Here is a 144,179-nt window from a genome sequence, read left to right on the forward strand (position 1 = left end):
CCTCTCCCTCTCTCTTCCACTCCCCTCTCCTCTCCCTCTCTCCCTCTCTCTCTATCTCCCCTCTCCTCTCCCTCTTTCTCCCTCTCCCCTCTCCTCTCCCTCTCCCACTCTCTCTGTCTCCCCTCTCCTCTCCCTCTCTCTCCCTCTCCCACCCTCTCTCTCTCTCTCTCTCTCTCTCTCTCTCTCTCTCTCTCTACCTTCCCTCCCCCCTCTTCTCTCCCTCTCTCCCTCCCTCTACCTCTCCCTTCCCCCCATGTTCTCTCCCTCTCCCCCCATGTTCTCTCCCTCTCTCCCTCTCTCTCTCTCTCCCTCCCCCTCCCCTCTCTCTCTCTCTCCCTCCCTCTCTCTCTCTCTCCCTCTCTCCCTCTCTCTACCTTCCCTTCCCCCCTCTTCTCTCCCTCTCTCCCTCTCCCCTCTCCTCTCCCTCTCTCCCCCTCTCCCCTCTCCCACCCCCCTCTCTCTCTCTCTGTCTCTCTCTCTCTCTCTCTATCTCTCTCCCTTCTCCGCTCTCCCCTCTCTCCCCTCTCTCTCCTTCCCTCTCTCCTTCCCTCTCTCCCTCTCTCTACCTTCCCTCCCCCCTCTTCTCTTTCTCTCTCCCTCCCTCTACCTCTCCATTCCCCCCATGCTCTCCCTCTCTCCCTCTCTCCCTCTCCCCTCTCCTCTCCATCTCTCTCTCTCTTCCCTCTCCTCTCCCTCTCTCCCTCTCTCTCCCTCTCCCCTCTTCTCTCCCTCTCTCTCCCTCTCCCTTCCTCCATACCCCTTCCATAACTTTTTTAAGGCTTAGTAGCACGTACGCAGTACTTATTACTCATAAGCACGTATGAGGTACTATTCCCATTATTTGATACCCTAGGATGACATTTTTAGGCTTAGTAGTGCGTACGCGCTACTTATCAGCCCAGAATGGGAGAAAAGAATATCGTTGGGCTTGTCAACATTTTATGGTCTAACAACGCGTACGCGGTTATCAATGTAGCGCTTACGCAGTTTATAGACATAGTTTTAGTTGCCCAAGAGCCTCAACGGCCTCAAAAGAAGTTTTTGAGGTCGTTGAAGGCCCCACTGGAACTGTGTCTGCACTTCTATCACTGTTTTATACATAAAAGTAAGTGAATTTTTTATTTTTGCTTGATTTCAAATGATTGAATTTTTGTTTTTGCATGGTTTCAAATGATTAAATTGTGATTGTTTAATAGTTTGATTCCAAAAAATAGTGATAAGATTCATACTTATGGTTATTTATTTATTTTTGAACTTTTCTTTACATATATATGTAATATGATTCTATTTAGGTCAACTGATCTCAACCATGGGAAAGAACAAGTGAGGAACGATGGAACAATGAGAGGCTCAAAAGGAAAGACAAAGGCAACATATGAAGAAATTGTGTGACATAAGAACAATGGGAGAAGAAGGTATGTCAACCTCAACATCTCAATTCGATTTACCAAATGAATATAATGCACCTAATGCAATTGAAGAAGAAACATTTGATAATTTACCGTGTGAACCTAATGCAATTGAAGAAGAAACATTTGATAATTTACCGTTTAAACCTAATACAATTGAAGAAGATACCGCATTGAATAATCAATTAAACGATGAACATATTACACCTTCTCTACTTGATGAATTGAATGTACATAATGCACCGATGTTAACACCTCCTAGAATCATTCGTAGGAAACCAAAGTATCTAATTGACATTGATGAGAATATATTGAAGTCAATGCCCAATAAAATGAATGAACGAACTTGTAGGAGAATGGTTAAAAGAATATGGCAAAACTATTTTAAAAACTTAAATCAAATAGCAAGATGTCAATTAATTGTTCAAATGATTAAAAATTTGAATTTTAGAGAGACAATGAAAATTCTAGGCCTAAGATCATCTGAAAGTAACAATGAAAGAACTATTGTCAGAAATCTATTTGATGCATATCAATCTATTGGTTCAAAATCACGTAGTAAAGATTCTAATGCTACTCGATGTGTCATTACATCAACCATAATGAGCAAGCAAATAAAAAAAGATCGTTTGATAAGCAAAACAAGTAAGTCATTAAATGTTAGTAGAAAAACATTAAGTAAAGCATTAAAGAGGCGAGAACAAATAGAGGAACCTAACAATAATTCTCTTTGGGCATTCTCAGGTAGACTACCAAACAAAGACAAGGTTGTTGTAGATGCACTAAAAACATTAATTGAAAATTTTTGGCATGACAACACAAGAGTATCGCCCAACCAAAGAGATGTTGTTAGAAGGCGAATTGGGTCTAAAATCATGAGCCACATATGAAACACTATTTGGATATGACTCAAACTAAATTTTATGAAAGATTCCTTCAAAAGTTTCCTCAAATAAAAATTTCTCAAAGATTTTTTGAAATGGCAAAACCTTTTTATATTAAGATTAATCATGTACGCACCACGTGTTGTTGTAGGATGCATATTGAATTTTCCATGCATTATGATATTTTTCATCATATTTGTTCTACTTTGCACACTAATGATATTTTGTAGGAATGTAATATACAAGCACCTCATAAGTCGGCAAGAGAATTTATTTCAAGTGTGTTATGTAATAGACATGATGGTTGCATTTATTATAAGATGCCTTGTTTGGAAGGTTCTTGTGCTATATGTGGTGGTTTGCAATGTTTACCAAGATGCATACATTTGGAGAGCACACATGAAATTGGTACGAAACTAGTTTCTTTCGGAAAATACAAGACAGTCACATATGGAGTTAAAGATGGAAAAGATTTGAAGAGATGTGAGCTAGTGAAAAATGATATATGTGTAGCTTAATTTATGAAAATGTTTCAAGAGAAACTAGTTTATGAGTACATAATGCATACACATAGAGCTCGATGGTTAGATGAGCAATTCAAGTTGTGTAAGGACACATTTCCTCTTGGCACCATTGTCTCTATCGTTGATTTCACTGAAAATTATACACTACAACCTCAAAATGAAGTGCAATCCATGTATTATCACTCTACACAAGTTTCTATTTTTCTTCACATAGCATTCATGCATGTAGATGATAGCACAGAGGAGGATAGAAAGGTTGTAAGAGAGTATCACTTCTACATAAGTGATGATCGTACTCATTCATCGAAGTTTGTACAAGGATGCTTTAAAATTTTCTATGATAGTTTAAGGGAAAGAAACATACGATACAACCGACACTTAATATGGTCAGATAATTGCACCGCACAATTCAAGAATGCAAGGATGCTTTATTGGCTGACAAGGATGCATGTGACAAGTGGTGTACAACATTTTTGGAATTTCACTGAGGCTGGACATGGTAAGGGAGAGCACAATGGTGCAGGAGCATGTGTGAAAAGAGCCCTAGCCAGGGAAGAATTGAAGTACGAAGGTGGTGCTGAGTTGGTAGATGCAGAAACAATTATGCGATGGTGTAAGTCTATGATGGGTCTAGGTGATCCAGGTACATCATTGGTTCGTAGATATTTTTGGTTGATTACTGAATCTAACATTGAAAACTATCTAGATTGTTGTACAGTTGCAGGATCGAGTGACATGCACTCATTTATGAGTTCAAATTCAAGTTCACTGGTAATTTATACGAGACAGATGGTATGTTTTTGCTCATCATGCATGTATTGTTTGTGGGAAGAATGTTAATTAGAAGAGTGGGTTGACAAATGGTCTTGTAGACCGTTGGTTCCCATTGATTCATATCAAATTCCCAAAGCACTACAATTGAGCCAGATGGAGACATCAGTGGATTTTGACCATGTATCCGACCTAGTGGATTCATGTGATTTTTTGAGCTAATTTTTTTGCAAGTATTCTTTTTGGTTCATTTTGTTGTACATCATACTTTATTTTTGGTATTAATTATCACTTTATAAAATGCAGGTCATGTGTATGCAGTTGTTGCAGAAGAGAACAATCAAGAAGGAACAAATTACTATTTGTGTCATTGTGTTGAGCCTTAAATAAAATTGACAACCACAATCATTGACGGAGAGGGTATTGAGTACCCAACAGGGTCTGTTGCCGTGATAGGAATATGGCTTTGGAGATACCCTATCAAGAATTCTGATGTTTGGTTGTTCGAGGACTTTGAAACACACAGAAATATTCTTCATTTCTCTAACCTTGTTGTTGCAACAAATATTCATTTGATGAAGTATCGTGGTAGACCTCATAACAAGATTTTATGGAAAGTTTGTCAATCTGACCATGAGGCAATACTTGACACAATACAGGTTAGAGCTGATCCTGAAGGCTCACTTGATTGATTCTATGGTTTAGAGTAGAATGATTTTGAGAATTTTGTATAAATCGTCGACGAATTGTTCTATATTCATTTTTTGTATATATAAATTCCCATGAGCTGATTTTTACATGTTTAGGGGCATCATTTTGTATATTTAGGTGGCAATGAGCTGATTTGTACATATGTACATGCCAAATATTGTATATTAAAATGGCGATGAGCTGAATTGCACATATTGTAATGCCAAATTTTGTATAAAAGCCCATGAGATGATTTGTATATTAAAATGGCAATGAGCTGAATCACATATATTGTAATTCCAAATTTTCTATAAAAGCCCATGAGATTATTTGTAATATAATTTTTTGTATAATCAAATAGCCAAGAGCTGATTTGACCATATTTAGAGGCAATTTTTTTAATAATATGTGACAATGTTTTGTGACTATTTTGTGTGTCAATGTTTTGTGACTATGTTTTGAGTATATGTGATGTGTCCCTGGTCAATCATGAGAATTCTTGATTCTTGTATAATCATGGATAATTATTTGAGTCATTATTGGGTCATAGGGGTCATAGATTGAGACTAGATACAATTTGAGCAAAAAAATTGTCAAAAAAGTTGTCAAGCAACTTCTACATTGCGTCAGTAGGGTATGACTCTCGATGTTTTGGTCCTTTGGGATGCACGACAGTGGCATGCCTAGCGTAAACCTATGCACCTGGACGCACTCACGACATTGGTTTGTGCACACAAGGAACATAATCAATTCTAGCCAATCTTGCAACTTTTCCTTGCAAGCAACTGACAGTTTTTTGAGCAAGCGAAAAAATGCTACTAATTGAAAATGGCTCCAAGTCGTCAAAAAATGAGATAGGCCATTGTAGAGGAGCCTCACGCACCCCACGGGATCAAACAGATCGACTGTATGTGTCATGGATTGGAAGGAACAGTCCGTCAAATTTTGACAATTTTTTGGACTCAGGGCACTTGAGAGATCACACTGGTAGGGTATGACTCTCGATGTTCTAGTTCTTTGGGATGCACAATAGGGGCATGCCTAGCATAAACCTGCCCACCCAAATGCGCTCATGACGTCGGTTTGTGCACACGAGGAACAAAATCAATTCTAGCCAATCTTGCAACTTTTCCTTGCAAGCAACTGACGATTTTTTGAGCAGGCGAAAAATGCTACTAATTGAAAATGGCTCCGAGTCATCGAAAACCAAGATAGGTCATTGTAGAGGAGGCTCACGTGACCCCATGGGATCAAACAAATTGACCGTATGTGTCGTGGATTGGAAGAAACAGTCCATCAAATTTTGACAATTTTTTGGACTCAGGGCACTTGAGAGATCTCACCGGTAGGGTATGACTCTTGATGTTCAGGTGCTTTGGGATGCATGATAGGGCCATTCCTAGTGTAAACCTACCCACCTAGATGCGCTTGCGATGTTGATTTGTGCACACGAGGAGCATAATCAATTCTAGCCAATATTGCAACTTTTCCTTGCAAGCAACTAACGGTTTTTTGAGCAAGCAAAAAAATGCTACTAATTGAAAATGGCTTTGAGTTGTCAAAAACCGAGATAGACCATTGTAAAGGAGCCTCACGCGACCCCACGGGATCAAACAGATTGATCGTATGTGTCGTGGATTGGAAGAAATAGTCCGTCAAATTTTGACAATTTTTTGGACTCAGGGCACTTGAGAGATCGCACCGGTAGGGTATGAATCTCGACGTTATGGTGCTTTGGGATGCATGATAGGGGCATACCTAGCGTAAAATTGCCCACCCAGACGCGCTCGTGATGTCGGTTTGTGCACATGAGGAACAAAATCAATTCTAGCCAATCTTACAACTTTTCCTTGCAAGCAACTGACGGTTTTTTAAGCAAGCGAAAAAATGCTACTAATTGAAAATGCCTCCAAGTCATCGAAAACCAAGATAGGCCATTGTAGAGGAGCTTCACGCGACCCCATGGGATCAAACAGATCGATCGTATGTGTCATGGATTGGAAGAAACAGTCCGTCAAATTTTGACAATTTTTTGGACTCAGGGCACTTGAGAGATCGCACTGGTAGGGTATGACTCTCGACATTCTCGTGCTTTGGGATGCACGACAGGGGCATGCCTAGTGTAAAATTGCCCACCCAGACGCACTCGTGGCATCGGTTTGTGCACACGAGGAACAAAATTTGACCATTGTGAGCGTGAGGGTGCTCTCGCACCAAACACATTATGTTTAAATTCATATTGTCGATTTTTATTGTTTATATTCATATTGTTAATTACATATGCAAATATTCATTTAAATTTATAAAAGGGCAGCCACCAAATACAACGAATACACAATAATGAACTGAATACAAGGAGTTTTGTAGGGTTAATTCAACATTTCAGAAATTTTATCAAATCATATTCTACGATTGCAATGCTTTATATCATATATTTTTATTGTTTATATTCATATTGTTGATTACATATGCAAATATTCATTTAAATTTATAAAAGGACATCTTTTAAGTGTTTTTGATATATTTATGTTAGTACATTGTATTAATTGTACATTTAATCTACAATAGACTCCTTCGCGGTATGGCCATAACGTGGATCAATTTAAGTATGTCTTCAAGAAAACTCCTAAGAGTGACAAGGAGAGGAGAGCGAAGACATTATCTCCTGGATCAGCCAATGAGGTAATCTACATTTCAATTGCAAAGGAATTAAAGTTAAATGCATAGTTATGATGTTAATTGTGAACTATTTTCTACAAAAGAATTCTAACTTGGCTTTTGAATTGTGGTTTTGCAGCCATCTATAGAGCCACGTACTGTGCCAAAGAGGCTTGATTTTGATGATCCACCACAATTTTAGGATCATATAGTGTTAGTTTTGGTCATAGAATGACCAATACATGTAGATATATTCTACATTTTTATTGTATATCGATTTGGACATGGCATATGCCACATTTTTGTAATACTTGTATTGACTTGGCAGCCATGCCTTTTTTTATATATATAAATATCGATATTCGATCCAATAAATGTGTAATAAGTTCATTATTTTGTATTCATTGTATTTTGTTATAATATACAGAACAATGACGTACCTATGCCTGAGATGCTTCTCCAATGGACTGAGGATGGCTCACCATCGATGTAGAAACTGACACTATTACCTATACAAAAAATGTACAAAGATTAAATACAATTAATATAATGATAAGTATTGAAGGTTGAAAACAATTAATTTTACATATCAAACAAAAGTGTACTAGATCCTGAGATGCTTCTCCAATGCAAGGAGGAGGGTTCACCATTGACGAAATAGGTATGGATATTTCCTGTATGAAAAAATTATAAGATTATAATATATCACAAGTTCACATGTGCGTGTGCATATAATCATGAAATTGAGAAAATAAAGTAGAGATACATGCCTTTGCCCTCTCTTGATCCGCGGGCGAATCAGGTGCATTCAACATATCCACAAAGCTCAATGGCAGATGTACATGTAAAATAGACAAAAAACACTAATCAATCTACAAATCCCAACTAATACTTGATTTCAACATTTTCAAACAATTGTACAACTAAAAATGTGTTCAATTACCTTCTTCACACGTTTTGTTGTTTTCGAAGAAATCTTTTTCTTAGGACGAGCCCTAGACATGGAGGGGGTACCCTAAAAACACAAAATTAACATGAGATATTAGTACAGATAATAAATTAAACATAATTTTAAAAATCTAAAATGAAATGACTTGCATATTCCATCAAAACAATACATAAAAAGACTTGTATAAAATATCATACCATATAGCCTTGTAGGCCAAAATTGATCGTTGAGAGCATGATGTCATCAATCTGGGACATTTCGTCCCCTGTCAACACCTACAAACTAGAAATTGGACCAAGCATTAAAGATAGTTAGTATATCTTGTATTTTTTTGAATTCAAAGTGTACTATTCTATTTTAACATGTTACAAAATTTATACCTCAGGCGTCGAAGTTGCAGCTGTGGTAACTGGGGGAGGTGTATGGGATACCACTGCTGCATCTTGAAATGCATATTATTTATCTCAATTTAAATCAATGTATAAATTAAAATTCATTTATGTAATTACAAAATTAAAGTGACTGATAAATAAAATGTTATGAATTCAAATCAACACACCTGTGTCTGTGGCTCATGGGCAAACACCATGTCCATCAACTCATCTGTCAGCGCGACATCCTCAACCGTGTGAGCCTGACATCTACAACCGCAAATCGTGCATAGATGATATGAGTATCCATCTGCACCGGCTGCATCATCTATCCCCGAGCATATCCCTGAGCAACTGACACACATATGCTTGATGGGCTCTTTGTCACCCTCTAACAGCTCATCATCTAATACAATAAGGTGTGCTAATGATGTCCCATGTTGGATGATGGCACCAGTCAATGTTGTGGCCGCTTGAAGAGTCTGTAGCTCCATCGACTCTTTCAGCTCTAATGGGATAGCCCGATGCACCTTGGGTTTGGGTGCTAGGGGGCGGCGACTCTCTGCGGCTAATCGCCTATGGGCTCCAGGTCTATCTTGGGTAGAGCCACCACCTCTACCATGAAACTCTCTCATGTCAAAATAATTTGGGTGCACATTGAGCACAAACTCACAATATATTTCTCTCAAAAAATATAATGGCACCTCATAATTATTACAAGGTGGATCATCAAAGACCATCCACCACCTCTTCCAAAAAAGATTCTTCATCTACACATCAAGGTACACCAATGTATGGGAAACCTCTTTGCATTAGGAGGTAATAACTGACCAGTTTTGGGGTCAACAAAAAGGGCACATATTTGTTGTTTAGAAATATTTTTGTTTTTAACTCCAATGTATGATAGCCCATTGGCATAGAATTGACGACACCTATCCCTAAAGCTTCCCCATTTGGTAATTTCTGTGGAAACAGCTATGGCACACTAGCTAACATTTCTAGGCTAGTGGCGAGGGATTGATGATGGTCAAGTTTAGAAGTTTTCAATTTTACAATCAGTCTATTGATTTTAGATGTATTTTGTCCTAACTGATTAATTAATTCTTCATGTGTTTCGGCTGTGCGGTCAAAAGGAGGAATTGGGGTTTGTTCTTGTGTGTTTTTAGGAGGTGCATTTGGTTGTTCTTATGGGTTTTCAGGAGGTGCATTTGGTTGTTCTTGTTTTGGATTAGAAGAATCTGGTTTTTGAAACAAAAAATGAAAAAAACCAATCAAAATTAATGAAATTAAATTCAAAATGTAAAACAAATTGCACAAACCAAAAAGAAAGACAAAAATAAACAAAAACTAACCTTGATCCATAGCCTGGAGGACAAATTTAGCACCCCGTTCGTGGTTTAGGTTAGAAAATGGGAAAAAAAAAGTAAAAAATGCGCTTTACGGGTAAATGAGACCCAGTTTTTTTTTAAAATGTTTTTTACCAGGCACCGCGTACGCGGTTTTATTTGGATTATTAGCGCGTACACGCTCATTTTCCTATAAGAAGTGCGTACGCGCTAATTTTCCTAGGCGTAGCACGTATGCGCTCAATTTCCTAAAAGTAGCACGTACGCACTACCTTTTCTAGGCTTGGGAAGAACAAACCTAAGCGCGTACGCGAGAATTTGAAATTTTAAAACTGCGTACGCACTGCCTGTATTTCCATGTTTTTTTTGGGTGGTGTCCACTTTTCTGACCACTATCTTTGTGCACACGCCCATACCATTTCCACAAAATTGCGAGATCCCTAAATATGATAAATACGATGGGAAATTTGATCCTCAAGATCACATTAGAGAATTTTATACTATGAGTATAGAATTTGTACACGATGAAACTTACCTAATGCATCTATTCCGTAGGAATTTAAATGGACAATCAATGGAATGGTTCTCAATATTACCATTTGGCATCAAATCTTTTGAAGAACTCGTGAATAGGTTTATTTCACAATACTCCTACAATGTAAGGAATGAGATAACAATGTTGGATTTATGCAATATAAAGCAAAAGAACGGTGAATCTTTCATGATCTTCTTGCAACGATGGAAATGAATGTTTAATAGGTATCCAAGAGATGTACCCGATCAAGAAAAAATGGACATATTCATTGATAATCTTATTAGTGAAATGAGTTATCGTCTAAAAATGTAATGTCCTCCTTCTTTCACTAAGATGATTGAGAATGGTCTAAAAATAGAAGACACAATGGTAAAGAAAGGAGAGATAAAAATTTACAATAATTCTTACAACCACAACAACAAAAACAACAACAACAATGACAAACCCAAGTTTTGATAAAAAATAGGAATGTCATCAATGGAGGAAATGACAACAATAACGTTACAAAACAACAACCAATCTTTAATCTATCAAGTCAAATCCCAAGCAACAACAATCAAGAAAACAATAAATCCAAGTCTTTCTTCTCCAATCCTTGTAGGAAATTTACAAACATTGGAGAACCCTTGGAATCAACTTTGAAAACTCTTCTTGCGAAAAAACTGATTATTTTACTAGAAGTAAGAAGTTATGAACCACAAGTCAAACCTAATTGGTGGAACAACAATCATTTTTGCAATTACCATCAAAATAAAGGACACCAAACTAGTGGTTGTCAAAGATTGAAACATCTTATCCAAGATTTAATCGATACTAGAACTATCACAGTGGATAGTCATAAGACAAACGAATCCCACCTAGCCTTCAAATCTTTTCTTCCAAACTATGAAAAAGGTGAACAATCTAAATCAAAAGATGACAAAAGCAAAGCCAAAGTGAACTACACTTATACATATGATGATGTGGTAAATGTCATCATTGTTAAAGATATCACGCCTTCAGAACCAATCAATGTCATTACAAGAAGCAAAGTGAAGGTCACATTTTTAGGTATAATAAATGAATCAACCTCCACTTCATGACAATATAAATTAGTGGAACAATTATAAATAATACCCACTCAAATATCAATTTTAGAGCTTCTCAAAGTTTCACCTGTGCATAAGGAAATTTTGGAAAAATCTTTAACGGAAACAACAGTTTCAAAAGACTTGGATGTAGATCAGTTCCAAAACATGGTGGGACACCTTATAGCCCCTCATTACTTATCATTTTTTGAAAATGATGATGCATCCTTGAATAATCCTCACAATTCTCCCTTACATGTTGAAGTCACCATTAATAAAACTCATGTCAAACGCGTACTCATAGATGGTGCAGTTGGCTTAAACATTTGTGCATTAAGTTTAATAAGGCTTTGGGATATTCAGAAAATGCAATAGACCAAAGAAGAAAATAACCATTAAGGCTTATGATGAAGTGGAGCGTTCTTCTAAAGGAAATGTGGTGTTACCAGTCAAAATAGGACCTATGGAAAGAAATACATTATGTCACGTTTTAGATTTGAACCTCTCTTATAACATTCTTTTGGGAAGGCCATGGATTCATAACATGCAAGCAGTTCCTTCTACATATCACCAATGTGTAAAGTTTCCTCATGAGGGACAAGATGTCACTATAATTGTAGACTCTAGCCAATATTTCAATAATTTGAAGCCAACACAAGATACAAGAGTTCCACATAATAGATAATCAGTATATCCTACCAAAGAAATTAAAGAAAAGTTATGGAAAACCTTCGAGAAAAAGCTCAAATTAAATCATGAAGGAATGGGAAAATATTCTTTGCATAACTTGCCACTTTCACCTAAATTATATGGAAAGCCTACAAATGTTCAACCACGAATCTCAGAAAAATCAAAAGAAATGTTTAATGGAGCATTTGTTAGAGCTGGAACACTTGCAGAAGAAACTGGAGACAAGGACATTCTTGGTTGGTTGTAAAAAGATGAAAATGAAACTATAGCAACAACTGCAAAAGTCAATATTCCCATAGAGAAATATGGCAATGGTTATAGGATCATGCAAAAAATGGGATATGAAGGAAAAGGACCAATTGATAAGTGACAACAAGGTATTTCAGAACCTATTTGTCCTCACTCACAATCTAAAGAAGATAAATCGAGACTTGGATATCCAAAATCAAATCAAAAGCAACATAATTATCAACAGCCAAAGTGGAGAAAGAAATCAGTCCCTAAAGAATAACCATGGCAAGAAAAGATACATCAAGCAACAAAAATAGTAGCCAATAAGCAAAAACAAGAAGAATATGAGAAACAACAAGAAAAACTTGCAATCAAAAGAGAAGAAGAATCTTGTAAACAAGTTCAAGGAATACAAGCAAATGTTAAATCTAAACAAGATATTCCAGAAACAGTAAAAGAAGAGATGGCCAAAATTAGAGAACTATTTGTACCATACAATATTCTTGTATGGTATAGTGATGTAATCCTAGACAATGATTCAAAGAAAAATTCAAATGACTATGAATGGGGTCCAGATCTATCACCTAGTGAAGAAAAGAATGAAGAGAAAGCAACTATCACAAATTAAGACTTGTCTTTTACAAAACAAAGGATAGAGTTAGAAAGAAGACAAGAAGAACTCGAAATCTAGATAAATGAGGCATATACAAGACAACAAAAGAAAGAGGATGAAAAAGACTAAGAAGTAATGCCACAAGAAGCACAAACAAATATTGACCAAGCATCGGGAAATATCATATTTCTATCAAATGAGGAGAAAGATGTACCAAGGTATGGAAGAACCATAGAAGAACTAAGAGATATTCAAGTAGGATTGACTATTAGTCCAGAAGAAGTTGAGTTCGAGAGAAGACAAAAGCTAGCAAAAGAATCCTCTATATCATGTGCCCAAGTATGTCAACTTCAAAATACAAATGAATCTATTGAAATTAATCAAGAAGGAACTTGCAGTATTAAAGGTGTGTGTTGATATAATCCATTTGTTTGAGGGACAAATGTCAGATGAAGAGTCACTTGAGTGTGAACCACAAAATACTAATACTGATTGGAGAACACTTGGGAGAGACTATCCTCAAGATCATTCTATCTATGACATTACCTACTCTACACCAAATTATGACTATTATGTCATGAACCTTGAAGCACCTAACAATGATGATGACTATGACTTAACCCTTCTTCATCCAGAACTAATTGATTGGGATAACATACAAAACCCTGAATTAGATGTCTTTTCCAATGACCATGACTTAGCTGTGTATCTTAATTTTGTCAAACCCATTACACCTAAGATATCTTCCATCGCGGAATCAAGTAACATTTCTTGCAGTAAGGAGAATGTCAAACTTTCTAGTCGCAAAATTGAAATATAACAAGGAAAAAGAGCTAGTGCTGAAAACCATTTCATGACAACACTAGATCAATCAAAAGGAAAAATAAAGGACGTATCTAATGGTAAAAACCTCTTTGAGGCCACAGAAGATGGAAAGTTTGACATCCTCCCTGCATACTTTTCAGAAGAGATTTGTTATTCTAATAAACATTGGCACACCAAAGGATCCCAAGATACTTCATTCTGCTACATCATTATCAGATAAAGAGAGGAAAGAATACATAGAATTCTTTAGACAAAGACAGATAAATTTTGCTTGGTCCTATGCAGACATGCTAGATCTTAGTCTAGATCTTATCATGCATCATCTCAATGTGGATCTAAAAGCAAAACCAGTTAAACAAAAGCTAAGGAAGATGCATCCACACATCACTCTCCTTGTAAAATTTGAGCTAAAGAAACTATTAGATGCGGGTTTCATAAGACTTATTGCCTATCCAAAATAGGTTTCAAGCATTGTGCCAGTGTCAAAGCTAGATAAAAGCATAAGAGTCTGCACTGATTTCAGAGATTTGAACAAGGCATATCCCAAAGATGATTTCCCACTACCCAATATTGATATAATTGTGGACTTATCAGGAGGACATGAGATGTTTTCATTAATGGATGGATTCTTAGGATACAATCAAATAAGAATCGCCCCTGAAGATCAAGAAAATACAACATTCACCCGTGCATGGGGTACTTATTGTTGGAATGTTATGCCATTTGGGCTTAAGAATGCAGTAGCAACTAATCAAAGAGATATGACAACAATTTTTCATGATATGCATACATTTATGAAAGATTATGTAGATGATATACTTGCAAAATCTCATACAAGAAAGGAACATTTAAACATCCTGGGCAAGATCTTTGATAGGCTTGAAAGATATCAGTTAAGATTAAATCCAAAGAAATGTGCATTTGGAGTAACCTCTAGAAAACTTCTTGGGTACATTATATTAGCTCGTGGAATTGAAGTAGATCTAGAAAAGGTCAAAGCTATCATGGAAATGGAGTCACCTAGGAACATAAGTTAATTGCATTCTTTATAAGCAATATTGTAATCAATCAGAAGATTTGTCTCTCAATTAGCAGATAGATGTCACCCATTCACTCATCTTTTACATAAGAATATTCTATTCAAATGGGATCAAAAGTGTGAAGAGGCTTTTATGCAAATCAAAGAATATCTCATAAATCCTCGAATACTTGTATCACCAATCAAAGCGAAACCATTGTTACTTTATATCTCAGCGATAAATGTATCATTAGGATCTCTCCTAGCACAACATGATGAAGAAGGAAAAGAAATAGCAGTGTATTACATCAGTAGAACACTTGTCGACTATGAATTGAATTATACATCAATAGAGAAGACATGCCTATCATTTGTATTTGCAACTCAGAATCTGTGACATTATATGCTGACTCATTCTGTGAAACTGATAGCAAAAATAGATCCACTAAAGTATTTGTTGAACAACTCAACTTTGACAGGCAGGCTGGCAAACTGGGTTATGGTACTAAGTGAGTTTGATATAGAATATGTTGATTGAAAAGCTATCAAAGGATAGGTCATTGTTGATCAATTAGCTGAAGCACCTTTACAAGATGACATACCATTGCACATTGAATTTCATGATGCAGACATTCTGACAATAAGTAAAAATTTTTGGGAGTTGTACTTTGATGGTTCTTATACACAATATGGATCAGGCGTAGGATTTTTTTTCATCACACCTCAGGGACACACAATTCCAAAATCATATAGGCTACGGTTTACATGCACAAACAATACTACAGAATATGAAGCATTGACTATTGGTCTCAAAATGGCTATTGAATGGAATATCAAGGAATTACATGTCTATGGTGATTCACAGCTTATCATCAATCAAATAAATGATGAATATCAAACTAAGGATGAAAAGATCATGCTCTACAAACAGTTGGTAGAAGAGTTTAAAGAACACTTTGAAGAAGTTTCATTCACTCAGATCCCAATAAATGAGAATAAAGAAGCAGATGCAATGGCTACAATAGCATTTCTCTTGTAGAATAAGGAGAATCAATAGCATTACGAATTTTTGGTGGAAGATATTTTAACCCCTACCATTCAATCCCATCATACCTACATGATTTTCCATATATCTAGAACCAGTCAATCCTTATATGGCCAAACTTATCAATACTTAAAAGAGAATATCCTTCCTCCTGACCTATCCTGCAATCAGAGAAGAAATTTTATCTGTCAATCATCTCGCTATACTATTATTGTTGATACCTTATAGAGGTGAGGTCTAGATAGCACTTTATTGAGATGTCTCGAACAAGAAGAATCTGAGAAAATTCTTAACGAAGTTCACGCAAGTATTTGTGGCACACACTCAAGTGGATTAACACTGGCTAAGAAACTTCTATATATGGGTTACTGTTGGCCTACTATGGAGAGAGATTCATTCACATATGCTAAGAAATGCAAACAATGCCAGATCCATGGGAATATCATCCACGCACCAACACAAGAATTGCATCCTATCGAAGGATCATGGCCATTTTCTCAATGGGTCCTTGATTTGGTAGGTAAGATAAATTCTTCATCCTCTAATGGACATAAGTTCATTCTGACTGCTACTGAATATTTCGCTAAATGGATTGAAGAAGTAGCTTTGACAAAAGTGATAGGAAAACAAATATCATCATTTATCTTGAATTATATAATCTATCACTATGGAGTTCCTATGACCATTATCACTGATAATGGACGACCATTTAAGAATCATAATGTGAAGGAACTATGCGAGCGATTCCATATCCGACATAGTTTTTCTACACCATATTATCCATAGGGAAATGGTCAAGCTAAGACATCAAACAAGACTATCTTGAAAATCTTGAAGAAAACAATTAATGAAGATGGAAAAGACTGTCACATTCAACTAAATCCTTCTCTTTGGGCATACCAAATCAGCATCCACGAACCAATGGGGGCAATGCCATATTTCTTAGTCTATGGATCAGAAGCCATATTACCAATAAAAGTAGAGATACCTTCTCTACGAGTTTCCTTGAAAGGTCTTATACCAGAAGAAGAAGAACGAGTCTCTAGACTTTAAGAACTTGAGCTAATTCAGGAATGTCATCAAAATGCAATAGATCATTTTAAGGTATATCAGTAGAGAATGGAAAGAAGTTATAATCACAAAGCCAAGTCATATTGGTTAGGTCCTTTGTCATAGTAGCAACATATGGCTCAGGAGCATACAAGTTATCTACTCCTGAAAGTGATTGGTTTGCTGAACTTATCAATTCCATTCATCTCAAGAAATTTTATGCTTGACATGTAAAGTTCCTAAATAAATCAATAAAAAGAATATAAAGTCCTGAATAAAATCAGTAAAAATATAGAAAATCTCTAAAAAGCATAAAACGGTGAAAACAGAGAAAAAAATCAAAATATGAAAAAAATGCAATAAATTTAGATAGTGAAAACATGGTAAACATGAACTATCTAAAAAAGTGGGTTCTTTCATCTATGAGATCGCTTTGCGCACCTATTCACTTCATCCTATCACATCTATCACTTCCATCTATCCTAGCTCATCCACTTCATCTTTCGCATCCATTGCTTTGAACCATTAGCAAAAAATATGCAGCTTACATCCATAATAAAGTTTTGTTTCCACTAAGGGAAAAATTCTAATTCCTTTTGCTAAGGTGATCTTTTAAATCTTTGAAAATCCAAAACATTCGGAAAACTTAGAAAAGCCAAAAACACCTAGGATTTTGAAACAGATAATGAGCAACAAATCAACGAAGATGAAGGCCTTTTATAACAACTAAATCGTGCAACTCAGAAAATGAAGAATCAACCAGTAGGTAATGAAATATTATCAATGATCATTCATCAAGATGATTATATTAGTTAATGACCATGAGAACATGTGAATGGCATACAAGATTCAGTGTTTATATCTTGATTTTATTGCTAATCATGTACTCTATGCGACTCAAGGATGTCCATGACTAGAGAAGCTATGATGGGGCATCATTATTTTCTTTGATTGATGTATGTGGTTTATCTCTTATTAAGGTATGTACTTGTCTAAGGATATGATCAAAAAAAGATCATGCAGGGCATTCCGAGTCATGCATGAAAGGACATAATCCTTGTATGTTTAGGAAGAAATACTCAAGTCAACTTGATTCATTATATCAAGTTGCTTGTATAAACTTGCTATATCAAAATCCATGTAATAAATACTCAGGTCAACTTGAATCATTATGTCAGGTTGCTTGTATTTTCTTACAACATTTTAAAGCTCAATGATGAAATCAAGCACTGTTACAAGACAATATATGAAAAATGGAAGTATCATTTTAGTTAGATCATTTTTAGATTAGCTCATTTTTCATCTGAATTATAAGCATTCATTTTCAGTTGCATTATAAGCATATCATTTCATTCATAGATCAACGGTCATAAATAAAGATTGAGTATACTTGGAAAAACAAAAACAATTTGCATTTGATCATTGTAGGTGCATTTATCTTTAGAATCATTTCAATCATCATTCATTTCATTTAGTTGCATTTCAATAATTACATTAGTTTGCATTTCATTAATCATGTAGTATATCATCATTATTATTTGTATTAGGATCATTATCATTGTAGTTATTTTTATCCATTAAAGTCATTTAGTTGCATCTTTGCACTTAGATTCATTATAATCATTATAAACATCCATAAGTAGCATTCATTAATCATCATTTACATTTAAAATCATCAAAATTAAGAATCAAAAAACATTTCATATCGATCATTTGTATTTCATTAGAAGCATTCCCATATAGATAATTGCATTTGCATCATTTAAGATTAGTAATCATTTTCAAGTGCATCCATGATCATCAAAATCAAAAATCAAAAGCATACATTGTTGCATCATATAGAACATCATCATCATCATGAAAAGAAAAGAAAAGAAAAGATCATAACATCATACATGTAATCAATTCATATAGATCATCGTCATATAGAGTAACATGCATAATAAAAGACCATCAAATAGGGTCCTTTTCTAAATATAGATCATCATAAAACAATAAAAAGTCCAAGTATACAATGATATCAGATCAAAAATACAAATGCCTCATCAATATAAATCAAGTCAAGGTTGTCATTTGCCACTATCACCTGACTTTGTCTGTCTCTGTGGTTGTGGGCAAGAAGATCCTCCAGATGTCTGTCTCACATGATCACCACTCCTCTAAGGAGGTCCCATGACTCCACCGCTGCTAGTATCCATCCTCACCGTGGTATGATAGCTACCTGCCCTCTGGCTCTCTACGACTACATCCTCATATAATCGTCGCTTGTGTGATATCTCCTTCCCGGCCCAAAATAGTGCTCTAACAATATCAGCTAAGAGAGTGCCCAATCCAACTTGCTGAATGTGATCAAGAAGACCCTGAGTATCTTGTTGTCTCCTAATAGCCCTGTCTCTCTCTATCATGAGTGTCTGCACCTGTGCTTTAAGCTAATCTATATGTGCTTTGAGACTCTCCAAGGTATCTTTCTCTGGCACATCCTGCTGAGGAACATGACTCTGAATCCCCTCATCTCCACCTCCATGTCCACCTGCTAGAATCTTAGACCGAGGAGCTCTTAGAACCCATCATCTAATAAGAGGAACATGATCCTTTGAATCCTCCTCCTCTCCACCATGAGTTGCAATAACCCTAGGGTCTAGTTGAATCTAACAAAAATCAATGCCTCTCTTGCAACCCCCATCCAATCCAGTAATTTTTCCTCCTCCTGTAGAGGGTAATCCTTTCACTAATCTCATAGATACCCTACCAGTATCCCTCCCAATCTGTCCTGCATCTCTCCCACCCATGGGAAGTGGTCTCCCAATCCTGCCAACTGGTCCAAAAGGTCCTCCACAAACTCTCAATCGACCTCCTCTCCATCTGGGTCTCCTATCGCCTCCACCTCCATCTCCTCCCTCATCTCCATCACCTTCGGCCTCCTGAGCCGCTCTAAGCTCTTGTCTTCATCTTTGTCTCCTAATGATAGGATCATCTGAATCATCCTCCTCATCTCCTAATATGGGAGGAGGGTTTTTTGGATCGATAATCTGAGGAAACGGGTGTGCAAGCATGTATTGAGCATAATCTGCAGTCACCCCAAGATCTAGAGTGTGTAATCTCAAATCATAAGCCACCCTAGAAGTAGGCATAAACTCTGCACATGCTATCTCAAAAGACAAAGAAGGTCCCCAATCTCGCCTATCCTTGTACCGTCATGCATATATAGTGACACTAGTAGGCATGTATTGAATGATACCAAATTGCCTCAAAATAAGACTAATCAATTGCTGCTCAATAATGTATGGAGTCCGACCAATGAGATATCTACTATGCATAATATATGGTAATGTTCGTGTATCATCCATCCATGGCTCACAATCGATATAAGGTCTCCAAATGACGCTATCCAATGAATCCTGAACCCAAATCCAATACTCCATCTTACCCATCTTATGTTGAGTAAGGAAACCTGCATATAAATAAACATATGGCTGCCTCTCCCCATGAACTCTATGATGGATAGGCCGAGTAATAGCAATGTGCTCCCAGCAATAGATCTGTAAAAGTGTGCATCTCGTAGATAGACTAGAACTCTCATAAAAAACAACCTGATGAAGATCATGATAGAAATGAGCGAGCATGCAAACACCCCAAGCATATCGAGTCTGATGCTCCATCATGCTCTGAAGAATCTCACCCCAACCAACAACAAAACCTTGAGATCTCTTGTCCAGACAGATAAATCCCCCAATCAATCCTGCAAGAATCACGAGGAGAGTCGCGTTATACATGATCATATCCTCCCATTGGATCTCACCTCTGGAAATGCTCTCATCACCAAATATGGCTCTGCAAGCCTCTGTCCCTCCATGATCCTAAAAATCATATTGGACTAACTCACCAATCACAGGGATGTGAAGAATCCTGTAGACATCCTCGAGTGTAACACTAATTTCACTAGTGGGCAGGTGGAAAGTGTTATGCTCGCTATGCCATCTCTCTACTAAGGCAGTCAAAAATCCCCTATTATGGGTAATATCAGGCATATATAACAAATGGCGTAATCCATAGGCATCTATGTGTCTAACCTCAGCCTGTATAAGCTCTGGCACTAAGTGGTGCATGGCCAGGAATTTCTCCCGACACTGGAGAACATCGAGTTTCTCTTGTTTACCAAATGAATTTGATCTCTATCAATTATCAATCATCTATTTATCAAATCAAAGTGATCGCTAATCTACCACATCAACAATTGGTACATCTTTTCAAATGAAGCAAATCAGGCTATCAAATCAATCCAAACCTATCAATCAATGAGTTCAATCAAACTCTGTTATGCTCTTCATCAGAAATTGAATCGGTTTCTTAGAGCTAATCTATAAATTTACCAATCAAATCAAATCTATCAATCATTTATCCTATCAATCAACATTATCAAATTTCTATCAATCAAGACATCAATCGAATACCCATCAATCACAATTGTACAACAAAATGCACCAAATCACATCATGAAAATGAATTTTAACATGAACAACATCAAACGAATTCATCTAGAACAAAAGCACTATTCTATTGAACATAGGTGCTGAAACACACATATGCGTGAACCTTTTTCATGAAAGCGCTAACACTTGGAACAAAAGCGTGAAACAATCATATGCGCTAACCTTTTTAACATATGCGCTAACATATGAGACAAAAGCGTTAAATCATAAAGCCGAAAATACAAAAAATTCAAAATAGCCACACACGCACTGAAAAGCAAGGAAAATCGTACAACAATTTGCAAAAAAAAAAAGCTCGAGATAAGGTACATACCAGATAACCATAGTCAGGAGGTCACTAATATCATCGAACGTGCTCAAATCAATGGTTCTCGAACGAAATCACAATTTTGCCACCTAACCAACTACAAATCTCTTCACAAGCTGACAAGGATGCAAATGAGATTAAAATTACCTTCGATTAATTTTATATTTACCATTTGGAAGGGTAATTAATACTTTTAAGTGAGGCAATTTTATTTATTTTTCATAAATGATTTTAATTGAAGGACCTTTTTCAATTATCGTGAGATCAATCGCTTATCCAAAATTTTCAACAATTTCACGATCAATCTCCCGAGGGGGTACACAATTAGGATTTTTATCTCCATCAGGCACACTATCAAGACTTGATTTAATCTTTGAAAGAATGTTGTCTCAACATCATTTCAAAGAGATTGATAAGGATTCTTTCCAAATTTATCATTCTACTTATGCTCGGATATTGGTTAGCATGGATGTTTCTAAAGGGCTTCCAACTGAGATAGAGATTGTATCTTCCTTGGGATCTTGGGTCCAACCGCTCGACTTTGAGGGTATCCCCTTTAGATGTCGAAAGTGCTTCCAGACTGGACATGTTGCTGCACAGTGTGAAACTGATAAAAAGAAGAAAAAAATTATGCTTCTTAGTGGAAGGGTGCCTCCTCTTAACACTATTGTGTTAAAAAGAAAAGCTTTTCCCAGGTGGTTGCGCAGGTTCCTCAGGCCGATGGTATTTTGCCTCTAGTTGCTGCCTCTGTTTCTGGTGTAGCTTTACCTCAGGAGTGTGTGGATGCTTGCGGTGGCATCCTGACTGATCATTTGAAAAATGTTGGATCTTCTTCGGTGGATGGCCTTCCTGCTTCCCAAACTGTTGGTGGACCTTTGTCTGATTCTTCAACTTCTGTTGTCCCTGCCTCTCTGGATGTTGGCTTTGTTGCTCCTGGTGATGGGAGGTCCCCTATTCTTGACCCATCCTCTTGGCAAAAGGTTGCTGCTAGGGTTGAGGAGGGATGGATTACTGTTAAAAGCAAAAAATCTAAATTGTCCCAGTCCTCTTTTGATATGACTCTTTGATCCCACAAGGGCAGATCAAATTTTTGATTCATCCTGATTGGGTTGGGGCTGCTACCTTTTGCAGCCCGCTGGGTTTTGTTGGGGGTCCCTTTGTGTTGTTCCCCCTTTTGTGTTTGTCTGTACCATGTCTCTTTTGTGTTCTGTTTCTTTGAGTGGACTTTCAAGTTTATCTTTCGGTTTGGGTTGCAGGTCCTTCTAAACCCTGTCTTGTATAGGGTTTCTGGTCCCTTAAAAACTTGTTTTTCTTAATCAAAACATCATTTCAAAGAGGGGAAAAATGTATACACATAAAAATAGCTATGAGCGATTAAATAACTATTTAATATTTATTTAATAATTATTTTTCTATTAAATAGTTAATTTGAAAATATTAATTTATTTAATTTCATGTCCTTCTATTAGTTTATTTAATGGAAACATTTTATTAAATAATTCATTTATCCTTTTCCTCTAATCAATTAATTAAATATCTAATATTTAATTATTCTTCAAATCAATCAATTAAGTATCTAATATTTAATGGTTATTCCTCTATCCTATAGTCTCAAATATTAAATAATTTCTTAATTATTTAATTTTATTTCCAAATCATCCTTCCATCTCCACTTCATCTTTCCTTTGTCAACTCATCCATCATGTAGCTATATTAATTCAACAAAATTAAAATAAATAAAACATTTATTAGCCACTTATCTCCAACTTCCAAAATAAATGAAATATTGTGTACATACACATATTTCTTAACCTTCTTCTATATTATCTCCAACATACCTATGTTTTAGGAAGGACTTAAGTCCACTTGTTCACTCATGCCTAAATCTTCTCCAACCATCCTTAGATTCTCTCAGTCAGCAACCCAGTCAAGGTGATATGAGTGACACTTGTCTTTTCCTTCCTCCTTTCTCTCAACCTTCACCTTTGCTCACAACTATCCAAATTTGCAGATCTGATCATGTCCATTGATCCAGGACACATCATTTTATCCTCTCAAAAGTCTATAAAAGTAGGAGTTTGAGTTGAGAAATAGTTAGTCTTCAAGTTAAAATTTTGATTAAAACTTATGCATCTGTGAGTTTTATCTTGAAGCAATTTAACATAATCATTTAGCTTTAAATCATTTGCATTGCATATCATAGTATTAGTTAATTACCAGTTATCAGTCTATTCTTCATATGTCATCTTGAAAGCTATCAGTGCTTGTCTGAGAGCACATCATTTGCAACCAGGAACAATGGAGTTAGGACACAATGAGACTTAAATCATGAAGGTAATATGGTTTTTATTTTAATATCAATTTCATATAGTTTTATTGGTTGAGTTTGGATTTCCTGTAGCATTTCCTTTATATTTTGTGAAACTAATATGTTGCAGATAATATTCTGATGATGAAATTCAAGTCGACACAAATATTTATTCTAATTACAAATGTTTTTTATTAATAATGCAGTGTTAAATATGACACTGACCCTTAACATAGCCAAAAACTACCAACATTGCAAAATCAACAAACAAGGGTGCTGACCCTTACAAAACACAGCCTAAAGGAGGTAAGAAACAACAAAATAGGAGTATGAACTCCGAAGGAACCAAGGTCAGACAGGTGAAAAGAACCTATCAACCCTACAACAACCCAAAATCTTGCTCAAGGATGAGGAGAATCCTTGAGCCAAGACAGATTTGGAAGAGGGGGGAAGATTTTCCCTTCTGCCTATGATGAACCATGGTCAAGACAATACTATCATTACCATCAAATTACAAATGTTATGTTTAAAAAGAATTTTGTTTATTTCTAAGAGTCAAGAAGTTGTTGAAAGTGTGTTTGAGCTACAATTGTTATAGGATTTATTATCATAGTGTCAATGATTTGTGAAGCTTTAAGAAAGAATGTGAAGTTTGATGAAAATATGGTAAACTAAAGGCACAACTAAACCCTTCAGGTGAGTTTAAATTGTTTGATTCTGTGGTAAAAGGGTAATGAAGGAGAAAATTAGCTTGGAAGAAGAATTAATACATTGAAAGAAAAAATTGGCTAAAATTATAGTAGAAAATAGTTTTCTTTTGAAAGATTTGTGCAAAGTCGAAGATAAAAATAAAGAGTTAAAAGAAAAGTTAAAGCTATTTGATGAGGTTAAGAAGAAGAATGAAGATTTGGAAGAAAATCTTAAGAGATTAGAAGAACAAAATAATTTACAATTGAAAGAAATTAAAACATTGAAAGATGAGAATGACTGTTTGAAGTATAAGGCATCAGTATGTGATGTTAATGTAATACAGAGGATTTGAACTCGACATCTGATAAGTGTGTTTTTGCTTAAAAAGTGTGATAAAGATTGTCAAAAAAAAATGATAATGTTATTAAATGTAATAGCAATGAAATGAATGTTGGTTTGAAGATCATGAAAAGAATGAGATACAAAGGTAAAGGTTTAGGCAAACATGAACAAGGAATTAGAAATCCTATTGAAACAACAATGAGGCCCAAAATATGAAGGTCTTGGATATGTTGTAGGTAGAAGAGAGAATGATATAGGTGTTTCATGTTCAAGCAAATAAGTTCAAGAGATGCAAATCATGAATTGTTCACATTGTAATAGGAAAGGACATACGAAAGAAAAATATTGGGATTTACATTCTTGTACCTTATGTGGGCTGAGAAATCATTATGAAAAGATGTGTTGTAATAGAAAATCAAATAATGAATATGTGACAGGTTGTATGAAAATGAATTGTGGATGAACCTTTGGATCTAACTAACAAAATTACAAGTATGATCAAAATTTTGTTTAAGTATAAAAGTTCTCATGTGAAAGTTGATTGCAATCAAGCAAGGTTCTCAAAAGGCATAATGGATGTTTCAAGACAAAAGAGAGAATTGTCTAGCAAGACATTTAGAGATAAGTCACAAGAACTTCCATATTGAAGTTTTAAAAATCAGGATATTGAGAGATTGCCACAACAGTGGAAGAAGCCAAATGAATGGCATCATTATTAAGAATTGGATATGAAAATCACAAAAATGGTTTGAAGCTATGGAAGAAAAGAATTTGAAGAAGTTTGCAGACTTTGTTAGAGACAGAGAAAAAGAATTTGCAAAGAATAATGTTTCATTGGCATAATCGGATTCTAAGGGTGTTGACTTCTCTTCTGTGTTGTCCTTGATGACAAAATTGCTCTTGGATGATTCACTTGATTAGTTGAATCTCATTGGTTGTGATAGATATTTTACAACACGTGACCATCTTGTTTTATTAGTCTTACTGAAGGTATTTGATTTGACCTGGACAGTGATGTGGATGAATAAGATGATGTGGCACAAATTATGCGGATCTCAAAACAGAATTATTTATTGAAAGTTTTTTAATGACTTTGTGTTTTTATTGCCCGGGACTTCAAAGATCTTTTTATTTTGGCAAAGTATTTTGGTTTTCAAATACAAAGGAATTAAGCCAAGATATTTTCTTCATCGCTTTGAAATGTTTCAAACCCTAGCCAACATCATAGCACTTCCTCAGACGGTTTTTTTCTTGGTAGCGTTTTTCAAGATGCGGTGGGTTTATTTGTTTCCTAGGCACCATTGTAAAAGTGCAAAAGAACATGAGTTTTATTTCAAACATTGCTCAGTTTTTACCTTTACAGTTGGAACAGGTAAATCTTTGGTATCTTGCAAGGATTCTTTGACTTTGGAAATAAAGAATAAAGGCTATTATTTTCTGTTACTTGCGTATATTTCTGGACAGCTACATTATTTCAGTTTATTGTTAAATAACTTTCTAATTTCTTTTATTTGCATTTTAAGATGCAAACCAAAGTAAATAAGGAAGTTTTCAGGTTTATCGTCTTGGGTTCACTGAAAGAGGAATCTTCTTCATTTTTTTTTAGTTTTTCAGTTACAGCGGTTGAGTTAACCCCAACTCAAGGAGGTGATGACCTTGAGTTGGTGATGTTCACGAATCAAGGATGGCTTCATTGTTCTATCTATATATATTTTTTCTTTTCTTAAAGCAAGGAGTCGGGATTGAAAAATTCAAATATAAAATCTCTTAAAAACAGAAAAGTTTTTGTATATCTACAGTATTGCAGATGATATTTCAGTTTCTGGGCTTAAAAAAGGTAGTATAGTGGAAGGAGTTGGTGCTCCTATGAAAACAGATGTAACAAAGTTGAAGATTTGATGTTAATGAAAAATAGGTTCGAGTGGTTTTTCTACCCCATGAGGGTTTTCCACTCAGGAAAATAATTGTGTCATGTGATGTCTCATTGTTTTGTGCATTTCAGTTTATCATATTCTTGTCAAGCTCTGATACATAATTGCTCTATTATTTGTCGTATTATCTATCATGGGTTATGCATGTTTATGTTACATAAATCTGTTTTATATGGCAGTGGGTTTTATTGCAGCACTCTAGTAATTCTCAGATTTCCGTTAATTGCAGCACTCTGGTAATTTTCAGATTTTCGTTAAAGCATTAATAATGATTGTTACTCCTCAATAGAACAATCTATTTGAATGTTTTTGAATATTGTTTTAGTGTTGTATTGTGACTGTATCTTCTAGTTATTTTTAATTAGAAAGAAATCTATTCACTCTAATTCACCCCCCCTCTTAGAGTGTTTCCACTTCCAACAAGTGGTATCAAAGCATAGGGTCCTGCATTCGATCTTTCGTAGGATAGATCCTGGTCTTGGAAGTCTCTCATCATGTCAAATGTTCAAGAGGGGTCTTTTATTACTAGAGCTCCATTATTTGATGGAACCGATTATGTGTTCTGGAAAATTAGAATGGAAGCATATCTGATTTCTATAGACCTTGATGTATGGAATATAGTATGTAGTAAGTACATTGTACCTGCTACCATACCTACTACTGTTGATGAGAAAAAATAATATGAAATGAATGCTAAAGCCAAACATGCCATCTTGTGTGGCTTGACCAAAGATGTCTTTGTTAAAATTATGCATTGCAAATCTGCACATGACATTTGGGAAAAACTAGAAAATATTTATCAAGGAAATGAAAAAGTCAAATAGTCAAAAATACTCACCCTCAAAACTCAATTTGAGGAAATGAGAATGAAAGATGATGAAAAAGTTGTTGAATACCTTCTAAGGATTGATGAAGTTGTAAATGGGATGAGAGGATTAGGTGAAGAGGTTGATGAATTCATAGTGGTTAAGAAAGTGATTAGAACTTTATTGCCTAAATATGAAACTAAAGTTTCTACCCTTGAAGAAAAGAAAAACTTCAATAAGCTTACCCTAGATGATCTTCAAGGAACCTTGACTACATTTGAAATGAGAACTAATAAAGTTGACAGTGCTAGTTCGTCATTAAAGAATCGGCCTTCAAAACGGAGAAGAAAGAGAATGAAGATAGTGAATCGGAATTATCTGATTCTTTAAAGGCTCTCTTAGTAAGAAAGCTCAAAAAGAAATATAGAAGTAAACTGCCTCTGAAATGTTTTGCTTGTGGCAAAGCTGGTCATTTTGCAGCCCAATGTCCTTATGCTGAACAAAACAATGATGATGATCAAAGTGAAAAACTCTATAAGAAAAAGGTTTTCAGTCCTAAGAAGAAATTCAACTTTAACAACTTCAAGAAGAAAAAGAGTCTATTCAGCAAAGAAGACTCTGACGATGAGTCAAATGACTCTCTAGGTGATGAAGGAGAAACTTCATTCATGGCTGAAATTGATTCTTCTAAAACTGCAAACAATAAAATGGTTAGTAAATTGAATAGTCAATCTGATTCAAAGAATTGTGAGATAAATCTTGAAGGTGAACTGCTTTGTGCTCTTCAAGAAATTAAAAAACTCAAGAAACTTATTTCCTCTCAGGAGAAAAGTTCAGATAATTTGACTATTTCTCTGCAAACTGAATTAGATGACTCTAAAAGAGTTATAGGAAATCTCAGATCAGTGATTTCTGATAACGAAAGGAGATTCAAGCACTCAAATAGCAGATTAACTCTCAAAAAAACAAGTTGAAGATCATGAAAGAACCATTCACTTGCATAATATGTTAGGGAAACAAAAATAGATTGATGTCACAGGTGAATGCTCAAATTCTATAGATCAGAATGTAAAAACTGATAGCAAAAAGCAACTAGTTGAAAACAAGTGGAACAATTTCAGATTTAACTCATTTTTCAATGGATATTGCTTCTTTTGTAACAGATTTGGTCACAAAGTGAGCACATGTAAATTTATGATGTCCAGAACACCAAGATTTGGTCATAAACAATACTTTGGTTTTTCTAATATGATCAGGTGTTTCAAATTTAAAATAATTGGTCATACTTCTAAACAGTGCAAGCAAAGCAAACCAACTACAGAAAAGGTTTGGAGACCTAAACAAGTCCAGAACGTTGAACAATCCATGCTAGTTCAAACTGCTTTTCTCTCTAGTAAGAAAAATTTATGGGTTGTTGATAGTGGTTGTTCTAACCACATGACAAGGGATAAAGACAAGTTCTTAAAACTTGAAGATCATGCTGGTGGTTTTGTGAAGTTTGGTGACAATTCTGGGATTCAAATAAAAGGTATAGGATCTTTACTTCTTAATGATGATACACCTCTTCATGATGTATATTATGTAGAAGGCCGTAAACATAACCTTTTAAGTGTTAGTTAAATCTATGATAGTGGATACAATGTTTCATTCAATTCACAAGGTTGTGCAATCAAAACCAAATCTGGCAAAATTGTTGCAACGAGCTTAAGGACACATGGCAATATATATAACCTTCTTGACTTATCTAATTATGAAAGAAATGAAGGTATGTGTCTTATGGGTCAAGTTGAAGATAACTGGTTGTGGCATAAACGGTTAGGGCACATAAACTTTGATAATGTGGTTAGAATTAGCAAATTTGGAAATGTGAGAGGTTTACCAATGCTTAATAAACCAGAAAATATTGTTTGTTTAGGGTGTATCAAAGGAAAGCAAACAAAAGTGAGTTTTAAATCAAAGGAACATTCTTCTACTAAACCTTTACAACTAGTGCACACCAATCTATGTGGTCCTACGAGAACAAGATCTATTATTGGTGAAAAATACTTCATGTTATTTGTTGATGACTTCACTAGAATGGTTTGGGTAACCTTTCTCAAACATAAATCAGAAGCTTTTGAAAGATTTAAAATTTTTCGCAAAATGGTTGAAAAAGAATCAGATTTCAAACTTAAATGTTTGAGGTCAGATAAAGGAGGCGAGTTTACATCACAAGAGTTCGTTGAATATTGTGAAAATCATGGCATTAAAAGGTAGTATGCTGCTACTAGAACATCTCAACAGAATGGGGTGGTTGAAAGAAAAAATAGAATAGTAAAAGAGATGGCTAGAACAATGTTAGATGAAGCCAAATTACCTGATAGATTTGGCAAGAAGCTATTCATACAGCTGTTTACATCTTAATCAGGGTTCAAATCAGAGTGAAATCTAATTTCACTCCATAAGAACTATGGTATGGTCATTCTGCTACAATTAAATACTTCAAAATTTTTGGTTGCAAATGTTTTATTAAAAAAAATGATGAAAATTTGGGTAGTTTTCAGTCTAAATCAGATGAAAGTATATTTTTAGGATACTCTACACATAGCAAAGCTTATAAATGCTTCAATTTAAGACTCAATAAAATTGTTGAAACAATAAATGTTACTTTTGATGAGAAGGTGTTTATGGATAACAGTCGTGTGCAGGATATTGAGGAAGAACCTATGTTAACACTTGATAAAACTCCTGAATCTGCTGTAGTAGTAGATAATTCTCAACAGGAAATTGCATCAAGTTCTGAGAAAACCACACCTCAATGCACACCTTCTAGGATTATCACTAAAAGGCATCCTCAAACTCTAATTATTGGAGATAGAGATGCAAGAATATTAACTAGAAGGAAAGCTAAGATTGAAGAACAAGCTCAAATTGCTGAACATTTTTGTTTAGTAACTGAGTTTGCGCCTACAAATGTTGATGATGCTTTAAATGATGATTGTTGGTTGAAAGCAATGCAGGATGAAATCAATCAGATTGAGAAAAATAAAACTTGGGAGTTGGTTCCAAGACCTGATAATAAAAATGTGATTGGTGGCAAATGGATTTTCAGGAACAAACTAGAAGAGTTTGGTAAAGTGGTACGAAATAAAGCACGCTTTGTGTGCAAAGGGTATGCTCAACAAGAAGGTATAGACTTTGGTGAAACTTATGCTCCAGTTGCTCGTATTGAGTGCATTAGAATTTTCTTGGCTTATTCTTGTTTTAAAAATTTCAAAGTTTATCAAATGGACGTAAAAACAGCTTTCTTGAATGGGTACTTAGATGAAGAGGTTTACATGGAACAACCTGAAGGTTTTGTATCAAAGGACAATCCTGAATTTATCTACAGGTTGAAAAAGGCCCTCTATGGTCTTAAACAAGCTCCTGGAGCTTGGTATTCCAGATTGGATGCACATTTAACATCCAATGGGTTCACTAGAGGTGGTGTTGACAGCAATTTGTATGTCAAAACTGAAGGTGATGATATTCTTGTGGTTGAAGTTTATGTTGACGATATTATTTTTGGTTGCAACAATGATGCTTTATCCAGGAAATTTTCTAGATTAATGGACTCAGAATTTGAGATGTCAATGCTAGGAGAACTAACATTTTTCCTTGGTCTTCCAGTTTCACAGCTTAAACAAGGCTTATTTTTATCACAAACCAAGTATGCTAAAGAGATGCTTAAAAAATTTCAGATGGATGATTGTCATCCAATTAGTACTCCTATGATGACTGGTTGTAAGTTATCTAAGTTTGATGATTCACCTGATGTTGATCAATCTGCATACAGATCAATGATTGGTAGTCTATTGTACTTAATAGCCTCTAGACCAGATTTAATGCAAGCTGTTTGTAGTTCACGATTTCAGTTAGCACCTAAACAGTCTCATCTTAATGCTGTTAAAAGGATTTTTAAATACATTCAGGGTACTCTAGACTATGGTCTTTGGTATCCTCGCAACAATGACTTTACATTACTAGCTTTTACTGATGTTGATTGGGCTAGTTGTCTAGATGACAGAAAGAGCGCAAGTGGTGCAGCATTTTTCCTTGGTGACCGTCTTGTAGCCTAGCAAAGTAAAAATCAAGATTCTGTTTCATTGTCAACAACCGAGGCTCAATATATTGCAGCTACATCATGTTGTACTCAACTTCTCTGGATGGCTCAAACACTTTCAAATATGGGTATTACTATTCCTAAACCCATCTCCATTCTTTGTGATAATACTAGTGTTATTAATCTATCTAAGAATCCAGTTATGCATTCCTGCACCAAGCATATAGCCATTAAATTTCATTTTCTTCATGAGAAAGTCTTGGCTAATGAGGTTTCAGTGCAATATGATCCTACTCAAGCACAGGTGGTAGATATTTTTACCAAACCTTTGGCAAAAGACATGTTTGAACAACTACGATCTAGATTGGGAGTTGTCTCTCAATCTCTACTTCATTAACTTGATCATTGCCTTAGGGGGAGCCTTGCTCTCCACCAACAGCTTATCGCTGCTCTCCTTGCCCGTTGCTCTCTGCTATATCTTGTAGCTGATTTTGATTATTCTTGTCTCTTTCCCTTTGTCCTTGAGACAAAAAAGGGGGAGAATATTATTATGCATTTGATTCACAAATTTTGGCATTTATAGTTGTTTCAGTTATGGTGCATTCAGTTTGGCATGCATTTGGTTCACAGAGTTTGGCAATTGATTCACAGACAGGTTAGCATTTGAAACTTGGTGCATAGCTTGGCATTTGGACTGTGGTTTCTTTCAGTCTATTTGGATGGCCTTGTTTTTGCCATCAAGGACAAAGGGGGAGTTTGTTGACTTCTCTTCTATGTTGTCCTTGATGACAAAATTGCTCTTGGATGATTCACTTGATTAGTTGAATCTCATTGGTTGTGGCGGATATTTTACAACACGTGACCATCTTGTTTTATTAGTCTTACTGAAGGTATTTGATTTGACCTGGACAGTGATGTGGATGAATAAGATGATGTGGCACAAATTATGCAGATCTCAAAACAGAATTATTTATTGAAAGTTTTTTAATGACTTTGTGTTTTTATTGCCCGGGACTTCAAAGATCTTTTTATTTTGGCAAAGTATTTTGGTTTTCGAATACAAAGGAATTAAGCCAAGATATTTTCTTCATCGCTTTGAAATGTTTCAAACACTAGCCAACATCATAGCACTTCCTCAGACAGTTTTTTTCTTGGTAATGTTTTTCAAGATGCGGTGGGTTTATTTGTTTTCGAGGCACCATTGTAAAAGTGCAAAAGAACGTGAGTTTTATTTCAAACATTGCTCAGTTTTTACCTTTACAGTTGGAACAGGTAAATCTTTGGTATCTTGCAAGGATTCTTTGACTTTGGAAATAAAGAATAAAAGTTATTATTTTCTGTTACTTGCGTATATTTCTGGACAGCGACATTATTTCAGTTTATTGTTAAATAACTTTCTAATTACTTTTATTTGCATTTTAAGATGCAAACCAAAGTAAATAAGGAAGCTTTCAGGTTTATCGTCTTAGGTTCACTGAAAGAGGAATCTTCTTCATTTTTTTTTAGTTTTTCGGTTACAGCGGTTGAGTTAACCCCAACTCAAGGAGGTGATGACTTTGAGTTGGTGATGTTCACGAATCAAGGATGGCTTCATTGTTCTATCTATATATATTTTTTCTTTTCTTAAAGCAAGGAGTCGGGATTGAAAAATTCAAATATAAAATCTCTTAAAAACAGAAAAGTTTTTGTATATCTACAGTATTGCAGATGATATTTCAGCTTCTGGGCTTAAAAAAGGCAGTATAGTGGAAAGAGTTGGTGCTCCTATGAAAACAGATGTAACAAAGTTGAAGATTTGATGTTAATGAAAAACAAGTTCGAGTGGTTTTTTTACCCCATGAGGGTTTTCCACTCAAGAAAATAATTGTGTCATGTGATGTCTCATTGTTTTGTGCATTTCAGTTTATCATATTCTTGTCAAGCTCTGATACATAATTGCTCTATTATTTGTTGTATTATCTATCATGGGTTATGCATGTTTATGTTACATAAATCTGTTTTATATGGCAGTGGGTTTTATTGCAGCACTCTGGTAATTCTCAGATTTCCGTTAATTGCAGCACTCTGGTAATTTTCAGATTTCCATTAAAGCATTAATAATGATTGTTACTCCTCAATAGAACAATCTATTTGAATGTTTTTGAATATTGTTTTAGTGTTGTATTGTGACTGTATCTTCTAGTTATTTTTAATTAGAAAGAAATCTATTCACTCTAATTCACCCCCCCTCTTAGAGTGTTTCCACTTCCATCAAAGGGAGAGTGTTGAAACATATTAATTTCTACCAACAAACAAAGCAGAATTGTCAATCGAACATTTAAAATGGAACCTTCCCACCTTGCATTTCAGACACTTCTCTTAACATCACCGACTTATCACCGATCCTCATTTCTCACATTTGTTTACTGTTGTATTTTGAAAAAATCTATAGACCTCTATAAATAAAGGCAGATGTAATCCGCTTAAGACGTGCAATCAAATTGTGTTTTTGTGCAGCAGCACAATGTAATTTGTGTATACATTTTTTTTTTTTAAATAATCCATAATAATTTTCAAGCAATAATAGTTTCACAATATTTTATAAAATTCCCTGAAATAGTACAGCATCAAACTGCTTTGAATTGCTTGATCTGCTGTTAAAGTGTGGTCCTGAGCTTGCCTTTTATTACCCCTACTTTGATTTATGATGTTTTACAGTCTTCAGCTCTTCATTCCATATTGTCCCTCATCATTAAATGAAATTCTTTAATATATTTTTATTGATATTCTTAAATGAGTGGGATCTCTTAAAATCTATCTTTAATTTATTTTGAAAAAATAAAAAACAAAAATTTAATTTAATGAAAAAAAAGGTCTTAAACATTTTTGTTCAAATAATAGGACAGGCACTAACAGTTCTTACATACCCATCAAATTATTTGTAATTTATTTAACAACGTATCCATGACCTTTTGGCTCCACCATGACATCAAAACCATCTAAAACTACTGCAATTTGGCATCAATTGTATGGTATAGAAATACTTTGATCACTGCCACCCTTGCATTATGGAGTGACGATGCTCCTGCTCAGGTAGACGTGCCGGTGATTTATTTCTGAAAACAATTCATACAATACACCCATGAGTCTCATTATCAAGTGATACTAAAACAATCTAAGTGTGCATTTCAAAGCCAGAATATCAAAAGGGTATGAAGTAAACAGCCGAGTCTACGTTTTGCTAAGCTCCAAATAATTAATGAATAGAATAACAATCTGCACTAGATTTGTTAATAATGGAAGAATAGAATCTACCCCTGCCATGGTTGCAGAAAGTTTTGCTGCCAAGGGCTGGTAGCTATTACAGTTGATGGAATCCCAACATTATTGTTGACAATTCTCTCTACATGTTTTCCTTCTTCAGAGAGCTGCATCTATAACAATATAGATAGTTACATTCTATAGAATGATAATCTACAAATAGATAAATTACATTCTATGGAGTGATAATCTTCTATATTAGACAACATAAATTTGTGGACGTACCATTTTGTGCAGTGCATCATTATCTCTTCGTAACTCATCGTCCTGAGTTATTCCAACAGTATGTCAGTTGAGAATCAGATCAGTTATAAAAATATCATTCCTCAAGGAATTCACAATGAAAAAACTAGACAAGGATGTTCATTCAATATTTATACATAAAACCTCAAATTAAAGATTGATTGAATATAGGTCTTACCCTCCTTTGGAGCTCCTCCACAAGTTGGTTCTGCCACAGCATCTAACAACAATCAAATAAACTAAAAAACAAAATTCTAAATGCCATAATCGACATGGGTTGTCATATTGTAAAAACAAGTGTATTTGATATTTTCTTAATTCTTATGTTTACCACCAAATTCAATTCCATTTTACACTACTACACCGGGTTTCAAGTGCTGAAGACCATGGTAGGCATATGAAAACTCCAAAAATGGTTTTGAATAAAAAAGATTCGAAATGCAACTACTTAAAAAAATTACCTTTCTCACTCTTATTCTATTCACTCCTAGTTGAACCTGGTACTCCAATTGTTCCAAGTCAGTGAAAGACAAAGAAGACAGTTCCTGCCCCATTAAAGTCCTAACATGAAAAGTAGAATGAAATTATTTCTTCCTGAAAGTTAAATCAAATAAGATATAAAGACGCTGAGAAAAAATGTTAGGCATGTAGCCAATGTAAGCTTACCTAACTATTTTCTCCTTGGACTGTATTTTTTGCATCAATCCTACGACCTCTTCTGATTTGTGTTGTGACTGCACAATGGTAACAGAATTAAGCATGATCTCCCATTAAACTATAACAGTAAGCTGGCTAAGAATGGTTTCCTATACTTGATTTTATAGACACACATAATTATTTGTTGGACCAATTTGCATTCGATTCTATAAAGAGGCCATATAAAATAATACAATTATGAGCTTGGTTTAGAGGTCAAAGGTGAGAAAAATTATAAAAAAAATGAAAATAAAAATTGGTTAAATATTTTTTTTCAATACATCACTCTCCAACGTATCAACACATCAGGAATAGATGTAAATTTCTAACAGACGTGTTAAAGGTCTAATAAAAGAGAAATCATTGAGGAAAAGCATCTCCAATAATACTTATAAATTCGGTGAAGGATTTTCTTCTCAGTAATTCGATCTAAGATGTTTAAAGTTAAAACAACGATGTAATTGAGGAGCTTGGGCAAGGGAGGAGGGCTAAGCCAATTTTCTGGTTAGTTCTACAAAATTTCATCGTAAAAACATGAGATGAGATTGATTTTAATATCAGTAAAGCCAAAGCTGTACATATGAATCATCAAAAGTGGGTTCGCTTATTCTAGAATATAGTAAGTAGTTTTTTATTTATTTTGACGATGTTATAACCAGTGTTCCACGGAAACACGTTTCCCCCTCCCAGGCCCAAGTCTCCCCGTCCCCGAAACCCGTCCCCGAAACTTTTTCCCTTTGTCCCCCTGTCCCCGAAGCCCCTCCCCGCGTCCCCCCGTCTCCCCGTCCCCACCATCCGTGGAACACTGGTTATAACTCAGTTGACACTTTAGTTCAATCAATTTTATTTCAAAGATTTTTTTTTCTATAGAAATACGCTTTTAAAGACACTTTCTATTTATTCCTATGATGTAAAATTGGGCATGCTGTCAGAGAAGCATTGGATAGTCACATCTGAATTAAAGATAAACTAGTCATCAAGGGGGCCGATAGTTTTTAGTTCAATGCTAGAGCAATCCAGCAGAAAAGGGGAGGTTTAGGTTCAACATTTAAAGTGGTCCATGAAAAAGCTTAACTTGGTATTAGGACCTAAATTAGCAAAGCCAGGCCAAATTAGAATCCCCGAACATCTAGAGTATAGCTCAAAAAATAAGCCACACACGAACCAAAGACCAATCATCAAAAGAGCTGATAGCTCAGTGGTGGAACATCCCAACAGCACTACATCCCAACAGCACTATAAATTTTTTCAAATTTCTGATTAATAAGATCAGCGAAGAAATATTTTTTCCAATCAAAAGCCATTTAAGCAAAAATAATACCTGCAATAATAAATTATACAACACTAAAACTTAAACTGGTTTGTAATCTCTTGTAGGGCAAATAATTCTAGGTTAAATTCCTTTGAATCGGCAGCTAAGATACTATTTGACATATAAATATTAATCAGCGTGTTGCATTGAATGTGGGTTCTTTGAATGCCTCCTTTTCCTACGTAAGGTGATCTCTAATTCCAATCTCCTCGGATTCTCTTTTGAGAGAGCTTTTATGGTGATAAAGGGGGGGTTGTAATCACAGAAGAAGAATATTACACTAATCTCCGGTAATTCCTATGCTAGAATGGTTTATTGTATTCTTCTAGTTTAAAAACAAGTTCCTTCTTTTCAGGGTTTTTGTAACGAAAGCAGAGTGCGAAAATTCTTTTTACAATGTTAAATTTAAAGAGGAGAGAAGCAGATATGACTTTCAATTTCAATTACAGTCATTAAGACGCAACAACAAGAATTACACAAGCATAAAGAGAGCACAAAATATATGTGGGAAAACCCTTACAGATAAAAAAAACCCACCACCAAAGCCAATCTCCTATATTACAGTAAAATGTCAATTACATACAAGATACAGATTAAGCTCTCAAGTGTATCCATAGTCTCTGTTCTGACAACATTCAACCTACAGACAGAATTCGACCCACACTCCTCACAAGCAATGGGAACAATGTTATGCAATTTAGCATCCAACAGAACCATCCAGAGGACCTATTTCCAATTACTCGACCAACTTCTGGACCAACCTCTACAACCATTTCAACAGATGATTTGTATCTCTGCTCAGAAACAGTTCGTTTCAATTTCCTCATGGCTCCAACCGTCAGACACTTCATACGTGCAAATTGTCTCTGTGAACTCTCATCGAATCACTTAGACTCCAGCTTGGACCAATTATCGGCAGACAACTCAGTAGGTCAATATGATCCATCGTGGTCCCCACTTAGTCTTATGGTTATCGGCAAGAGTTCCTCACTTCGGCAATCTCCTATAACTCTTTCATCGAAATGTAATGTTACACGGAAAACCTCTTTGTCGCCAAGACTTGGCAATGTCATATCGATATTGGATATTGTCTTTTCAGCAAGAAGAGTTACTTCGGCTAGCGGCTACAAACATCTCACCGAACTCTTAAGTCACACCGAAAAGATTGATCACCGCCAAGACATCGGTAACGTCACAGCGAAACCGACTTATTGCCCAGACAATGCGACTTCGGCCACCGGCTAGAAGAGTCTTACCGAAAGCACATGTTACATCGAAAGCCGCTCTTCACCCAAACCAGTAGAAGCTACACCAAAATAGTCTCTTTCGCCAAGACTACTCGAAAGTCATATCGACACCTAGCTTATCGCCCAGAGAAGTGACTTCGGCTATCGGCTTGAAGTATCTTACCGAACTCTCACGGCGGCACGCTGAAATCCCAGATATTGTCAAGACCGAACAAAGCTATACCTAAAAGAGACTTCATCTACCAGTTTGAAAGGTCTTATTGACATCACATGTTACACCGAAATCCTAGCTGGTCGCCAAGACTCAACACTTGTCTTACCAATATCGGTAAGAAACATAATTTCTGCACGCCGCTTGAAGAGTCCTGCTGAACTCCTAAGTCATACCGAAATCACTACTATGCTCGAGTTCGCTAAGACACCGAACGGAGTCACACCGAAATGCTCACTGGAGGAACAAAATGCCATCTGACCGAGATTATTGAGTTTGAGACACCAATTCTCAACAATTTTATGGAAAAAAAAATCTTGTTTTACTGGTTTCTGTTCAAAGAAGAAAAATGTTGGTTTTTAGGTTTCTGTGCTTAAAAAAAATATTGCATTTCAAGTCTTTGTGCAAAAGAAATCATGCAATTTAGGTTTATGTGGAAAAGAAATTCTTGTTTTTCAGATTTGTGATAGGTGCTACTTTTTAAGTTCTTTACATCATGTGTGATTTTGGGTCTTTTGCAAAAAAAAATGTATTAGCTAAGTAATTCAAGCATTTCTTGGCAGATTTTCCAAACACTCAACGAGCAGTAGACTTTGTTCGGGAAAATAGAGTTATGTTCTTTGCCCGCACGGTGGAATCCTCCGATAGACAAAACAAGGCCTTCAAAAGAAAACCGGAGAACTTCGCAATCTGAACAGAACCAATGGGAGAGGGGCAGGGCCTTTAATTGGACACAGGATTGGTGTCATTCTTATTGTGTTAAATTGGTTCGTGGTATAGCTTATACTGCTTCTTGTATTGATTTTCAGCTCAGTCGTCTGTGTGTGACTATCCAAGAAAAATTGTTTTAATCTACATGTAAATTTATTTCCTTGAACTTTCTGTTTAAGTTTCCTTTCCTATTTCCTGTCCTGTTTCCAGAATATTATGTTGTTTTTTTTCATTCATATAGATTCTCATTGTTTGCAACTTTGTCTAACTCATTCCTTGCACCGTCCAATCATCACACAGCTCTAATATGTATGTTTGTTTTCCATACATTAGAAATCATTTAAATAAAGTACTACTTTTTTAAGCTTTCTATCCTGCCGTAATATAGACTCCCCTTCTGTTGATTATGCCACGATGACATGAAACTCCATTCAGCTTTCTTCATTTTGAGGGCTTTCATGTCATTTTGAAATCAAATGTTAGCATCTGTATGAACTCCTATTCATTAAGTCTATTACTTCTCTGATGATTTTTTTCCAGAATAGACTTCCTCTGTAGCTTCTTTTATGTTTGTTTTCCCTAGGATTTTCTTTCATGATTGAGAATTGAACTTCAATTATATAACTCTTGTTCCTTGCTTAAAACTTTGCAATATTTATAATTATGCACTATTAACTTTTCAAGTGTCAATCTCTTAGCAAGAGTACTTAAAATACTTTGATTTTGTTTGCAAGCAACTTTTAGCACGAAGCCTTTGTAGAATTTTGAACCTGACCTATCCTCTCTGAACCAACTGATTAGCAAACAATAACAGCAAAAAGAAGAAAAACATCAATATCTTTATTGAAGCTTAATTAAAAAATTACATAGAGGCTGTATATATAAAGAATTTGCAGTCTAGAAGAATAAATAATAACTGCAGTTCTAAATATATTCCTAGCTTTGCATGGAAAGTTACTAAGGCTCTCAAACTAAAAAAAGCAAACTACTCCCTAAATTAAAGAATACAATAAGTGCATGCACAACATGCTTTATTTACTAAAAACAAACTCATGCAAAAAGCAAAACTAAAAATAGTCCTAAGGATTCGTGCATGCTGGAGTACATGCTTTATTTGCATGAATAAACAAAAAAAACTATTAACTAAAAATAGCTTATGCATGGTGATGAATGGATAGCTTCATGTCCAAACTAGAGTTGCATGGAGCTGCATGCTAGAGCAGCATCACTTATCAACATACTTCCCCTTGATGCTGAGAGGGCTGACAATCTTATCTCGTAGTGCTATAAACTGAGCTTTCGCAACCGCTTTGGTGAATATATCTGCTAGCTGATCCTGGGTGTTGATGTGCTTCAATTCGACATCTTTCTTTTGCACCAAATCTCGTATAAAGTGATATTTCAAATCAAAATGCTTTGTTCTGCTGTGATGAACCAGATTCTTAGCTAACTTGATGGCACTCACATTGTCACAATAAATTACTGTAGGCTGAATTTGTTTTTTTCCAATTTCTTCCAAAACTTTTCTGAGCCAAAGGGCTTGTGTACCTGTTGAGGTAATTGCAACATACTCTGCTTCTGTAGATGAGAGGGCAACAATACTTTGTTTTTTCGAGCTCCAGGTAATCAAACTAGAACCAAAAGAAAAACAATTTCCAGATGTAGATTTACGGTCATCCATACTACCTCCCCAATCTGAATCACTAAAGCCTACAAGATTGAACTTTTCAGAAGAGTAGTAATGAATACCAAAACTTGAATTCCCTTTCACATACCTCAAAATCCTCTTGGCTGCCTTCATATGTATTTCAGATGGATTTGTCATATACCTTGAAACAAGTGAAACTGAATAAGCAATATCTGGCCTCGTGTGGGTTAGAAACATCAAGCTCCCCACAATACTTCTGTAAGTTGTCTCATCAACTAAATCAGCACCATCATCTCTACATAACAAATCCCCATGAGCACTTGGAGTGGAGGCAAGGTTACAATCAGTCATATTAAATTTCTTCAGCATATCTTGTGCATACTTTGTTTGACAAATGAAAATCTCATCCTTACTTTGATAAACCTCCATTCCTAAAAAATATTTCATTAGACCAAGATCTTTCATCTCAAATTCTTTCATCATAGCAGCTTTGAATTCATCTTTCATCTTAGAACTACTACCCATATACAAAAGATCATCAACATACAAACTTATGATGAGAATATCAGTACCTTCTTGTTTGTAGTATAGGGTAGGATCACTCTTACTTCTCTGAAAGCCATTCTCCTGAAAGTATCCATCAATCCTGGCATACCACGCTCTTGGTGCTTGCTTGAGGCCATACAAAGCCTTCTTCAACTTGTAGACATAATTATCTTTTCCTTCCACTTCAAAACCTTGTGGCTGCTCCACATATACTTCCTCTTCTAAGTACCCATTCAAGAAGGTACTTTTCACGTCCATATGATGTATGCTCCACTTCTTCTGAGCTGCTAATGAAATCAGCATTCGTATGGTCTCTTGTCTTGCTACTGGTGCAAATGTCTCTTCATAGTCAATTCCATATTTCTGTGTGAAGCCTTTAGCAACTAATCTTGCCTTGTGTCTTTCAACACTCCCATCACTGTTAAATTTGGTCTTGTAGACCCATTTGGTGCCAATCCTTTTTTTGTCATGTGGAAGTTCTGTTAACTCCCAAGTGTCATTCCTGTGAATGGAATCCATCTCTTCTTCCATGGCTTTCACCCAAACTTCATTAGCACATGCATCTTCAAAACATGATGGTTCAAAATCAGCCTTGGCTAATAAAGCAAAATTCACTGTCTCACCTATTGGGTTTTCTTCATGTACTTGATTTCCACTCTTTTGGTAGATATCACTCAATCTCCTTACTTTCCTTGTAGAACTTGGAGAAGAAGCTGGACTTGAACTTGGTACTAAAGTACTTGATGAAGGATTGCTTGGTGGAGTTAAACCACTGGATATAGAAACATTAGATGGCTGCTCATGATCAATATCAGCAATTATATCATCATTCAAAATAGATTTTGGCTTCTCAACATGGCCTTTTTTATGACCATAAACTCCCCCTTCATCAAAAATCACATCTCTTGAGACAATAAGCTTGTTAGTGAGGGGATTATACAATCTATAAGCCTTGTTTTTCTCACTATACCCAATAAAAATACATGACTCACTCTTTGCATCTAACTTCTATCTATTCTGATCCGGTACATGCACATAAGCCAAACAACCAAAAACTTTGAAATGATTAACATTAGGCCTTTTACCATACCAAGCTTCATAAGGAGTCATCTTTTCTAGTGTACTGGTGGGGCTATGGTTGAGGATGTACACCGCTGTAGCAACTCCATCTCCCCAATAAGAATTGCTCAATCCCTTGGTTTGTAACAAGCACCTTGCCATTTCAACCACAGTATGATTCTTCCTTTCAGCTACTCCATTCTGTTGAGGTGTGTATGCAATAGTAAGTTGCCTCTTGATGCCATTAAAATCACAATAATTTTGGAAAGCCTTTGAGCAAAATTCTCCTCCACGATCAGTCCTTAAACATTTGATCTTGCACCCTTTCTCATTTTCCACAAGGGCTTTAAACTTCTTGAATGTATCCAAGGCTTCATCTTTGGCCTTCAAAAAATATACCCAACAATTTCGTGAGTAATCATCAATAAAAGTGATGAAATATGATGACTTACCCAAACTCTTAGTCTGCATAGGACCACATATATCTGAATGAACAAGCTGAAGTGGGTGATGAGCCCTCCATGCATTGCCCTTTGGAAACTTTTCTCTTGCATGCTTTCCTTTAGCACAACCTTCACAAACCTCCTTGTGTTCCTCAACCTTGGGCAAACCAGAAACTAATGCATGTGAGGTTAGAAACTTCAAACTATGAAAATTTAAATGCCCATACCTGAGATGCCATAACCAACTTGAATCCTCATAAGCCATATTTGCCAAACTGTTGTTATGTTCACCAAACCTTAAGGGGAACATCCTATTTCTTGTCATAGGAACAACAGTGATCACCCTATTATCCTTATTCTTATCATAGATAGTACAAGTCTTATTCTCAAAGACTACTTTATAATTTTTCTCACATAGCTGCCCAACACTTAACAAATTGTGCTTCAGTTGTGGAGTATAATAAATATCATGAATACTCTTTATACCTTCTTTTGTTTGGACCTCCATAGCTCCTTTGGCAGCAACCTCCAATGATTTATCATCACCAAGTTGGATCTTGGATTTGAAACTTCCATCCTTTGTTGAGAACAACTTCTCATTCCCTGTCATATGGTTAGAGCATCCAGAATCTAGGTACCAAACATCTTTACTAGTATTTTCACCCTTGGCATAAGATAAAAATAAGTGATCAGGAGGATTGTCACTACTTTCTTGAGCATAGTTAGCACTTTTACCTTCTTTCAATCTGCATTCTCTTTCAAAGTGGCCATACCTATTACAATGGTAACATTGAACATTTCTCTTATCAAATCTGCCTCTACCTCTTCCTCTGAAACCACCACTTCCTTTTGAGCCACCTCTTCCTCTACCTCTTGAAAAATTTTGGCTTTGCCCTTTACCTTGGCCTTGATTGATTTTGGCACTACTGCTGCTTGTATCTTCATCTTTTGTGATTAGCAATTTAGAGGAAAACGCTTTCTCTACACCTTCAAAAGAATCTTTCAATCTTTCTTCATGAGACATCAGGGATCCAACCAGTTGATCAAACTGTAGTTTTGTCAAATCCTTGCTTTCTTCTATGATTATTGCTACATGATTCCATCTGGGTGTCAAAGATCTCAACACTTTTTTAATCAAAACTTCATTGCTTACAATTTCTCCAAGTGTAGCCATTTTATTGACCACATCTTTGACTCTGACACAATAATCACTTATACTTTCAGCTTCTTGCATCTTCAAATTCTCAAACTCTCGCTTCAATGTCTGAAGCTTGACCACTTTAACTTGATCACTACCCTGGTAAGCTTCTTGTAGAGTCTTCCAGGCATCTTTGGCAGTTGTTGCTCCTGATATTCTTGGAAATAAGCTCTTATCAAGAGCTATCTGAATGTGAAACAAAGCTTGAGCATTCTTTTTCCTTGCTTCCTTTCTTGCTGTTCTTTCATTGGCTGTAAGGGCATTCCAATCAGTTGGCTCTTCATAACCTGATTCAATAATCTCCCACAAATCTTTTCCAATCAAAAAGGTCAGCATCTTAATGCACCAATAATCATAATCATTCCCATCAAATTCTGGAACGGGCATATGGTTAGAATTCGACATGATTAACTTTGGCGAAATTCCAACAATAAAACTTTAACCCAAAACAATTTTACCTGCTCTGATACCACTTGTAGAATTTTGAACCTGACCTATCCTCTCTGAACCAACTGATTAGCAAACAATAACAGCAAAAAGAAGAAAAACACCAATATCTTTATTGAAGCTTAATTAAAAAATTACATAGAGGCTGTATATATAAAGAATTTGCAGTCTAGAAGAATAAATAATAATTGCAGTTCTAAATATATTCCTAGCTTTGCATGGAAAGCTACTAAGGCTCTCAAACTAAAAAAGGCAAACTACTCCCTAAATTAAGAATACAATAAGTGCATGCACAACATGCTTTATTTACTAAAAACAAACTCATGCAAAAAGCAAAACTAAAAATAGTCCTAAGGATTCATGCATGCTGGAGTACATACTTTATTTGCATGAATAAACAAAAAAAACTATTAACTAAAAATAGCTTATGCATGGTGATGAATGGATAGCTTCATGTCCAAACTAGAGTTGCATGGAGCTGCATGCTAGAGCAACATCACTTATCAACAGTCTTGTCCTCCAAGTGGCAGTTGAGCAAGGCATTTTTCATTTCAATTGTGTTATTTATCCTGTGATAATGACTTCCATTCAGTTTTCTGCATTTTCTGAGGTGCTGTATGCCTGTCAAATAATGAAACCACCCATCTAAACATTTTGTTAATGCCAAAGTAGTACAACAATTGAAACATGCAGCTATTACTATCTATTTTTTGAAACTGACAGGGACTTGAGCTAAAACGCAATCCTGGTTTTAAGTTTTCTAAGGAAATACTGTAGAGCATTGTAGAAATCCTATCCTTTTCTTGGAAGCTCAATCGCAACAACTCAAGTCTAAATCTTACATTAGTGAAGATAAAGAAGAATTTAACTCGTCTTCTAAACTTTCCCACATTATGATTTTATAGGGTAAGCTATTGTATTAACTCTTCTTTCCATTTTGGGTTTTACATACGTCCATTCTCTACACTCCATAAATTCTAGCACATAAAGGTATCACTATTTAAAGTAGAATTACGTTCTTTTATGCATAGTAGAATAACTCAATTATAATATTTTTCAACTCTAGCATGTCATGATTCATGTTGATAAATTAGTAACCAGATGCCTATCTTAATGAAAAGTAATCAGTATACTCCACTGTTACACCATTTACGATTTATGTTGTGAATGAGATATATGACATTTTATTAGTACTGAATAATTGTGTTAAATCAGATTCAAAGCATCGTAGGAATGTATTTGAGAACGGAAACATTTCAAATTAAGTGGATTATGGTAAAGATGGCATCACTTGGATATATGTTAGATGAAATAGCATATAGCATCCAATCGGCCTGCAAAAGCACACACTGGAATATCCAAGTTAATTTTGGATCAGGCAAATATCGAAGTATGTTATCCTCGTCAATTGCACAAGGATGTTGTGACGATTTTTTAATTGTCTACCTGCTCTTTCTTCCATATTTGAAAATTGAGACAATGTAAGTGGACTTTGCAGAATAGCATTTGGCAAATTTTGCCCAAAACACATAGATTTCAAAGGATGCAATGCTCTCAAATAAGTTTGGATAACCATCCCTTCTGCAACATTGTAAGGATCCTTTAGTTGTCTATATCATATGAAAACTTACATTTATGATTAGGTTGCCGCCTTGCTATAGCGAATGGATGGTACAAAACCATGGGATCAATTTATATTCAAAAATGGTTTAGGAATGTAATCTCAAATAGGTTCCAATAGTTTAGTGACCCATTAGGTAATTCCAGATACCATCCATAGGCAGCTTCATCCAAATGTATGGAAACAAATGAGAACCACATCCTCATGTTCAATTTGCGCTCATAGAATGATATCTTTGAAAGCTCCAACGTGTTGTTCAGCTCTCCTCATTCCTCCCTGTACGTACTTGTGCCGCATGCTCGCACTACTATTTTTGTTGGCGGAGCAAAACTTTTATAGATTCTTGGGTAAGTCAGTAATATCCCCAGCCAAATTAGACGGCAACTATCCCTCCTAACCATTTAACTTGATGGGTGGAAATAAGTCACATCTGAATTAAAGATGGGTTAGTCTTATAGAGGTTAGTAGGTTAGTGGTAGAGCACTCCAGCAACAAATGGAAGGTCTTAGGTTTAAGTCCTAACTGATCCATACAAGCTCAACATAATATCAAAGTCAGACCAGACTAAGAGCCCCAAACTCAACAATGATGAGATAGTGGTTTGAGCGATTGTTGATTGATAATATGATATGATTATTGATTGAGTTGTGGACTGAAATGTCAATCTGATTACAAAATTTAATGATTGTTGGACTGATTTGCAGATCAATAATTAGATTTTGAGTTGTAGAGGGAGACAATAAATCTTGAGAATTCAGTGGAGGTGCTCAGTACCTCGGATGTCTATTTGAGAATAGGTTGCATGCAAATTTGGATTTTCTTTAATCAGCATTGTTATTGTTCTTCTATTATTGGGAAGTTCTAGTTTTGAGTTTTCTTGGATTGATTTAGATCTTGATGTAAATCATTTTATAGGCCCTCATTGTTGGTGTTAGATGGAGATGGATACAAATACACAAATATATTGAAAATATCAAATAAAGAATTTTATCAAATTGTTCTAAGTGCGACAGTACTCTTTCCATTCATTCATCAATTGATTACAAATTGATATAGCTTGAATGCTACAACATTCAAAAGTAGACTAGTAATTGATTGAAAGATTGACCATTGCAAAGAATTTCAAATGATTTAAATGAATACTTTGAATTTGAATTGGCTTCCTCATGGTGAGTCAAGGTCTAGAGTCTAGACCCTTCTGCACTATTCCTTTGAAAGGCACACCTAAACTAATACAATGCGTAAAGAGAATTTTCCAAGGTTTATTTCCCTCAAGAGCTCTATTAATCCATTTGGCACAAAGGAAATGCCTTGTCAATGACTTGAAAGCAACCTAGAACCATTGTCATGGGGAAGACAATATTCTCAAACATCATGATGAGTTCATGGTTCTTATCACTCGAGGCCCAAAGAAGCCTCTACATTTCTTTTATTTTTTAAGAGGATTTGGAGGTTGGCCAAAACAAGAACAGTAAACATGAGTGGAAACAAATTTGAAATTCATCAACCAAAGAAAGAGGCTTAGTAATTCATCTCAATTAACAAAATTTGCTTGTCAAAAGGTAATAGGAGAAGTTTGAAAAGCAAAGGGAATGTCAAGAAAATGAGAAATTCCCCATGATTGATCTATACTAGTCAAAACTATCTACCTAGTCTACCTTAGTAAGACAGGATTGCCAATAGTATACCTAGTCTGCCATAGCAAGACAGGATTGCCAATAGTATACCTAGTCTTTTGTCGATGCATACTCAAGCTAGAGGCTTGACAAAAAGTATCAAAGTATTGAATAGCTTGTCTAACATTGTCTTCATTTGCAATAAGAATGAGGATTGAATCATTGACAAAATGACCATTGAGTAATTAGTTGGGAGAATTAGGAAGTATAATCCCCTTAACAAGGGTCTAAGAACCTACATAGACTAATAAATAGCAAAATCAACATAAAGAGTTAGAGCAAGAGGGAAAACTTGATGGATGGCAAAATTTTCAGTTTTTAACCATTAATAGTAATTAAGATTGAGACATCAACAAATAATTTATAAGCATGGACTGAACCGAGGTGATTGAAGCATAGCAAGAATGAAAAAGCTGCTCAATGCAACCATAAGCCTTGACAAAATCAATTTTTATAAAAATGGCATTTTGAGAGCATTGAGCTCATTACATCCCTTCCCAAACAATAACTATATTGTCTAAGATAAATATAGCTTTAATGAACCCAATATTTTCAAGAAGGACGAGTGGAGGTAGAAGAGGCCAAAGCTTAAGAATCAGCTTTGGAAATAATATTATATGAGTTGTTCAACAAAGTGAGAGGCCGTGAATTGCAGATTTCTTCAAGGTCTCTTGCTTCAAGCATTTTTTAATATTCCCTTTATTAATTAAATTTCTTAGGGATTTAAAATAAAAGATCTCAAAATAGACCTTCTGAAGATCAACAACCACAATTGTCCCTAAAGAGCTTTATAGAATTCACAAGTAACTTCATCAAAACTAAGAGACATTGCAAAAATGGCCTTTCACAAATTTTCTTTGGTGTAAAGCTAACCATAGAGAAGGCATTGTGAGTTAGAAGCTTGGCAAATATCCACATTTATGAACTGCTACAAAGCTATAGACAAAGTGCACTCTTGAGCAGACAAAATTTGTTCATAATGTCAAGCAAAGGCTTGAAGAATGTCAAGAATCTTGTTAAGTAGTGGTTTCCTTTAAGTAGCGGTTTCCCTTACTTCATTAAGTAAAAGCCCATGAAGCCTAGAAGAACTATTTTGAAACCTTGTCTCCAGTCTTAAGCCAACTGACATGTGAGAATATACAACTTGCTCCTAATGGCAAAGTTGAACCATTCTAAGTTAAGTGATCAAATCAAATGGTTGTGCTTTCAGAGCAATGATGGCTTGGAGGAGCTCTAAGGTGGTGGCCTATATGAATAGCAACAGAAATATCCTAATACCCATAGATGCAAAGAAATTGGGAAGTACGGGTGATGGTAGCATTCCACCAAGCTATCCATCTAGTCTCTTATATGGGATATGGCTCATCATTATAAAAATGTCCAATGTGAGAAAACATGTCCTTGTGATTGAGAAATAATTTAGTTCATGGCCCTAGATTCAAAAAATTGCCACACACTATAGAACTAAACTGGAAAGTGGCCTGGAAGGACATCTAACAAAAGCTCCACTAACTTCGCGAATAACAATTCGCAAAAGAGGAAAAAGATTTTTCTGATATCAATTGTATGAGCAAGATTCTTGTCCACTCAATCAAGCCATACTATAAGACCACTCCATGAGTAACATGTCATAAGATATTGGCAATAACTAAGATTGGGATTAAAAATCATAATTTATCACAAATGAAGAACCTCGCCTCTTTGCCAATTGTCTACCACATAGACAAGGACCCACATTTATTATAGGCTTTTTCAATCATTTTAAGATACTCATATAGAATCCAAGTGGCGAAAATAATTGAATTGACAATCATCTCCAAAGGGTATATATCTCGACATCATTCAAAGCATAAAAACTAATAACTCCGAAAATATGATTATGAAAATTTAAAAGAGCCCACAACACTCAATTAGTGGGGTTACCTACCTAACCAATTATGTTAATTCCATGTAGAAAGATGACAGCATAACCTTGACTTGCTTCATGATTTCTAGACAAAATAACTCAAATGGCAAATGACACAAGAAGTTGTCAAAAGGGAAAAAATCCGTAATTTTAACCTTTTGTAGCTAGAGAATGCCCAAACCTAGAAATTTTAACTAAGGCTCTCAAATGAAATGAGTTCTAAGGGTGTCTTTGTTAAATCTCGAACATTCTGAGAGATACAATTCATAAACAAACATCAAGAATCATCTCCTAATTATCAATTACTCCCTATTCAAGATGCCCCAGCACGATATGGGACCTCTACTAACATAGCTAGAGGAAGGGAAGCATGTTTAGCAGTATTACGTAGTGGCTGCGATAACAATGACACTGTTAGAAAGGATCTCACATATTTTTCTTTAGAAGTATCTTGAATAAGAGATTTAATAGCTTTTCAAAACTCTAGAAGCTTTAAAGTAATTTTTGAACCTAGTCCCTAGATCTTAAAGAAGGTTTGAGGGGAGGGGCATTATTATTAATTTATTTGCACTTGCAATTAACTATATGCTACCCTTCCTTTTTTTGCAAGAGGCTTCGAGTTAGTGATATTTTGAGAGGAGGGTCTTAGATAGGAAGAAACTAAAAAGGCAATCTTAAATCTTATGTTTGAAGAGCTAGCATTGATAGCAAGTGTTAGAAAATTCAGTAAAGGATGCATTGAGTGTATCTCATTTGTCCAATCTAGATATCCATGATTTATTTTAAATATTTTGAAAGTCCCCCTCAATGCAAACCCAACGCTAAGGATGAGTCGAATAGAACAAAAACCACAACGCCTAAGGAATAAGCTATTTGAATTAAAAATTATACTGTGGGAAGGATAACCCAAAGAACTCAACCCAAATAGGGACCCGATGAGTCTTTTCATTGGAGGAAACAAAGTCCTATGTCTAGGATTCAAAAACCAACAAAAATGAATGAACAAGCTAATGGAAACCATTAAGAATCACCTTAGCATTGTTGATTTCAACAAATAAAAAGTAAAATAGACAAATCTTTTTAGTAAGGTTTTGCATAGCATCAAGGCAAATCCCATTGAGACCCAAGCTTGATTGACCCATTCCTTGAGCATACTTTTATGGAGGACCCTTCCTACAAAATACACTATCAAAGTAAAAAAAACTAACCATCAACAAGTGTTATCAAATTCAAAATGGGAAGAATAATATCTAGGGGTGTTTCAAGGGGTGTACCCCATGAAACACCTTGGGAATAAACTTCTAAGAATGCTTGAGCAAGGGTGTTATTGATATCCATTGTTGATCCTTCAACTCCAATAACACAAACTGCAAAGATATGAAAGGATGAGGCCATTTAAAAGGGGCAAGATCACTCACAAATCTGGTACCTTAAAGAGTGCCTAAATAAATGTAAAAAGAAAGCTAAATGACCGTTCACATGGACTCTAGAAAATCCAAAAATATCTAGCAACACACAATCCAGCGATGGACAAACTATCAAAATTGATCCAAATCCAACAATTCTAAGGATATATTCTCATAAAAAATAAACATTTTTCATATTTTTTGATCCACCATCATTTCGAAAACTCATAAATTCCTTGAATTTCTAGATTCTATTGTCAATGAGTTGCTCATTGATTAAAATATTTTGTAGTTGTCTCTCTCTTCAAGCTTTAATATTCTTCGTATAGCTAAAACTCAAGGTCTATGAAGTAGCAAACACTTTACTTATCCTCCTTGCCTTTGTGTAGGTAACAACTTATTGATCTTAAATTGAGAGATTGTCAAAAGAAAATGACATTTTTAAGCTTCTTTGTTTATAGTTGAGCATCTTCAGCTCTTTATGTTGATTTCAACACGTGCAAATACATGGATCAAACCCCTAAAAACACGAGAAAATAAAACATCATGTTCTTTTAGTTCAAATCACAACATTGAACATATTTTAGATCATTGAAAAGAAAATAATAACCTTCTCCATGGAGTCAATGGAGTCATGAACTTAAAAAAAATAGATCTCTCAAAAAAATAGATCTCGAAAAATAGTATTGAAATTTCCTTGAGTTGATAAGAAATCTATGAAAAAATTGTTACCTGGGGACGCATCCCTATTTCCAAAGCATCCTATGGACGAGGGGATGAGTCAGTGATGTCCCCTAGCCATCCAAAGTTTCACCTAGCAACTAGGAAAGATCCAAAAAAATGTGGGGACGGCAGAAACATGTAGAGGAGTCGACCCATCCCCCTTTTTCAAGCTTGATTTTAATATTTTTTTTTTTAATTTGTTTTTGTGGGCCCCCACACCTCAAGTCACCCTAAATGGGAAAAATAGCCTCTTTTCAATGCATTTGAGTTCATTTTTTGTTAATTGTTTATCAAAAAAGATTTCAGAAATAGGGTACAAAGTTGAAGGAGAAACAAAATATTAAAGCGAGGTTGAAGGAGGTGTAGAGAGGTTGAATCCAAGGCATAATTTATATTTGATAGTGGGGGAACAATTTATTGGAAACGATTGGAAACGGTAAGTCATTCTATCTTTCTATTTATTTATTTCAGAATTTAAAGTAAGAAATGTCTGATTTTTTTTTTCATCTTAAAATTTTAATAAATCTCACAAAACCAACATGAGCAGTACTAAGAATGATAGTAGTGAAATTGAAGAGAAACTCAGAAAAATGCAAGAGTTTCAGCCTCATCAAAGTGTGGAAATGTAGGGGAATGAGGTGAACAACCATCAAATCCATTTTAGTGTCTTCAAAAGTCTTGAAAAAATATGCAAAAGGCACTCTTAACCTTAAAAAAAAAATCTCTTCTACAACTTGTGGCAGCTATAGATATACCAAAAGTAAAAATTCAAGGGGGAGTAGGGTGTGATTGTGTCTCATTTGCAAGGCAACTTTTAGAGGGAGCTACAAAACGGAACAGTCTCATTTCTTGGGTGTTACATACCATGGAGTTAAAGTTTGTCTAGATATAAAGGAAGATGATAACTTAGAGGCTCATAGATTGCACATGGAGGTACAAATGAGGTCTCAAGGTGTGACAATATCAACGCATTCTTTTGCAAGTAGACAATCATCTATGCCTTTGACATCCACACCTGGTAATGCTACTAGTGATATTGCCACAAGAGGAAAGAAAAAGATTAGTGGTGTTGAGAGGCTAAGGATAGTTGTGCAAGTATGTTTAATGCGCAAGCATAGGATGCAACAAAATCTTCCATTGACAAATTTTTTTATGCCCGTGTCATCCCATTTCATGTGGCTCATTCCTCTTATATTAAATAAATGGTCAAATATTTAGACTCTATTGGTCCCTCTTTTGTATACCCCAGAAATCATAAACTACACACTACACTCCTAGATAAAGAATATTCTAAGGTTAATTTGCAAATGGAGGATATGAGGCAAATATGGATCAGGATAGGTTATTCTATTATGATAGATGGGTGGATCGATGTAACACATTGGCCACTCATCAAAATCATAGTCGCATGCCTAGCTGGCTCTTATTTTGTTACAGTCATGGATTATTCAAGGAGGTATAAGGATTCAAACTTTCAAATTAGCATTTTGAGAGAGGCCATAGAGGAGGTTGAGACCTTAAATGTTGTATAGGTGGTCATGGATTCAATGCTTATGTACAAATTGGCTAGCATGATGGTGAGGGGTACTTACAAGCACATCTTTTGGACCCCATGTTGTGTTTATGCATTAACAATGTATCAAAATAAATAGGGAAAATAGATTGGGTGAAGCAAGTTGTGGCAAAAGCTAGAGATATTCAAATTTTCATTTACAAGCACGACACCTACGGAAAGAAGGGCCATCAAACAAAAGATCCTTGATGATGATTGGTTTCCATTGTGAGGCAAGAAATTTCTATTTTTATAATTAAATTACTTATTTTATTAAATATTAAATATTAAATTATTGATTTTCATGTTAAAATTTTTTATTTTAATATTTTAATTTTATTGTTCAATGTTTCAACTTGTGAGGTTTATAGCCTATCAATTAATTATTTTTAACTTTTTGTTTGCATTTTGCATATATGTTTTCTCTTTCATCTCACCTGTTGTAGAAGTCATTACATATGCTGATATAGACTCTCCCAATCTTGGAGAAATATATGAGACATTTGATGGCATTCTTGAAAAGATAAAGCAAATATTTTCGTCCAAGGATCTTACTTTAGGATTATGAGTAACATATTAATCCCATTATGATGCAGAGGTGGAACACAATGAACATCCCACTTCATACGTGATAGTCTTTTCTCTAAATCCCAAATGGTATGCACAAAAAGGTTTTAAGGTTGCCTCCATTTGATAATGAAGATGTGAAAGAAAGGCTAATGAAGGCCTTTCAAAATATATATTCAAATGAGGAGTCTTCATTACTTCACACACAATGGCTTGCATTAACAAATATTTATGGTCCAAAATTCAGTAAACTAAAGGCAAAGATATATATAGAGCTTCATTAGCTAAAACTGGCCTTATTGGATGATGGACATGGCATGGGAAGGATACACCATAGTTGAAGATGCTTGTCGTTTTCCTCCTTTCACAAGTTTGCAATTCCTCTGTTGCAGAGAGGAATTGGCCCACATGTGGCTTTATCCACTCCATCAAGAGGAATAGACTTACCTCTAGATGATCAGAGCAACTAGTGGTTATGCATAGTGCTCTTCAAATTTAGGATCATCAAACTCTAGAGTATCAACAAACTCCAGCTTTACTGTGGGATGCTAGTCTTCAAAATGTCGCCTAGGTTGATGTGGAGGATGCACAAAAGGGGGCCGATATTTCATGGGATGAGGCAGACCCTCACAAGGGAAATGACTCAAAGGAGGACTCTAATTTTGATGAAATTCTAATAGATGCAGATTGAGGGCAGCAATGTACTTTCTTTCTTTGTATTTTCATATCATAATTAAAAGTGAAACTTGTAGCCTTTGTGCACTTAATTGTAACTTGTATGTTATTTTTAATATTGCATGCATATTGACAATGAATTCTAAAAGGAATTTGAACTAAGCTTTGAATTTTGCTAATTTATTTGACTTCGACTCTCATGTGAAATCTTAATTTAACAAATGTTATATTTTAAGGTTCGATAATGTATATATGCATGCTTTAACAATGTTATCATATGAATATTATAATTTTTTTATATATTTTAAATTTTCCCTCTTTTTATATAGTTGTCTCATTTGTCGTCCCTACCATCCCAAAAAATGGCTCAAAAAATCAGGTACTCCAAAACACATCCCCCCATCCCCTATCGTCCATGTCCGAGAAACTCAGGGTAACATAGTTTTAAAACACTATAGTAAGGAAATTGCTCATGCAAGCTAACACAAGAGAAAACTTGTCACATACATGTAGTCAATCTTTTACACCTACAAGAGAACTTCTAACCTCTAATGATATTTATAATTGCAAGGGAATTTTAGAAATCCAACTTAATTGTGAAAGTGTAAGCGAACTTGAAGTTCTGAAGTAATTTTGGAATCGCAAGGGATTTTCAATTTTATGGCATAATTTTATAGATGTGAGAGAACTTTAACCATGTTCAAAATCGCAAGCTCAAAAGCCTACCAAAGACTCACAACTTGCAAGCACAACAACCCAACGAAGGCACACATCCTCTGATCACGTTAGTCCAATGAAGGCATATGGATTGTGAGCACAATGAACTAGTGAGTGTTTGAGCCTTGGTAGCTGCCACAACATTGTTTTACTTGAAAATTTCACTTCAACCTTATCAGCTACAATCTATGTTGAATTCATGATAATGTGAATTTTTCAAAAATTTATAAGTCACCTCTTTTGAAAAGTTAAGTGCATTAAGAGAAGGATGATTAAGTGGTGAATTCTCTTAAAGGTATATTGTTGTCCTTGATCCAATTATATCTGCAGTCGCATACCAAATACTAGAATATTTAGCTATGAAATTGTGAGTTGGTTTGAATTCTTATAGTTGTATGCTTCTAATTAAGACAAATAAATTGACAATGGAACTAAAATGTTAAATATTCTTCGTTTATATACTAAGTTGCAGGGTTCGCCCCTTGGGCCCCTAGTACCAGTCTGGTCCGATCCTAGTCCGGTCCGCCTATGGTTCCGGCTAGGGTTCATGATTGCAAGGGTTGGTTCAGACCAGGGCGAACCCAAGTTGAACCCGAGTGAACACAGGTCGAACCCGAGCATCCAACAACCCAAAATACAATTTCTTTTTGCAAAATTTCATAAATTTTTCAAATCTGCCACTTAAGAAATAAAAATTTAAAACCCCAAAAGTAAGTTTTAAAACATAAAGTTGGATCATTTCTCCTCATTTGTGTTGCAAACATCAGTTTTTTGCTAGGAGGTTGAAGAAAGTTTGGCTTCCAACATCAAATAAGAGTAGTTGAAGAAAGGTTTTTTAAGCTTCAAAAAGTGTTGCAACATCATTTCCACACATTTGCAAGCTCCCATTGGATGAAAGAGGTAGGTTTTTGAACATTTTTTTCAACTATTTTTGTTTTCAAATTGTCAAACATGAAACATTATTTGTTTTTCATTATTTTGTTTTTATTTTTAAACGTGTTCATATTATTTCTTGCCATAGGAACTAGAATGGCATCTACCTCTTCCTCCATAGGCACAGATAAACAAAAAAAACAAAGCAATGATCCAAATTCTCCCCTATGGAAGTATGTTGACATTATACGAATGCTTCCAGAAGGTGGGATTTTTGTTGGAAATTCCAAGGATGTGGTAAAGAACATAATATTTCATATTTTCAGGTGGTAAGTCATTTGTGTGGAATACCAAGAAGAGCCATCAAAAAATGCCCTGGAAAAGATGGTGTGCCTATACCAGATGAAACGGTGTTGAAATATATTAGGGAGTGTGAAGGAACAAAAGAGAGAGAATCCCGTAGATTAAATCAAACCGATCCAGAAAAAAACAAAGGGAATGCAACCCCCATCTAATCCCAATGTTGTAGTAGAAAGCCACACCTTGTTTTCCACAGTTGAGCCTAAAAGTGAAGCACCCGTTACACGCAAAAGATCAAAGGGACCTTTATAAACCGTATTTCAAAATGAGAGTTGAGACATTACCAGCCAAGATGTAGCAAGATGCATATATGCAAATGGGTTGGATTTCAATGCTATTCGCTCCCCATATTGGTAAAAGATGTTGAAAAATGTTAAAGAAACTCTAAGAAGGTATAAGGACCTAGATTATGAGAAGGTACATAGAACCTTATTGGAAAGAGAGGTGAAGAGGATTGAAGATGCATTGAAGCCCATAAGGGATTCATGGGCTGAAACAAGTGTATCAATTGTTTCAGATGGGTGGAAAGATTCTAAAAGTCGTCCCTTGATCAATGTCATAGCAATGTCCCCTAAATGGGCAATGTTTTTGAAAGTTGTGGATTGTGAGGGCCAAGTAAAAGATGACCAATTTATTGCAAATATTCTCATCTTTGCCATTGATACAGTGGGACCCCACAATGTTGTTCAACTAATAACAGACAATGCAAAAAATTATAAAGCTGTCAGTTTGTTGGTTGAGGAACGCTATCATCACATCTTTTGGACACCTTGTGCAGTCCATTCACTCAATCTTATGCTACAAAAGATTGGGAATATAATTGATTGGATCAAACAAGTGTATGCAAAGGTTAATGGCATCCAAATTTGTTCATCACAAACCACCACATGTCTCAACGGATTTTTAGATCCTTTTCGAGTTTGGAGCTATTGAACGTAAGTGAAGTGATAATTTAATTTTACATTTTCTGATTTTTAAAATTGTTATTTTTAATGTTCATAATTTCATTGTGTACAAGCTATATAATGTGTATTCTTTTTTAAAGCTTGGCTTTATTTTTTAATCATTTTGGCATTAATTTGTGTTATAGGTTGTTGAGATCCGTTTTGCATCAAACACAATCGTCTTGAGATGGCTTGTGAAAGTTAAAGTGGCACTTTGCAATATGGTGATCAACCACAATTGTACCATATGGAAGTAGAGTAGCACTGAGAGGGCAGCAAAAATTAGGGTCAAGACATTGGATGACTCATGGTGCTATCTTGTGACATATCTCCTTCGTTTCACTAAGCCCATTATGAGCATGATTCGCTACACTAACATGGATAGGCCTTGCATTTGTTAACTCAATGCTTGAAAAAATGAAGTGCATTATAAATTCAAGAGAGCAAGACCCTAAGGAGAAATTATTCAAACAAGTGGAAGCAATTGTTGAAGAAAAGTGGAATAAGATGACCATTCCTTTGTATCTTCTTGCCTATGCCTTGACACCAAAGCACTATAACAATCAATTTCTTGATCAACCAAGAAGGCATGCACCATGGAGAGATTTAGAAGTCTCTAATGGGTACAAGGCAATGGGTAAGTGCACCGATATGGTGAACAAAAAGGGGGGTATAAATGGCCACCTTTTTTTTGAAAACAGGTAAACCTGAACTTCAAAGTGATATTTGAAGGTCATGCACTCAAAATTAGGAGTTGAGCAAAGAATAAGAATTGTAGTACTGTGAATCTAGTTTCTAAACTACTAAAGTTTTTTAAATTGGATAAGATTAAGAAGGTCAAACCTCTCACACACGAAAAACTATTCCTGATTTTTTCATAAAAACATAACATGGTTATTTTCGTGTGCTGCACAAAATATACAGTTAGATTTAGTATTTTGCAAAACCCTTTGGTAGGATGATAGGTAAGAGTGATATCTAGAAGTTGTGTATTTTTTTGTAATTTTTGTTTGATTTTTATTTATGAGTTTTTGAAGTGGTCGCATCGTAAAAATTTGGTACCTGTTCGTGCGTTGGGCATAACTTGCATCAAAATAATCGAAAATGCAAACTTCTTTTTTTTTACATGTATAGAATCTAGTGTAGAACAATAATATGTAATTTATTCTGAATTTGGTCAAATATATCAAAAGTTATTGAAAAAATGGTAGACATATGTCTATGAGAATTGTCAAGGCATTGGTAAAGAAAATTAAAGTTTACTATCTAATGTTGTCCAAAAATAGAAAAATTTATATTGTTAGAAAGCTGAGAAGACGTCTGACATTATGGTGGTAATTTTAGAGATACCCGCTTGATCATTTGTAAACCTGATGACGATGAAGTCGAGAAATCATGTTGGAATATGAAAAAACGTGTAAAGGGACAAAAATGGAGGGAAAATGGGCTTGCAAGCCTTAAGGTCGTTTTCCAACCCTCTTACCAAGCTAAAACCCGCACGGGTTCTGATGTGAAAAATAATCGGCTCAGGTTTTGAAAAACAAAAAGTACCATTCATAGTTCTACATAACCTGTAGGGGTTATGTAGAACCAAAACCATCATTTTGAGTTTCACAAAACCCGTACGAGTTATGAAGACATCAAAATGTATGCTTGTAAACTTAACATTTTCTACACATGTATAGACATACATATATAATATGTGTTTAAGTATGTATATATGCATATCTATAGTTATATATACATATATCTATATAGATATATGTATATATGTTTGTATACATGCATCTCTCTCTTCTTTTCCTCTCTCTCGTCTTCCTTCCCCCATCATCGTCTCTGTCTATTCTAAGCCCTAATTATCCTCGAGTTATATCTCATCTCTCTCCCCCTCACACTTCTCTCTCTGTCGAGTCTCTCACCCTCTTCTCCTTCTCATTCTCTATCTACCTCATGTCTCTCACCCTCTCCTCATTCTCCTAATCTCCTTCTCTCTCTCTCCCCCTCTCTCTCTCTCTCTCTCTCTCTCTCTCTCTCTCTCTCTCTCTCTCTCTCTCTCTCTCTCTCTCTCTCCTATTCTCACCCTCTCTCCCTTCCCTCTATCTCTCTCCCCACTTCCTCTTTGGTTCCTAGTTCTACATAACCCATACGGGTTATGCAGAACTAGGCCAAAACTTCTAGTTTTGCATAACCCGTACGCATTTTGAGAAACTTTTTTATTATTTATTTTTTTGGCTAGGCTTGGTTTTACCAAGCCTGACATGTTTTTGAATTTCATAGAACACGCACGGGTTATGACAAATTCCATTTTTTTTTGCATGTGGCCACTTTTCTGTTCGCCATCTTGGTGCACTTACCCTAGCATTCCTTAGACTCTAACTTGATGATAATTTGTGAGATATTATTACAAATGAGTTCATAGAATTTGCAAATGAAAATAGTCTGAGTGTTGTTGCTCTTCGTCATAGATTCAAGAAGGATGCTCATAGTTGGTGGTACTTCCATGGCACATGCTTCCAAAACCTACAACCCTTCACTATCAAAGTTTTATCACAAGTAAGTTTGGCATTGGTTCGGGTTCAGGTGAACCCTGGCTGGACCAGGCATGAACCCAACATGAACCAGGACCCATGCGGACCTAGTTCGTGTTAGGGGCCTCAAACAGGCGAATCCTACAACTTAGATAAATCGTCTAAATTTCATAAAATTATATGTATGAAAATTGCATAAAACATATTAAGAAAAAAATCACACATAAATAGAAATTTATTTCAATTAGATAGGACTAGAGGAGCAATTATAATCTATAAAGGTATCTGCAAGATAAACATTATTGATATAGTGAATATGAATGTATCCATCACTTCCACAATAATCTAATTTTTCAAAGGTCTCACAATGACTAATTCTATATTATTTTATAATTAAAACATTTACTTGGGTTGTGAGTATAAAACAACCCATTTATATCAATAAAATTTAAGTGTGCAAACTACCATTCTTAAGGGAGAAAATATAGAAAGAAAAAAACAACTATACATTTCTAGATTATAGGAAAGAGGTCATACCTCATGTGGTGATTTATTACAACCTTCAATAGATTCATAATACATTCGAATAATTTCATCAAGGTCCCTGCCCACACAATTCCATCATCATGATTTTTATTGTAATATGTATAATATAATTAATAAATCAATCTATCATAGTTAAAAAAAAATCAATCTATCATAGTTAAAAAAAAATCAATCTATTATAAGTTATAAGAACTTTAAAAAAAAATTATAATATTAATGTATATAAAAAAAATTGTTAATTAGATATTTTTAAAATATTAAGTAAATTATTTATTTATTTAAAATTAAAGCTTCATAACTAAATTATTAATATATTTTAGGTAGTCAACTTATAATTATCAGCAACTAAAATTTAAGAAAAAGAGTCTCTATATAACAAGTATGCTTAATACATGCTAAAAAAAAAATGACATTTAAGATTATAATATATTGTATGTAAAATTTAATATATTATAAATAACAATTTAAAAAATTAGTATTTATTGTTAAATAGAATAAAATTATATTTTAATTGTTTATATATATATATGATCATCTCTAGCAAAAAGATGTGTGCAGTCTATATCCTTTTAATACAAAATTAAAAATTTATTAAAAATATTAAGTAAATTATTTATTTATTTATTTAAAATTAAAGTTTTATAACTAAATCATTAATATATTTTAAGAAGCCAACTTATAAGTATTAATTAAGAAAACAATTATCTATATAACAAGTATGTTTAATACATGTTAATAAAATAAATTTGACATTTAAGATTATAATATATTGTAGGTAAGATTTAATATATAAATAACAATTTAAAGAATTAGAAATTATAGTTAAATAGAATAAAATTATATTTTATTTAAAAAATATATAGAAAAGAAATCAGCTCTATCAAAGAGATGTGTGCAATTTCAATTAAAAAATAAAAAAAATATTAAAAATAATTTATTTAGTAAGATTTGAAGAGTAGCTATTTAGTAGTTCATGTCTTTTTTAAAGTTGAAATGAATAATCAAATAAATATAAATTAATTAAAGAACTTGAAATACTTCACAAACTAAATTCATAATTTAACTTATAAAAATATCATTAAAAATATATTAATAAAAAAGTTTAATGGAATAATCTACTTTTATTGAAAAAAAAAATATATCATTAAAAATTTTAAATCCTAACATAAATTAGATTCTTGAAATTAATAATAACCTAATCCATCAAATCACTTTCAAAAATATCTCAAAATAAAATTCCACTCAAAAAGTTCTAAAAAATGTATAAATATCATAGAGAAAAATAATTCAAAATCATATGTAATGCTCAAAATTGAATGATTTGAGTTACTCCCTAATTCAAAATATCTCCTTAAATTGAGAATTAAGGATTTTAGCTTTCTTGGAGCTTTTTTGTTTTTTTACTTTATCTATATTGTATAGAAATGTAATGGTGATATTTGTTAGGATTAAGCTATCATTTATCTTGCAATCTTATATATTACACATGTATCTGCAACACTCAAAGTATATTTAGATGGTTAGAGTGTAATTAGAAATTATTTTGTGATTTAAATTATCTTAAAATTTTAATATTAGTTGTTTATGCTTTCATGAAGGAGGTGGAGTTGGCAATGGTGGTTACACGGCTAGATTTAGCAAATCTCTCAAATTAGATGTGAAAATTTAGTAAACATCTTGAATTTGGTTGGTTGGTCCCATATGTGTTGGGTGATGATTTTGAACACCCACCTTGAGATCTGGTCCATTATGGAGTTGTGAGTCAAAGATGTTGTTCATAGTTTGGATGCCTATCTTGAGATACAAGCCATTATGAAGGAGAACTACAAGTCAAAGATTTTGTCCATAGTTTGGATGCCTCCCTTGGAACATAGGTCATTATGGAGAAGTTACAAGTCAAAGATGTTGTCTAGTATTGCTAAGGAGGTTACTTTTTCTATTCATGGCTCATTGAGAGTCATATAATTTACTATTCTCAAAAGAACCTCTTCATTTTGGATGTGATTTTTTCACATTAACTATGATTTTATCATGCATTATCTTAGGAAACCATTTACGATTTTCTTCTCCCATTTCTCTATAAATTGGAGACATGATATAATAGTTTCATTAAATTATTTACAAGTCTGCATGTGCTGCCCAAGTGCAATTAGAGCGTAGATTGTTGGTGTGTGAATGTATCTCTCCTTTGAAGATTAATATATACGTGTCCTCTTTCTCACGTAGATTTTTTTCTTGAAAGTATTTCTCCACATAAAACCTGTTTTATATATGGTTTGTTGATTTATCTCTTTTGTTGTTTTTCAATTATATAATTTTAATCATATGAATTTTTTTGTTAAATAAATAATTTTAAATTTACATGCATTTCTAGAAGATTTAATTACCATCGCTTCACTTTGTATATCAACATTTAGTATCACTGCTAATGGTTTTGCAAAAAAAGAGATGCCTTCTTATCGTTTTCCTAAAATTTAAAAGTTCACTAAAAAATGAACTAGCAAAAGGGGTGGTAAAGTACCAAGATCCATAACATAGGACCTAGTCTTGAAATTAACATATGACAACAATTAAGTTGCAAGTTGAATCATTAAATTATAGAGTAGGGATAGGGCCCAAATAGGCCTAAAATGATTTAGAAGAAAGAACACTAAAGTAGGGGACCAAATAGAGTGTAAAATTGTAAAGGGATGCAATTTACTACACTACAGTGAGGATAATGACAAATGATTTTTTTTAATAAATGTTGGTTTTAAAATAATAAAACCAATTGGATATGAAGGAAAAGGTTTGAAAAAATATTGGCAAGAAATTTAAGAGCCAATTGAACCAAGTGTTGGTGTAAATTATGTCTCATAATTACACTTTACTTAAGTTGACTTAGGATAATGCATTGCATCGCATCAGAGTTTGCATACCAAAAACTTAGGGAAGTGTGCACATAGGGATGATGCATGTAGGAGAAATTCCACGTTTTGTGGTCTTATCTTATTGTTACATTCCACCTTCAATGGGTGATCCACCTCTTGTAGAATATTTTATTATTTCTCCTACCTACACTCACTTACCCTTGTTTCTCATTGAGCCACATGTCATGTTTGCGTGCTCACATATCTATATGGCCTTGCCTTTATAAGCAAGCTCATCTTACATTGTATGTAATGATCTAATCGATCTTATTTTGCATCTTGATTAGACTACAGTTTATTCTTATCAATGTTTTGTCTCTCTTATTGTGTTATTCATTGAGCTCTTGATCTTGGCTATATTTGACAAATTCTTACACCAATAATGAAGGCCTTAGATATGTTTGTGGCAAAAGAAATAAAATTAATGTTACATTCAAATAAATCAACTTGATAAATACAATGTATACAATATTCTCATTTACTTAGGTAAGGACATAAAATGAAAACATGTCAAGAGATCTTCATCCTTGTATTGTTTGTGAATTGAAGAATCATTCTCCAAAATTATGTTAGATTAGAAAGTGGAATAAAAAACCTTTGAAAGATAGCATACATATGGATTGTGGATGAATTAGTGTACTTAATTAGGAAAAGCTCACAACTATGTTCAAAATATTGTATAAAAAAAATCCCATGTTAAACAAAATAACAATCACGCAAAGTCAAATATCATTGATAAACCATATAACTTAGTCTACACTTTTTTAACTACTATAAGGGCTAGTTGACTTCCATCCATATTGAAAAGTGAGATTTGAAGTTGGAGCACTCTTATTACGTCGAAGGCGTCTCCTACTATAGAATGCACAGCCTAACTTTTGAAATCTATGGTGAAAAATGAATAAAAACAATGCAAGACGATCAGGAATATATTATCCGTTGATCGCTTTGCCGCTAACTTTCACCGTTTTTGTTTTATGCCGCTTTTTCGCTTTCTCTTTTCTCTGACAGCCGTGTTTTTCATTGGTTGTTTTGTACCAACGCAGGGAGTTTCGTCCCGCCACAACTTTTCTGGTGTCGACTTGGACTTGTGCTAGCTCCAGTCATGGCGTAAATATCCATGGATAAATCTGTGATCATTCTTCTTACACATCGCAAAGCAAAAGATATTCAGCCCAAAGCATGCTAATTCAGGAGATCACATTATATTGAGGTTTAGTTATTTTTGGCGTCCGCTTACTCCTTAACTGTTTTGGAAAAGTGTTTTCGCGTCCAGTTGCACCGCATGATGTTATTCCGAGTGATTGTATTTATTGGGATCTAGTTTTACTCATTGCTTTGGAAGCATGTGCTTCGCCAGTTTTTGGATATTCTAATCATCTCCCAACAGATGCTTGTATGGATAACTCTCAACTAATGCTTACACCATGCTTTTTTTGAGACAACTTATTGCATGCTTTCTAAGTTTAATAATCGATTTAATTAGCTTTAATTAAATAAAATAACCTTGCTTAAAGGTGGGGATCTTTAAGTTAAAAAATACTTACCTTAGTTTTTAAGTTTTTTATTTTATGTTTTATATTAGAATTTAGATTTAATAAAAAAATCATTTTGAATTTAATTATATAATTATAATTTTAATAAATAATTAAATGTTTTTAAAAAAATAAAATAATTTATAATTATTTGTATTTCTAATTAAATAATGATTTTAATAATAATTTTAAAATAATATTATAAGAATTAGATTTAAAATTAATTTTAATACTAAAGTTAAATATTAAATTAATACTAAAGTAAAATTTAGTGGTTTACCACTTTTATCAAAAAAAATATATTATATAAATATGATTAAAATAATAATATATTCAAATTATAACTAAGAGTAAGTTTACTATTATATTTTAATATTAAAATTAAAATTATATAGATTAAGTTATAATTATAAGTGTAGATTTTTTAATTTAATTATAATTATACATTAATAATTTAAGTAACATTTTATTTTGTAAATTAGAGATAAAATTACATTCCAATTAGAATTAAAATTAAAATTAAAATTTTATAGATTATTTAAATTATATAATTATTTGATTCTAAGGTTTCAATATATGTAAACTATTATTCTAACTTATCAATTGTTATTTCAAAATTCAAAATAATTATATGAAATATACAAATGTGTGAAGAAATATCTATTAATATCTTAATAAATTATATAACAATTGTAATCCTTTTTTATAATTATTTTAATTCTACAATTATTTCAAATATTTTAATTAAATAATTTTTAATTCATGTTAGGTAATTATATTTTTACCCCCCCCCCTCTCTCTCTCTCTCCCTCCTTCCTCTACCTCTCCCTTCCCCCCATGTTCTCTCCCTCTCTCCCTCTCTCTCTCTCTCCCCCCTCTTCTCTCCCTCTCTCCCTTCCCCCCATGTTCTATCCCTCTCTCCCTCTCTCTCCATATTTCTTCTTCTATCTCTCCCTCTATATGTATCTCATTATCTCTCCATCTCTATCTACCCTTATATCTCTCCTTTAAATCCCTATTTCTATATTCCCATCTCTCTATCCATATTCCTCTAACTAACGCTCTCTCCATCTCTCTCTCTCTCTCTCTCTCTCTCTCTCTCTCTCTCTCTCTCTCTCTCTCTCTCTCTCTCTCTCTCTCTCTCTCTCTCTCTCTCTCTCTCTCATATATATTATTCTCTTTATATATATTTACCTTTCTCCATTCTTTACTTTTCCTCTTTCAAACATCTTCCTATCTCTCCCTCTCGCCCTCTTTCTCTTTCTACCTTCATCTTTATCTCGAACTCTTTATATATTTTTATATTTATCTCTGTTTAACTTCATCTCTCTCTTTGTTTCATTAGATTCCTTTAGCTCAACTCTTTCTCCATATCTATCTATCTACAATTATTTTTATCTATTTCCCCCTCTCTCACACACTACATCTCTCCTACTCTATATCTCTATATTTCTATTTATAACTCACTTGAAGGTGTCTCCTATTAGAAAATAGACAAGCTAATTTGTTGCATCAATGGTTGAACTTTCTCTAAACGAGATGCAAGACGATTGGGAGAATCGTGTGCATACATTGCATTTTTATATTTTTCGTGCACCGTCATTTGCATTCTCCTTGGAATGTACTGCTAGTGTTTGCTCACTTTTTGTGGGGCCCACCTATGAACCAATATTCTTTTTCATCTATGTTTGTGCCCCGTCCATGTCACATTCATCTGAACGGTCAGCTTTGCCTTTTTTTGGCAAATTCTTTCCATCCACAAACCATAGCTTGGGAAAATGTGACACATAAAATATAATTCATATTTCTTTAGGAAAACATAATGCAACTGGGTGAAAAGTGACATTAAACTTTAATATTTCTCTACTCTTACTCTATGCAGTGGACAAAACATTTGGGCATCCTTGATTTCCAAAAAAAATTATGTAACATATTTCTTGTATGTTATTTGTTCAAAATATAGATAATATTGAATATAGAGTAGATTATATCTATATTTAATAATTAGTCATATTTTATAAAATATATATATATATATATATATATATATATATATATATATATATATATATATATATATATATATATATATATATATATATATATATATATTTTAAAGTGATATTATAAATTATTTTATTTATTATATTGTGAGTACAATAATCATCATGGATATAATTCTAATATTATGTATATATATTATTAAAGTATATATTTATTTTATATATGATTAATATTATACTTGTATTTTTTTATTTACGTAAGTGCTATCAGTTGTGGGGATAGCGCCCTATATTAGTAAAAGAAAATAAATACTTAGTTATGCTATCACATATCCAATAAAAAAATCTCTTCAACTAAGGAGAGTGCAAAGCTACAGCTAGAACCCAACTACAAAAACCCTGGCAAATATTATACTTGTATTTATTATTTTATATTATATAATATATATTATTTAGTTTACTCTGATATACATTAAATTGTGATATTTTTTCAAGTTGATTCATCTATAATTAAATCTTGAAGAATTAATTAGAGAGGGATCAATCATATAACAATGAATATAATTAAATTATAGATTCAATCTATAAAACAAGTATGTAATTAAATGACTCTGTGGGATATCTTTTTCTATTATTCTTTCATCAATGTCATTCATGTAGTCTATCCATTTTGATGGATGAAGATGAATAGAGGAGTCAAGGTGAAAAAATAATTTTGTCATTTGTTAAAAAGATCAACAATAAAGAGCAACCATCTCCATCTCCATATTCATCTCTATCTCTCTGTCTATATATCTCTCTCCCTTATCTTTATCTCCTTACCTTTTCCCTCATCCTTGTCTCTATCTTCTCTATATTTCCCACCATATTTACCTCTCTTTCTCTCCCTCTTTTTATCCCTATCTCTTCCCCCCCCTCTCTATCTTTGTATCTCACATACACTCTCATTGTTTTTCTCTTCCTATCTTTATCTCTATATATATCCCTCTTTCAGTTACACACACTCCCTATCTCTATCTCTATCTAAATCTCTATCTCACCTCTCTCTCAATCTATCCCTTACTTGTTTCTATCACCTCCTTTATATCTCACTCTTATCCTCCCTCTCTATATATGTATCTCTACCTCTCTCTCTCTCTATATATGTCTTCTTATATCTTTATCTTACTATATCTCTATCTACACCTTTCTCATTGTCTCTCTCTTTCTATGTACATTTCTCCCTCTCCCTTCATCCCACCTTCCATCTCTCCCTCTTTATACATTTATCTCTCTTGTTCACCCTAACTCATTATCTATATCCCTATTTCTCTTATTTATTATATCACTTTACATCTCTCTCCCTCTCTCATACACACCCAATCTACCTATCCCAAGTTATATTTATATCTCTTTATATTTTCTTCTTTCTATCCCTATCTCTCCCTCTTTCTATCCATATCTCTCCTTCTCCCTCCCTATCACTCCCTCTTTGTATCTCTCTTCTTCACCTTTATCTCAAACTATCTCTCCCTATCTCTCCCCATGACTACTTTCCTCACTCCCTCCATACCCCATATCTATATCTCTGCCTCTACTTCTCTCTCCCTTTCTCTTCATGTATATTTTTGTCTCTCCCTCTTTTTCTCTCCCACTTTCTATCTCCATTATTTATCCTTCCCCCTATCATATCCATTTCTATTTATTATGATATCTATCTCTATCTCTATTTCTATATATCCCTCCCTCGCTATCTCTATAAATGTTTCTCTTGATCTCTTTATCTCTCTATGTTTCTATCACTCCATCCCATTGTCTACATCTCTATCCATTAACCTCTATACATCTCTCTTCCCCTCTATCTCCCCCTCTTAGTTTCTATATACTTATCTCTTAGTTCTATCTATCTATCTCTGTTGTATCTTTATATCTCCCCATCTTCTTCTCTTTGTATCCATCTCATTTATCTTCATCTCCAACTCCAACTCCATCTCTATATCTATCTTTATCTCTACCAATATCGATATCTCTATCTCCCCATCCCCTCCCTCTATCTCTCCCTCTTTCTATCTATATCTAGATCTTTCTCTCCCTCTATTCTAACAGAGCCTAATTAGATACTTATTTAAAGGCTTTGTTTTGGTCATGTTGGGAAGGATGCATATTTTATTTAAATTTGTCACTTTTCCAATGGTACATTTGTTGAACAAACATCATTTGATAATTGACCTACCACTTCATCCCATGTACCATAAAAATGTTGACCTTCTAAACCTTTTCGGCGTACCTATTGCACACCAAGGTGCAATTGCTAGTATACAATATATGCAACATTGATCATAAAGATTATTGCTAAATGGTTGTAACATTGATCACAAAGATCATTGTTGAGCCTAAATTTTTTTAGTATTGATCGCAAAGATAATTATTGAACGGTTATAAAATTGATTGTAATGATCATTGTTAAACCAAAGAAGCTATTACACTAATAGTAAATATCATTACTAAATGGTTATAATATTGATTGCAAAGATCATTGTTGAACCTAAAAAGATATAACATTAATTGCAAAGATCATTGAAATTGTAAAATTGCTCATAGAGATAGTTAATCTTAGTTATGAAGGTTTTGATCACAGCGATAATTTTTTATATTCATAGCAGCGGTCGTTTCTAAATCTATGAAAGTTTTCATCACAAAGATCATTATTGAAATTGATTGCAGCGATCGTTGCCAAATATATGAAGGTTTAGATCACAAACATTACTGGAAATGCTTCACCTTCTTTATTGATATAACTATGAAAGACATCTTATTATGAGAAATAATGGACAAAAGTAATAAAGGATAAGTCATTATACTTTTGAGAAGGCTTGGTGTTAAATATTCTTCATTTGTACATGGGTAGCTAATAAACATATTTATAGGTGGACCTCATCATCTAATTAAGTTGTATGATTAAATAAAGTATAGGAGTTGAGGAAAAATCAACTCTACAGCTCCCAAGGATCACCTACATGCAAACCTATCACAGAAGGAGAGAAACAAAAAAGCTATAGAGGCCAGAATTCAAAGATCTAGAAAAGAGGAGTCATATTGATTGTGCAACAAGAATGCAATTCAATAATTACAATTTATTATGAAATTACAAAGAGATAATCCTTATAAAAGGATGCTTGAAACCCTAAAGGTGAAAACCCTAAAAAATTATAAGATTCCTAAGTTTAGCTTAAGTATAGAGTATAATAGACTAATAATTAAATAAATAATTATTAGCTAATAAAAGATAACTCTAACACCCCCCCTTAAGATGAACTTACGGAGTAGCTAAAAAACAACTAAGGACTAAAAAACCATGTAAACAAAAAAACATGAAAGTAACAATGGGTCCCGACAACTAGGTCTGATGAGGTACCCAAGTACAAAAGAGTCTCTGTAAGGCGGAGAAATAGAGAAAACCACATGGGAAAAAAACTCTACTCCAAAAAGAGATGAAGACTAGTGAAAGTTTGCAGAAGCCTCCAAACAAGAGAATGTCCCAGAAAATAGGAACAAAGGAAGATCATGAAGAACACCACTGAAGCATGAAATAGCTGCAAACACTGTCGAAGAGTAACTGCTAATCTGAAGAACCTCCACTAAAATAGAACATGACCGGGTAGAGAAGACTATATTCTGCATGAGTGCCCTCAAATGACACTACTCAAATCAGATTGAAAACAAAGGCAAACAACTGAACTCGAAGATACATATGACATAAAATACCAAAGCCTGAAGAGCTGACCAATCGAACCAAGGAAGCATTAGAACCAACTAGAGAAACCCCCCCATAATGTTGAAAAGGGAAAGGGACGGGTACACTAAAAAGAACAGCCAACAAGAACTGTATGATGAAGAACCAAGTACATCGAAGGTGCAGAGAAAGTACATAGTGTTGTGGAAGGAACACTCACTTAACACACATCATGAGGCGAATGTCGTGGAAGAAACACTCACGTGATAAAGGTAGATGGCAAACAAAGGCAAACATTAACCCCCCCATGGCACTTTATAATGGAGTGCATGTACAATAAGGCACAAGATGTGCAAGATCCCAAGTATACAATGCATATTGGCACTTTATCTCACTATGTTTGCATAAAGAAGATGCTTACAAAAAAAAGTAGACAATGATCAGAAGAGACAATAGGATGGAAACACAGAAAGAAACAACCAAAGACAAGACATCCTACTCAAAAAAAGAGATCGCATGACCTAAAACATCCAAGATATTCACTAGAGTGTTGAAAAACAAAAAACTAAATAAAATGTACCTAGATCATAATTTGGAAAGAAAACTCATATGACTGGAAAGTACACAGAACAAGCTTTCCAACGATATAAAGTTTTTGAAAAATGGAGTTTGGATGCTCAAGTTATGTCTTCCGAAGTGCAAAAAAGAACCTCTAACTTTGACAGCTAAAAACACCATAAAAAAAGAAAAATATAAAATTCAAACCTCCAGATCTGGATAGAGCTCGGAAAGAGTTTTCCGACGATATAAAGTTTGTCGAAAAACGCCTCTGTGAGCCCAAGATATGGCCAAAAGATCGAAGTTGCTTCGGATGGGCCCATAAGGGGCCTGAAGATTGCCTACACAATGCTAACATCATCTAACTGCGAGCATGAATTTGACAGTCGTATGGCCGTCACCGCCAAAAAACTAATCTGCTTAGAAAAACTCGTCGAAAAAAGAAATGGTGCCTGCAAAAAAATCTGATCGCAAGAAAAGACAAGGGAGGGTCAGAAACAGGTCGACGGCTCCTGGGCGGCACGGGAGTGGTGCAGGGGTGGCGAAGGCGAAGGGCGGTGGGCGGAAACCTGGCGGCGAGCAGTCAGGCAGTGTGTTGACCACCTGCGGTGGGAGCCAACGATGACCGCCTAGGAGACCGACGATAACCGCCAAAGTGGCTTTGATGGTTAATTGACCGCCTATGGTCTGCGTTAACCCCGTCAGCCTGGGCAAGCCGTTAAACTACCCAAAAATATATTTTATTATTTTTTAAAATCGCTCTGCATCCATATAGAGGGTTGTACAGTGCAAAAACTAGAAAAAAATTTGCCTCTAAATACAATTTCACCAAAATATATCGAATTTTATATCAAAATTTGTGGAATCGGCCTCTTGAATCCAACCGTAAGGTCCCTTTGGCACCAAAATATACCAAAAAATCAGCTACCCCCAAAAATGGAAAAAAGCAACTACACAAACACCCGAATACACAGATCTGAAGAATAAGGCCCAAAATCTCTCATGAAGAGAATAGTGGCATGCAAATCTAGAGCTCTCATATCATATAGGAGTTGAAGAAAAATTAGCTCTATAGCTCCCAAGTATCACCTGCATGCAAACCTGTCACTGAAGGAGAGAAGCAAAAAAGCTATGGAGGCCAGAATTCAAAGATCCAGAAAAGAGGAGTCATATTGATTGTGCAACAAGAATGCAATTCAATAATTACAATTTGCTATGAAATTACAAAGAGAGAATCCCTTATAAAAGGATACTCGAAACCCTAAAGGTGAAAACCCTAAAGAATTATCAGATTCATAAGTTTAGCTTAAGCATAGAGTATAATAGACTAATAATTAAACAAATAATTATTAACTAATAAAAGATAACTCTAACATAAATTTTATTGGGGTTGTTAAAAATATTAATTATATTTAATCACACCTATTATATAAAGTCATGTCTAATGCATGAGGCAGATCTCTCAAGCATGATACCTACTTAAGAATCTTTGATCCATCTATTTATAAGATAAACAAGAATCAATTTATGCTCCCCAAATTTAAAGAAATATTTAACTAGTGCATTTACTCATGCAAACACTCATAGTCAATTAGCTTATCTTTTGTATAAGACATTTTCCAAAGGGATGCCCCTATAATGTAATTAATTAATAGGGTTTTAGTTCTTTATTGACTCCTTTTAATAGTGCATCCTTGCATTTATTCAATGACTGTTGATGTGTCAAAAGCACACCAATGTCGTGAATAATAGCTCTCTTGAAAATGATTAGAGATACTCCAAGACTCAAGACACCTATATACAGATTAATAAACTTTCAAAAAAAAATAGGACTAATACTCATAATTAGAATGGATATTTCCTTCTTTTAAGTTCACTAAATTCTTTGAAGTTTAAACCGAGAAAAATTATTTATATGCATAATTGATGTTTTTCGATCATTCATTATATTACCTTATGGATGCAAAGCCCCAAGGAACAAAAGATTCAAATACAAACTCAATCCACTAGACCCTCAACTAAGGTCTCAACATTCACATGGATTCTTGGACAACCCTGACAGCAACATGAAAGAACTCCTCTACACTCCGCTTTTTCTCAATGGGAACCCACTATACACCCATGAACAACTCATGGAGACTATACAACTTATCACATCAAGTTTATTCTTGACACCAACTCTCTTGTAGCCACTTATGGCTAACTTGGTTTATAACACATGCACCTTTGCAAAATAGGTATGGACCCTATAGAAAATTTTGTCTTACCCTAAGAACATTGATTACAACCAAAACAACACCCTTTTGTTTGTACATATGCAATCAAGATGATTGCCCTCAACAAGACGCCTACTCCTAGTAGCCTTGTTTTGAAATTTTAATACAAAACTCGAAAATCCTCCTAATGATACCACAGACTTGACACTTTTTGATGCCTCCAATGATGACACAAAACTCTTCCAAAACTTAGTACCCAGCTCTTGCATTAACTGGTTCAAACACTGTTGCTACAGGAGGGCTAAAGGCCTTTTAGGCCACTTTTACAAAGAAACCACACTCCAAAGGTCTGATCCAAAGACACCAATGAATGGGAAGGGTCTACACACATTCCAAACATAAAATCCACAATCATATAGGGTCCAATGCACTTAGTTTTATCCCTGCACAATTTTTAGCAGTCAAAATAAGATAGTCACATGAGGATGCCTAGCCTAGGGCTTGATTCCAAACTCCACCAATTCAACGGCCCAATCAAAAACCTCAAGAATCTTAAAGTACATTGTCTCCCCCTCCCATTCCTCGGAATTTGAGCCAATTTGGTCGAAGGAATGTGGGGTTAAAAAGACATTTCCTTAGAAACCCTGGTTTTGGAGGGTTTTTAGACCGTCTGTTACAAAAATGCAGATATCTTCCTTATTACTAAGTCTTTTCCTGCCAAATCAAAGCCAAATGAACATTAAAACATGCCTATTCAGATCAATGACTTAGGCTACACATGGAGTGCATACAACATCTGTGCAAGACACTATTACAGCAAATTTCTGGAAATTTTTGAGTGTTTATTGAATCTGATCACACTATTTTACATCCAAACTTCATCATCATCATTCTTTCTCGATCTCCAAAGCTTTAAACAAGGTTTCTCCAACCTCCTCAATCGATTCCAACTACAATTTGAATTAGGTAGAAGTTGGAGGGAGATTAGTTACAAAGTGACAACAAATTGACAACAAAAGTTGTCAGCAAATTTGATAACTTTGCACAAACTTGACAACTTATGACTTGCATATGTAACCTATTAAGACACAACATAAACCTTACAAATAGGCCACATAGAAGCCAAAATACATTGCTTGCCTCATTTAGGCATTTTGGATGTTATCTAACCATGGTTGACCAAATAGGTCCTAAGAAGCTCATACTACAAGAAATGGCATCAAAGTCTTACATGGCTAATCAAAACAACTCAAATGGTCTTGAAAGACCTTATTAAAACTCAAAAACATTAAAGGAACCTATAAACACTTCTAAGACCCTTCATTGCTCAAATGGTCTTCAAATCCTGAAAGGTGCTCCCGCACCATACTCCCGAGGGGCATAGAAAACTCAAGTCTCTTGAGGAATGAGGTCTGCAACAGAATGTCCATGATCTTGAATTTCATCTTTTGTCATCCACATCGCATCTTCATCGGGTAAACCACTCCACTTGACAAGATACTCCTTATAAGTCTTCTTTCTAGTCTTCTTGACTACCTTGGTGTCCATGATGCTCTCCAACTTCAATGGTGGGCTAGATGGTAGATCCTTGACCCAACCTTCATCTCCTTCTAATTGCAAACATGCAACATCACCTTTGTAAGGAAACAAATTTGAAACATTTAAAATGGGTGATATTCCTAAGCCTTGAGGAAGTTCAATCTCATAGGCATTAGGACCAAACTTATGCACAATCCTACAAGGACCAATCTTCTTCATGAGTGGCTTGGTTGGCTACCCCTTAGGAATTCTCTCTTTCTTCAAGTGTGCCATCACCAAATCTCACACCTTGTACTGCACATCCCTCTTCTTTTCATTGGCCTTCTCTTTGTACTTCTCAGTGTTCTTTTGGAGAGTTTCTCTTACTCTATCATGAATGTCCTTCATACCCACTGCAAAGTCTTCTCCCTGAGCACTCCTCCTCTCCAATCCTTGTAGATCTCTTAGTTCTATAATGCCTCTTGGATGAATCCCATATACAACCTCAAAAGGACTTCTGCTTGTGCTTCTATTGACAGAATTATTATAAGCAAATTCAACTTGAGGGATGATCATATCCCAAGACTCTCCATGTTTCTTTGTGAGACATCTAAGCAAATTTCCCAATGATCTATTCACTACCTCAGTTTGGCCATCAGTCCGAGGGTGATAGGCTAGTGTGAAGGACAATTGAGTGCCCAACTTCTTCCATAATGTACACCAAAAGTGTCCCACAAACTTAAAGAGTCCCTGGCAATCATAATGTTTAGAAGCAAACCATGTATTTTAACAATTTTTTTGAAGAATAAGCCAACAATGTGGGAAGCATCATTAGTACATTTACATGGCAAAAAGTGAGCCATCTTACTAAATCTGTCTACGACAACAAAAATGTTGCCAAAACCTCTTTGAGTCCTAGGAAGACCCAAGACAAAATCCATGTTGATACTCTCCCATGGCCTATTAGGAATAGGGAGTGGTTCACATAACCCTGCATTTGATGATGTTCCCTTAGCCCTTTGGCATATGCTGCAACTTTCAACAAACTTCCTGACATCTGATTGCAACTTTGGCAAAAAATAATACCTCTTCACCTGTTCCAAGGTTTTATCAAGCCCAAAGTGACCTCCCAAGCTGCCACAATGTTTCTCCTTGATAATGTTCTCCCTCATGGAGCATCTAGGGATACACAACTGACTCCCTTTGAGCAACAACCCCTGCTGCAACAAAAACTTAGAAAATCATAATGGTAAGAATCTGAAAAATTGAGTGTAAACCTCATATATCTCAGTGAAATATTCATCATCCTTGTACATTTGTTTGAGAGAATCAATTCCCACACTTTGCAACTGAATTTCTTGTACCATGCACACCCTTCTCCTCAATGCATCTGCCACTTTATTGGCCTGCCCTTTCTAATGTTTGATGGTAAATGTGTAGACTTGAAGATGTTCAACCCAATTCATATGCTTGTGACTAAGTTTCTCCTATCCATTCAGAAAACTAAGAGCATGATTGCCAATATAAACAATGAATTCTTTAGGTAAAAGATAATGCTGCCACTTCTTCAAGGCTTGTACCGTTGCATACAGCTCTAAATCATATGTAGAATACTTCCTTTTAGCATCATTGAGTTTCTCACTAAAGAAAGCCATCGATTTTCCCTCTTCACTCAAGACAACTCCTATGGCAAGATTACTAGCTGTAGCGTCCTAAAATTGCGACACTTGCAATTTCGACTGCATTTCGATCTTCACGATGGCGACGCAACACGCAACCTGAATGGAGACCCCGAAACCTGATTATGACACTGAAAACTGCATTTTTCAAGTACCTTGGCCTGAACCTCCTTGCACCCTGCTGTCCCGGGAGGTGGGACCAGAGCGCCCAGCGCCCTGGTCCCTGGGTCCTATTTTGGGCCCGGTCTCTTTTGGACTTCGGGTCTTTATGTTTGCAAATTGGAAAATTATCTTTCCTGGTCGGCCTAAGGTCGGGAAAATCAGTCTATCAGCCCTAATTGACAAGTATATAAACTACATTTGCCTCTCCCATTTGGGTAAGAAGGACATATGTGTACAAGGCGTGGAAACTATACTCAAGCATTCAAGCATTCAAACATTCAAGCATTCCTTCTAAGTCTCCATTCAAGGCTAAGTGTTGCATTCAAGACAAGGATTCAACCATTGAAGAGGAGATCACTTACAACATATTACAACAAACATACAACATCTATACCTTCGCACATAAGGATACAAACATCCTTAGAACAAGGTATTAGTACTTGTTTTACAGTCATTTACATTTACAGCACTTGCTCATTTCTTGGTTAATTCCAAAACCGGGGTTTGACCTAAAGGCAAACCCCTAATCCCTAACCCCCCAATCGTCTTCGCTTTTCTGTGTGTAGGTTGCAGGTACGCGGCTAAAATTGAAGATCTGGAATCCTTGTGCAGAGACGAACAGATCCCCCTTCGTTTCGCGGATTTTTCGGAGGACCGTGGCGCCGGGCACCATCGTCCCGACAACTTTTGCTCAAATTTGCAGGACAGCGCCGTATCGACATTTTACTGCTAATTCCAGGTCCGCAGCTTCATCCTATATCCCTATCTCAGTTTATAAGCGAATCTTTGTCACTTTCTATGCATTCCTAGCTTAATTCTTCTATGCACATTCTTTACAAAAGAGGGTGGCCTTGCTTTCTTAACCCTTGAAACACATTTAGCATCCAATCTTGCATTGCGTGGGATTGGATCTTGTGGGTTTCAACCCCTCTTTTGAATGTAAAGTCTCTCCCCTAAGTGAAAACCATCAACCCTAGTGAATCTCCCTTCTCTCTCCTCGGAGTTGGAAGAGGGGAGAGCAACTAGGGTTCGATCGCGATTTTTCGCTTTACATTTTGGTGAACCCGACATGAACATCCTTTCTGATTATTCATAGTTAGATCTGAAAATTGGATTCCTTGATTACATTTCCATGTTTGATCTTTTGCAAAATTTTAGAGGTTAATTGCATAAAAACCCTAAATTTTCTTTTTAAGTAATTAAACTTGTGAAGTGTTTAATTATTAATGCTTGTTTCAGATCTGCCCTTCTATTACAAATTATCAATTCATATCTATGCTTTAATTTTGAAAATTAAGTGGTTAAGTGTCAAAACCCTAATTTTTGAAACCCTCTTGATTCAACCTTTGTCCAACAATTTCACTAATCTAAACATCTCCAAATCAGCTGTAACTTTGGATTCCGCAATAAAATCACAATATCTTTCATCCCTGAAAATTTGGAAAAAAGTTGCGAGGACCGTGTGCACTTCGAGCGCCATCGTCCCCGACATTTTTTCCGAAATTTCGGGAGCTAGATCTTACTGTATTTTCCTGCTAAAATCCAGAATTTTGGCTGATTTTATCAAATCTAACACTTTCAAAATTACAGTCAAAGTTGGTCTTGTGATTGCTTGGATTAAGGCTTCTAAACATTCAAAAATCATTGAAACTGAAATTTTGTGTCAAAATTGTGTTCTTACTGTCCTAAATCTGAAAAATGTATTTGCATTCATTCGAAATTTCAGTGCTTTATTCAAATTCTTACAATTTGTGACTTTTGAAATTAAGTGCTTAATTACAACAACTTTAATTTCCGCTTTCAAAATTGAATTTTGCGTGAAATTGAGTCAATTTTTAAATTTCAAAGTTTGCATTGCTCTTGGCATTCCCTCTAAAATCATAACATTCAAAATTTCAGTTTCCCTCTCTTTTTCAAAATTCAAATTTTTGCATTTTTCGACAATCTTGGTAGGGTTCAATTTCGAGATTGCAACTTTAATTTGGCCTATCTACAGATCGTAAAATTACTCAATTTTTTCAGATTAGCTCTAAAATCATCATACCTTTCATCCCTGCAAATTTCGAAAAAAGTTGCAAGGACCGTGTTGCACTCCGAGCGCCACGGTCCCGGACATTTTTTCCGAAATTTCGGGAGACTGTCATGATTGCATTTAACAGCTTAAATCCAGAAGATTGGCTGATTTTACTGAAAATTGCTACCTCTAAATTCAAAACTTTCTCTCTCTCTCTAGTGCATGAGTTTTACAACAATAAGCCCTACTTACACTATTCCCGTTAGACGAAGCCGTAGAATTAAGTCTTTCCAAGGTTTAACTACTGAGGAGATGGAACCTAATTTGAATAGACTTTTTAACGAGGACGTGGGTAATTCCTCTAATCCTCCTAATGATGAAGAAGCTCTCCATGAAGTTTCTGTAGAACAACTTTCGAAATTGGATAACCAATTTGACGATTTTCGACAGTGGATGTCTCAAGAATACCCCGATAGTCAAGCTCTTCCTTTAATTGAGGGTCTAAAACGTATGCTTCAAAGTGATAAGAATGGAATTGATATTTTGCATGGTATTGCACACATTGTGGATTCGAATGTGATGCCTATGAAAAGTTGTGCCGAAACCTTAGGTTATACACAACCTCCTACTCAAGTCAATCATTCTATTCCTTTGACAACTTCTATTGCTAGCATACCTACCTTTACATCAAACATAATGGCTACTTCTACACAAGACATTCCTCCTGTGATCACTAGTCATGGGAGCAACCCTTCTTCTTCAATTAACCCTCTTCCTTCATTTAATCCGATTTCTTCATTCATTCCTTCAATGAATGTCCCTATTATATCTCCACAAATGAACATGACGCAAGGGGGCAATTTATTTAACCATTCCATTCCTCCTTGTAGTGTTCCTCTTGTCCAATCATCTCCTATGACTAACTATCATAGTGTCCCACCACCTTACTCTTTACCTTCTTTCAATAACATAACACCTCCATCTCAATCTAACACATCTAATATGAATTCTTCGACTGAAGCGACCATTAACAATCTTGCACAAACTATCTCTTCTTTACAGCAACAAATTGCCTCTATGAATCAATCTAAGTTTAGTGTGCCCACATTTGATGTTGCGCGCCCACTTTCTCTTGACATTGTTCGAGCTATTCCCCCTAAACATGTTGAAATCCCGCATTTGGAGCTTTATAATGGTAAGGGTGATCCTCTAACACATGTTAAGACCTTTCAAACAATATGTACTGATTTTGCTTATGACCAAAGGTTGCTTGCAAAACTGTTCACTAGAACATTAAGAGACAAAGCCCTACAATGGTATTGCTCGTTGCCTTCTTATTCTATTACTTCTTTTGAACAACTTGCAAATGCTTTCATTCAACAATTTCAAAACAATATAAGTCCTAAAGTTACTTTGATTGATTTAATGCATTGTAAACAAGGTGTTAAAGAAAAAGTGACTGATTTTATTGGTAGATATAAGCATTTGTATGCTCAAATTTCTTTTCCAGTGCCTGACAATGCTATTCAAAGAATCTTTATTTCTAATTTACAAAAAGATATTCGAGACAAACTTCTGTTTTCTGAGTTTACTTCTTTCCAACAGTTGTGTGCAACTCTTCACAATTATCAACTGACTGTGAGTCAAATGGAACAATCACATCCTATGGCTCCGAGTGATAAGGGTGATAGCAGTCAACAACCATTTGGAAAGTTTAAACCGAACAGAGATTCCATCAAATTCAATGAAAACATCATCAACAACAATGTGAATGCAGCATCAGGTGTGCCTCCTATTTCTAAATTTTTCAAGAAAGAAAGAAAGTATACTCCTTTGAATGAATCATTGCATAGTATTATGAATAAATTATTGGAACAAAATGTGCTTACTCTTCCTCCTATAAGACAAATTGATCCTGCAAAGATTACTTCACCTTATTTTGATAACAAATCTTTTTGTCAATTTCATCATCAGCCTGGGCATGATACTGAAAAATGTTTTTCTTTAAAGGGTAAAATTCAAGATTTGATTGATAATAATACTATCTCTGTTTCTGGAGTGAATGATAAAGGCAACACATCTGTAGCTCCTCCTAATCAAAATCTTCAGATTTTCACTGATCCATTACCTTCTCATACCTCTAATGCAATTGAGGCTAATGATTCCTCTCTCTCATCTGATGGTCTTGTGTCTATGACTCCGAATGTGATTAACTTTGTAGAGCAGCAAGAAATCCCTAAAGAACCTTCCATCACATTTGATTCCAGTGAAACCATTAGGGCACCTGATGGTCCTTTATACATAGTTGCAAAAGTCAAGAATATACCTTGCCGTGGAGTGCTTATTGATCCTTCGTGCATGATTAATGTTATTACTGAAGAATTTTTTTTTACTTTGCAATTGAATCAAGTGATCTATGACAAAACAGATGTGATTGTGAAACTATTTGATGCATTTTCTTCTCCTACAATTGGTTCTATTACATTGCCCATTGAGGTCCATAACAAATCTCTTGATGTGAACTTTGCTATTATTCCTTCATCCGAACAATTTCGTGTGAAGTTTGGCTATCCTTGGCTATCTTCCATGAAGGCTATTGCTTCTCCTATTCATAAGTGTTTGAAATTTCCCCATAATGGTGAAGTTGTTACTGTCAATCATAGTCTCATTAAACCAGCTGAAAGAACCTCTAGCGTTCCTATTGATTACTTTTGGCCTAAACAATTCCAATCTCTTCCTCCGCGAAGTGATCATCTTTTCAAATCTTATCAAAAGTGGAAAACAGATATGATCTTATCTCTAAGTGAACCTAGAACACCTAAACTTGATATTCCTATCATTTTTGAGAAGGAAGTTCTTCCTTTGAAAGATAAAACTAATGTCTTTCCTCAAGAAGATTCCCAACCCGTCCCTATGGATGTGACTATGTCTATGCCTAATAAACTTCCTAAGAGTAGACCTATACCTCCTCGTCATGATGGACTTGGTCTCCTTCCTAAACCAAAAATTCCTCCTTTATATGGAGCAGTTCCTCTTCCTTCCTTTTATAGAGAGAAGAGACCTTCTTCTTCTCCTATTATCCAGCCTAAGAGACCTCAACCTAAACACCCAAGTGATAAGGATGAGAACATCCCTCCTCCTCAATCTTCTCAACTTCCTACTAAGAATAGACGAAATCGTTCTGCACGTGAACGCCGACGAAAGCGTCGTCTTAGGGCTCAAGCAGCTGCTTCTCAAACTTTACAATCTCCAAAAACACCTTCAACAAGCATTATTCCATTTTCTCCTCAACCAGACATTGAGCCTAAATCTCCTAAACATAAGATGCATGATGGTCTTGATCCTGTGCGAGTTAAAGATCCTATTTTTATAAATCTTGATGATGATATAGATGAAAATGTTATTCATGATGAAAATGCTACTTCTCCTGTTCATTCTGATAGTGAATATGAACTTGTTGATGTTGATAACCATTTATCTAATGAATTTTCTAAAGCACTTATCCTAGCTCCTAGACAAGAACACCACGGCTTGGGATATGAACATAGCCCTTGTTTGGATCTTGTGATAGCTCCATCTGCTGTGTTGGATGTTCCTCCTCTAGCGTGTTCCCTGCCTTCCCGAAACATTGATCAGCAAGATCGGGGGGTAGATGACGTGCTAGACTAGTTACATTAGCATAGCAGATTCTCTCCTCCTCTCTTGTGTTACTTCTTCTATATGTTATTCTCATTCTTCTATTTGTTGTCCTTAGTGTTGTCTACTTGAGGACGATGCAAAGCATTGAGATCTCTCGATCTCTCTCATGTTGACTCAAAAGACACATGTGTTCCCTTCTTCTAGGTGACCTTCCTTGATTGGGGAATGAAGAACAATTATGCATACATACATATGATATACATGAATTATCATACCGCATACTGACCCCGAGGAAAGCGAAGTCACCTCGTGCTTTGTGTTTTGTGTCTATTATCCTTGGGTTTATCTCACACTTGGGGGCTAAATCCCTGTGATAACGTGCTCCTTTCCCTTCTCATTCTTATATGTATCACTACCTTAAAGTAATCACCCCCGGTGAGGCGTGTGCGATCGCTTTAACGTAGGGGGGCATACATCCAGTTCATATCTTTTCAAGATACTTGAAAATTTCTTGGCAAATTTAACCTTGCCTTGAAAATTTTTGATATCTTTCTTGCATGACTCATAGTGAGGGAACCTTACTACTGACAGTCATGGTTCTCCCTCGTGATCTTCCCTTTTACTTTGTCAATTGAAGTCGTAAGATCCTTAGTCCACTAGGGGCTTGGTGTATCTTGCCTCCTTGACGTGGTGAAAGTCTTTCAATGTTGTTTCCTTGTACTTTACCGAAAGTATGAGCATACATACTCCCGCTAAAGTGGGGGCTAAATGTAGCGTCCTAAAATTGCGACACTTGCAATTTCGACTGCATTTCGGTCTTCACGATGGCGACGCAACACGCAACCTGAATGGAGACCCCGAAACCTGATTATGACACTGAAAACTGCATTTTTCAAGTACCCTGGCCTGAACCTCCTTGCACCCTGCTGTCCCGGGAGGTGGGACCAGAGCACCCAGCGCCCTGGTCCTTCAGGACCAGGGCGCCCAGCGCCCTGGTCCCTGGGTCCTATTTTGGGCCCGGTCTCTTTTGGACTTCGGGTCTTTATGTTTGCAAATTGGAAAATTATCTTTCCTGGTCGGCCTAAGGTCGAGAAAATCAGTCTATCAGCCCTAATTGACAAGTATATAAACTACATTTGCCTCTCCCATTTGGGTAAGAAGGACATATGTGTACAAGGCGTGGAAACTATACTCAAGCATTCAAGCATTCAAACATTCAAGCATTCCTTCTAAGTCTCCATTCAAGGCTAAGTGTTGCATTCAAGACAAGGATTCAACCATTGAAGAGGAGATCACTTACAACATATTACAACAAACATACAACATCTATACTTTCGCACATAAGGATACAAACATCCTTAGAACAAGGTATTAGTACTTGTTTTACAGTCATTTACATTTACAACACTTGCTCATTTCTTGGTTAATTCCAAAACCGGGGTTTGACCTAAAGGCAAACCCCTAATCCCTAACCCCCCAATCGTCTTCGCTTTTCTGTGTGTAGGTTGCAGGTACGCGGCTGAAATTGAAGATCTGGAATCCTTGTGCAGAGACGAACAGATCCCCCTTCGTTTCGCGTATTTTTCGGAGGACCGTGGCGCCGGGCGCCATCGTCCCGACAACTTTTGCTCAAATTTGCAGGACAGCGCCGTATCGACATTTTACTGCTAATTCCAGGTCCGCAGCTTCATCCTATATCCCTATCTCAATTTATAAGCGAATCTTTGTCACTTTCTATGCATTCCTAGCTTAATTCTTCTATGCACATTCTTTACAAAAGAGGGTAGCCTTGCTTTCTTAACCCTTGAAACACATTTAGCATCCAATCTTGCATTGCGTGGGATTGGATCTTGTGGGTTTCAACCCCTCTTTTGAATGTAAAGTCTCTCCCCTAAGTGAAAACCATCAACCCTAGTGAATCTCCCTTCTCTCTCCTCGGAGTTGGAAGAGGGGAGAGCAACTAGGGTTCGATCGCGATTTTCCGCTTTACACTAGCATCGCACTCCATTGTGAACAAATTGTTAAAATCAAGCAAAACAAGAATAGGCTGTTGTGCTACTCTCTTTTTCAAATATTCAAAAGATTCATTTGCTTCGTTTGTCCAAGAAAACTTACATTTTTGACCTCCCTTGATTGTGTCTAGGATAGGTGCACATATATGACTGAAATTTTTTATCAACTTTCTCTAAAATGTTGCCAATCCATGGAAACTCCTCACATCACCTACTATCTTGGGTGTTGGCCATGAAAAGATAACCTCCACCTTTTCTGGGATCCATCTTCAAATCCCCCTTGGAGATTACAAAACCAAGGTAGATAAGCTCCTCCTTCATGAAGACACTCTTATCCATGTTGATCATCAACTTTTCATCATGCAACTTCTTCAAAACCAAGTTCAAGTGCTCCAAATGCTCCTCCTTTGTCTTGCTAAACACAAGAATATCATCAAGATAAACAACAACAAATTTACCAATGAAGTCTTTCAATACCTCATTCATGAGGCACATAAAGGTGTTTGGGGAATTGATAGCCCAAAAGGCATCACCATCCACTCATAGAGACCTTCATTTATTTTGAAGGTTGTCTTCCAATCATCACCTTGCCTTATTCTGATTTGATGATACCCACTCTTGAGATCAATTTTGGAATAGCAGCAAGCCCCTCCCAAACAGTCCATTAAGTCTTCAATTCTAGGCATAGGAAACCTATATCTTATGGTAATCTTATTGATGGCCCTAGAATCAGTACATAGTCTCTATTTACCATCCTTTTTAGGTGCTAGGACTGTTGGGACAGCACATGGACCGAGACTCTTTCTCACCAACCCCTTATCCAACAATTCTTGCACTTTCCTGGCAATCTCCTCATTCTTAGATGGAGTCATCTTATAGGCTAGTTTGTTTGACAAAGTAGAACCTGGTATGAAGTCAATTTGATGGGTTATGTCCTTAATGGGTGGTAAAGTGTTAGGCATTTCGTCCACCATTATGCTCTTATAAATGTCCGACAATTGTTGCACCTCCTTGGGAATTTCTTCCTTGGCGTAGCTAGGCATATTAGGATTGTTTTGGGGCTTCAAAATTAGAGCATACCCAAGGGTTCCTTCCTCCTTTAGGATGTCTAGAAACTCTTTCACACTCACTAACATGACACTTGACCCAATGTTCTTATCTACACCCTCATCCGGTAAAGGATCCATCTTGAATTTTCTCCCATTTTTTGTTATGAGAAAAGAGTTTGTTTTCCCATCATGGTAGGATTGTACATCATACTGCCATGGATGTCCTAACAACAGATGGCAAGCATCCATGGGGATCACATCACACAATATTTTGTCCTTGTACTCTTCTATCTCAAATTCTACCCAAGATTGTTCATCTACTAAGACCTATTGCCCTTTATTCAACCATGACACCTTATAAGGGCTAGCATGAGGTAACCCTTTTTAACTTTAATTTGTCTACCATCTCTGTGGAAACCAAATTTTCAGTAGAACCTAAATCAACTATTACCTTACATAGCTTACCATAGGCCTTGCACATGGTTCTGAATAACGTCTTCCTCTGAGGGGGTTCTTTCACTTGAGGCACCTTCAACATCCAAAATGCCTAAATGACCATGATTTGAAGACCATTTAAGAAATGAAGACTCTTAGAAGTGTTTGTAGGTTCCTTGAATGTTTTTGAGTTGTATAAGGTCTTTCAAGACCATTTGAGTTGTTTTGATTAGCCATGTAAGGCTTCGATGCCATTTCTTGTGGTATGATCTTCTTAGGACCTATTTGGTCAACCATGGTCAAATAACATTCAAAATGCCTAAATGAGGCAAGCAATATATTTTGGCTTCTACGTGGCCTATTTGTAAGGTTTATGATGTGTCCTAATAGGTTACATAGGCAAAAGTCATAAGTTGTCAAGTTTGTGCAAAGTTGTCAAATTTGATGACAACTTTTGTTGTCAATTTGTTGTCACTTTGTAATTAGTCTCCCTCCAATGGCTACCTAATTCAAAGCGTAGTTGGAATTGGTTGAGGAGGTTGGGGAAACCTTGTTTAAAGCCTTGGAAGTAGAGAAGAATGATGATGATGAAGTTTGGATGTAAAATTGTGATCAGATTCAATAAACACTCAGAAATTTATTGTAACAGTGCCTTGTATGGACTCCATGTGCAGCCTAAGTAATTGATCTGAATAGGATATTAGTTAATGTTCATTTGGCTTTGATTTGGCAGGGAAAGACTTTGTAATAAGGAAGATATCTGCATTTTTGTAATAGACGGTCTGAAAACCCTCCAAAACCAGGGTTTCTAAGGAAATGTCTTTTTAACCCCACATTTCTCCATCCAAATTGGCTCAAATTCTAAGGAATGGGAGAGGAGACAATGTACTTTAAGATTCTTGAGGTTTTTGAGTGGGCCGTTGAACTGGTTGAATTTGGAATCAAACCCTAGGCTAGGCATCCTCATTTGACTAGCTTGTTTTGACTACTAAAAATTGTGCAGGGATAAAACTAAGTGCATTGAACCCTATATGACTGTGGATTTGATGTTTGGAATGTGTGTAGACCCTTCCCATTCATTGGTGTCTTTGGATCAGACCTTTGGAGTGTGGTTTCTTTGTAAAAGTGGCCTAAAAGGCCTTTTAGCCCTCTTGTAGCAGTAGTGTTTGAACCAGTTAATGCAAGAGTTGGGTACTAAGTTTTGGAAGAGTTTTGTGTCATCATTGGAGGCATCAAAAACTGTCAAGAGTTTGTGGTATCATTAGGAGGATTTCAGAGTTCTACCTTAAAAGTTCAAAACAAGGCTACGAGGAGTAGGTGTCTTGTTGAAGGCAATCATCTTGATTGCATCTGTACAAACAAAAGGGTGTTGTTTTGGTTGTAATCAATGTTCTTAGGGTTAGACAAAAGGCTATATAGGGTCCATACCTGTTCTGCAAAGGTCTATGTGTTATAAACCAAGTTATCTATAGGTGGCTACAAGAGAGAGGGTGTCAAGAATAGACTTGATATTAGAAGTTGTATCTCCATGAGTTGTTCATGGGTATAGTGTGGTCCCATTGAGCAAAAGGGCAGTGTAGAGGAGTCCTTTCATGTTGTTGTCAGTGTTGTCCAAGAATCCATGTGAATGTTGAGACCTTAGTTGAGGGTCTAGTGGATTGAGTTTGTGTGACAAACCTTTGTTCCTTGGGGTTCTGCATCACTTACATCATCATGTACGCACATATATCTATTTAAAATTTTGAGATAAATATAGAATGGAGATTAATCATACATGATAAAGATTTAATTTAAAGTAAATATGGTTACATCATCTAAAGATTTAAGATAAGATTAAATATGTAACTAAATAGGTATAAACATTGCATAATGCCTACCATTTGATCTAAATACATAAAAAAGACATTACTCCAAATACCCAAGCCACGCATATAAATACAAATTGACATTACTATGATAGAGTCTACCCAAGACTTCTTTAATTTCAATTTTATTAGGCAAATATCATTCAAAGAAATTCATGATCTTATGAAATCTACAATCTAGTCCGCCATAATAAATATATACATATTGAGAGGCATATCTAACAAGGCTTTAGTGACTTCATCACAACACCTTATGCTACTCCTAAAACTACAAAATTGAAATGGAGGAAATTAAATTCCTAGAATAATCAATGCAACCTAGAAAATGTCAATCCTTCATGACATTAGAACATGAATAGACCTAGTTAATGTCCCTAAGAAAGAGCTAGGCATTGGGATTTCATTTCTTTGTTGAAAAAGCTAACAATGGCAAAATGACTAACTCTAACAAAATGCAACAAATATAACATGAAACACAAAAATACTAAAATAAATATGGATTGTAAACACAAAGAAGAAATTGGGCTGACTATGTTAGACAAAAGCATTGGGCACCTCTCGAAGGTGATGGATACTTGGGAGATGACCAAAAACAAGATCAAGAAGCTCTATGCACCTATCTTCGAAAATGTGGGTCAAACTGGTAGGATAGGGATGTTGGGTGCCCTAATCTAATGGTTTTCATCATTTCAAAACCTAAGATGATCCATCGATGTATGCTCTATTTGTTTATATTGTCTCGCAATCATATATGCACCTACTCACAAAAAAACAAAGAAAAAAGGTTGTGTTGTATAAGGGATTGCCTAAGTCAAGATTTTTGTTGGAGTTCCCAACTCCACAACAGTGATGATGAAAAAGAGATCATATCTCCGCAGACACAGAGGCTAAACAAATGATAAATGTTGAAATGACAAGACTACCTTAGGCATGAAACCCACTCAAGGAGCTCCACATAAAGATGGTGATGAAATCTCTTTTGGAAGTCCTACAAGTTATGATATTGCTATCTGGATTCAACTGTGTAGTTTTTGAGTAAAACTCATTGACCCATGTTTCATGAGTAGTGTTTCACAAGAACTCATCTCTCATGAGAATGAATGGTCCATTTAACACTCATTGCATCTAGATGATGCTCATAGAGGTGAAGCATTGGACCTTCCCGAAATTACAAGACATATAACTTCTACAAACTTCACCAACTCACATACTCATCACCAATACTATTATAAACCAACTCCTCTAAAATTCCCAAATTTTGTCACTACCAACAAAAACTTAAACATAAATTCAAATTAATCTCATTATTATGTAGTCTATAAGCTTGTTGTGAAAAATATTATGCAACATTATAATAAACCCTTATATTTTTAATAACGAACTGCTGAACAAGAATTATGACTAGCTAGTCCATTCTTTCGAACCACTCTTTTCTCACGTTGTCTTCAAAATATGTAGTCCAATAAAATTATATAATGAAAGGTGAAAACTTACATGATATAATGAAAAACCCTCGTTACGCCTTCTTCTGCTGCTGTTTCACTCAAAAACTCAAGAAATGTCATTAAAACTAGAGGAAATCTGCACTTTTGACTCCTGATTTTTCTTTTCAGAAGAAATTAACATACCCAGCAATGTTTATAAGCTTCCAGCAAAAGCTTTGAACAACTTACATTATATTTTGATTGCCCAAATTGACTTTATATGCGGGACAATGGTTATAAACGCCCAGCACAAATTTTTAAACGCCCTTTCTTCTAGATCCGTGTCCAGCTTTTGTATCAAACTGCTCACGAATCGCTACGAATTTCTTCAAAATTGTTCTTGTTTTGTTGCCTATTTCATCTCCTTCCCAGAACATTTTTGAAGTTTTAAATTTTGTTAAGAAAAGAAAAATTTATCGCCATTTTACCGTGGCCGCAATCTTGCAATTTCAATAGAAATCCAAATGCCTAGATGCCATGGTTTCTCCTTGTTCTTCATGCTCCATAATGGCACAGGCATAGATACATCAATGTGCTCTAATACCATGTTGACAAAGGTAAATGCTTTCTTGTTTAACAACAAACTCATTCATACAAATGAGAAATGCAGTTGCAATTTGTCAAACTGCATAACCACAAGTATACCAAACTAAGCGGTAGTTGAAACAATGTAATAGTAAATCTATGCTAGCATTTGTTAACAAAATTAAAGTTACAAACATATAAGGAAGATAAATTCTTTTAAAATTAAAAATGAAGATTTCAATTTAAAATATAAATTGAAGTTTAAAACACTATCAAAAACTATCTTTATAGTCCTCTCTCTCAGCTTTTTTTTATTTTTTTTCCAATATGCTGATTTCCAAACTGTGGAGCATTTGGATCATTTTCTAGAAAGTTATCATTATCGGTTTCCGAGACGGTTTTCTGTTACCAGTTGCCTGGACCTATTTGCATTGGTGATCTACTGGATCCCTTCTGTAGCTTGCGGAGTCCTGAGCGTTGATTCTGATGTTCCTTAGCATGTGGCTGACCTTTCCCCGTGATCTACACTTCATCCTTTGGATTTTCCAAAGGAATTTCTTTGGCGGAGGCCGACCTTTGTTGGTTTTACAAGTTAGGTCTTGTTCTTTGGGTTTTGATCCCTTTTTGGGCCGACCGGGTCCTCTTAAATCATATAAAAAATCATTGTAATAGAGCATTAGAATGTAATCAAGAAGTTAGACTGAGCATAGAAGATAGATCTTAAGGTTTGAGGTCCTGGTTGTGACTCGTTCTGTATTTTGAGCATGTTTTAGCAGGCCTGTGAGCCAGTTTCTGTAACCTGATTATTACCGATTGGTTGTAATAAGTTTTCATGATATAATTCAATCTGTTTTCCAATGCCTCCATCATGTCCCTATGTTTCCGTTGTGTTTACTCTAGCTAACCGGTCTGGACTAATCTCTTTGAGGTCCCTCCTAGCCGGTGACTGCACCAGATTCTAATTATGCTCGACTTATAACTATCTAAATCATTGATGTGAAAAAAAATAAGTAATGCTTTGCACTATTAGAAGTTTATTTGCAAACCTTGTGACACTTGATCACACAAATCTCTTTCCCCTTAACGCAATCTCTCAACAAGATGGGACCCCAAGGTGATTATAAATCTATTTTATAATGTTCCTTGCATCTTCCATAATCAATCTCACCTTATTTATTTTGTGTATGTCCTCTAAAATACAAATGTCAATACAATGTCACAAAGGAAATCCAAAAGAGTGATGGATGTCTCTCTTAAAGTAATAACTAGCACATATGTTATTGCATTGTCAATTTGATAATTGCACCACATTTTGTATACCCACCTCTAATTAAACATCCTTCAAAATTAAGCTCAAATCTTTTGCATTCTTTATTTTGTTAGAGCCATCAACTATCTTCAAGAAAACCATCTCACAATTTGAAGCTGCCTCCCATTTGAAAGAATGTTACGTCTATTTTTTTTTGTCATTGTCTCTTTCATTCTTTCAAATCTGATTTTCTGTTTGCAACATCCCTGAGAAAATTTAAGGGAATATTACTGTAAAAATATAAATTTGTAGATCATGCACCTTATCTATTTCCTAATGACCCTCCTTGTTCTATAATGCACCTTGCAATGAATGTCGCATTCCAACTACATTCTCAAAACAAGTCTTATGATTAGGGTCTCATATATATGGACCACAACTAGAGCTCACAATGCCTACCATATCTACTTTTATTTGTGTTGGCATGTCAAGATTAATGCTTGCTGCTATGGTGACTTATGTCCTCATCCTCTCTAGTTTTTCTCATCCAACAACGCAAGGGCCATCTACATCTCTCTTTTTGCTTCTTATATGGCTTGTTCAAATGTTTTGGTGGTGCAATATAGAATGCATACAATATGGTACTTAAAGGTCAATGAAGTTGATCCCTCTATCAAGCTTCTTTGAGTACAAGAGGAAATTCACACTCCCTGATACTGGTCCCATTTCAACATATTCAAGCAGGGTTGTGACTTCCAAAATGACGACTTGTACTAGCTACTGTTAAGCCTGATGTGAAGCCAAATGGAAGCTCTCATGGAGTTTGTATGTATCTCCTTTCATAAGACTCAAAATTCTAGATAAACCAAGACTCCTATGGCGTCAGCTGTACTTTCACCTTTTAAGAAATGCAACTATCACCATGCATCACTGTAGAATAATATTTCTTCACTGTTTACCGCATGTGCCAGCTTCCACCAAAATATAGCCCCAGTTTTCGACTGCCAAGAAATTGTGTTTCGAACTTGCACCACATACCAATTCTGCTATGCACTCTTTCACGTGAAAATGTTGTAAATTCTCACATGATTTATAAGCTAAAGTAAAAAGCTTTGACCATTGAACCAGTGGTTCCTTAAGATAGGGGTATTTCTAGATTCAATCCAGATCAGTATAGTGTTACATACCTGCTTTGATCAACCTTTTATAGTTTCAGAGACCCACTAAATCCATCAACTAGAGATTGATCTCTTTATGTTATAGAGCATCTTACAAATCTAGATGGCCGACCTGCTATCATGGAGTGACATATTTTTGTTCAAATAGTTGAGGAAACTACGACAGTAAAGGCGAGAAGTTAAAGTTGGTGAATGAGACTAATTTGTGCATGTCATCGAAGCTACGCGCTCCAAACGGAAGAGATGTCTTGAAGCATAATAATGAAGGCAAAGAGGTAGGAAACAACCATGAAATGGGACAGATAAGTATTCACTAATAAACTCCACAACACCAACCAGTCAACTTAGCAACAAAGCAGTTTTGTGTTTCTTCTTGTGATCTACTATCTGTGGATTGGGATTGGGAATTTTTTTTTCGAGTCTATTCTTGATAACTTCTTTAACTCCTCATCATGATTCGGACTCATAATTTTCTTTTAGTCGGCTTAAGTTCCAGTCTCACAGATTTTGTTTATCTTAAGTTTCCTTTTTATGGTTTTTCAGAGGCTACGCTTTGGTTCCTTCACACATTAACACAAGAATAGCGGAGACAGTTTTTCCTCTCAGGTTTTTGTTTTCTTCCATTCTCTTTCCTAAATCTAAATCGGAGTAAGAAAATTTCTCAGCTATGAAACATATCGAGCTAATACAATGCAGCGTGTAAAATAGAAAGCTACTACAATGAAAGTTAACAGGCATGAGAGTTAGAAGCAGATGGTGTACCTGGGACTGGAGAAATGAGAGAGCTTGGCAGTATGAGAAAAGATAAGGAGGCCCACTTGGCCACCGCACAACACGGAAAGTTTAGATTTTAAAACAGAGGATAAATAGAGACAAGACAATAAACAAAGGAAAAACAGAGCACTAATTTACACACATAAAGAATTCTTTATTCAATTCAATGCAGCCTCTACAACCGTATATATCATCAACATGCACTTCATGAATTACATGCACAACATGTTTTATTTGCACGAACAGAAAAAACTTCAACTAAACATGAATGCAAATACTAATTCAGAACAACTAGTTTTCATGCAAAAATTAAAATTAGTCTAAACAAGCTAGGTATGCCCTGATCAATGATCGGTGGATGGTTGTGCATGATCAGTGGATGGCTGAGTTGAAGCATTGCGGTGCATGGTGGTGTTTTACGATGGAACTCCCAGTAAACCTATAACGGTGGTACTGGGAGCTCAACATCACCTATCTAAATACTCTCCCTTGATGCTAAGATTCACAATATAATCTCAAAGCTTTGACAAACTAGATCTTTGCAACTCGATGTGGCAAAGTCTAAACCCTCGCTACTCATTGTGCAACACCAATCATAGCAAGCAGTCATCTGCTACTTGACTCGAACATCGAAACTGTGTCCAATCACTTCTTTTGTTCACATGCGAACATTTAGGCTTATACAACCTTCTGAACATACTCATTAACTTTTGCCAACAAGATCCATCGATCCAACCATAATCAATCCGCATACAACCTTTCTTAGATTGTTCATTCATCTCTTTGTTCCAACATGACTTTTCACAATGATTCTTCAACCCACAAATTTAACAAGGGTGAAGATCCCAACACTTATCTTCTTTATGCCCTTCTCTATGACAATGTGAGAACTTGATTCTTTCAGCTAATTTGCATGAGCTTGTAACACTAGCAACATCAAATCTCTTTTTCTTACAATATCCGGAAGGTCTCATAACCGGCCTAATGGGCTTTCTTATTCCTTGCTCATGCTTTCCAAGTCCTCTTCGTTTATAACTCATTTTCTGCATCATCTTCCAACCAGCATTATTTTTAGAACAACCTTTGTCTTTAACATCGCAACTTGCATCTGTACATGCAAACACATCCTTACTTTCAACTTCACCATCTTCACCTGAAGAAACTTTCAGTAAATCATGCATATCAGCCGATTGATCAAGGGGATGAAACAAATCTTTTGTGCCACATGATACATCACAAACTAATGGCTTTGCTTTCAAACACTCATTTTCTTTTTTCAACACTGCTAATTGTTTCTCAAAATCTTCATCAAACAATTTTAACTTTTCTTTTAATTCTCCATTTTTCTGTTTAACTTTTTCCAATTCTTTTTGAAGAATATCATTATCACATGAACTTTCATAAATATCTTTTCCTACCTGCCTATCAAATCTGAATTACATTTCTTTATCTTTATCAATTCATCCTTCAAAATATCTTTCTCAAACATTAAACTAGAATTTTCTTTCTTTATTTTTTTACCAATCTTTCCCATTGACAAAAAGTTGATTGTACCTGACACTGCTTGTAGATCTTTCTGTTTGGCGGCTTCTTCAACAATTCTGAACACTTCCTTTACTACTGCCGAAACCAAAACCTATCTCTGGCGACTATCTTCTCACTCTCAACTATAGCTTCCCTTTTTCTACTACCTTCACAGATTATTAGCAACCTCTTATCTTGGTGACTTTGTCTTATTCCTCCGATGTCTTTTCAGCAAAGCAGACTTTGAACAACAAATTTTTTTGACTTCTATAATGTTCTTTTTTTATGCAGTACTCACCTTTTGTTTTGACAGATAAAACACAACAAACTGCGATTTTGACAGCATCAAACGTGTGGGTGGAAATAAAAAACTACAGCTCCCTCTCCTTCAACAATCTCTGTTTTAGCAGCACGCACACCATCCAAACAGGCGACTCCAATCTTGGATGGTTGCAAACTCTTTACACAATCTTCTGCCTTTTGCAGCAACAATCAACAACTTCAAAAAGAACACAGGGATCTACCAATCTCTGCCCACTTGGGCTCTTTTCATAAACCTGCTTCTACCCAAGACCTCTCACCCGCTCTAATGCCAAAACAGAGGATAAATAGAGACAAGACAATAAACAAAAGAAAAACAGAGCACTAATTTACACACAAAGAATTCTTTACTCAATTCAATCAGAACCTATTACATTGTGTAGTCTCTATTAATCCTTACAGTTAAAGCAGTATTAATCCTTACAGTTAAAGCAGTTTTATAGAAGTTGCAGCCTCTACAACCGTATATATCATCAACATGCACTTCATCCATTACATGCACTATATTTAGCTAACTGCATACACAACATGTTTTATTTGCAAGAACAGAAAAAACCTCAACTAAACATGTGAATGCAAATACTAGTTCGGAACAACTAGTTCTCATTGAAAAACTAAAATTAGCCTAAACAAGCTAGCTATGCCTTGATCGGTGATCGGTGATCGGTGATCGGTGATCGGTGGATGGTTGTGCATGACCGGTGGATGGCTGAGTTGAAACATTGCGGTGCATGGTGGTGTTTTACGGTGGAACTGGGAGCTCAGCATCACTTATCTACAGAAAGCTCCCGTGCCTTCTTCATCAGGCCGGCTCGCCTTTTGCAAAACGTTTTCTGTCATCAATCTTTTTCATTTCGATCCTTCCTCGACTCATTTTTTTCCCTTTCCAGCAGAGATGATGCTCAGCGAAAGAGAGAAACGTACCCAAATCAAATGGACCTAAGGCCCCAGTACAGCCACATTGAAACGATTAAATGAGGCCTTCCACAGTAATGTATATCCAAGCCGATGATAATAAGATTCACATCTGTTAGACTCCCTTTCTTTGCTACTAAACGAACGCGCATCTTGAAGTTGATGATAAAATTCTTTAGAGCCAAGTGAAATGCATCCTGAGACACTAAAAATCTGCTAATCGTCTAATAATACGTAGAATCCAATGCGTTAATGTATAGCATATTTTTGTTTGCAACTTAAAACTCTGGGGCCTCGCATTCTCTAAATAAGTCAATTTCATGCAGTTATATCATAAAGTTAAACAACAAATGGTTTTGATTAATAGTAGCAATTCTTGGTGTCTTAGTCTTCCATGTGTCCCCATTTTCATTAATGTTTTCCTTGTCTTATTTATCTCTGACTCTAGTACAGGCTAGTTGTCCCAGGTGTTAGAAGTAATAAATTAATTGTTTTCCTGGCTGTCGGCACAGACAAGGAGAACCCCTCATGCCGTCTTTTACAGATTTCAGCCGGCCACATGATTCAGGCCACACTTTCTCATCTGTCCACAATAAATCCTTCAGCTAACTCCTTGCAACAGTATAAAAAACATTTATTATTTATTTTCCTATAATTTCAATGGATCAGACATGCATTCAGCAGAGTTCATTTTATGAGTTTCTCCTCTGTACCAGATTTCTTTCACCGGGTGAGTGTATTTGACAACATTCTGAAGAATCTCTGATCTCTTTTCCATTGTTTGTTCCAAACCCTTCGGAACTCCAATCACTCCCCTTTCCAAAAAGTTGTCATTCTCCTTATATTTCAATTTGGGAACCATCTTTCAATTATATTTGAATGGTGTTGCTTCCGTCATATTAATGCATAATAATTTTTTAAATTGACGTGCATGTCTTGTATAGATGGATGCCTGCAACATTTGTGTAAATGGTGGTATAATAATTTTTAAAATTGGCATGCACCCAAAAGAAACTATACTAAATTGTACAAATGATCCATACAACAGAGTTGAGGAAACTACATCAGCACCTAAAGGAGAGAAGTTGATGAAAGTGACTAACTTGTGCTTGTCATCCAAGCTACACGCTCAAAATGGAAGAGATACCTCGAAGCAAAATAATGGAGGTAAAGACGTAGGATACAACCATGGAAAGGGACGGATAAATTTTCTGTAATAAACTCCACAACAACAACCAGTCAACGTAATAACTAAAATATACTGCGCTAAGCAGCCACTCAATGTATAGGTTGTCAAATCAGATGTGTGTTATAAATTGTCCTTTCACCATTTCCTCACTATTGTTGACAAACTCTGTCGTTCTTTATTAAACCCACTCTCTTAAATCAAAAAGTCATGGGGAGAATCAAATGCCTTCCATAGGTGAGCACCTAATCAATCTATAATTAAGTGTCACTTTTATCTGCACAAAATATTCTCTTCTTATTTTGTATTGGCTGTCAAAACAGATCTTTCATACAGCGTGTTAGTGACAGGTTAGTCGATTGCAACTGTTAAATACAAAATCGACGGTGTAAAATATTGACAGGTTAGTCAATTGCAACTGTTAAATACAAAATCGACGGTGTAAAATATTGCAACCGTTAAATACAAAATACAAAATATTGCAACCATTAAATACAAAATACAAAATATTGCAACCGTTAAATACAAAATCGACGGTGTAAAATGTACGATTAAAATGCATGTTAGTCAATCCTACTGTCATTATGAAACCAGAATAGACCCATCCCTTTACATTTATATCTAAACATCTAAACTTGAAATAATGGATACTTCTGAAAAGAAGTAGATTAAATTGATTAACAAAACATTTCCACCTTCACAAACTCGGCAAATGTCATAAATTAACAGAGAAGTGTAAGAAAGCGCGCAGTCTATCGCACTGAAGAAATACGGAAATGAATTGAATGTAGACTAATAATTCAATTAATATGGAGGGTCTTGTGGGCCACCCTGATTTGATGGTTTGGTAAGAATTTAAATTTCACAAATATTTAGTCTTCAGTTCCACTGACACGACTACGTATTCTTTTATCAAAGGATAATTTTTAATGTGTTTCTATCTTTAACCAAAAAAAAATTGGGTTTTCATAGGGTAAGTTATGGTTCTTTTATAAGTTCAAAGCTTATAAGAAGTAAGGTTTGTATAACCTCAAATTATAGATCATCTGTAATTCATATACAAACCATCTCGTAACATAAACTATAAAGAAAATCTCTCTCTTTGTTTTTCAAAAATGAGAAAAGCAGAGGGAGGCTTTGTCTGGCATTTTATTTTCCTTCATTCTCCTTCCCAAAACTAAACCGTCATAAGAAAATCTCTAATCTATGGAACACACCCAGCTAATATAATACAGCAAGCCAATAGAGTGAAAAGTATTTGGGTAAGAGAGTTAGAAGCAGATGGTAATGGTGTACCTGGGGCTGGAGAAACGAAAGAGCTTGCCAGTTTGAGAAAAGATAACGAGACCCACTTGGGCGTCACACAACACGGAAAGCTCCCGCGCCTTCTTTATCAGGCTAGCTCGCCTTTTGCAAAATGTGATTACCCTATTCTTTTTGTCATCAATCTTTTTCACTTCGATCCTTCCTCGACCCATTTTTAACTTGGATGCTTAGCGAAAGACAGAAACCTACCCAAATAAACATAAGGAGCTCAAGAACAGGACCATTGAAATAGCGTATTTGCAGTTTTAAGGAGTAGGAAAGGACGATAAGGCAGTGGGTAGGTGCTCTTTCACAATGGAATTCAATCCTCCTCATAATCACGTCACCAATAAAATCTAACACTTCTACAAGAGGACATAAATAGTCATAAATAGATACAAACTAGCACCTTGTACTTAGAGGAGGTTCAAGGGATAAGTCGATAGCATATCAAAAGTAAAAATTAAATATTAAATGTATCAAATTTTCAGAGAATGTGATTATTTGTTTGATAGCTTCTAGATTTAAATGTGTAAGTCATTTTTTTCAATAGAACATTATTTCTCTTTTCAAGTTTATTCATCTTGATAATGGTTCATGGAACATGATTTGAATTGTTGATGAAAAAATTGATAATCTACATCAACATTGAAAATATAACATAATTAATGTAGATATATAATTTTATAATATAATAATAGTTAGAAAATTTAATGATTGTTAAAATGTTAAATTAAAATATTATATATAATAATGGTAGATAGGTTTATGTTTTCTTGAGCAATACTGAAGGGTTTTCTTACTGGTTCTTTCCCTTCAATGCTCTTTGAACCAGACACATGTAAAAATATATATAATCAATATAATTTTAGTGGTTTCATCCACTTTTATCAAAAAAATAAAAATAAATAGTATATTATATTTAAAAATAAAAAAAATTATGAATAAATAGTATATGTTTTTTAATTATTATTTTTTCTTTAAAAATTTAGATTCAATGAGCTAAATTCTAAGATTCAAATAAAAAAAGGTAATTTGTCTCCTTAAAAAACTTTAAGCTTAAATTAAAACTACTTTTGATAGATTTTGAACTATTAAAATATCCTCTTGTTAAAAAAATATTTAAAAGAAAAACAATGAACAGTCAATATTAATTCCATTGTTTTTAAATGCAAAAAGATTATTTCTAGCACAATTTTTTCCAGGAGTGAGACAACTTTTCTTGGAAAAAGTAGTATGACAAGTCCACAATAAACAAAGTCTATCAGCTAAAGAAAAATCAAACATAAATGAATACAATTGACAGATCAAACCATGACAATTCGATGAGGACATAAATAGTTTAAAAAATAATAATTTAATTTGTTTGAGTATAATTGGTGAGGGTGAATGATATGTTTCTTAATTACACAACGCATCTACATTCAAAGTTAGAGGGGTGTGATGTAATGGATGAGGTCAATTTTGTACGCAAACAACTTTGACGAAATGGATACCCTCTTAATCCTTGACTCTCTCTCGCAAAAATAAATAATAAAAAAATTTGAATGAGAACATAATTAACAAATTTAAATGAGAGCATAATCAGCAAACAACAAAACCTAATCTAGATTCCATAAGCATACACAAAATCATTCATACATAAAACTTTAATGAACCAAGTCTGGTATAATTTTGGATAAATAAAAAAAATCAAATACAAATGGACCAATACTTAAAACAAGGGCCAGTGGATAATTAGCTGACAGATTTACTCTTGCCAAAGAATAAAAAGTGTTTTACTAATGCATAAAGCAGCCGTTTTTTAGGCTGCGTAGACATGGCCAATTGAGTACAACCACATTGAAACTAACCTAAATTAAAATCATGAGTAAATTAGACCTTCCACACATAAGTAATATCCAACCATTAATGCATAGAATCCAGAGAGACAAAGTATTGCATTTATTTTGGAACTCAAAAAATTTGAGGCCTCACATCCTCTAAATAGGGGAAGAGCACCAGCAGTCGTTATAGCTCCAATAACCAAACACTCCTTGCACACCCAAAGCCCCAATTACTAACTTTAAAGAAACAAAAAAAAGAACCCTAAAAGCCCATTACTAAATTTCACATGTACTAATAGGCATCCATTTTTTTAGCATTTTTGGACCATAATTGGCTCATTTGTGCACCTTTATTGGTACCCATAACGCTTGACTACTAGGGCATTTGTGCATTAAGTATTGGCAATTTCAAGTGCATAGTTATTGAGGCATATTTAAGCAAGTATCAGGCGACTCTTTGAAATGTGTACTTTTTTACCCTTGAACATATAATGGATCCCACAGCATGCAAATTGTTACTACCTAGAAGCCACAACAATAGCTATAAGAAGTTGAGTCTCATGCAAAGACAAGCACAAACAAATTGTCAAAATTTGATATATTGTTTAAAATTTAAGGGTGCATGAAGTTAACTATAACGACCACTAATATGCTTCCCCTAAGTCAATTTCCTAGTGTTGAACATAAATTAAAGTCAAACAACAATTGATTTCAACTAAAATTAGTAATTCTTGATCTATTAGCCATCCATGCTTCATTGTCTAGGCCATTAAATGCAATATCTTCCCATTTTCCTTAGTGATCTCCTTTATCTTTGACTCTACTACAAGCAGCTTGTCCTAGATGGCGTGAATATTTGACAATATTCTCAAAACACTCTTGTACTCTTTCCATTGCTTGCTCCAACTCCTTCGGAACTCCAATCTCTCCCCTTTCCACCAAGTTGCCTTCTCCTTACATTTGAATTTGGGAACTATCTTTCAATTATATTTGAATGGTGTTGCTTCCACCATATTATGGTGTAATAATTTTAAAAATTGGCAACATGTCTTGTATAGATAGATGTTGCAACATTTGTGTAGCTGGTATATAGCCATTGTTAGAAAAATGTGATAATGTTGGCAAATGAAAATTGCTTGTACTATTCATAAGATATCAAGCATTTGAGGGGAAAGTGAATATGATAAAACCCACCAACCAATGAGAGGACCCTTCTAGTATTCATTAGCAAGTTGCTAATATCAAAGAAAAATAAATAGCCAACTCTAGGCAAGGAAGCTTCCCAAATTCCAGATAGCTAGGAGTATCATGCCCATGAGAAGGAGTAGAAGGAAAGCGAGAAGGTTGAGAACAACTAGGAGCCTCATGGTCCTTGAAGCCTTCAAACTGGGATCCTCATATCTCTTTTGGTAGATAGTCTCAGGGCATGCATATGCCCATGGCAAGAGCTAAAATTTTGAAAATCATACAGAGGGCTTCGCCCCAGTGATCTAAAATCTCTCAAGTAGATGTGCAAATTCAAGTGTAACCTTTGTGATTTTGTACCTAGTTAGGCATAAGCACATTAGAGTGCAAATCATAATTTTAATGTATATAGAAAAGTGAATCTCAATCAAACAACCTAAAGAGAGATAAAGTTTCATCTTTCCAAATGGTACAAAGAAATTCTACCTTGAAAGGATGCCAAATTTAGATAATTTTAAATGGGTGACAAGGCCGATTTCTTAGAAATTTCATATGCCATGAGAGGGGAAGGGATCAAGCCTAAAAGGGCCTAAAGAAATAATGCATCCAAATACAAGCTTTTTAAGCTTTGGAGCATAACTAAAAATATGCTTTGAGTCTTGAACTACTGACAAAAAGGATGGCAAGGTTGGGAACTCCTATATGAGACAAGAGAGAGCCAATAGTAAATAATGCACACACGAAATGAACCAACTTGGGCTCGAGAATAGTTATCCAAACAATCTAGAACTGTTGATCATGCCACGTGCTAGGAGAAGACTAGAGACATGCTAATAGAGATTTATCTAATCCAATATTGGCAGAGGAGGCATAAGCCATAAGCAGCAGTGTTTGCAATTACAAAATGATGTTTTAGGATATGATTTGAACGCTTTCCACTGAGTCTTAAAGGACCTAACCCTAATTTTTTGAACCATATGGGAGGGATGATATGAATAACAATCTAGAAGGTATCTTGATCTTAATTGGATAGAAAGAGTTTTGATTTGGACTCAAGTCATGATAAGAAACTCTTGGTATCTATATCAAGGCAATTTGATAGAATTTTATTTCCTCTAGATTTAAGAATTTCAAATCATGAACCCAAGGGGCTTTGAAAAGAAGATGGTTTTGACTAGATAGAACCAAAGACCACCAAACAAGTTGATAGTTAATCGAAAGGCTATTCCTCATTGCCAAGCCCTAAGATGTTAGCGCTTGATGAGCTTCCAAGCATTCTAAATGCTTTTGATAACAAGTGTGCCTTGTAACAAATTCACTCATGGTGAGAAGAAGGGGTGTAGAACCCAAATCCTTTCCCAGTTAGTTATCAAATAGACACTCTTGACAAAATACAAAGTCTAAAGAGAAATTTCCAAACATCGTTCCCTTCCAAAGTCCTAACAAACCATCTAACCGAAAAAAAATGCCTGATGACGGATTGAGAGTAATCATAAACTACCAATACCATCAAGGAGACAACAAAATTTCCAAGCAACATGATGAAATCCTTTATTCCCATCAATAGAGGCCCAAATTATTGGATTCATGGCAATTTTTTACAATTAGTCTTTCGCACGATACACCACCCACAAATGCTTGACGTGCTATTATCTATACGTTAGAGCATATTTCAATGCTTGGAAGCTCTCATTTCAATCCATGACCATTGAACCAGTGGCTCCTTTAGATGGGTTTTTCTTGTAGATTCAATCCAGTTCAGTATGACTGTTACATAGCTGCCTTGTCCAACCTTTTACAATTTCAGAGATCTACTAAATCCATCAACTAGAGATTGATATCTTTATGTTATAGAGCATCTTACAATCTAAATGACCGACCTGTTACCGTGGGCTGTCATTTATTTTTGTTCAACGAGTTTAGGAAACTACAACAGTATAGGAGAGAAGTTAAAGTTGATGAACGAGACTAATTCGTGCATGTCATCCAAGCTACACACTCAAAACGGAAGAGATTATCTTTAAGCAAAATAATGGAGGTAAAGACTTAGGATACAATCATGCAAAAGAACGGATAAGTTTGTTATAATAACCTCCACAACACCAACCAGTCAACGTAGTTACCAAAATATAATGTGCTCCCCATCTTTTCACCGTACAGGCTGTAAAATCAGATTTGAGTAATAAATTGTCCTTTTACCTTTTCCTCATTATTGTTGAGAAACTCCATTGTTCTTTATTAAACCTCTCTCTCTCTCTCTCTCTTAAATAAGAGATGGGGGGAATCAAATGCCTTCCATAGGTGAGTACCTAATCAATCTGTAATAAGTGCCACTTTTATCTGCACAAAATATTCTCTTCCCACTTTCCATTTATAACTATACTTGAAATACTGGATACTTCTTTAAAAAAGTAGATTAACAATTAGACCTTGAGAAACTCCGCAAATGCCATAAATTAACAGAGAAAAGTAAGAAAGAGCGCAGTCTATCGTACTGAAGAAATACGGAAATGAATTGAATGTAGACTAATAATTCAACTAATATGATGGGTCTTGTAGAACATCCCGATTTGATGTTTTGGTAAGAATTTATATTTCACAAATATTTAGTTAGAGATGTGTCTATTCTGGTGTTAAAACTTTCAATTTGTATTTCGTGTTATTGACAATTTAAAAAATCGTGATTGTTCTTTTCAAAATCAATGGTATATAACGATCACTAATCTGTATGTTATTGACTCTGTGCTGCAGTTTTGGAGCCAGAATAGCTGTGGGCTTTAGTCTTCAATTCCACTCACACAACTAGGCACATAGTTTATCACAGAATTATTCTTTAATATGTTTTTATTTCAATATTTTTTTTCTCTAAGATGCTATTTAGGTTGTCTTTTTGTACATTTAGGTACATTACATAAAGGACTGTTTTATTTATGAAAATATTTAGATCAAATATAGAGATATTTTAAAAGTATAGTCTCTAAACACTTTGTTTGAAAAGGAAAGAATTGTGAAGATAACTGATTACCCTGTCAAAATTCACAAGAAGATAAACTTGATCAGCAATGATTAGGACCACTTCTTGTTTGCTTCCAGATTTTGTTAGTTGACCGTTCATCTCAATTTTGGATTCCGCAGTTTGGTCTAATGAACGTCAATGATTTCATTACTTCACACCAGGGTTTTCTCACATTTGTGTTTCCTTCCATTCTCCTTCCTAAATCTAAACTGTCATAAGAAAATCTCTAACCTATGAAACATACCCAGCTAATACAATACAAGAAGCCAATAGAGTGAAAACTGTTCGGGTAAGAAAGTTAGAAGCAGATGGTAATGGTGTACCTGGGGCTGGAGAAACGAGAGAGCTTTCCGGTTTGAGAAAAGATAACGAGACCCACTTGGGCGTCACACAACACAGACAGTTCCTGCGCTTTCTTCATCAGCCCAGCTCGCCTTTTACAAAAAGTCACGACTCTACTCTTCTTGTCCTCAATTTTCTTCACTTCGATCCTTCCTCGCCCCATTCTTTCCTTTTCCAGCGGAGGGGATAGTTTGCCAAAGAAAGAAGGCTGCCCAGAAACACTGAACACGAGCATGGAAATATTCTGTATTTGCACGAGGAAGGACGGCAAGGCAGTGTAGTGGGTAGGTGTTAAATTACACTGGAATTCAATCCTCTTCATAATCATTTCCCAACAAAACATGACAATTCAACGAGGAGGACATAAATAGCCATAAATAGATACGAATGACTAATCAAACCATGAGAATTCGACGGGGAGAACATAAATATTAATCAATGTTGGGTTTCAAACGTGTAAGCTGCAGATTGCACCCGTCTATAAAGCTGGGGGTTAAAGAATTGCATTAACACAGCATTTCTGGTGAAGAATTCGTGCTAATTCAGTCTGTTTCTTAATAAATTGTTGCCGGAGACAAATAAATATGTCTGGTGAAAATGGGTCTGTCGTCCACGAAACAGATGATAGAGATTTGTACGAACAATAACTTCTTCCCTGCTACAAAAGGCAAAGATAAGGAAAAAAAACGTTGATGAAGCTTGTCACAAATTTCGTTTTGTTCGACATTCCTCGACATACTAATTGTAGACATCACATTTTCCTCCTAGATAGAATTCTCGTCTCCAAGGCATTGCCCATGTTATAGGGTGTTGTAATAGGGCCGCGACTATTCTGTCTCTAAAACAGACCTTTCGTACAGCGTGTTAGTGACAGGTTAGTCAATTGTGACCCTTAAATGCAAAATCGACGGTGTAAAACGTGCGACTAACACGCGTGTTAGTCCCTTCGTACTGCCTTTTTGGAGCCAGAATAGACGCGTCCTTGTAATAGCATCATGTGTCACTTTAAGTGATGTGACATGAGTTTAAATTTCCCCTAAGATATTTTTGATAGCCGAATGCTTATACATTTATTATTTGGAGATGTAAAATGGTCATAAAGGCAACCATCTATTATATGTCCAACCTATTGTCATCCTATCACATCTATGGAAAATAATAAAATATCAACCAACCTTTAATGATTGCAGTAGAGGGAAGTGTTCCTATGCATTGCATGGTCTCATCATTCTATTGTCACAAAGTGTTTGTGTGATCAGTGGCTATCTAGCATTATATTTAGCACCGGTTATGAAGGATTTTTAAAAAAAAAGTCTAAGTGTCTCTTTTGTAGCCCGTGCTAAATATAATACTGGGCCTCTTTAATATCTTTCACGGCAAGATATGAATTGTTGCTCTTACTTAATCTATTTATGAGGTGAGATGTGTTAAAAATATTAAGGGGTTAAGAAGCAAGCATCCTTAGTCTTTGTGTCGTATATGTTTCTACATATAGAAGTGTGAAATCTTTGTTTCAAGATAAACTAGCATGTAGGTACTTGGTTAAGAAGCAAGCATCCTTAGTATATGTGTGATATATGTTTCTACTTATAGAGGTTTGAAATCTTTGTTTCAAGATAAACTACATGTAAGTACTTGGTGACAATCAAATATGAGTTTCATATGACTTAGGTATGGTTTATATCAAGGTTCATTTTATCACCATTTCTCATTTGTTATCTCGACAAAAATAGCTCAAGAACACCCCTGGGATTAGTAGAACCTAAACCAAAAGGACTTTCCCATCCTTATCAATTGGTCAATTAATATCCCAACCTTATTATAAGTTGCAAGTTATTTGCCCTAAGCTTGATACCCCTAATACCTAAGAGTGTCTTCTCCTTAGGGATTTGAGGATCCATAGTGTTGGTGTTTCCAACTAATGTACCCATGTATCCTTTGTGAGTAGCCAACTTCAATCTTCAAGGGCATAGATCAGAGTCCAACTAATAGGATAGTGGCTAGGGATAAGGGGCCAGTCATATCCTCTGCACTTTAGGCTCTATTAAACCAAGGTGGACAAACCTTCTAGCAATACTTTATAATCCTAATTCCTTTTCCTAAGTATTGCAATAGATATGTTCTCAATATTTGGGATGATCACCTAAATATTTAACTCAAATGGATACTAATTCATCCCTGATTAGTACACTCTGAAATACCTTGAGAACAACTAATTCTAACACTTAAAATAAGAACAAAAATTAAAACAAAGGTAATTTATGTAATTTTAAAACATGCCAAGGTCAATAACACAGGGAACTTGATCAGTGCCTATCCATTGGGCTAGATGAACCATTATTATAATTTAGCATATGGAGTGACTGCAACATCCTTAATTAGAGACACCTTCTATTATATGATCAATACCTAATATCAATCATAATATAAAAAATGAGTCAACAAGTTGTGCCTAGTATCCAATAAGATCTCTACAAAATCTCTATGACTGATTCAAGCATTTTAATCTTCTACTTTAGAAGAAGCAGAAATCACACACATATCAGCAACATGGTGCAGAGACAAAATCAAAAGAATCATTGATCATTGATTTTATAAGATTCTGGAGCATACATATTGGAAACGACTTGAGAATCATTGAGTTTGATTCTAAGATGCTCCTGAAAATCACATGGACTTCATATGTCAATTGTAAATTTATAAAGAAAAGTGAAATAGGACATAAGAACTGAACAAGTTCCTGAATTATAGACCAATGGACAAGGTATGCAAATTCACCTTGGTGAAATTCTCTAAGGACTTATAAGACTCGAAAGACTCTACAAATATATTTTCCAGAGAGGAAAAATAAGACCTTGATTATCTTTTTATATGAATAAGGTTGTAACAAGCTCTGGGCCTTTTACAATATTTTAAGGCAGTAGGTGACTGCCTGACACGGAAAAGGACAAAAACCTTTTTATATGTCCTGACAAAGATAGACATTCATTTTTCTCCCTGCAGGTGATAATTGTTGTAGATGATCTGGAGCTCTCCTTTTTTCGTGCAAGCTCACTTAGCAAGCTGGAAGATTTGATAACCTTGCAGGCCTATTAAATTCACCATGACAGAGAGCAACTTACTACATCTTTGGGAAGATATACATCAAGTAAACAAACCTTTAAACCAAAATTCTCTCTATAGGACCATAAACTGACCACCTAACAGAATCAAATCTTCTTTACATCCAAATTTATCGAAGGAATGAGAAAAACATAAAGAATCAAAAAGGGAGGGAAATAACGGTTAGTTCTTAATTCAAAAATTTAGAAGAGAGAAGAGGAGAATCAGAAAACTCCCAGTTCGTTTTCTTTAATTTGTTGGATCAGCCTGATGTGTTTCTGATAGTTTTCATCATCAATTATTGTCCTTGCAACCTCTACTCTTGTCGTTCCATTATCAAACTTTGATAATGCATCCAGGTAGGTTCTTAGCTTCTTCATGGTCTATGTTTCATCAACAAATATGTCTAATAGCATTGGCTCCAAAATTGTCTTAATTTCTGACTTTGGCCTTAGGACTCTTTTTCCTTCTAGATCACTCTTCTCTTTGTCAAATAGAGTAGGCATATGGTAAGTCACCAAACACTGAAAAACAAACAATTCTGACTTAATTCTTTATATGTACATCTAATGAGTGATGAAGACCCGAATTAGTACATTTAAATTTGACCTCATGTCAAATATTAACTCATGTAGATACAGTGGTAGAGGTCTAAAAATAGTGACCTCAATTGCAATGACCATCTTCTGCGAGAATGAGATAGAGCAAGCTACAAATTTCTACCACTTGAGATGAATTTGATAAAACCCCAATAGCTCCTCATGCTCATCCCAGACAACATCAGCATGATCCATAATAGCATGAAGCACCACAACATGATCCATAATAGCATCAAATTTTGATTCCAATAAATCTTTTGTCATCTCAGTGACAATATTCTTCTCTATCCTTGGCCACAATTTCTCTTACACCTTGTCTATAATTATTGGAAATTGTCATGAGTAGGTAAATGTTTACAAAGACATTAGAAACAACTAGTCTTCCCATATTTAAATTCCAAATACTACACTGGAACACATTCCTTCTTTTTGTTGTAGCACCTCCTCCAAAGGTTGAAACCCTAGGGTTTCATTATAGGGTCCCTACACATAGTTTTATAGTCGAAGATAAATTCATTTGGTTTGGCACCAACCTTGGCCCTCTCTTGAGTGTCAATCAATCTAGGAAGCTGAAAGATTATTTCATCTAAGAACTTCCTCTTACCCTGGCTAGATGATTCAGCCATTTCCTATTCTATGATTTTGATAGATAAGAATCAATTGACTGTTACCAGGGTTTCAAATTTTAGTTTACAAAGAAGACCTTTAGGGATGCTCAACTATACATAGTCATTCTGAAAAGAAGTAAAATTCAAAGCATAGCAGACATGAAGAAGATTGGGAGTAAGTAAGATTTCCTACTAACAAAACATAGAGTAAAACCCTAGTGTACAAAAATTGGCATCACAGAGATAACAAAGGGCATAGGAAAGTATTAAAGAATGCTTACTAGAATAAAAAGAACAGTTTGATCAAGAACTTGGCTTAAAATGGTGGATTTGAGTCATTAATTGTAGGCACATAACTTGGTTGGCGTGAACTAGCCGTTGTTTTTCATATTTGAACGTTACAATAGCAACAACTATTACCCCTTTTTAGGTGGTTACCAATGAGGAAAGAACATGTCGACATGTGATTCCCCTTTACGTGCTTACAAACCTATCACAACCAATCACCTTTACTAAGTTGTGCAACATCACAACAATCATGACTGTGGATCGTGTTCATTGTATCCTCACATTAAACTCCATCGCTTAATGGGCTTCAGAGTTGTGGACTTAACTTTTACGAGCAATTTAGGAGGGGAATAATCCTTATGAGGGAGATACATTTTAGGAGAAGAATGAACAAAATTCTCCAAAGATTCATCTTTAGGAGGGAAATCTTTGATAGAAGTGTCCATATTCCCTTTTTGTACTTGTGTAAGGGAAAAAGTGAGACTAAGCAAACAAGTCCCAATCCCACTCTCATGTACACACCGTGGAATACGAAAGAGCCTAGGGAGGTAACACACTTTGGCTACTTCTTGTGAGGAAGAGAGAGCCAAGGATTACCTCTTAGGATTTCTATTCTTTTGCTACAAATGAGGGGAAGAAGTGATGCAAGAGTGCAGTTTTGAATGATTCAACCTAGACTACAAGTATGCATAAACAATCCTAATCTAAAGATGCAGAACTGAGAATAACCGATATGTTGTTGAAAAGTACATATTAAGAGGAAAATTCAGAGGTGCACCTCTGTCAGAAATCTTAGCAAAAATGTTTGGGACCAGGGTGTTGCGCCACTATCTTGATTTTGCAGGCCTGAAGTTGTACCTGTGAAACTGGAAACTGAGATCTAAAACCTGTTACTCTGCCAAACCTTGTCGAAAATAGGGAGGACCGAGCCTAGGGGCTTTTGGTGAATTCTAGCCCTTGAAATAGTCCCTATGCACTCTGTCGGTCTCGAAACTTCCAGCGACGCTCGGATCCGAACCTACACCTATAGTTGAAAAATAGGGTTTTGGGTGAATATGTATGGTTTTGCCTTAGTCAAACCCCGTTTTGGTGATTTCCACCTCAATGCATAGACGATTTGTAAAGTAAAATAGTGTGTTCAAGAACCTTGTGTGTGTGCAAGATCCTAGGATGAGAGTAAACAATCTAGAGCAACCCTAAGAGTAAACCCTAATTGCTTGTAATTGACAAAGTAAATTCTCTAAATCAATGATGCAAAAGTGATATAAAGCATGAATTTAAATCAAATTAATGTAATGAAGCTCATACAAAGACATAGAAACAACATGAAATCATACCCAACCCCAAGGGAGAGGTACAAACCAATCTTCAATCGGTGATCTCCTATTGTTTTCCCATATCTTCAAAAGCCCCCAATTTATGAAAGAATGCTTGATAGGTGTTGTTGAATTTTGTTGAAGACTCCAAAGATCTGCTCTTTCGCTACATAGAAGGCTCCTTGTAATCACTCCAAAAGTTTTTTCAAGATTCGATTCCTTAGACCTTCAAATGAAAAAAGAGAGCTCTTATGTATGAAACCCTAGATCTTAATTTCATCTTTAGGCTGACCTATGATTTTAATTTATTTTGGGGTTAAGTATTATAATATCATATAATTATGGTCCCGAAATTTCGAGAAAAATGTCGGGGACTGTGTGCAAAGTGCACATGGTCCGACCAACTTTTCACCAAATTTTTGTGGTCGTTAGATGTGATGATATTAGAGCGGATCCCAAAGTTATAGTTGATTCCGAGATGTTTTAACATTCGAAATCAAGTCTTAAAGATCAAAATAGGACATAATTAGGGTTTATGATTAAATGATTACTTGGAGGAATAAAATGAAAAGGGGCACTTAGGATAAAGGGCCCAACTTTATAACATGTGAAGAGGTGAAATATGAATTTATATTTAATTAATTAATTAATTAAATACTTAAAGGAGATGAGAAATGCAAGATGCAAAACACACTAAGGTGGGTGCTAAACCAAGCGTGGAATTGTACCACCCTAGCAAAGGTGTACAATTTACGACGCTACATTTAGCCCCCACTTTAGTGGTCATATGACACTATGTGTATATGCAAGATAAATTACATAAAAAATAAACATCATTTGAAAAAGGATATATCCATAAGTTGTCGGACAAAGTCCCCAACGGTATCTGTAGTACACAATTAGGAACCACAGCCTACAAAACCACATGTTAGATCACAAAATCACCTAACTCTTACCAAGGAAAGTGATGAAATTTGTGGGTAGCTATATGCCCCCTATTTTGGCTTGCTTATTAGTGAGGTGAAACAGGGTATCATGTTTCTTGCAGTGAATTATGATGAAAATATTGATAAAAAATGTTCTCAACAAGGCTTGATTGTACTTCCAAGTGCTTTATGGAATGAATGTAGAGAAAGAGAGAAAATTCACAATTCCAACACCACCGACAACACAAAAATCACATGTCCTTAGCTCAAGTTATGATAGATTGAGTAAAAAGGGTGAAATTAGGGTTTATAACTTAAAATCATAAAAATGAAAAAGTGCATACCTCATAAATATGAAAGTGACACTCCCATTTGTCACTTTTTGAATTTTGTCATTATTCACTACAGAGGAGCCCACTTATCAATCATCATGCCTCGACGTTGACCCAATTGACCTACACGGATGGAGATCTTGCGCCGAGTCATTTTGACCGGTGGACCGCTCGACAAGGTGAATTGACTTTCCATTGACTCTTGTTTAACTTCATTGATTGCATTAATTTTCAATATTGATGATGTCATCGCCTAGATCCTGCATGTGCCCCCTGTTCGAGCCCTAGGGCGCCTTGGTCCTCCCTGGGTACCCTGGTCCCAAGAGGGTGCCCTAGTCCTCCCAAGGTGCCCTGGTCCCAAGGGAGCGCCCTGGTTCCAGAGGGGCGCCCTGGTTCTTCCAGGGAACCATGGTCCCAGCTTGGAGCGGCCAAGACTCACATGGGATAATGTAAAGACGTAAATTAATCTATAAGACATAATCCTCTTTATTCATAAATAAACTTATAGGTCAATTAAGAAGTATATTTCACATATAATATAAAACAAGTTTAATAAATTGATAAAACAATCATAGGTATCAAAGAGTTAAATACAATTTTCATATAAAATGGAAGGTACAAATTTCTCATTACATATCATTATACCCTACTCAGGCTTTCATATTGCCTTAAATAATATACAATCATAAAGAAAGTGAGATACATCCGTTGATCTCCAATCTGAGTCACTTCCTTTCAGTCCATCGAATGAAGACGAGAATAAGATTCAAGCGCTTTTTCCGCCCAACCTTGAAGCTTACACTTCCCCAAAATTCTTAGTCAATCAAGAATACCCGACCTTGCACAAATTGTTTTAACCAAAGAATTTGAAAGACAAGAGGGAATCTAGTGCGTGCCTAGATGATACAAGCATTTTCATTTTTTTAATTCTTTTAAAAAACAAGCATTATCATGCAAGGATATGGTAGAGAGCATAAAATAAGGAATTCCATCTATTTCTATGGATAATTCAATTCATTACTCGGCTGAGTATAATTCCATGCATAGCAAAAATAAATAGTTGGAAAAAGCAACTATTCTCTCTAAGATTCCATATTCAGCACCCATCCCGAAAGGAAACTTTCTATACACCAGCCTATCTAGAGCTTGGTTCCCACAAACAAGAATACAATCTTTTGACTAATTGATATAACATCTTCCCTATCACTTTCAAAAATTAAACACTATTTCGTTACTTTTACCTAAATAAATACAATCTTTCATAATTTGAAAAGCAAATATAATTTCATCAAAAATATTCAAATAAATACAAAGTAAGAAGAAGGTGTAACACATGTATGTATCTTACATATAAATTGAATAAAATGAGTACACATTCTTTTATTCAATTATCAAAACATTTAAATAGTGTAATCATTAACATGCATTCCATTTCTTATGGTTTAGAAATCTAAGTTTTATATCGTCTAAGCTCTCTTCTTTCCATGTGTCTTGATTCATTTACCTCTTTTCTCAAAACATCATATTATTTTGTTTAATACTAATATGTGATTTTTCATGATTTAAATACTCACCTCACTAATTTTACTAATTTATCATAACAACAATCTAACATGATGAAAATTCATAAAGTGCCTATCTATATGGCCTTTTTTTAATGAGACACCTGATAACCATCTTTTCTCTTCATGCAAGGATCTATTTTGAAAGTGTAAGTCTTTTCTTATGATATTAAAATAAACTTCACTATTTAATAAGTTATAATCTTAATATTTCATCTTCTTCGCAGTTCAATTTCAGAGTTTCTCTCTCTATCCTCTTACTCTGTTTCTAGAGGATTGGGTGATCTAATTTCTAAGAGTTTCACTAAGTTTTATCAACAGACTTTCATAAAATATATCATTATTGCATCTATATTTGCATGATCGTAATTTAAACAATTATAAATCGATTTATATTGCGACTCTAACTCTTCCATTAGAATATTTAATAAATCTAAAACTAGATCATTCTTTATCTCTTAAATATCTTCAACAAAGCATACTAGATTTGAACCTACCTCAAGAAACGTGATCCATGGCTATTACGATCCCTGATAAATTCAAATTGTCTACAATATGTTTGGATTCCAATGCTTTCCTCCTCGGCGCTCTTCTATCTCACGAGCTCTCTATTCCCAGTCCTTATCCTTTCTATATTCTGAGAATTTCTCTAATAATAATAAAGCAACTAACACTCATCCAAGAGCCTAACCTCTAAGTTCGACACTAAATCGGAGATGATCATCGTCGATCTTTTACAACTCGGTCGTAAACACATCAAAATCTCCACTATTCTATTCTCTCTAATCTCTTGTCGCTCTTCTACGTTCTTGCTCTCCTCTATCTTGCTCCCCTCTAATTTCCTATCTTTTTCTTTATTTCTCTCTGCTCCAACTTGCTATTTTCTATCTTCCTCTATATCTTTTCTCTGCCTCCTCTCTATCAAGCCTATGTTTCTATTTATACTAATATCGTGCTATGTTTTCTGCTATTATTTTGGTTTAGACATTATCATGGGTTTGAGACCTTAGCTACATTATTGACAGGTCTCTCACTCCTCTTCCCCACGTTCACTCCTTCCTAAGAGACTCCCCAGTCCATCTACCTCTTATTTAACTACCTTGTCGACATGTCTAGGGTGCTTGGATCCCTATTGTTGTTTTCTGCAGCTGAGTTGACCTCCTCCAGTCTTGGATCATTGAGGAGATTGTTTGATTTATCAGTTATCTCCGTGGGAACTGCGTTCTTTCCTACTACCACCATGAAATGGGGAGAAGTCAGCAGTTTTCAAATTGCCATGGCACTACATGCCAAGTCTCTTTTTGCCCCCAATGGTCATGAGCCACCGCATGGAGGGGTTAACTACAGTTTTACTAAGTCGACTATCGACTTCTATATGCAAATGGTTAGTTACGTAAATAGTGATCTCTCAAGTCTTAATGGCTTCTACGTGGTAGACTATGACTACGTGGGTTTGACTACGACCCCGACATTAAACCCTATCACCGCATGACTTTGTTAGACGTGGCTGCAACGAGGTCGGTGTATTAATTTATTAGACATGGGAGAAAGTGTTGTTTTTTTGCAACGTGGTTTGCTTTTATTAAAAGGTGGGAGAAGTGGTCAATGGTAATACTGACCCCTCCCTTTAATTAAGGGGGGTGGTCGATATTACTGTCGACCACCCTAGTTAACATTATTTTGCATTAAACCGCCACCTTCCCTTTCCATCATTAGGTTTTCAATTAAGTTGCCTTCCAATGGTTATTTTTATTTTATTTTATTTATATTTACATATATAAATAATGACTTCATTTATATATATTAAATATTAAAATCGTTAACAAATTATTTATTAAACCGTTACTATGATTATATATGTATATGATATCGATTTTCATAAAATAATTTAGTTATGCAAATTTATCTACATATTCGATATTCACATACGTACTTATAAGTCTATAATTGAATCATTATTATAACTCTAATACATATATAATACATATACATATTTAATCTCAAACGATTATGTATAAATAAAATAAAATTCGTGATGTAATTAAATTCCACAATCATAGGATATTTATATAATAACTATATAGATATATATATGTACATGATTGAATCAATTTCTTATATATATATATATATATATATATATATATATATATATATATATATATATATATATATATATATATATCATACTATTACCCAATTTACAAAAGTGAACTCATAAGTACGATTTTTTTATACATTTATACACATTTGAACAAAAAGAACATATAAACCTAGGGTCAATATTCGTTTTTGAATCATTTACACATTTCATCTCTTTTAACAATAAAACATAATATTTCACAATCACTCATACAACTTAGATTTAATTCAATCACCACTCAAATCATGCAATAAATGCACATGTATAAATATATAAATCAATCTACTACTCATTCCAAGTTCATCATTCTAATGAAAACAAGCATTCAAATAAGGTCATTTAAATCGTCCAACATTACAAGATGCAATTTATAAATCCTAATGTGGTGTGTGAGAGATTTCCTTAGTCTACCGAAGTCATAAGTTAAAAACAACTCTACCTGAGTCATGTTCTCGCCTTCAACTTCGTTCACCTGTCCCTGCATCACTTGCACTTAATGATTCATCAACATTGACGATCCCCAATTAAAATAATACTGGATATCGAATTACATATTGCATGAATAAAATGCATACATCATTTCTTATTATTTGTATACAACTGAATTATCATCAAAATGAATGCTCATATATGTTTCAATTTCAATTCATAAATAAAAACCTACATTATATCTCTTACTAACACATTATCAAAAATACGGATCGTGACAGATAAGGCGTCAAACAAATAGGATAGAATGATGATGTTTTCTATTAGATGATGATGATCAATTGAGCGATTACCGATGATTTGATGTTTCAATTTATAGATTTTTCCCTATATTCACGAGCATATTGTCGGTCACACCTTTCGGAGCCTGCGAAGTCAGATTCCACGGCTCTCACTAGAGGATAAAGAGTTACTTCACATTGTAGGGTTGTGGTATGTGATGACCATGCCCACCATCAAGTTCCATTTGGCAATGTTGATGGCACCAATGGAGAGATGGGATGTGGATACCTCCACATTTCTGCTACCCATGGGGGAGATGACAGTCACACTTGAGGATGTATATTGCATTCTTCGTCTTCCCATTAGGGGAGAAACGTTGAGATATCGAGCCAACTGCACCACTACCACTTATAGGAGGGAGCAGGTCTACTGCATCAGGAGAGAGAGATGCCCGGTGAGATGAGGGGCCACATTATGATTAGTTGGTTCCTACATCCCACCGATGAGATTTTTCTAGTGAGACGGGTTATGATTGTGACCATTGCATTAGTCATGTGCCCTAATGGGCACGACACACATATGCATGGCGGTCTCACTTACGCAGTTAGAGACATGGAGAGACATCAAAGGGTATTCTCCTAGGGGCGAAGCATGTTAGCCCACCTCTACCATGACTAAGAGTGTACGTGTTCGGGCAGGGATGTAGCCTGATGACCTGCACGCTGCTACAAATATGGATATTCAAGCACATTACGTGCACTAGACCCGTTGGGGTACCCATTGACTTGGTTCCGGAGTAGCCTAGAGTATTTGCATATCCACTTACTCGTGAGTGGTGATTCAGGGATCTGCTGCATTGGAGGATGACTTTTGATAGATTGACAATGGAGTCCATCAGATGGAGACCCTACCTTAGGATGTTCACGTGGGTGGTGATATAGAGGCAATTGTTCTACATGCAGCAGAACCGTCTACTAGACGGACAATACAACCACCTCGTGGTCCCATTCTACTTCGACCGAGTTTGGTGATAGTTTGGGTTTGCGCAATGTGTTCTGACAGACATGCCTATCTATATCTGGCACTCACGTGTGACTACTAGGTCAGGAGCCATTCTGAGGTCGACCAGTGATGAGATTGATATCACAGATTCAGATGGGTCGGATCGGGACATTGTGACCGATTATAGAGATGATGTGGGAACACATTAGCGATACATCACATGGTGGGGTAGGTCATACCCTAGAGCCATCTTTCTAGAAGACTATTATAGAGGTAACCCCAAACCATGGAAACACACAGGTGACGAGGAGGATCCCAACACATCTGAGGATCCTGGTGAGGAGGACACAGATGATCAGGATGATGATACAGGGCAGAAGAAGGTTGGCAGTGTAGGAGAGAGAGAAGGATGGTGATGATGAGGAGTATGGAGAGCAGGAGGATGAGGACAAGGACAAGGAGGGAGAGGATGAGGAGGATGAGGAGAGAAAGGATGAGGAGGATGAGGTGGGCAAGGAGGTCGAGGAGGACGAGTCAGATGGAGTTCCTCATCACCCTGGGAATGACACCATAGCCCTAGATCCACCGAGAATACCATCGCGAGTGGAGGACCCTATAAGGGGTCCTGATTGTAGTCCCTACCATCCTATGCCCACTGTGCAGAGACACTACGAGTGCAAATAGCCTAGCCGGTCCTAGTCGTAGGAGGTCCCTTTCTCTGACCCCTATTGGTGAGAGGGAGGTCCAGGTAAAGTATTTTGTGATTATTTAATTTATGCATCTTAATATTTTAGATTTGATGATATAGAATGTTACTAATGAAAATCTCCTTCTATCTCTACAGTTGGCACCCAGGGGTGGTGCTCCCTGATCCAGAACGCAGTGTTACAGATAGTGCATAGACCACAGGGGAGTGTTGGGCGACATGAGGAACTATTCACCCCCATTCAGGTCAAGATGGAGGTCTGGAGAGAGAGAGAGAGGAAGAGTACTCTGTTAGAGAGACTACAATGGACAGAGCGAGATCTAGTAGCGTCTTAGGAAGAGGCAGCCACATATCATAGGATCATGATGGAAAGGGATTGCAGGAGCTCCTCGTGGAGTCACTCATGCTCCACATCACAATTACACCCATGGGTCCACCCACACGACTAGATTAGGAGGGTACATCTAGTCACCATCCTCCATCTACTAGTTCTAGGGATAAGAGATGATCATGATATGATATTTTTGATGTACAGTGATATACATGTTATGACATTTATCAGTCTATTTTGTCTCAAACATGTTATTTTAATTCATGAAACAATGTATGCTTTGTTTTAATTAAAAGTAACATATTTGGTAATGAACATGTATTGCTAATTTAATTTCAATGTGATTGATTTCTCAATGCTTCATGATTAAATTGATACATGTGTGATTTAATTAAATAACTAAGTATTTAATTAAATGTTGCTTTGGTGATATAGAAGGAAAAATGTGTTAAGCTTAAGAATTATATGACTAATGTGATTTAATTAACTCTAATTAAACACAACATTATATAACCCTACTTAACACATAAGAAATTGTATAACATGCTAGCACATATAAAATGTAAATCTATTACAATTTACATAGATGAATCCAAGACAAACAATAGAGTGAAGAAACATGCTTGTCAAGAATGAAGTAGTGTAGACTAAACAATACAATATCATTTAATACCACATACTTTAATGAAGATATGCTAACATATTATTCAATTTTGAAGAAAGAAAAGACACAAGAAGAGAGAGAGAGAATAAACTAGACGAAAAAAGATAGAAAAAGAAACTAGGCATAGTATCTACGAAGGTGCATAGCATTTATGGGTTCCTTGAGAGGTGCACCTTCCACATTTGCTATCATGTAAGCACCTTATCCATAGACTTAAAGAAAAATTTATGGTCAAAGCCAATTAGGGCTGAATTTTCCTTTCTCCTTGGGTAAGGCATTCACATTGCGTTGATTCTCATAAAGTACCAGATAACCTATTGAGAAGGAACGTTGATTGAATTTATCATTGTAGCTTCATTGTAGAGTTTTAGGATAGGCTTGAATATGCTCAAGAGCATTTATGCGATGTTCATCAAGCATCTTAAGTTGTTGGAGCTTTTTTTCTTTATAAGAATCATCATCCATTATACTCTTAAGAGAAACTCTTAAAGATGGAATTTTCAACTCCAAAGGCATAATGGCATCGACACCATAAACAAGATTATAAGGAGTACAACCCATAGTGTTAAACACTGAATACCACTGAGAGGGGGGGTGAATCAGTGGTTTCAAACTTTTTTCTCTATCTGATCTAACTTCAGAATATCAGTTATTCACTTAACCACTAACCAGTCACATCAGTGATACAAGAAGAAAGGCCTAAGAGGTCATTCACACAAAAGTAACTCACAACACCAGATTTATGAGGAAAATCCAATATGGGAAAAACCTCGGTGAGAAAAGATGTTGGAGACTACTGCTCCAATCCAACCTCACAGGTAAAATATTGACTTACAAAGATTTAGGGCACCAACCCAAGGAGCACCTACCCAAGGAGCACCAACCCCTGCACCAAGCTTCAACTTGGCAATGTATATTAAAATACTATTTTAATACAATTAAGGCTTCTTATTGCAAATGAATTCCGTAACTCTTTGATCAAATAACTCTTTGTTAGTTGACAGTCTTCTCTTCTCCACTGAATCTCACACTGATTCTTAGCCTCTGTCACCTTTATCTCCCTTTCTCACAGTCTCTCAACACACTGTTACACACTTGGATGATGTCTGCTCTGCCACACCTTGCCAGTTAGGCACAATTGCACAACTATAGTTCTACCGGTAGAATCCTCTCACCAGTATGCTAGCTCATACACACTACAACTTTCTTATAACTCTTTCTATGGCTATTAATCATTTTCCTTACTCACTATCTCTTCACTACTCCTTTTTTCTTCACAGCATCAACCCCTGCATTCTGTCTTGAGCTCTCATTTCTTATTTCGTGATTTCCTGCTAGAATGCAATTCAAACTTCGAAGCGGTTGGGGTTTCCTCTTTCCGACAAGATCTTCAATTTGATCCAATCTAGTATGTCTTGGATCAGACACTTGTCCTTCAAAGATGTATTTGTACACGGTTTGCATTATCTAATGCATATTTGCTAAAAATAGCAATCTCGAACAAGATCTCCTGCCTTGAAATCCGTCGACCCATAAAGACACTTCAGTTGTTTCCTTTTTTAGGATTTCCTAAATCGGATTTTTTTGGTATTGATTCAGGTGCCAACTACTCCCTAATCTTCCTCTATCATTCCTTCTTTCTTGAGCCGCAATCGGTCAGACACAATGTTGTGATTTGTGGCACCTTCATTAATGGTGATTATTTGTTTCATCAACCCTGTCAATGAGGCTTCACCAACCTCAACATGTTTGTCACCTCTGCTCCACATGGCATCATGACGATCAGGACATGGCCCACTAACACACAGTAGGTCCGAAAAACACATACCGGTACATCCCTTTGCTGGTCAAGGTTTCTTCTTCTGTTAACCGGTAGAGCACACTATACCGATAGCACATCTTCACCTCAGTGGTTTGACTTGAAACTTTCACATTCTGCCTCTTCATCATAAACAAGCAGCCAACCTTTAGACCGGTTTGTACTTTACTGGTAGATCTTCATTCTTTATGCTCACCCTTATGTGATTATCCATCATGCCGGTTGACATTAATGACAACTTAGTGCCAAAATGCCAACACATAGAAATACGAACGCTCGTCCGGTAAGCCCAAAGAGTGTAGATAAACTGATTATTCCAATCCTTACCATGCTTGTTCACAGTCTTATGAAGGATTTGCTCCATTATCCTATTTGAAGATTCAACTTGACCTTTTGTTTGAGGATAGTATGGTGTAGAAAATTTATGCTAAATATGATATTTCTAGAGAAACTTCTTCACATCTTTGTTTTTGAATGATGTTTCATTATCTGAAACCAAAGTGAAAGGTATTCCAAATTGGGAAATGATATTTTCAAAAATAAATTGATAAATTACTTTGGCAGTAGTAGATCAAAGAGGAACTGCTTCTACCCACTTCGTAAAGTAATCAGTTGCAGTGATGATGAAAGTATTTCCTTGAGATGAAGGAGGAGATATTTTACCAATGAGATCCAAACGCCATGTAGAAAAGGGCCAAGACGCTACTTGAGATCGAAGTTTTTGGGCAGGAGCATGGATCAAATTACTATGTTGCTGAAACTGATGACATTTTTTAGCAAATGCAAAGGAATCCTTTTCCATGGTCTGCCAATAATATCCCATTCAGAGCAATCTCTAAACTAAAGATCTACCTCCAAAATGCCCCTCGCAAGCACCTGAATGTGCTTCCTCAAGGGCAACAGGGATTTCAGCTTTGTTAAGACTGACAAGATAGGATAGAGTGACATAGTCACTGGATAAAGAAAACTGACATGGGAGATGCAGGCTAGGGCTAGGGCTAGGGCTAGGGCAGTCTATAAGATAGACCACGAGGGGAAAACATCCTCATTGTCATCCACACACCTAAGAGATCACAGTGTAGAGAGAGCAGAGAGTAGTCAACAACAATGGCATTAGTGCACAGATTTGATCGCATTCACCGATATCAGAGGCCAGTAGATGCAGGAGAGCCAGTAAGTACCACAAAACCTCCTTGTACTTTGTCAAATAAAATGTTGCCATAAATGTATGCTAGGTAGTGTAATAAATACATTTTAGATATGTCAAGCAGGGGGCAAAAAAAGCTAAGGTGTATCTATGCTGGTACTAGGTATGTCTGGGTAGGCTAGGTGCGTCTGTGTTTGTGCCAGGTGCGTCTATGAATGCAAAGGAGTTTGTGTCAAATGCGAGCGCGTATGTGTCAAATGCGAGCGCATCTGTGTTGTGTAGGTACGTTTGTGTTGTATGGGCACGCTTGTGCAGAGCAGAGGCACTGTTGGCATATGCACACTCCAATGAGACATTGTATGTGATTGAAGGTTTTGTCATTGATGGCAACCTTGCAATCCTATGGCACCGACAAGACATTATACCGACAAAGTATTACACCGGTAAGATAGTGCACCGCCATCAGCAGATCACACTCTACACCGGCACTCAGGACACTGGCATCGGCACAGAAGAAAACAAGTATACTGGCACAGAGGCCGACAGGATTTTTGATATATAATATTTTGTTTATTATTGTAAGCCAACTTGGCAAATTGTAAAATGACTCTTATTTAAAGGAGATCGTTGTAGGCATTTGTAGGAGTGATGTAGAAGCAAAAAAGAAAAATATTAGGCAGACCTAATGTGCGAAATATAGGTCAAGGGTATATGTAAAGAACAGAGTAGGAACCGGTACTGAATCTAGCATTGAAGATGCTATTGTAAAGTAGTACAAGTCATTGGATTAGTATAATCCTTATTGTAAGTCAGTGTGACTTCCCATTGAGCAGTGAGCTCTAGGCAGTTGGCCTTCCTGCATGTGCAGGCCCCTATTGTAAGTAATATTCTCTTATTGGCCAGTGAGTGAATATTGTGGGTCACAAATCCCACCGAGGTTTTTTCCACATCGGGTTTCTTCGTTAAACATCTTGTGTTATGGTGTACTTTTCATGTGGATGTTCTTGATTCTGTTTATTGCATTATTTCTTGCATACCGGTACACTATTATATTATGTTCTACATGTTTTAACTTAAGAAATTCTTATTACCGGTTAGATACTAATTCACCCCCGCTCTCAGTATCTCTGGGATCCCTAATAACTAGTATCAAAGCCTGGTCCTCTATTTTCAGAAGCCTAACAACTTGAGGAAGATCTTGACACCGGTAAAGATGGAAAATTTGATGAAGCAACTTGAAGGAGCTCTTACAGACTATGATGCAGAGAAATTGAAAAATATCAAATTAGAAGATGATTTAAGGGCAGCTTAGGATATCATTCAGACACTTCAAGAAAATTTTACTGTTGCAAGAAATAAGAGAAGAGAACTTTGTGAAAAATTGCAAAATGAAAATGATGAAAAGGAATCACTTAATGATATGATAAGCAAGTTGAAACAAGAGATCATGACAACAAAAAATGAAATGTAGGATATGACTATGAGATTTTGCAAATAGCTTGAGGATAGGAGGAAGAATGAAGAATAATTGACCAGAAGACTAAGTGATGCAACAAATGAGAACACAAGACTTAGCTATGAAAATGACATGTTGAAGACAGATCTGATGCATACTTAGAATGACTCAAATGAACTGATGAGACAAAAAGAAATCTTGGAAAGAGAACCGGAAACTGCAAATCAACACAAAGAAAAATTCAAGAAAAGCTCAGAGGAACTTGGTACCTTGCTGAAGAATCAAAAACCTAAAGGTGACACTTCTGGAATTGGCTTTGAAGTTGGTGAAAGCTCTGGTACTGCAAATACTCAGGATCACAACAAATCAGTAATACAACCTAATGCTTATAAATTCAATGGAAAATGCTTTAACTGTAATAAGTATGGTCATAGAGCAAATGAATGTAGATCTAGGAATTATCAGAATATCAATACACCCACTGGTCAATGTTCAAAATGCAATAAAGTTGGTCACAACTCTGAAAACTGCATAATGAATGTGAGATGTTATGTTTGTGGAAGATTTGGACATTTATCAAATCAATGCAGAACACAAACCGACATAGGTTATGGGAAAGATATTCAAAAGAATAATGTAACTTGTTATGCATGTAACAAGATTGGGCATATTGCTAAATTTTGTAGAAGTAAAGGAACGCCGGTAGACAACAAAAGTGCTAGCTTGAAAGGTAAAGAAAAAGTTGAGGAGGTTAAGCAAGAATTCTCAAAACAATGGATTAGAAAAGCTAATCTAAATATTGGGAATACCTCTCCATCGGTAGAACCAACCAATGCATCACCGATAGGACAAAGTGACACTTCACCGGTAGGATAGAGTAGTGCTCCACCGGTAGGAAGTTCTTCATCTAATTGAAGAAAATTTCTTTGAGGGTTTGGCAATCTAATGACACATGTGCTAATTATTCCCTCGGTTAGAGATGAGAAGTTGAAAATTACTTATTACCGGCAGACAATGTTAAGTGAATACTTAACTGGCATGCAATAAATGTGGTAGATGGCAAAAAGACATTATAAAAGTAAGGTTTTGGCTCCATTTCATTTCACCGTGATTTCAAATTTTCAGAGAGCGCGAAGATTCTGAGCTAAGGCATTTCAAGCAAGAAGCAAGCACACTCCAAGCAATCATCCACCCAAGGCAGTAAAAGGTATTTAGTCATGGCATCCACCTCTACAATTGAATACATAGCAAACCCTACTGTTGTTGAAGTAATTAAAAGACCTAGGCCCATATTTTAGTTAGTTCCTAAGATAGCAAAGAAGGATGATACCTTAGGTGCTTTTTCCCAAATCCCTAAGGGAGTTGTATATGCTGAAGACCCCAGAATGTACATCCACTGCAACATTGAAGAGTTAGGAGATGAGGAAATCAAAACCATGTATAAAACCGTGATATGTGATGATACTGGCAATGTTAAAAATGAACACAAGATTATTGAAACCCTAGGATTTACAGAAATCCCTAGCATTCCTGAATTTCCTAAGGATGTGATTAGGATAGTTTTAAGCAGAGTACATGGAGAATTTTTCTGGTTAGATGCAATCCATAAGATCACCAAGGAAGTTGTGAAAGTTGTCACAGGGTTACCGATCACCGGTAAGAGACCAGATAAAACCAAGAAGGTTCCCAATGACCTAGTTACAAAACTAACTGCTGCAACATTCGACAAGAGGTCTCTAAGGGTTAATGATGTAAAAGATATCAATGTGAGATTCATCAGTATGATATTAGGTTATAAAGCCACTCATGCTAATAGACTTAACTCAGTTTCAAGTTTATGCATTAAGAGTGCTTATGATATGGTAATAGATAATGCAAAAATTGACATATGTGAATGGCTAAAGGATGAACTAATTGACAACCTTGGAAAAATCAAGAAGGACAAGAAAGGAACTTTTAGATTTGGAAATCTGTTAGTATGCCTAATTCTACACATAACAAAATAGGTTCCCGGTATAGGTTACAAAGAACTTGGATATGACATACCGGTAGGAAAACAATTAACTGAACTGTTCAATAACATGGGTGAGAACAAGGAGAACAATATTCATGACTTTTTCCAAGCATTAAAGACCAAAATGAAGAAAAGAATAAGGTTATCTTAAAAAATAGTAGACAAATACAAAGATGATATATACTTTGTTATTAAGAAGGATGAAATCTGGATGGAAGCGGTCATCCCAAGAACAATTTGGGTAACCGAGATGGGCTATGAAACAGATTACCACATAGTTGAAATATATGCTAAAGCACTTCTAAAAGCCCCAAATGAACCTAAGGAAGAAGTATTTGGTAGTGTTGAGACTATAGAAAGCCAAATACAATCAAAGAAAAGAGTAATGAAGGTTGAGGCATTTGTAAGGAAAGGATCCAGGCAAGAACAAGCCATTAAGGAAGATGTATTAAAGAAAACCGACATAACAGAAGATGAGTTGGCAGCTCCACAACCTGAAACTCACCTATCATCGATAGGTACTTCTTCAGAAGGTGACATGCCAGCAACTTTTAAAAGAGTTGTAAGAAAAAGAGATCCTTCACCGGCAACCATTCCTTCACCTAGAAGAACAAGTCAAAAGCAACAAGCAGTAAGATCTCCAGTTAGAAAGGCCACACCAAAGAAAAATCTGACACCTAAGAAGAAGAAAAGGACAAACAGAGACTTGGTACCTCTTGATATACTGTTAAATGAAATCACAGAGGAAGGAAAACTGAAGAACATAGAGAAAATTTATGACACTCTAACTGCTGATGAGAAAGAGCAAGTTGAGAACAGTGTTATATTGCATACGGACATGTACAAGAAATTTTTGATGTAAGTAGCAAATGAAATTCCTAATGATTTATTCAAAAGACTTGAGGCCAGAAGGCAAGCAGTGATAGAATTAGATAAGAAAATAAAAATAGAGAAGCTACTTGCTGTATATCCGGTAAACTCTCCAAAAGAAATTGATGATTTGATTGCTCAAGCAAATTGGTCAGTATTCTCTACTGCACACCGGCATATTTCACTAATGGCAGGAAGAGTTAATGAAGTAACAGAGGAAACAGAAGATGGATGGGATATATTCCTGGTTGACAAAGAAAAACAAGAAGAGTACAGGAAACCTAAACCTATAAAGGTATATCAGAAAGATAGAGACAAGGGGAAAGGCAAAGTTGGTGGACCACCAAGCATCAAAGTTAAAGACAACCTACCCCCACCGGTGAAATAACAACTACTGAAGATCAACTGGTAGCAGAAAGTATGGATGTAGAAGATAACAATCCTAATTCTGAAGTCCTATATACTGTGAATGTTGATACCCAGAAGATCAACATAATAGTAGACAAAGATACAACTAATAAGTCAGATATGGCAAATGAGCCTCCGGTAGCAGGGGAAATAGAAAAAATGGCAGATGATACAGAGAGAAAGGTAGAAACTGAGTCATAGACTGAGACAAAACAACAAACAGAGAAACCAACAGAGCTAAAGGCTCCGGAACAAGTACATAAGGAAACAACGCCACCGGTAAGTAGTGAAGTAGTTAAACCAGTGCTTAAAGAAATGCAAACACAAACTGACCTACCAGAGGTCAATACAAGCATGGTTACTACCACTGGTACTTAGATTGTTGGATCATCATCAACATTCAAGTCAACAAATGTGACTGAGGTATTACTTGATTCTATCAAGAAAATAACTGATTGTAGCTCACAGGCTTAAAAAGCAATTGATGATTCTATACCAATTTTGAAGGTAATAGCTCCCAATTGTAATATAGATAATAAATATTCTTTAGGACAATTGGATACATTGTGTAAATATATCTCAGAAAACATTGAGAAAATAAAGGAAGAGTCAGTAAAGGATAAGGTAGAGATTGAAAAACAAAAATTCTTTGATGAGGAAATAAAGAAGTGTAACAGAGATTTTGACACACTTCTACCGGAACTATGTAGTTTATTGAAAGAATACAAAAATTTGTATAAAGATACATGTAAAACAAACTTTTTGACTGTAGATATTGACAAGAAAATAAGCAAGGCACAGGATGAGATAAATAAACTTGCAGACAACTTTGTCAACTCACCGGATTCACTATCAGTTTTTGAAGAGAAGATAGCAAATTTTGAGGAAGAATTACTCAAATTGGAAAGGGAGAAAGAAAGAATAACAAATAAGGCAAAACATTTGAGATCTAAACTAAGTCCAAGATTGGACTATTTAGCATTTCTGCGAAAGGAAATTTTTGAGGCACTAACACAGGGAAGCAAAACACCGGCAGAGCATTTGCAGCATCTCACCGGTACAATGAAGAGAACTGAGACAACAATAAAAGATAGTAAGAAGTTTATGGATAGTATAAACTTAATTTTGGGAGATCTTTTTCAGATTATAACCACCCAGCTACAAGGTTGAGTCTATGGATAGATGAAACTACAAACTCTACTGACATCTTGACAACCTTTGTCATTGATGCCAAAGGGGGAGTAGTGGGATGAGAAAATTCAAAACACAGGAATCATATGCTCAGGGGGAGCTCTCACACTTTTGGTAAACATTTTTGGACTACACATTTTTGGATACTTTTTGAAATTTCTCATGAGTGTTGCCATCAATGCCAAAGGGGGAGATTGCTGGCATATGCACACTCCAATGAGACATTGTACGTGATTGAAGGTTTTGTCATTGATGGCAACCTTGCAATCCTATGGCACTGGCAAGACATTATACCAGCAAAGTATTACACATGAAAGATAGTGCACCGACATTAGTAGATCACACTCTACACCGACACTCAGGACACCGGCACTGGAATAGAAGAAAACAAGTATACTGGCACAGAGGCCAACAAGATTTTTGTTATATAATATTTTGTTTATTATTGTAAGCCGACTTGGCAAATTGTAAAATGACTCTTATATAAAGGAGATCATAGTAGGCATTTGTAGGAGTGATGTAGAAGCAAAAAAGAAAAATATTAGGCAGACCTAATGTGCGAAATATAGGTCAAGGGTATATGTAAAGAACAAAGCAGGAACCGGTACTGAATCTGGCATTGAAGATGCTATTGTAAAGCAGTACAAGTCATTGGATTAGTATAATCCTTATTGTAAGTCAGTGTGACTTCCCATTGAGCAGTGAGCTCTAGGGAGTTGGTCTTCCTGCATGTGTAGGCCCCTATTGTAAGTAATATTCTCTTATTGGCCAGTGAGTGAATATTGTGGGTCACAAATCCCACCGAGGTTTTTCCCACATCGGGTTTCCTCGTTAAACATCTTGTGTTATGGTGTACTTTCATGTGGATGTTCTTGATTTTGTTTATTGCATTATTTCTTGCATACCGGTACACTGTTATATTATGTTCTGCATGTTTTAACTTAAGAAATTCTTATTACCAGTTAGATACTGATTCACCCCCCCTCTCAGTATTTGTGGGATCCCTAACAGGCACGTCTATGTATGTCAGGCGTGTCTGTGCAGAGAAGACGCATATGTGCAGTATGTAAGCGTGTTTATGTCATAAAGGCGCGTTTATGTCTTTTAGACCAAATCAACATTTCTGTGATGAACATACGTGTCGATTGGATAAGTTGTTGAGAGGATACACTCAAGAAGGTCTCTAGGGAAGACTAGAATAGCAGATAGGGCTAGGATTGACAATTATGTGATAGAACATATGTTGCTAATTAGGAAACTACTCAAGAGGATACACTCAAGTAGGGGCCCTAGGATAGGATAGATCAATGCACTTTTTGATGAATAGGGAATGCCAAAACATAGTACTTTGTGGTGAACAGGGAGTACTAAAATGAGCAGCACTTTGTGATGAACAGGGAGTACAAAAGTAAGCAGTACTTTGTGATGAACAAGGAGTGCAAACACGTAGTACTTTGTGATGAACAGGGAGTACCACTAGGATAAAAAGCAACACTTTGTGATGAACAGGGAGTGTTACTAGGATAGAATGCGATAAGCACTAGGATAAAAAGAAGCATTTTGTGATGAATAGGGAATGCCACTATGATTGACATAATTGATTTGCTTCACTGCAGGAGTACCTACCTATGTTGGAGTCATGGGAGAGATTCCCATCGACTCAGAGTTTGCAAGTAGAGTTGATAGTCGAGGAGAGAGTAGCGGTTTGGGCTATGGGCCTATGACATATTTTGTATGTGCCCGAGTTTCGAGCGAAAAATGGGGTTGTTGACTACATTAGCCGAGAGATGGCATTTAGAGACTTGTAGTTTTCATTTGCCGATGGGTGAGATGACAGACACCTTAGAGGATGTTCACAGGATTCTGAGGATACTGATCGATGGGGAGTTAGTTCCTTACGATCGAGATGGAGACAGGGATACGCTGAGATGAGTGTTTCAGGATCCAGGACTAGAGATGAGGGCATGACATGTGGCTTGGGATACCATGACACAAATAGGATTAGCGCTACTAGCAGTATTGGCAGGAGTGATTAGTGGGTTCCTCTGCCTGGACAAGGCGACATGAGGATTGGTAGTGGGCTAGGGTGGTACACTGGAGACATTGGTGACATAACATACCAGATTTGCATGGGGACCATGTTTGTTGGCACATTTGTATTATGAGCTTCATTAGTTTGTATACCATGGATTTGCAAGATTGGGCTGTGGAGTTACACTATTGTAGGTGTGGGCATATGAGCATCTACTGGTGATACGACCGATTCATTTTTGAGGCAGGGGCCATGGGCATAGTTTTGTGCATCTATATGATATGATTATGTCTCAGCCATAGATTGGGAGACTAGAGTACTGACGTAGGGTCATTAATGAGATTGACACTGTAATATGGAGGTCGTACCGAGAGTGCGAGGAGTGGGAGGATTACACAGTGGAGCTGCCAAATATATTTTGGAGCAGGTATCTGATTGGGCGGACGCCATATGTTCTTGAGAGGCAGTTGGTGGATAGGGTGGGCAGGCAGTTCAACAGGATACAATGGATGCCATGAGGTTCCGGATTGTATGCTCAGACAGTGAGAGATCAGGCGCACTTCAAGCCATTGTTGTCATATGATCGGGCAGTGATGCAGCTGGTAGAGATGATTCCCTTGCCTCGGGATATGTGGCTAGAGATAGAGGATGCAGGGATGGATGCATAGTATACTGCATATTGGACAGAGCATCCATTTCCATGATTGACGGATCCAGGAGAGTTGATAGATGGAGATGGCGAAGGTGATGGGGATGATGATGGAGATGGCAGAGGTAGAGGCCGATGGAGGAGGCGGGGTATACTAGGAGAGAGGAGAGTGGCTCTGAGGAGGGAGGGTGGAGAGGAGAGGCAGGCTTAGCAGGTTCACATGGTGAGGGGTAGAGGCGGATTGCCTTTATAGGTGCCCGTAGCACAGGGTCCCAGACAGGTACAAGGACAGGGATAGGGGCAACCACAAGAGAAGCCACAGGGTGAGGGAGGAGAGGAGGAGGATGACTTGCTAGAGTTGAGGGAGATCTGCCAGGGATAGGCAGATGAGATCTAGGATCTCAAGCAGGAGAGGGATAGGCTCAAGAGATAGCTGAGGAATACTGAGCGGGAGAGGGATCGAGCTATCCAACGTTATATAGAGGTTGAGACAACACTTAGGGTAGGGAGACAGGCAGCAGAGGACACAGGAGCTAGATACGCCTATGTTCTGTGAGCTGGGGAGGAGATAGGTTACTGGAGAGACCTATACTATGGAGTGGTGCCACTAGAGCAGTGGGCTAGGAGCTTCCGTAGACCATCGCGGATAGTGACGACCACTGGAGGGAGGGACATGAGATAGGCATCGAGCGATGGGTTCATGGGTCCTCCACCACCACTAGACAGAGGGGACATGAGAGATTATCCTGGGGCGGGTCCTTCCAGGGCTCAAACTCCATCGAGGCCAGGCGGCTCTGAGGGAGAGAGTTCATCATAGCCTTAGAGGGCTCCCTATGTATCAGTATTGTACCATTTTGTATGATGATGTAGACACCTCTGGGTGATTGTAGCCATATGATTTTGACATTATTGTATCATGACACTTATGATTATATATGTATATATGAGATTCATCCTTGCAGAAGCTATATGCATGTGTACCTATGTGATGAGATGTTTCATGATGTATGTTTATGTGATGGTTATGATATGGATGCAAATATGTATATAATGAAATGCAATATTTTTTATTTTTTATGTTTTTATATGTTATGCCAATGCAAATGTGAATGTATGAAATGCAGATGAATATGATAATGCAAATAACTATTTACATGATAAAAATGTAAAATGTGCTAATATGTGTTGTGTGCAGGATGTGATGCAATTGTGATATCTATATGCATGTATGATATGCTTATATGTGGTAATCCAGGTGCAACTACATGAAATGCAAATATTTTTGGCATGTCATTATACTCAGTCATGTGATAGCAGGCTACACGGACTCAAGAAGGACGATGGAAGTCAATCAAGAAAGGGGGATGGAAGATAGAAGATATGAAAGTGAAAAGAGCTTCTTGTGCATTATCATCATTGAGCTTTATTATGGCAAGTAGGTTATGACAATCGAGGCATATGTTCGACCTAGAAAGTCATTGTACCCATTTGCATGGAGATCAGACAATTGCAAAGAAGGAATGCCCCAGTTCATACTAGACTCACAATGTCCTCATATTCTTGGACAAGTCATAGCATTACTAAGAGATAATCCACATATAGCAAAAGAAAAATAGGTGACGATACCCCATCCTCGCCTTTCTAGTCAACGACATCCTAGAGATAAAATCTCTAGTTAGAGACATCCCGGAAAAGCTAAAAGACATGTCACCAAAAAAAATAAAGTAAAAAGAAAACCAAGACTCAACACCAACATCCACTGTAGTCCTCAAATTTAGTGTCTCTTGTCACTTGTATAAGTCTATTTGATTGTGGTCACAATGTTTACTTTCACAAAAGAATAGATAGCATTGAACCATAATGTTGTCTGAGTCTGTTGAAAGATTTGATTTGTTGAAGCCCATTGTTGCTGCTGTGTCTGATCTAAAACTGACTGTATCCATGAAACTGATACTTTATTGCGGAAAAGGCGAAAGTTTATTACGGATTGTGATGCAAGTGTTTCTTTATTATGGATTGTGCGTGGATAGACTGAAGAAAACTATACTCCTTAGAACAGGAGATGCTCTCAGTTCCACACCCATCACTAGACGTAGGATTTGCCTTAGCCACAGATAAGAGCTGATTTATTATGGACGGAAAGGGTGAAAAGGAATTTTATTATGAATGGCTAACCAATCTTAGGTAGATCAATAATAAGCCATGATGGGAATGGATAAGTTTATTATGAATGGATAGGTTGTGAGTGTGTGCAAAGTGAAATGAGGAAGGTGAATCTTGATGGAGGGAGAATCAATGTCTCTACACATGGCACCGGTGACTTCATTTTCACCATGGTACTTTCTGAGGGCACCACCGAAGTGGTTTTCACCATTGGACGAAATGGTTTTTTTTTTTTTTGTGTGTCACAAGGAACCTGTTTGCCAGGTTTTCACCAAGTAACGATTTTTTTATGTTTATGATTTTTTTTGTATTTTGAATTTTTTTGCTTTTGTTTTGTATTTTTTAATTAGGATACTCTGAAGAACTATGTGTAAAACTTGCAAAGGTGCATGTTGTTGATAGGATCCTCCAAAGGTTCACCCTGTGTGGTTAAGAGCTGATATGCACCGGATCCATAGGCTACTATGATGATGTAAGGACCAAGCCAATTTGGTTTGAACTTGCTCTTCTTCTCTCTGTCTTGCTGATTTTTAGGATTTTCTCTGAGAACTAAGTCACTTACCTCAAATGTGCGAGGCTTGACTTTATGATTGTAGTTGCGACTCATTCATTGTTGATAAGCCTTGAGATGATTAAAAGAAGTTTGTCTTCATTCATCCAATAGTTCAAGTTCCTGTAAGCGAGAGACCCTGTAGTCTTCACCACTGATAATGTTTTGCAAAGTGACTCGTAAAGAGGGTAACTCAACCTCAATAGGCAAGATAGCTTCAGTGCCATAGACAAGTGAATAAGGTGTGGCTCCTGTATGTGTGCGACTGCTTGTGCGATAAGCCCAAAGTGTTGGATTAAGTTGGATATGCTAGTTGCAGCCAGCGTCATCGACTGTCTTTTTTAGGATTTTAAGAATGGTTTTATTAGACGCCTCATCTTGACCATTGCCTTGGGGGTAATAAGGTGTGGAGAAATGATGGGTAATATGGAAGCGATCACAAAGTTCGCGAACATCTTAATTTTTGAAGGGACGCCCATTATCGGTGATGATGGAAATAGGAATACAGTATCGTCAAATGATGTAGTTGAGAATGAATGTAGCAATCTGTTTTCTAGTGACTTATGTAAGAGGCATGGCTTCGAACCATTTTGTGAAATACTATGTGGCGGTGATGATGAATTTGTGGCCATTGGAGGAAGGAGGGTGAATCTTGCCTATGAGATTGAGTCACCATTGACAAAAGGGATAAGGAGTCACAATTGGTTGAAGTTCTTGTGCTGACGCATGAATGAGGTCTCCATGAAGTTGACACTGCTTACATTTCTAGACAAACTGATATGAGTCTTTTTCCATATTGGGCCAGTAATATCCAGTCCTGATGAGCTTCTTGGCTAAGGTAGGACCACTAGAATGTGGACCACATATCCCTTCATGAACTTCATGTAACACAATTTGAGCTTCTTCACTTTCCAAACATCTAAGAAGAGTGCCATCTAGACCTCGACGGTGTAGGATATCGGCTAGAATGACTTATCGAGAGGATTGGCGAATGAAAGTGCGACGTTGGTTGTTGGATAAGTCAGGAGGCAGGGTATTATTATGAAGGTATGTGAAAATAGAACCATATAACTGGTAATCAGGACCAACGACACATATCATCTCAGTAGTAGTGATCTCATACGAGGGAACCAGAAGGTTATTCACCAAAAACTCATAGCGAGTTTCATTCTATGGTAGATCGATTAGTGAAGCAATAGTAGCCATAGCATCTGCGGCTTGATTCTACTCTCTTGGTATCTGCTGAAAGTCTAACTTCGTGAAATATTATTTCAGGTCATCCACCATTTTTTTGTAAGGCATTAATTTTTCATCCTTTGTTTGGTAGTTATCAGTTGCTTGACAAATTACTAGTTGAGAGTCCTCAAAAACATGAAGTTGTTGGATCTTCCACTGAATTGCAATCCATAACCCATTTGTTAATGCCTCATATTCTGCTATGTTATTAGTGCAAGGAAATTATAATCGATATGATTTTGGTATGGAATCCCCTTGAGGTGTGATGAAGAGGATGCTAGCTCCTACACCATGCTGTGTGTATGAGTCATCAAAGTATAGCTGCCAAGGCTTTGCGTGTGACATTGTCAAGATGGATTCATCTGAAAATTCTGAAGTTAAAGGAGCATCATCTATCATGGGAGCATCTGATAATTGATCTCTGATAGCTTGTCCTTTTATTTCTTTTCTATCCACATACTCAATGTCAAATTCACTCAAGAGCATCACCCATTTGGCTAGTCGACTAGTAAGTGTTGCTTTATTGAGAAGGTATTTCAATGGATCGATCCTTGCGACCAACTTAGTTTTATGAGTTATCATGTAATGTCATAATTTTTGCAAAGCAAAGACCACAACGAGACATGCACACTCAAATGGTCTGTAGTTTAGCTCGTATCCCACCAAAGTGCGACTGATGTAGTAGACTGCCTTTTCTTTGCCCTCAACATCTTGTTGTGCTAAGAGTGCCCCCAATGTTATTGAAGTAGCAGATATGTATAGTAATAGAGGTTGATCTGAAATTGGTGGCATCAAGACTGGCAGATTCAAAAGATAATCTTTGATTATCTGGAAAGTCTGTTGACAGTTATCATCCCATTTGAATTTGATGTTTTTGTGTAGCAAATGTTGAAAAGGATGAAATTTATCCACAAGTTGTGCTATGAATCTTTGTATGGACTAGAGTCTCCCTTGCAAAGATCGAAGTTGACTGATATTCCTTGGTGGTTGCATCTCCGAGATGGCCTTGACTTTTGTTGGATCGGCTTCAATTCCTTTTTTTGAGACAATGAATCCCAGGAGCTTCCCATAGGTTACTCCAAAGACACATTTCTTGGGGTTTAATCTTACTTTGTATTTTTCCAACCATTCAAAAATGACTGAAAGTATGTCCAAATGTGTATCTCTGTTTATTGATTTTCCCAAGAGGTCGTCAACATAATCTTCCATAGTAACGTGCATGAAATCATGAAAGATAGTAGTCATGGCTCTTTGATATGTAGTGCCTGCATTCTTGAGCCCGAAGGGCATGACATTCTAGTAGAAAGTTCCCCAAGGACAATTAAATGTTGTTTTGTGTTGATCCTCAGATGTAATTTTTATTTGATTATAGCCAAAGAATCCATCCATCAAAGATAACATCGCATGACTTGCTGTGAGATCTACGATCAGGTCAATATTTGGCAATGGAAAATCATCCTTAGGACAAGCTTTGTTGATGTCTCTGAAATCTGTGCATATTTTGATGCTACGATCTGGCTTGCTGATAGGAACTAAGCTGGAGATCCATTCAGGGTAATGAATTGGGCGTATGAATCCAACATCCAATAATTTTTCAAGCTCCACTTTGACTAATAATGCCACTTGTGGATGCATCTTTCTTAATTTTTGTTTCACTGGTTTTGCCCCCGATTTGACTCTCAAATGATGCATTACTAAATCTGATCTAGTCTAGGCATATCAACGTATGACCATGCAAAACTGACTTGTCGCTCTATGAAGAAACTTATGAACTTTGGTCTTTCTGTCTCTGTTAGAGAATGTGCTAGGAATATGTTATGTGGAATTTTTTTTGTACTAATGTTTGTCTTGATGGTCTCCTCTACCAACATAGATGATTTTTCTTCATATGATGCTGGGAGAATGTCGATCCTTCCATCTTCGAGTGCCTCAGAGAGGTTTTTGCCCTCAAATACGTCCTTTCTTTTTACTTTTTTGGGGTCAGACAATGCCACAATGTGGTTTTCACCATAAGACCCTTGATTTGTTTTTATTTTCATATTTTTGTGACTGGAAGGCCCAACACCCTCACCAAAATATGCCACGCTGTTGAGTTCTATAGTGTATCCTGCATTATGGTCCCTAAGGGGAATATCATCTCGTATGCCTAGATAGTCAATAAAGGCTTCATCATTTTGGAATGTGTCGAAGTGTACAAGTCCTTCATGGTCCTAGTCAATAAGTTGGTGGTGGACAAGGGGAAGACCTTCAATGTTTTCAAAGTCAACAGGACTAAGGGTAAAGATGCAGTTATATTTAGGTATGTCGAGGTCATCGTTGGCACTCTCCGCATCTATCTTGATCGTGAATGAATCCAAATTGTCATCAATAGTAGCGCATTTCAAGACGGGTGTCCTCATTCTTTGTGATTTTGACCTCGAACCTAGAGGCAAGGATGTGTGGGATCCTCAAGGGTTGTTTCTTGACCAATTTTGATTTTTTTTATGAAATTCCTCTTCTTCTGTGGGTTCACCTAGTTCTCTAAATGTCTCGGTGAGTTCATAGTCACTGGAGGATTTGTCCAAACTCCATTCCCATTCATTGGAGTTGGCAGAATAATGATTCTCTTGTTGATCTTTGACAACTTTGATTTGTAATGCTTCTCCTGCCTTTTGAGTGTTTACCTTGGAAGACATGAAACCAAGTCCTTTTGAGCACTCCTTTTTAAATGTCAATTCCGGTTGCAAAGGTTGAATGATACCTTCCTTTCTTAAGCCAAGAGGACTTTTACCATCATACCCAAATTTTTGTAGGATCTTGAATCCTTTGCCATATTTTTCACATGGTATGCTAATGTGGTCTTATGTACCATTTTCAAAGTCTTTGTAAAGCATTTTGTATAAGTCTTCTTTTTCCACTTCACCCCATCTTTGGAAGATAGTAGGATCCCATTTGAGTATAATGATAGATACCCATTTGGAAGGATGTGGTCATCCATATTCTTTTGGTGAACGCATAACTTGTTGTAAGCACATGGTTTGATTCAAAGTGTATTCACCTATGCCCTTGTCCTGATATTTCCCTTTAAGCTCACCTTGTTTTGATGTCAAAGGTTTTAATGATTCAGGATCAATGTATGCAGAAGAAGGGACAACTTCCCTATTACATGGAATGATCATCGCAGTTTTTGGTCTCAAGTTATTGCAGTATATAAATGGATTAGGATCACCATTAACTATTATTTCAACTCCATTGTGAGGAAAATTAATGTATTAGTGGAATTTAGATGGGACTGCCCTCATCTCATGAATCCAAGGACGTCCTAGTAATATATTGTATGTAAGATCCAGGTCTAGGACTTGACAAACCACATCCTTTGTAACTGGCCCAACTCTGAGAGGTAAGGTGACTGTGCCTTTGGATGAACGTTCCTCATCATCATATTCTTTGATGGTAATTTTGTTTGTAGAATTCACAGCTTTATCAGAATATCCCAATTGTTTAATAGTGCTCAATGTACAAATGTTTAAACCTGCTCCTCCATCTATCAGGACTCACTTTATTTGATGTTTGTGTAGGAAGGCTTCAATGTGTAAAGGTGCATTATGTTTTTGGCTCACGGAGGTGTCGTCAGCTTCTATAAATGTAAGGGAGTGTGGAACGGAAAGGTATCCCACCATGGCTTCAAACTAGTCCATGTTGAGATCAGTAGGAACAGAAGTGTCTCTCAAGATTTTGTCAAGAATGGTTTTATGTGTGAGGGATATGCGTAAGAGCTCAAGGATTGAGATAAACACGTGTGTCTTCCCTAACTATTATACAAGGTCATACTCAAGCTTGGTTGATGAGGAAGTGTTATTTTTAACTTGAGCAACTCACAAAGTGAATTTACCTCGATGAGTTGTAACACTACATTCAGAGGTTGGTTCAGAAGAAGATCCAATTCCTTTTAGGACAATTTTGGGTCTTTGGGTAGAATTCTTATGCATTTTGTCCTTGATGATAGTAGTAGAGACATAATTGGCCATCAAAATGTGATTGATAGTTGAATCATAGTTATAGGATGCTCTGGTATAGTTGGTTTGGTCATCAATGGCTTTAGCTTTTCCCTTGTCATGTTTTGGGAATGGTTCTTTAAACATTTCATGTTCTTGATTGGATGAGTGTCCCTCGAACTCAATGTCACCTCTATCAATGAGATTGTGTATGATGTTCTTCAGCCGATGACAATTTCTTGTCTTATGACCTTTACTCTTATGAAATTCACAATACTCATCATCATTCCATCAATTTGGTTTAACCTTTGGCTCATATGGAGGCAAATCTAGAATTGTTATAATTTTGTTTGCCACTAGCTTCTTGAAAACTGATTCTAGTGGTTATCCCAATGGAGTGTACTTCTTTCATGACTTGGAAGTTGTTTGAGTATTCACTTGATTGTTTGTAGAGCTTGATCCAGAAAAAATGATTTTGGGTCACATTGTATTGGCATCCACAACACCATCATTGATTGTGTTCTTGTTTTTATTCCAAAATCTTGGCTTGTCATTTCCTTTAAAGTCCTCTTTGTTTTCTTTGAATATTTTGATGATGCCTTGTTCAATTAGGACCTTTTCTGTCGCTAAGCCTTTCTCAATGACGTCCTTGAAGGTGGACAACAAGATTTCTTAGGAAATAACCAATGTCTTTGTTAAAATTTTGGGTGAACATCTCTACCATTTGTTTTTGTGGAATTTCACAATAGCATCTGTCGGCTAAATTCCTCCAACTTTGTAAAAATGATGAAAAAGACTCTGCATCCTTTTGCTTGGTGTTGCACAAAGTAGTGACTAATATGTCTGTCTCTATGTTGTATGAGAAATGTTGGATAAAATCCTCTGCTAAGTCACCCCATGACTTAATTCTAGGTGGGAGCTGGGAGAACAATTCCATAGCTTGATCACCTAAGCTCTGTGGGAATAATCTCATCAAATATGCTCTTTTGTTGCTACCTCAATGCAACCTGTAAAAAATTGTCTTATATGTGCCTTAAGATCCCCTTTTCCTCTATGCTTATCAAACTTAGGTGTCACAAAGTGTGTAGGAAATGGAGGCATTGGAATGCTTTTGTCAAATGGCTAGGGACATATGTCTCTCATTCTGTAAGTTGGATTTTGTGTATTTATGTCCTCCATTTTCTTTTGTAAGTCCTTGATTTGTTGTTCCAAGTTGTTCTTAGGTGGAGACCGACTTCTTGGACCATACCCCATGCCTGAAGCATCGGGTGGAGGAGGAGAATGTTGCATATATGGATGTTATTGATCATACACATGTTCATATGGAGTAGGTCTATAATGATGCTACATATATGGACCACTTGGTATAGAGTCATGATGAGGAATGGAATATCTTCTTTGTCCATGTATGTCATACTCTACATGAATGTCATGAGTTTGTTCTAGTGTGTTGCCCCCAATTTGACACGGGGTTTCCTTGTGTCCAAATTTTGATCATGCCTTTGGATATCCAATTTCTTTGGTGGTTGGTCCTTAGAATTGGCATATGATTGAGTGTATTTTTATGTATAAGACCTCCATAATGGTCTACGAAGGTGAGTATCATATGCTTGACCATGTTTATGTGGGACCTCTAGTTTTTGAAACAAAGATGATGGTGATTCGAGAACCATATGTGGTCCTCTATTGCCTCCACTATTAGGCCTCCTTTGATCCATGTTGAGGTGAGGTTGTTGCAAAGGTCGATTTTCCATTATTTGAGACATGTCAAAATCATGAGGAATCTTGGCTCCACTTTGTGCCATCACTTGTAAGAAGTATTGTCTATCTCTCCTCATTATTTCCTCAACCAATTGATTAAAACGGGGATCCATAATGGATCCTTCCACTTCTGCTGAATGTACTGAAATGTTGTCCATATTGTCATTGTGTGTATCATTGTTGTTTGTAGTGTCCATGTTCTCAACATTTGGAGTGTTTCTGTAGGCATCCATGTTAGGTAATGTAGTATGATTAGAATTCAAAAAGATATCATTTTCATACTCATAGGAACTCATGTTTGCAGACTCTTGAGCCTCTTTAGTTTCTCTCCTAGATTTTTGGGAACGAGTTTCAACCATGAAGTAGGTATTGACCAAGATGTGTGATACTAGATGAAAATGGAAAGAGTATGGAAGACCAAGAGTTGGATGAAATGTAAATGAATCTGAGGTGTACTTGCAATGTCCAAAGTGTAAGACCAAGGATGTATGTAGTAGAGTAGGTGTGGCTTCCAAACAGAGGATAGTTTCTCTTGATGAGGTAATTTAACCTTGACTCTAAGTAAGACCAAATGAGACCCAAAGGTGATAGACGTTGATGAGAGACCACTTAGCAAAATGTTGTTGTATGTAGTGTGTTGACAAAGTATGATGAGGACAAGCAAGTGACCTTTTGACTCAAGTTTAGACACACGTGAATGTAATGTAAGGTGTAAAGCAATGATGGACTTTGTGAGACCCAAAGATAGGTTGAATTCTAGATGAAAACCTGAAGAGATAGCTTAGGAAGCTCAAGAATTCTGAAACTGATTTCTCTTGTTTGCTGGATTGTAAATTTTTTCCAATTCTAAACATAGACTTGCCTGTATACTTCACAAACGTGGTTCTGTCAGACACATACGCATTTCTAAGATTTTGTAAATGAATGTTGCTCAAGAGAACACATACATGTTTCTACCCTTCACAGATGCAGTTAGATGACATAAACGCGATTCTATCATACACAGACGCGTTTTTGAAAACTTAGTGCAATTTTTCCAATGTGTGAAGTTGTTTTGTTGTGACCCAATCTGAATTTTTGACTATTTTTCATGACAAGAGGACACAATGTTGATGAAGACTCAATGTTTGCAAGTGTTTAGACTAAAAAATGACTCAAATAAAAATGTGTTGTTTGATGTAAAAATGTTTTGCATACACTTGAAGACACAAAAGACACAATGTTTTGATGTTTGATCTTGAATGTTTGATTGTTCAAAAGAAGACAAGCACAATTCTTATGGTTGGCTAGGATAATAGTTGTTGATCCCACATGAGGCTATGTTATTCAGAGTAGATACTTAGATGCTTGACCCCACTGGCTCCACCCTTGACACTCACTTCTCGAGGCAGCCAAGTATTAGTCCCCATGAAAACTCCCCATGGTGAACTTTGTATCTCTACTAAGAACCGTATGTGTGTAGGTTGCTCCAGAGGTCAGACCTCCTGCCCCAACAACTAGAAGGATTTTGGCTTCTAAAACAAAAAGGTGCTAGTAAGGGCATCCACTCGTGTGGCCATACATGCGGCACTTTCAGCTCTATAAATACAGAAGGCTCCCAGCCGATAGGGGTTATGCCCTACAATTGATCAAATAAATATGATCAAACGGGTTTATGGGGAGACATAGTGTCGATATGAACTAATCAACACATGTTATCCATGGTTTTCACCATGAATACAGTTGTTTATAGTGGTTCAGAAGAGGTGAGTTTTCCTCGCTACCACTTGGGTCATTCTCTCCTCACTAGTAGTCCTACTGACCACATGGGGAGACAGGTCCTCTAAAGATTTAAACAAAAAGAGCCTATTGCTCAAGGCACAAAAGACACTGATTCAATTTTAGTGCACCAATTGAAGTGTTTGCTACTCTATGAAAACAAGGCACACAATAAAGATAAAAAACCCTTGCCAAGGTCCTGCAACAAAGATCTGTTAGTAGTTTGGATTGTTTCAGATGATCACCCCTTCCTGCAAGCACACAAGTTAGGTAAATTTTAGATCCAAAAGACTTTGTGAAATAGGGGCCTTCGACAAAACTATTTTGCTTCCAAGACAAGCTGCACCAATTTCGTTAGCTAGATCAGAAGATGTTAGCTCAATATAAACCAGATTTGAAATCCGAATGACCAAAAACTGAATCACAAGAAACCGAAATGAAAAATTTGAATCACAAATGCAATTATCACTAACACAAATACTACAGAAATACACAAACATGCCTAGATTTGACACAAACACATCTTCTAGACACAGGCACGACTAGGGAACGCAGACACAGCTGAATGCTTGACATACATGATTAGGGAACATCGACGCGACACTATAATCTGCAAAAAAGTAAAAATATTGTTGAAGACGTAGACGCGATCCCAAATGTCATAGACGCGGTAGAAAATAAAAAACGAGATCTCAAAATGCGCAAACGCAAAAATGTTGAAGTTTTGTCAAAAATGTCAGATCTGCAACTTTAAAACACAAAATTTGCAGCAAAAGATGTTAAATGCAAAAAGAGACAAGAGTCCCACTGGGTGTGCCAAAATGTTTATGGTGAAAATGGATAACAACAATATTGAAAGACTAAATTAATTCAATGACAAAACCCTAGCCTAACAACAACAAAGATCCACCATAACATATGAAGATTACCCAAGACAATGCAAATCAAATCAAATCACAAAGATTATACCATCACATGTCCAATAGGATTTGGATCTCCATTCTTCCTATCTCCATTGATCTTGCTTGATATATTTTCTCTCAGATTTTATGTGTGCACAAGAGCTCAATAAAGAACGGAAATGTGGTTGCAAGTAGGCTTGATCGCATATGAAAGTTCAAAAGCGTAGAGTAGTCGGGTAGTCAGTGGGGGGGTTTGATAATTAAGGAAGTGTCTCCTTATATAGAAGACACCATAAGAAATGGAGGGATAAGATTAAGAGGTGTAAAAGATAAATGGTCGGCTATGATTAGAGGGTAGGTAGAGAAAATAAGAAAATAATGAGAGGGTAGGTAGTGTAGGAATTAAGAGATGAATGACATGTGTCATAGGTAGAAAAGGCTAATGAAATAATTAAATAAATAAAGATTTAATTAATTATTAGAAGAAGTGGGATCAATTAAATAAATAAAATATTTATTTAATTTAGGAAAAAGATAATTTAAATAAATAAATGTATTTATTTAAATGAAAAATAAGGCTAGAAGAGGATAAATGAATTAAATAAATAAATAAAGATTTATTTAATTAATAGAAGAATTAGACTTAAATAATTAATAAATACAGATATTTATTTAATTAGACATGACAATTTTAGGTGTCTACAACAATAAGACTGTGAAAGACATAAACCGGTAACACTTAGATCTTCGCACGACCTAATATCTCATTTCCACTTTACCCATATGCTTAGATAAGTAATACATCATCAAAAATATAATGACCACTAGATCAACATGCTTTACCAATTGACAGAAAACACTAAGACATCACATGAAAAAGCATCACACATAACACACTATTTTTTTTCACATGGAAACCCAACTGGGAAAAACCACTGTGGGGATGAATACCCACAAGTTGTTCTTTGAACTCTTCTGAAGTCCGCTCTATTAGGATCCTAGTCCGGTTAAGGACTTTACAATAGGTTTTGCTAGGA

The 144,179-nt window shown here is 35.9% G+C and overlaps 1 protein-coding gene across 5 annotated transcripts; it reads right to left on the bottom strand.

Annotated features, from left to right (window-relative positions):
• Nucleotides 1-34,415: 34,415 nt before the first annotated feature.
• LOC131051414 (MADS-box transcription factor 23) lies at nt 34,416-105,307 on the bottom strand. Of its 5 annotated transcripts, none has more exons than XM_057985941.2 (8): nt 104,904-105,307; nt 60,778-60,844; nt 35,841-35,908; nt 35,636-35,735; nt 35,353-35,394; nt 35,157-35,198; nt 34,926-35,038; nt 34,416-34,726 (listed from the first exon to the last, which is right to left on the bottom strand). In XM_057985941.2, exons 1-8 carry the CDS (start codon nt 105,263-105,265, stop codon nt 34,660-34,662), a joined length of 861 nt encoding a protein of 286 aa, XP_057841924.1. In that variant the 5' UTR covers nt 105,266-105,307; the 3' UTR covers nt 34,416-34,659. The 5 variants fall into 5 exon arrangements, with proteins under 5 accessions (XP_057841924.1, XP_057841919.1, XP_057841937.1 ...); XM_057985936.2 differs by having other exon boundaries at nt 34,926-35,044; nt 104,904-105,304; XM_057985954.2 differs by having other exon boundaries at nt 35,353-35,382; nt 104,904-105,300.
• Nucleotides 105,308-144,179: the final 38,872 nt, after the last annotated feature.

This window comes from Cryptomeria japonica, chromosome 2 (genome assembly GCF_030272615.1).
Source record: "Cryptomeria japonica chromosome 2, Sugi_1.0, whole genome shotgun sequence".
Classification (NCBI taxonomy): Eukaryota; Viridiplantae; Streptophyta; class Pinopsida; order Cupressales; family Cupressaceae; genus Cryptomeria; species Cryptomeria japonica.

Coding starts and splice junctions, on each gene's coding strand:
- LOC131051414 (XM_057985936.2), bottom strand. CDS start 105,265: ATGTTTTGTTGGGAAATGATTATGAAGAGGATTGAATTCCAGTGTAAT. Junction 35,395..35,635: donor ATAGAATAAGAGTGAGAAAG/GTAATTTTTTTA, acceptor GATTGTTGTTAG/ATGCTGTGGCAGAACCAACT. Junction 34,727..34,925: donor TTTCTGCAACCATGGCAGGG/GTAGATTCTATT, acceptor AATTGTTTTCAG/AAATAAATCACCGGCACGTC.